Raw genomic sequence first — 140,917 nt, 5'->3', positions numbered from 1 at the left:
CATGGGAGAGACAGATGATATATAAATAAACAAGTGTATAATATAATTTCAGGTGATGCTAAGTGCTGAAACAAAATTAAAGCATGGAAAAAGGGTGGAGAATAATGGCAGAGATTCTGTTTTAGATAGAATGGTCAAGGAAGATTTTCCTGAGCAGGCGGCATATGAGCAGGCACCTAAATGAAGTGAAGGTATCAATCATGTGAAGATCTGGAGAAGAGTATTCCAGATGGAGGGAACAGTACAATGGGCCTGAGGCTGGAAGAGCTGGTAAATATGAGTAGCAATAGGACCAGTGTGAGTGGCCTGAAGGAGTAAAGGGGGCAGTGGTAGGAGAGAGGTCACGGAAGCAGCCAGGAGACAAATGCTCTAGGGCTTTATGGCCCGTGGTAAGAAGTTTGGAGTTTGTTCTGAGGGTGATGGGAAGTCGCTGGAGGGTTTTGAGCTGGAGAGTGTTGGAATGATTCACATTTAAAATCTCTCTAACTCTTGTATGGAAAAGAGGCGTGAATGGAAGCAAGGAGACCATTTAGATGGCCAGTGGTGATGGTGACTGGAACTTGGAAGAAAGAGGAAGAGAACTAGGGAGAAACATGATCAGATTTGGAATAAGAGGGTTTTTTTACATTTTTTATTGTGGTAAAATATGTGTAATTTTCCACTTTAAACCACTTTTAAATGTACAATTCAGTGGCATTAAATACATTCATGACATTGTGCAACCATCGCTACTATCTATTTTCCAGAATGTTTTCATCCCTCCAAAGAGAAACCCTGTACCCAGTCAGCAATAACTCCTCATTCCCATCTACCCCCAGCCCCTAGGAAACTTTATTCGACTTTCTTTCTCTATGAATTTGCTTGTTCTAGATACCTTATATAACTGGAACCATAGAATATTTGTCCTTTTGTGTCTGGCTTATTTCACTTAGCATATTTTTAAGGTTCATCCATGTTGTGGTATGTATCCGAACATTCCTTTTTATGGCTGGATAATATTTCATTGTATGCATATGCCACATTTTGTTTGTTCATTTATCTGCTGATGGAAATTTGGATTATTTCCACCTGTCTTAGTCCGTTTTGTGCTGCTATAACAAAATACCTGAGACTGGGTAATTTATAAAGAAAATTTTTAATTTATAAATTTTAAAAATTTATTAATTTATTCTCACAGTTCTGGAGGCTGAGAAGTCCAAGATGAAGACACCATCAGGTTCAGTTGTCTGATGAGGACTACTCTTTGCTTCCAAGATAGGGCCTGATTCTGCATTCTCCAGAAGGAGGAATACTGTATCCTCACGTGGCAGAGTCAGAAAGGCAAGAGAGAATGAATCCTCTTTTATAAGGGCCTTAATCCCATTCATGAGGGAAGAGTCCTCATGGCCAAATCACCTCTTAAAGGCCCCACCTCTTAATACTATCAAATTGGCCATTAAGTTTCAACACCTGAATTTCAGAGGGGTACACATTCAAACCATAACACCACTTTTTGGCTATTGTGAATAATGCTGATGGTATACAAGCATCTGTTTGAGTCCTTGCTTTCATTTCTTTAGGGTACATACCTAGGAATAGATTTGCTGGATCATGTGGTGATTCTCTGTTCAACTTTTTTGAGGAACCGCCAAACTGTTTCCCACAGTGGTTGTACCATTTTACATTCCCACCAGTGGTGTATGAAGGTTCCAATTTCTCCATATCCTCACCAATATTTAATTCCTGTTTTTGTTTTGTTTTATAAAAGCCATCATAGTGTGAAGTGATATCTTATTATGGTTTTGATTTGCATTTCCCTAATGGCTTATGATGGTCATCTTTTCATGTGCTTATTGGTCATTTGTATATCTTCTTTGGAGACATGTCTATTCAAGTCCCTTGCCCATTTTTGAATTAGATTGTTTGGTTTTTGTCGTTGAGTTGTAGGAGTTCTTTATATATTCTGGATATTAATCCCTTATCAGATATGTGATTTGCAAATATTATCTCGCATTCTGTGGGTTGTATTGTCATTCTCTTGATAGTGTCCTTTGATATACAAAAGTATTTAATTTTTTTTTTTTCTTGTCTTTTTATGTGACCAGCCGCACTTCGCTCAGCCAGTGAGTGCACCGGCCATCCCTATATAGGATCCAAACCCACGCGGGAGCGCAGCTGTGCTCCCAGCGCCGCACTCTCCTGAGTGCGCCACGGGGTCGGCCCAAAAAAGTATTTAATTTTAATGAAGTCCAGTTGGTTATCTATTTTTTTCTTTTGTTGTCTGGCTTTTAGTATTACACACTTAAGAAGCCATTGAAAAATCCAAGATCATGAAGATGGGATAAATTTTGAGACTAGAACTCACATGGCTGGCTGAGGGATTGGATTTGGAATGAGCAATAGAGAGGAATCAAGAATACATCCTAGGTTTTTAGCATAAGCAACTGGGTAAAAAGTGATGAAATTTATTGAGACGGGAAGAGTAGTGGAGGAGAAGATTTGGAAGGGAAAAGCAAAGCTTCTGTTTTGGCCATGATAATTTTGAGATGATTGTGAGATGAGTAGGCAGTTAGAGATACAAGCCTTGTGTGCAGAGTAAAGCCAGGCTAGTGGTATAATTTAAAAGACATGAACATGTAGATGAGTTTAACAGCCATGAGATCACTCACCTGGGGGTGAGTGAAAAAAGACAGACCTGGAGCTCCAAACATTAGGGAACCAAGGTTGAGATGGCAGAGGGAGGGGATGTTAACCAGCAAATGAGACTGAGAAGTCAGTGAGGTAGGAAGAAAACCAGGAGGGTTTTGAATTTCAGAAACCAAGTGAAGAAGGGGTTTCGAGAAAGAAATGATTGGCTGTGTTAACGGCTGCTTAGAGCTTTGCCAGGATAGATGTGTTTGGTGACCTTGACACAAGCGGTTTCACTGACTTGACAGGAGGAAAAGCCTGATTGGAAGAGCTTTTAATTCTGTTTTTAGACAGAATGGTGGTAGCGGGAAGGAAGACAGAGAGAATGGGACATGAGGAAGTGGAGCTGGTGAGCATAGGGAAGGATTTAGAGGAATTTTTCTACAGAAAACAGAAAAATGGGATAATAGTTGAAGGGAACTGTGAGGGTCAGGGGAAGGTCTGTCTTTTTTTTTTTTTTTTTTAATGGGAACTATTACAGTAAAGAGAAATTTATGGTGCAGGAAAAAGAGGAGAAATTTGCAGAAGCAAAGTCTTTGCGTAAGTGAGTGGGGATGGGATCCAGTGTACAAGTGGAAAGTTGGTCTTGAATAGGGGCTACAGGGATAATTTAGGGTGTCCCCCACACATTCCCCAGGGACTGTGTCTAACTTCTGGGAGGTTCTTGGACCACATACACGTGGAACAGAGCAGAGTAAGGAGTCTTTGCCATCTGTTCCTCCTGACAGCCTCCTTCCCATCTGGTGTCAAATCATCTGTCTGTGTGGCTTGCTGCTGTGTCCTCCTCATCTGGACCCCAAGGCCTCTTAAGTCTGCCAGCAATATTGCCACACCTGCTCTGCTCAAGGCCATTGGAGAAAACGTTTTGCTGCTCCCAGTGCCTCCTCCAAGCATGAAGAATCATACCCTTCAACCATTCCTTCTCCTCTTGTCTTGGACTATGTTAGATGCATTGACCTCCACGGGGTTTGCCACCTAGGGTAAGGCTAAGCTGCTGTAACCAAGAGAACACAAGAAACAAACAAAAACAACAAAAGAAAAACGGAAGAGAACGAACAACCATTCAGTGGCTTGAATAAGATAGAAGTTCATTTTTGGTTTATTTAATGGTCTGAGGGCTAATATTCCAGGTCAGCTGATGATGTTGTCATCCAGGCACCCAGGTTCCTTCCAGTGAGTTGTTCCACTGTCTGCGCAGTTAAGGCTAGTTTACGTGGGTCCAGCTGGAAGGAAAAGTAAAAAGTCTTTGGACCTCTTTTCCTTCTCTCTTCCTAGGTGGATCCCATCTAGTTCTTGGCTTTTCTACCACTGATGACTTTGAAATCTGTCTCTAGTCTGGCCTGTCCCCTGAACTTGACATGTCCACTCAGATGTCAATAGGCATCTCAAATTCGACATGCCCAAAAATGTCCAGCTCCTCCTGTAGTCCTCTCTCTTTCAGTTAATGACAGTTCCATTTTTCCAGTTGTTCAGGACAAAGAGCTTGGTGTCATCTTGACTCCTCTTTTTCTCTCATATCCCGCATCTGGTCTGTCAGTAAATGCTGTTGGCTCAATTACCAAAATACAAGGTATCCTTCACTAGTTGAACTCCTGTTATCCAAACTCAGAAAACAAAAAGATGCAGATAAAATTTTTTGAATATCCTACAGTATCTGAGCCCTTATTACCACTATCATCCTTAGACCAAGGCCCTGTATTTTAGAGGACTCTGCAGGTCACAAACACACATGAAATAAGGAACACATGAGTGCCTCTGTCGCTCAGGATCTGAAGCTCAGTGCAGTCATGACACAATCTGTAATCATAAACATCTGCTCTAGGACTAGCACCATTCAGGCCCCAGGGAATGCTTCTGAAATTCCTTGCCCTATGTCCTGGAAAAAAAATGGACTGTGTTGATGGCTGTAAAAGATTACAGGTTATCTCACTGCCAACATCAGAGACAGATGATGCTTTAGAGTCTGGGGAACGCTGAGAGGTGGAAGAGCCTAGGTAAGAGAAAAGACAAATTAATTGACTTGCCAAATTCTTTCTTTCTGATAGCATGAGTGCAATTAATTCTTGAATAACAAAGTATCATTTTCCAGTAGTGTCCAGTGTCCATTTTCTTGCTTCTCTTCCAGTTTCAATTACTGTTCCAAACTGGAGGTATTCATGGATTACCTTGGCATTCAAAGCAGTTGCACATGGCAGCTGAGGGATGTTTGGTAACTGAACAACTCTTATTACTCATCTGTGTATGTATAGGTCTAGAGGTAATATATACAAAGCATGGTACCAATTCTTTCTATTAGCATTTAGATACGTATCAAACACTAAAATGTCAGAAAGTTTTATTTTTAAAAATTAATAAGATAGGGCCGAGCCCGTGGCGCACTCGGGAGAGTGCGGCGCTGGGAGCACGGCGACGCTCCCGCCGCGGGTTCAGATCCTATATGGGAATGGCCAGTGCACTCACTGGCTGAGTGCCGGTCACGAAAAAGACAAAAAAAAAAAAAAAAAAATTAATAAGATAAGCAAATTTTCAAAAACAAAATGTCAGCTTTAAATAATTTTGATTTAAAATTTTATATTAATGTGTAAGTTTGCTTTTTTGTTTTAAACAAGTCATTTAAAATATTTGGAATATTTAAAAAATATATAATGTCTTAAGTTTTTATTTTTATGTTTATTTTTATTTAAATTTTTGATCAAAATATATTCAGATTTTGTGTAGTTTGAAAATAATTACATTTAATTTTAATCTTTTAGATCAAGGGTTGACACACTTTTCAGTAAAAGGCAAGATATTAAATATTTTAGACTTTGTGGGTCATTATGCTCTTATTTGCATCTACTCTGCCATTGCAGGACAAAGGCAGCTGTAGAAAATACATAAACAAATGAGTGTGGTTGTGTTCCAATAAACTTTATTTACAAAGACAGACAACAGGCCTGATTTGGCCCACAGGCTATAGTTTGTCAATGCCTGCTTTAAATTGTCACTGTCAAGAGAATACAAGTTATGTGAAAATTTTGGTTGTAATTACATATCAGTGATTTTGCCAAAACAATGTCAAGAAAAGTACATTCTAGGCGTCAATGCCCTACAGCCAAAGACCACCAGAAACATATTGTAGTTAAACAAGTTGGATTTATTATTCATTGCTTTGAGGAAAAATACACATCCTTGAGAATCACGGGATGTCTCAGAGGGTGTTAGAAAATACCTACTATAGGGTCTGGGCTATAGGGTCTGAGGTTGAGTGATTTGGGGAAAGGTCTTAGAAAGTGAGGGATTGCAGTGGATTGGATATCAGAAAGTAGAGACAATTCCATGACTGGGAATCTCAGTAAATCTTGTTTATAGGGAGGGGAGCCTAACACAGGGGTAAAGTGTAATTGGTAAGAAGTAGCAGTCATTTATTTTAGCTAAGGGGGAGAGTGATATTTTGTGGGTGACACAGTGAGTGACCTTGTTGTTGTCTGTGCTTAGACAAAATACAAAATGGCCTTGTTTTGTCTCATTTTATGGATGGTCTTAGAGTAATCTTTTCTGAGATCAGTATTCTGTGAGATCATTTATGTTCAATAACGTGGCCTAGCTGTGAGTGCCAGGCCAGCCTTCTAAAGTCAGGGCTGTTTTTTTTTTTTGGTGTTGTTGTTGTTGTTTTCTTTTTATAGGAAATAAATACGTAATGTTTTATTAATTATGTACATATTTTCTTTATTCCTCATCCATTGGCCCATCAACAGAACATTGAGATATGTACTATGATAATTAAATTCAGTCATTTTGGTAGACTTTCAGTTGTTATCTTGGTTCATTCAGGCTACTATAACAAAAATATCATAAACTGGGTAGCTTATAAACAACAGAAGTTTATCTCTCACCGTTATTGAGGCTGGGAAGTCCAAGGTCAAAGTGCAGGCAGATGTAGTGTCTGGTGTCTGATGAGGGCCCACTTTCTCATAGATGACACCTTCCAGCTGTGTTCTCTCATGGCAGAAGGGGAGAAGTATCTCTCTGGAATTCTTTAATAAGAACATTAATCCAATTCATGAGGGCTTCACCCTCACGATCTAATCACCTCCCAAAGGCCCCACTTCTTAATACTATCACACTGGGTATTAGATTTTGCCATAAATTTTAAAAAATATAGTTGCTCCCTTGGCATCCATTTTTAGGCTTGACATAAATTGTTTGAAACCCAGTCATACCCTATCACCTTTGGTCTAGTTAGAACTTCCCCACCCTGTGTGGTTGCCTGTGAGATAGCCCACTCTTCCTCATTTCACTCCTTTCTCCTTCTTCCTGTGAGCCCTGCAGGGCATGCTGCTCCCTTCTCTCTGGAATCTGTAAGTAGAAAAACTGCTTCTGTTATTTCATGTGCTTGGTTGTGCTGAGCTGCCTCCTGTGTGTCTCACCTGACTGACACACCTGAACCTAACACTTCCTGGTCAGGGCTCTTCTAGAGTAGCAGTCCTGGTAGGAATAAATAGGACACAGTTCAAACAAGAGCCAATCAGACATTTAGGCATTAGGCCATCCCCAAACAAATATCCCTTCTTTGCAGTGAAAGCACACTGTTAGCATCCATGACCACCTCCCCCAGAGACCCATAAGGGCAGGGCTAGAATTTATAGCTACTCTGAGACCTCAAGACCAAATCAGAGGAAAATTACAACAGTTTTCAACATATGAATTTGGGGGGGGGGAACACATGCATTCAGGCCATAGCAATCATAAAAACTCTAGATCTATGCATATTTTTTGTCATTATGAAGGTATATTTGTTAAAGCATGAAGGTAGAATATATTTTAGTCAATAGTTTGTTGTCTTGGTTTATGGTTTTTAATATTTAGACATGTAGCATGTGAGCCTCCATTTATACCTTCGTTCCAGGTCCTGCAGATGTGAGTGGTAGGCCAGGTTGCTTTTCCCTTATCAAACCCAAAGTGACATGTCTACCCTTGTCTCTGAACTCATCATCCAAACTCAGGAATCACATAGATTCAGATAGTGAGGGATATTCAATATACCTCCAGTATTCAGGCCCTTCTCACAGCCCTGTTGCTGATACTCTGGTCCAAACCATCTTAATTTCTCATCTGGTGTGATGTGCTTAGTATTGTGTCACCTTAGCTAACCTGGAACTGTGTTTCCCAGAATTCCCTTTCCTGTGTAGTTTTGGGTGAGAATTCGCCACGGAAGGAGATTTGGGTAGGATTTGTAAAGCAGAAGTGAGGCCGTAGCCATGGTTACACTTGGAAGGCCAGTATAGGGTCAGATGATGCTGCAGCTCATGTGTGTTTTCACTGATCTGCTGGTTGGTGTGAGGCAGCATCTGGGCTCACAGGCACTCCAGCTTTCCCTGGATCTCTGCCTTCAACTTTTCAAACTATTGTGCATGTTGACAAAGGTTATTAGCTTCTGCACGTCATTATCAAAACTGGAGGCTTGGAGGTGGGGAGAGACCAATGGGGGATGTAATTTGTTCTCATGGGTCCCAGATCATCTTCATGGGTTCCATTTTGACCTTTCCATTCCCTTCTGCATGTCCACTTTTCCTTTCCAGTTACCTGCCCTGCTGACTTTCAGTACAACACCAGATGCACGAGAAACAGCTGCACAGAAACCATTTAACCAGTACTCACAACTGCATTAAGTCAAATCCTGATAATAAATCCCTTCTTCTATATCACTCCTAATGGTTCTGCTCCTCTGATAGAACCCTGCCTGATACACCTGGGTTATTGCAATTGGCTCCTAACTGGTCCCCCTGCTTCTGTCCTTGCTCCCCTGGTACAATAGGCATGTCACTCCTCTGCTCAAATCCCTGCAATAGGCTTCTAAGTAAATGCCAAAGTCCTTACTCCGACTGTACCAGACTCAGTTTAGATGTCTCCCAGTGAAGGCCCCAGCAGCTAACATCATTGCCTCATCTCCAGACATTACTGGCTGCTTCAGTCTCATTGGAAGGCAAGTACTAGTCTTTGGCATGAACTCCATTAAGCCTGCTATAGTGGGGATCGTGGCAGCTTCAACACTCATGTCTCACCAGACTGGACCTAGGAAGGCTCTGGTTTCCCCAGCAACTGCCCAGTGAAATGAGTTTACATATTCCCAAAGTGCAGACTTTTGCTTCCTTAGGATTGCAACCCCCAAGGAAGCATTAGTGTACAACGTTTGATTCAAGCTCTGTTTTCTAGGAAACATAGGCTGACATTTAGTACCAAAAGAGATCATTAGGGTGAAGCTTTGGGATAGGATTTCTCACCTATGTGAAGGCAATAGGGACCTCGCTGCTGGTAGTAAGTGGAGTGATAACCCTGGCCTTCAGTTGGCATCACAATGATTAAATCTTTTACTTGTGAAGGGAAGACTGTGAAAATTCAGATCCAGGATAGGTTATAAGGGGAGGAGTTGCAAATGACTAAATGCACAGCTTCAGTAGGTCTCCTATGTCAAAGTCAAGGCCCTGATAGGGAAGGAGTAGGACCCTGAATCCTGGGATAGACACATTAGGGTGGATAAAGCTAAGAATCTTTATTTCACAGATTCTCCTGAGTTCTCCAAGATGGCAGAAGCAGCCCCTTCCCTCTTGCCAGGGAAGTAATTTCGTCTTTCTTGAGACTACACAATGTTTCATGTGAAGCAGGTGTCTCATAAGATGGCATTTGTTCTCCTTAAGACATGATCCCATCACACCCTCAAATAACTGGGGTCAGTTTCTAGCAAAGCCTGAGTGGGGAAATTTAAGTTCTGATCTGAGATAATTAAGCTACACATCAAAGGACTTGAAAGACCTGAGTAATATGTGTGGGAGTGATCCTGGAGGTTTCAGACATGGCGGTGAGGCTAGGGGACAGGTGGGGCAGAATATAAGACTGGCTAATGGGGAACTTATTGACAGGGACCACTCTTCAGTAACTCAGGCTTCAATATTCTTACAAGGATGCCTGGAGCTGTTCTCTGGTAGATAATTTCCAAAGATGATCACTATCAAGTCCTTCCCTGACTCTATGTGCATGCCACAACTCACATCAAGAGATGGGGTCTATTTCCCCTTCTCTTTGAATATGGATTGGCCTTGTGACTTGCCTTAACCCACAGAATGTGGTGGAAATGACACTGTTTCTTTTCCAGACCTTTAAGAAGACTGACAGCTTCCTTTTCCTCCCTCTTGCATGTTAGCCACCATGTAAGAAATCCAGTCATTGATCCCATTATACTGCGAGGAAGTGGCAGCTAGCCATGTGGAGACACCATGTTTAGGAAGAGAGATGCAGACCAGCCCCAGGTGTTCCATCCTCCCAGCTGAGGTGCCATTTATGAAAGTGAAAGAGACATCTTGTACATTTCAGTTCATGCCCTGCTGGCTTCCAGCCCAACACCTTACTTCAAACACCCATCTGAGCCTCGCCCAGATTGCAGAGTTGAGAGAAACAATAAATTGCAATTGTTTTAAGTCTTTAAGCTTGGGTGGTTTGTTATTCAGCAATAATTGAAATATGGTCTTAATGGTCTGCAGGGATGGTTTCTTCTACCCTAGGCCGGATGATGACCTACAATAAATGAGGTAAAGATACTAGAACTTCCATGGTAGAAGAGGTAAGAAAGTTCAGGGAGGTGGAAATGTAAGACCCGAGAACTCAGCACCCGGCTATGTTCTCTAAGAGGGCACAGAGGACATTTTTTTCACTAGGGCAATATGGAGTTCACTGACAAAGGGGACATGAGCATCTTTAAGTAGCTCAGTGATGTCTGTCTTCAGCAGGCAGGGATTGAGTAAGAGATGCTGCCATGGAACTGGGATCCCTAATATCAATCGTAATGTTGGGATTCCAGAATGGCAGAGGTGGCGTGCAAGACCAGGTTAATATAATTACCGTCATGGGCAGCAAGGCCAGAGTGGCAATGAGGGTGCTTTGGCCTGCAGGGATCTATGGCAAGTTGCTGGGTGATCCTCAATTTTTATATTTAAAAAAAATCAAGACCTGGTAAGCAGAAGACTGACATCAGCTGCCACAATGGACAATCGTGGTCCTTGATCTAGATGCTACATCTAAGTTCACAGAACCAGAAGCCCTTAACTACAAGGGAGACCACAGCCCCTTAAGGAATGACTCTGCAACGATACCATAATCATATATAGTAAATATTCCTCCAATTCTTCCCCAAAGGGATGATCTGCTGTGCTGCCATTTAGAAAAGAAGAATGTTTCGAATTTTCAAAAACTGTTAAAAATATGAAATCTGAGCTGACATGAAAGTGAGGAGACACAAAATACCATCCTAGCTCCCTGGTTAGAATAGGAGCTAAAGCAGGACAGGTGATAAAATGTAGCCTAAGTCCAATGGGTCTGATAGAAGCTGACAGAATCCTCTTACTGATTCCACGACCTGTGGAGTAAAGGCTATTATTATAGGAAGAGCCAAGTGGAAGCTCCTAAAACTCCCTGCATTATTCAGTGTTCTCCAAAGAAACAAAACCAATAGGATGTATATGGGTATATATGTGTGTGTGTGTGTGTGTGTGAGGGTACTTCAAAAAGTTTGTGGAAAATGGAAGTAAAATAACATGAATCTTTCCACAAACTTTCTGAAGATCCCTTGTGTATATGTATACATGTACACATATAGAGACTCATACATACACACACACACATTGACACAGACTACCTTTCAGTAACTCAGATTTGATATTCTTTTTTCTTTTCTTCTTTTTTTTGAGCCTTTGGTATTCTTGCAAGGATGCCTGGAGCTGGTGGTCTCTGGTAGATATTTCCAAGGATGATCACTATCAGATCCTTCCCTCCCTCTATGTACATGCCACTCCCATACATATATAAAGAGATATTTATTTTAAGAAATTGGCTTATGTGATTGTGGAGGCTGGCAAGTCCAAAATCTGCAGAATAGGTTGGCAGGCTGGAGACCCAGGGAAAAACTGATGTTGCAGCTTGAGTTTGAAGGCAGACTGCAAGCAAAATTCCCTCTTCCTTGGGGGAGTTAGTCTTTTTTGTCTTAAGGTCCTCAACTGATTGGATGAGACCTGCCCACATTATGGAGGGTGTATTAGTCCATTTTGTGTTGCTTGTAACAAACTACTTGCAACTGGGTGATTTATAAAGAAAATGACATTTATCGCTTACAGTTTCTGAGGCTGGGAAGTCCAAAGTCCATCTGGTGGTGGTGACAGTGACCCAGTGGTCTCACATTGCAAGATGGTGGAAGCAGAGAGAGCGAGAGAGGCAGACTCTCCTCTTCTTTTAAAGCCCTCAGAACCACACCCCTCACCACCATTTTTAATCCATTCACTACCACATGGTCCTACAATCCAATCACCTCTTCAAAGCTCCACCTTTCAATTACCATAACAGGATTTCCCACCCTCCTAGCAGTCACAGTGGGGACCAAGTTTCTAATACATAAAACATGGGGGATACAATTCAAACTTCAATGAATTTTAGGGGGACATAATTCAATCCACTACAGAGGGTAATCTGCTTTACTCAAGTCTACTGATTTATTTTTTACTTTTTTAAAAAGATGACTGGGGCTGGCCCCTGGCTCACTTGGTAGAGTGTGGTGCTGATAACACCGAGACCACGGGTTCGGATCCCTATATAGGGATGGTCGATTAGCTCACTTGGGAGAACGTGATGCTGATAACAGCAAGTCAAGGGTTAAGATCCCCTTACCGGTCATCTTTAGAAAAAAAAAAAAAAAAAGATGACTGGTAAGGGGATCTTAACCCTTGACTTGGTGTTGTCAGCACCATGCTCTACCAAGCGAGCCAGGGGCCAGCCTGAGTCTGATGATTTAAATGTTAATTTCATCTAAAAACTACCTTCCCAGCAACATCTAAACTAGTGTTTGATCAAATATTTGGGTACTGTGACCTAGCCAATTTAACACATAAAAGTAACCATCGGACTACCCTACAGTTACTTTCTGCAGTGTTATTTCTGATCTGTTTTGGCTGTGGTTGTGTTCCCTATATATGCCCACTCAATTCACTTGTCTGGCCTCTGGGAGAACAGATGGATCATGGTGGATGATGGATGGACTACTGTAAACTTAACCAGGTGACAGTCCCAATCAGAGCCGCTCTTCTGGATGTGGTATCTTTACTGGAACATATCAGCACAACCTCCAGCACTTCTGTGTGGTTATTGATTTGGTGAATGCTTTCTTTTCAATACCCATGAGAAGAGATGACCAAAGGCAGTTTGCTTTTATATCACAGTATTACGATGACAGAACCTTCACTCTCTCCCCTCAGCGCTTTAACTTTCTAGCTTTCTGTTATAAGAGAGGCTCACCTTGACATTCCACATAACATCATGCCAGTCCACTATACTGATGACATCATGCTAATCGGACATGAACAGGAAGAGGTAAGCACCATGTTTGCCAGAAAACGGAAGATAAATTACATGAAGATTCATGGTCCTACCACATTTGTATCGTTTTTAGGAGTTCAGCGGTTTGGGTCATGCCAATACAAGTTATCTCACCTCATATATCCCACACTTAGAAATCACCACAGCGTTTGGTGGGTCTCTTTAGATTTTTGAGGCAGGATATATACACGTAGAAATACATCTCCAGTCCTTTACTGGATGGCTTGGAAGGTTGCCATTTGTGAGTGGTGCCCAGAGCAAGAGAGGGCTGTACAGCAGGTTCAGGCCACAAAACAAGCTATGCTGCAATTTTGGATTAGATGATCCTGCAGATACAATGTTGCTGGAGATATCCATGGTGGATGAAGATTCTATAGGGAGTCTCTGAAAACCCAAATGGAAAAGTTGCAGTAAGGACTCCTAGGATTCTGGACTAAGGCCATGCTCACCATGGTTCCTTGGGGAAAAAAGGCCCTCATGTGTCACTGGGCCACAGTAGTGACTAAGCATCTGACCACTGGATGCCAGGTCACTGTATGTCTTAAGCTAGCTATTATTAGACAGGCATAACAGCAATCCAATATATGATGAATGTGGTACATTCAAGGCTGTGGTCATTCAAGGTCAAAGGGGTCCAAAAGGCATGAGTAAATTAAATGAACAGGGGGTTCAGACTCCCTTGGCACTGAACTCTGTTGATCTGACACTTCTCCTTTGACCCACACTATTGGCCTCATGGAGGGTTCGCCACAACCACTGATAAAGGAGGAAAGGAGAGGAACACAATTCACAGGTAAGTCAGTATGGTATTTTGGCACCCACTGGAAATGGACCACTCTATTACAGCCCCAGTCGGGAGTAGCCCTGAAGGACAGTGGTGAATCTTTCCAGGGGGGCAGAACTATGAGCAGTACAGTTTGAACACGAACATGGTCTTCACTGATCTTGCCATTTGCCCTTTGTGTATATAGAGAGATGGACTGAGGTACAGACATATACCAATTTCTAATAAGTAGCACACAGCTTGGCTAGTTGGTCAAGGGTATCAGAAGAGCCAGATTGGAAGATTGGGGGTAAGCAGGTCTGGGTAAGGGGCATATGGATGGACCTATAGAAGTGAGCACAAAAGCATGTGGATCTCTATGTCTAATATTAATGCTGCTACAGAGGAGGCTGTACAGCCAGTTGGTCAGGATGTCCCAACATATGGATTTCAGCCAGCCTCTAAACTTAGCCCTCCTATTACTTTTTGATAGACCTATAAAAGAGTGTCCATGGTGGCAAAGATGGGGACTATAAATAGGCCCAATAACTTGGGCTCCCTCTCACCAAGACTGATCTAGCAACTGCCAACAAGTAGTCACCCTGCCAGCAGCAGGCAACAAGATGGCAACATTGCCGAGAGAGAGCAGCCAGCCACCTGGCTGGTCAATTATATCAGACCCCTTCTACTTTGCAGAAGGCAATGATTCATCCGTTCTGGAACTGCTTTGTTCTACAAATATGGGTGCATTTCTAACCACAGTGCTTCTATAAGCATCACCATCCAAAGGCTTTAAAGAATGCTCAATCCATTACCTAGGGCCATGGGACCCATTTTAAGGCAAAGGTTGTATGACGATGGCACATGAACATGGGCTTCACTGATCTTACCATTTGCCCATCACCCAGAAGCAGCCAGCCTGAGAAAACAATTGAACAGACTGACTTCATTTCCAAAGCTTTATTCTCATCATCTGCAAAATGAGGGTTATAAACAGTATATGGTACCTCACAAGTCTACTGTGGGATTGGAAAGAGATCACGTAGAGAGCATTTTGCACAGGCCCTGGCATGGAGCAAATGCTCAATAAATGGTAGGTATTATCATTAATTGGATCAAATCGTGAAAGTCCTCTGTGTTCCAATGGGAGCTGGCAGTCAGCTTTGGTAAGCCCTTCTTAGGGTATGTCTCCCACTGTAGCAAAACATGCTTTTAATACTCTAAGCTGTTTGGAAAGTCGCCATCTTGAAAAACATTTTTCTGCCAGCAGACAGCACACAGATGCCGCCACTGAGCAGAGCTGGAAGAGAAGAGAAATGAAAACTCTGCAGAGTTGGGGAAAGGGAAACTCTGTAAGAGATTGGCTGCCTGGGGGAGTGGGGGTGGTGGCGGGAGGCGGGTTAGGGGAGGGATCCACAAGTCTGCATGTGATTATAAAAAGCCAGAGAGCTGCTTCATCATTCAGCAGGCTCCAAGCTGGAAGATCTCTTCTCTTCTCTTCCTCAAAGGTAAAGCCAGGAGCTATGAAGTGTGGGTGTCAGGCTGCCACTCTCTGCCATGCTCTCTACCTGAAAGCCTCATGCCCCAAGAGCCAGAATGCCCATTTCTGAAGAAGACTGCACCCCTGGGTCCCTTTTAGCACCTCGGTCTAGGACTAGTCTGGGAGGATAGGTTGAGGCTTTTAGGGAGATGGGACGCAGAACCCCAAGAGGCAGGAGACATAGCTCTCTGTGGCCTTAATCTTGTTACTTTGACTCTTGGGCCCTAGTTACTTCCTCTGTAAAATGGAGATTAAGCTACCTTACCTGCCCAAAGGACTGGATGATTTCTGAAGCCCTTTTATTGTAGGATCTGATGTGACAGTGAGTTCATCTTTGAGAACTGATGAAGCAATTTGGAGTGGTTGTTGAAAGTCTTGGGCATCAGTTAGTTGTGGGTTTAAATCCTGACTCTTGCCACTTCCTGGCTGGGCAGCCTTGGGAATATTACTTAACCTCTCTGAGCCTCAGTTTCTTTAGCTATAACATGTGGTTGACACTTACCTTATGGGTATAAGTGACTTTGTTCCATAAAATGCTGAGTAAGCGCTCACTACATAGGAAGGTTTTTGTTCGTTTATTTCTAATTCAAGGAAATAGCATTGAGCTGACAAAGATCAAATAAGAGGTGAGTTTGGGGCATATGTATTTTCCTATTTTGTGGTTTAATGGAAAGAGCATAGGTTTTACATTCTGACAGTCAGTCTTGAATGTGTATCTAGGCTGCACAATTTGCTGTGTGACCCTGGGCAAGCTCCTTTACCCCTCTGTGCTTTCTGAAAAGTGAAGTTGATGTGAGGCCAATGTTTGGTGCCTGTAGGTATTCAATGCATTATTTAAAAAAAAATATTTTTAATGCAAATTTTACATGCCAGGCACTATTCTAAAGGCTAGGAATGCAGTATTGAACAGTTTCTAAACTCAGAACCACCTATAAAATAGGCTCTATTACTACCCTAATTTTAGGGATAAGTAAACTGAGGCCCAGAGAAGCGAAGTACCATAGTATCCTGCCCAAAGTGTCTTAGCCAGTGATGACAAAGCTAAGAACGACAACCACGGTAATGATACCCACGACGTCTACTGAGCGCTCACCCTGTGCCAGACACTGTACCATTGAATTCTCACAACCACCGGCTGGGGCAGGAACATCGCGGCCACTGACGCCGAGAGGAAACGGAATTCCCGCAGATCCTGAGAGGAGACTGGACTCCGTCCACCACAACTTGCTGCTTTTGCTGACGCGTCCTCGAATGGGAAGGGGAAACGACTAAGCTGGCGAGACTCCGGAAAGGCTGAGGACTTCTCTTCCCTCTCTCCCATGTCCAGGTTCAGCGACAAAGCCTGAGCGTCGCGCCACCATGCGGCAGAAGATGGTATCGCTCTTCCTGTGCTACCTGCTGCTCTACACCTGCTGCGGGGTGGAGGCAGGTAAGGATCCTGGGGGATGGCGGGACTGTGGGGGAAAGAAGGGGACAGTTTCAGGATCCCTGGTTTAGAGACCCCCCTGCTTCTGAGCTAGAGGAGCTGTTATAATGGACGGCGCAGGGTTGCTGCAACCAGAGTCCCAGGTTTGAATCCCTGCTCTGTCAATTCCTCCATTCCAACGAAATGTACTCAGTGCCAGTTCTGCGCTTGGGGTAAAGTCTCTTTCCCTCTGTGAGGCTCTCCGAAATGGGAGGATGATCCCCTTCCCCCCAACTCTGCGAGTGGTCCTGGGCACCAGGCACAGAGTAGGGGACCCTTGCTCTCTGCCACACTCCACTTTGTCCCCCCCCCCCTTTTTAAAGATGACCGGTAAGGGGATCTTAACCCTTGACTTGGTGTTGTCAGCACCATGCTCACCCAGTGAGCTAACCGGCCATCCCTATATGGGATCCGAACCCGTGGCCTTGGTGTTATCAACACCGCACTCTCCCGAGTGAGCCACGGGCCGACCCCACTTTGTCCCCTTCTCCCGCAGGCAAAAGAAAGAAAGGAGAAAGTTCAGAGTCCGGCGGCTCGGGGTTCTGGAGCGCTCTGACCTACGCTGCGATCGGAGGAGGTGGGCCTGGAGGGCGGGAAGCTCGGGCAGGTGGGCGGGTCCCTGCCCTGGGCGCTCGCTCACCGCCTCCTCTTTCTCCCCAGGGCTCATGGTCGCCGGGCTGCCAGCGCTGGGCTTCACCGGCGCCGGCATAGCCGCCAAGTCGGTGGCCGCGTCGATGATGAGCTGTTCGGCGGTGCTGAATGGGGGCGGCGTGCCCGCTGGGGGGCTGGTGGCCACGCTGCAGAGCGTCGGTGAGTGCAGGGCCTGGCCCTTTCACAGGTTGAGTCAGCTCTGTGGGGCAGGTGTTCTTATTATTTCCATCATGCACATGGCACAGTTGAGGCACCGAGGAATTAAGTAATTTACTCAAGTTCTTCCAGCTAGTGTAGAACCAGAGCCAGGATTTGAAGCCAGTCGGTATGATGCCAGAAGCCTCGCTTTTAGCTTCTAAGGTCAGGTGCCTCGCCGATGCTGTGGCCGAGTCATAAGCCTAGTTCCCTAATTTTAAACTGAGATAATCATGCTCAGTTTAACATTTTTTGCATCTGCCCAATCTCAGAGAACCATAATGGCAAAGATATATGGTGGAAACAACCCAAAGCGATGTCACACCAATCCCGGTCTTCGCTTGCATGTATTGAACACCATAAAGGGGGTAGCTACAGAGCTCAGAGCGACTATTCTAACAATCGCCTTCACTTCTGCCTCCCCACTCCTTTTCTCTCTGTCCCCCTCTCTCTGAGGCCTCCCAATTCCTGGAGAAAACTCACCCCTGACAAACTCCCCCTCTGCCTTTCTGAACCCTCCTTCTGCTCTCAATTCTGGGTGGCAAAGCCCAAAGAACCAGCCCAAAAGAAGAGAGCCCTTTTCAGAGGGCCAGAGGGGAGGACACAGACCAGCTCCTGCCTCTGCAGTGGGAGGTGAAGGGTATGGGCAAGGCTAGGGCCACCCTAGAGCTCTAAGATGGCTGTCCTCTCACATGTCACAGCACTGTGACAAGGATGAAATGATACCTTGCTTGTGAGCTCCCAGCACCCACACAGTGAGGTCTAGCATTATTAATGGTGTTTTCATTGCAGACATGAAGCGAAGGGGCTGGTATTTTTGTCTTTTTCATCTCCGAAACGCATCTGATTTGGGATGGCAAGTCAGGGAGGAAATAGGATTCACTCTGCAAAAGTCTCATCCCCCCTCAAGGCCTCTGTTTCTTCATCTGGAAATGAAGGGGTTGGACTGGATCGACGGTTTCCAGACATTTGGATTCCCAAATCCAGTGCTTGTGACCCATCTGTGCTTGCTTTGCAGGAGCTGGTGGCAGCAGTACCCTCATGGGCAAGATTGGTGCCATTCTGGGCTACACCGTCCATAAGTACCTGGAAAACGATGACGAGGCAGATGAGTAGCCAGCAGCTCTCGGGAACCCCTTCCCTGCCCTCCCTCTTCCAGTAAGAGTCCAGAGCTCTCTCTGTCACTCTCCTCAATGTCCTAGATGAGAAAACTCAATAAACTTCTCTCCGAAAATGTTTTGTCTTTCTGTGAGTCATCCTTGCAATAAGAAGCCCAACAAGATCTGGTTCTGGCCTGCCTCGTCCACCTCCCACCCCCACTTTCCCCTGAAGTCAACCACAGCTCCCAGAACAAAACCAGTTGACTTTGTTTCTGGGCCTTAGCACATGCCGTTCTCGCTGACTGGAATGTGCTTCTGAAGCTCACCTGCCTGAAAAACTCCCTTCCATCCTTCCAAACCCAGCTCCGACCCCTCCGCTCCTCCACATGCCTTCTAGCAAGCAGGATGGTCAGGTTTCACTTCACAGGATGCTTGGAGAGGCAGAGCTCAGTTTTCTGTCACTGAGAGAAGCTCACGGCCACTTTTCTGATTAGGCAGAGATGGAGCAGCCAGGTGTCCATCCTCTGAAGTACAGAAAGCACTAGAATGACCTCCCTCTGATGAGGAATATAAGGCTAAAGCCTTGCTCTGGGGAAAGGGGGGTAACAGCAGCTTTTTGAGGGCTCAGCAGGGCCCCCCTCTCCTCAGAAGCCTCAGGGGATAAGGTGACGGTTTGCATAAGGAGCCCATAGGCTTCTGTATAGGAAGGGACAAGACAAGCTCTGTTGGGGAGATTTGAAGTTTGGGAGGCCTGTCCAGGGAACCAGCATGTCTGGACCAAGGCAGGAGTGGTCCCAGCACTCATGCAGAGAGAGCTGGGCTGTGGTCTGGTCCTTGAGTGGGCACACTCTGCTCAGTGCTAGCCCAGCCTCCTGGGGAGAGCTGCACCCTCAAGAAGTGGCAGTGCTGAGTCACAGAGGCCGGTCACAAAAGGGCTCTAACTTCAAGAGGCTTGGAGCCCCTCAGTGGAGAGAATCCCTGAGGAGGAACTCCAAGACAGTCACCCTCAGACTCCCCACCCAGTCCCTTATGATCCAGAAATTCTTCATCCCAGCTTGCTCGCTCCTGTCCCCAGTTCCAACGCCACCTCTGCAGATGGCAATTGATTGCGTCAGCTGGCTTGCCCCGGGCCCCCAGGGGAGCACTGTTCACAGCAGACGTGCACAGGTGGTAGAGGCACCACAAACATCATCTCTGAGGCTTGTGTCCAAGAGCTGAAGCTGGGCTGAGTCCCCTGACCTGACACCACACTGGCCTGAGCAGAGTGCTGCCTCGGCACAGGCCATCTGTGGAGGAGCAGAGAGAATGCACCTGTGCCCACGGACGGAAGTGGGGGCTCAAGCATTACACCCCACTGAGGCCTGTTAATTGCACCCCAGTTTGTCTGTAGGATTGACATCCCAGAGACATAAGTGTATGTCCCTCAGTCCCTTCAGAGAGGGCACCATGTCTAATTTATCTCTCTTCCCCAGTGCCCAGTACAGGCCTGGCACACAGTGGGTGCCTGGCACACAGTGGGTGCTCAATATACATGGGCAGCATTGAACCTCCTCCACTCCCATCTACCTGTCCCTTCACCCCACCCCACCCAATCCTCATGGGAAAGAGTGGCTGGACCTTTTGTCCTTTCCCCAGGAGACCCTTGATAATACCTGTGGTCACCACTGCACAGGACTGGAGGGAGAGAGGACTTCATCCCCTTTAACACTGTGGCACAGGGAAACATGGGCCCCTAACCCTCTACTTAAATATTCTGTAGCACAGAAGAGGCTCAAATAAGGCAGTGGAGCATAGCAGTTAGGAATGTTCCTCTGGAGTCCTACAGACCTGAGTTCAATTCCCACTCTGCTACCTTTGGTCTGTGTGCCCTAGTGCAAGTTCCTTCACCTCTCTGTGACTCAGTTTCCTTCTCTGTAAACTGAGAATGATAGTCACACCTACCTTGCGGGGTTTTTGTTATGAGAGTATGAATAAAGACGGATGCAAAGGGTTCAGCATGGTGCCTGGCACACAGTCAGCACTGAGTAAATGTCAGTTATTATTATGATGAAGGATTTGCATAAAACAAACAGACAAATGACAACCAGGAATTACATAATCTAACATTGGAGTCAGGGTTCGCTCTCGGGCTCACAGACCATGTTCTTTTTTTCTTCCAAAGGTGAGTGCCAATTTAGGGCCCCTCCCTCCAAGAGCAATCCCCTCCCCTGATTCTCCTGAACAGCATCAAAGCCAGAGAGAGGCAGACAGCTCTGCCCTAAGGATTTTAGATCTGAGGCCTCAGCAATCCTCAGGCTGAATGACACTGAACATGACCAGACGTTTAAGGGGAGACTCCTCCTCCCACAGGATCCCTCTGCGCCTGTGCAGTGTAACTCCTTGCCTTCGTTCCACAGGAATTTACTGGGCACTCAGTCTCTGCCAAGCACTGTGCCAGGTACTAAGGACACCGCAGTGGGAGAGACATAGTTCCTACCTCCTTGGAGCCCACAATGCACAAATGAGGAGCCCTCCAAAGCATCCACGCCCCCCTTCTCCCTCCCTGTCACCACCTCCTCACCCCCAACTCCTTTCACCCACCCTCCCCCTTGCCAGCCTTCATGCACCACGATCATCCCATCTGCAAAGCATGAGGCAGAATGGTGAACACACACCAGAATTTACTAACACAAGTCAAGAGATGCTCAAGGCACTGTTGGACTCCTCCCTGGCAATGGCCTTCAGAGAGACACATAGCTGAGTCCTGGCCCTGCTCCAGGACTGGGTTGCCTCAGTCCAGTCCCTTGCTGTCTCTGAGTTCCAGCTTCTTTGTTTGTAAAACCAGGGGGCTTTGATAGCATAGTCTCTGGGGCTTCCAGCTCTAAAACATCTGCTGAGCCTGAAGCAAGTGCTTCTGAATCCCCTCAGCCCTGTCAGATCCTGGCCCTCTTAGGGTAGATTTTATTTTTGGAAGCAGCCAACAGCCACCTTGTAGTGCCAACTTTGGTGACTAAAGTGGGTGGTAGTGTGGAGAGATGCCATGTTTGGTCACAAATGAGGGTGACTAGAAACCAGCAGGGCGGATTCTCACTCTAGGACCACACCTCAAGATGAGTCTAAAATAGATCCCATCTCTGACTGACTTGCTCTAGGACAATGTCGAAGTCCTCTGTCCTCATCATTTCTCTCTGGACCTCAGTTTCCTAGTCTGTAAAATGGGGGAGGGAAGGAGTTGGATTCTTGTCCAGAATGACTTTCTCGAGTGCTCAATTTAGGGTGTCTTGCTCTTTAATAAAATTCCTTTATCTAGGGATTTCCCCTATTCTTTGGGGGCCTGGAACGAGCACTCCTTCATCCAGCAGGGACTCCCACAATTTCATGTTGCTATGTGCGATGTGACCACCAGGTGGCAGTGCAGTCCCACTGTGGAATCTTCATCAGCCTCTTTTGGCCTTCAGCAGCTCCACAATGATCAACAGCCCTCCCTGGGGCGGGCCCTACTGTGGTCACTGCTGGAGACCAAAATGCACAGACCCTACCCCTGCTCTGCAGCAGGAGCTCCTGAAGCTCATGAAAGTGGTTCATCGGGAAGATCCCTACAGGGCCTGCCCCGTCCCCTTTCTTCCAGGCCTTCAGGCCAGCAATTTGAGGATCTCCAAATTCCTGAGCATGGCATTCAGGACCCTCTGCCATCAGGTCTCACCAACAGGCCCACAGCCTGTGCTCCCAGACCCGAGCCACAAGAATTTAAAGAAAATGGGAGGAGCATGCCACACACACTTCTTCTTGCCTGGGCAACAGAGGGTGATGCCAGGAATGGGGCATCTCTAGACCCAGCAGAGAGCTGGGGTCGGCAACAGCTGAAGGGTGCTGAGGCAGAAGAGGCCTGTGGCTTCCTGTGAAGAAATGAGGAACCACTTCCTTTAAGCAGATGGCTAGGGGGAGGGGTGGAAGATTAGGGAGCATGGGCTTCCTGGCTTAGGGGGAGATAAGAGGGGTCCTAGGAAGGTCTCATGAAAAGGCCCAGAGCATCCTTTTCTTTCCCTTCCCTCCAGGGTCTCCATGGAGCAGACAGCTGAGACAGGCAGGGTCACACATGTGAAGCCATGTGCTGTGCAGTCATTGAGAGGAAAGTCAGGTTAGGGGACAGGTTCATCTGTACAGGCCAATTAGAAAAAGGAGACTTGGTTACTTCAAACAGCAAGCCCAAGCACCAAGCCCCAAGTACCCAAGTCTGAGTACCCAGCCTCAGAACCCAGCCCTAGGAAGCCAGTCCCATGTACTTGACCTTAAATATTGAGCCCCCAGTTCCCAGCTCCAAGCCCAGCTCCCAGTGGAGTGGCCAGTGCCCAGCTGGAGGCCGGCAGGGGCCCAGTGGTTCTTTATCTGTATGATTGAATATAGAAGAGTTTGTCCCCAGTCATTTTTCCAGGATGCATTTTCTGGACTGACTCTTCCCCTGTAGCCAACACCAAGGGAAATGCCAGCCCTGCCATGACAAATAATCACAAAACCCAAATTGTTGCAATTTTGCTGCTTTTGTTCTAGTCACACACACGTGCTTGTCCAGGGTGCTGTCCAGCCTCCACCCACCCATACCTCCATCCAATGCAGAACCAGATCACCCCAAAAGGGCCGGAAGAAGGAGGCAGGGACAGGGAGGTCTCCTGAAACCATCCCTAGGCAGAGAAGCAGGGGCTTGGTTTGGGGCCTGCCACCCCTTAGCACTGTTGCATGACTTGGACCAGGTCTCTGTCCCTGTCTGGGCCACTACCTCACCACTGTCTGGGCGATGGACAGCCCTTGCCTGACTCTCCCAAGGGCCAGTGTGAGCACAGTTAAGCCTCAGTGGCGGGCAGAAATATCTGCCAGGCTGCTCAGTTACAGGGACACAGCAGGATGTGATACCACAGGCAGTGTTCTTGGTAGACATGAGGATGTAGTCACTGGTGCCCCACTGTGGTCACCAAGAATTCTTGATGAGCCAGTATAGCTTACCTCCTAGCACCCATAGCCACCAGGAACACATTGTGGTTCAGCTGCTCCAGGCGCTGATATGCAGAAGGGGCAGAGGGTTTTCACTCAGCCATGGTAAGTCACACATTCTCTTGGGACCCATCAACCCAAGCCTATTCCTTCCTTAATCTTCCCTCCTTTGGGCAAAGGCACTTCCAGGCATGCAGGTACCTAGGTCAGATATCTTCCCAAAGGCTTTTTACCTGACTCTCCAATGATGGCTCCTTCTTCACCCTATGTCACTTCCTCAGACAAGCCCTCCCTGATTATCTACTTTAAAGTAGCCTCTTTCGGGCTGGCCCGTGGCTCACTTGGGAGAGTGTGGTGCTGATAAAGTAGCCTCTTTGTTTCTACCACGGTGACTCCCAAACTTGTCTGCACCTTGGAATCACCTGGGAGCTTCAAATAATATTGATACCTGTGTATCACCCAAAGACAGTGTGATTTAATTGGTCCCAGGTGTAGCCTGGGTTTTGGAATTTTAAAAAAACCTCTGGGTGATTCTCCTGTGCACACAAGTGTAGGAACCCTTGCTCTAGTATATCACCCTATTTTAATTTTTTGTATAAGGCTAATAAATGGAGCCTTGATTACTCCAAGAAGCAGGCCTAAGCACCCAGCCCCAAGTATCCAAGTCTAATCCCCCAGCCTCAGAATCCAGCTTCAAACACCCAGATCCAAAGTTTTACATATATTAGGGCTGGCTCGTGGCTCACTTGGGAGAGCATGGTGTTGACAACACGAAGTCAAATGTTAACATCCCCTTACTGGTCATCTTTTTGAAAAAAAAAAAAAGTTTTACATATATTAACTCATTCAACCTTTACAGCAATCCTCTTGGGTATTCTTAGGGTGTTTGTATTACAGATGAAGAAATCAAGGCACAGAAAGGTTAAATAATTTCTGGGCTGGCCGGTTTGCTCAGTTGTTTAGAGTGTGGTGCTGATAACACCAAGATCCAGGGTTCGATCATCATACTCTCCAGCCACCAGAAAAAAGAAAGAAAGTTTAAATAACTTCCCTAAGGCAAACAGCTAGCAAGTGACAGGGCCAGGATTTGAACTCAGAGAGTATGCCTCTCTAGAACAGTGCCTGGCACCCAGAGGGGATTCTATAATAACTTTCCAATAAATGAATGACTTAATTTTAACCTCCTTCTGCCTCACCCACCCCTCACATTCAATCTATCAACCCGCCAGCCTGTAGATTACATCTTCTAGTTAGTTCTTGAGTCTGTTTAGGTCTCTCCACCCATTTCTTCCCCCTCTCATCTAGCTTGCTCTCCTCAGGCCTGGAGGGCACCTACCAGGTCCTCCTAATAGGTCTCCCTGAGTCCACTCTGGCCCCCGTGTCCACTCTTGTCTCCACACAGAGCTAGGAAGACCTTAGAACACAAAGTACCCAGAGGCTGCCCATCACATTTAGAATAAAATTCCACTTCCTTACTATGGCCTTCAAAGTCTTGAGTAATCTTTTCCCCTAAACGTCCAGAACCTTATCTCACCTTGTTTCCTTTCCCCTAACTCTTTCCAGCCGTACTGGCCCCTTTTTCCTTCCTCCACGTGCCTGTCAACTTTAGTACCTTCGCACAAGCTCTTCCCTCTGCTTGGGGCACTTGTTGCTACAGGATTTGGCTCAGTGTAACTTCTCCAGGGACCGAAGCTCCCATCTGAATTAGACACTGTTATTGCAGCAGCCTGTACCTTTTCTTCCTAGAATTGATCGTGATCGTAATAAAAGCATGACTGGCATAAGCATTTGTTACTGCCAGGCTTCCTCGCTGACTGTGAGCTCCCTGAGGACAAGCACAGCGTTCATCGTCATTTTATCGCCAGCACCCGGTACAGCGCCTGGCTCACAGAAAGTGCTCCGTGACTTTGGCTGAATGGATGGACAGATGGGCAGGTGGATGAATGGAAGAGGAGTGACTGAGTGAATAAATATATTTTTTAATGAGGAACCGATCTGCCTCGCCTGTTTTTCTCAGGCATGTGCGCGATTGACAAGGGAGTTATTTCCATTCCTCTTTATTCCCCTCCCGCCGGGCAAGGCCACTGGGCGGGGCTTCCGGGGCCGGCTGCGTGATGTCACAGAGGGAGGCGGGCCCGGAGGCAGCCTCTGCTTCCTGATTGGAGGGTGCGGGGCGGCGGCCGCCACCCTCGGCGCCGCTGCGGGTCGCAGTCGGTGCTGCGGAAGTAGCAGGCGAAGGACTTTGGACAGGCGTCCGCGTAGACGGCGCTGCCGGAGCAGAGCCAGCGTCAGCGCGCCGGGGTCGCCGGAGCCACGTCCACTTAGCGGGCAAGGCGGAGAGGGGACGCCGAGCGGTTCGCGAGGCTCACGGCCGTCCAGGAGGAAATAGGACAGCGGAGGGGACACGCGCTGCTGCTGGACGGCTCCCGGAGGCGGCGGGCGGGCGGGGCGGAGGGTGGGACCCAGCCTCCGGGAGCTCACCGGAGCGCAGCCTTTTCGGGGCTTCTGACCTCAACGAGGAAAGTCCCAGAAACAGCCCAACTCCCCCTCGCTCTGCATGACGTGCCCCGCCTCTTCCCCTCCCCTCCCCGCCCTAGACTCAGACTCGGGAGCTGCGGGACCAGGCGTCTGCAGGCTTGGTTTTGTTAACCCTAACTCTGTGTGACCCTGAACAAGCGTCAGGTGTTCTGGACCTCGGTCTGCTCGTTTGCAGGATGACGCGATACCTGCTTTAAATGATGTGATGTGTAAAAGTGCCCCGCGCTGGACTTACTCGTACTAGGTGCTCTGCAGATGCTAGTTTCTCTCTCCCTGCGCCTGCCTCTGATTTGCTGTGTGGCCTAGAGCAGTTTCACTTAACCTCTGGGGGCGTCGCTTCTCCTGTCTAGGATGAGAGAATTGCCTTTCCCGCCCCGAGGTCCGGGGAGCTAAGATTTCTTGAGTCATTGAGTCAGTGGTGAGCTGAGAGCAGGCCCCGCCTCTTGGTGTCTGGGCTACATGCCTTCTCACCCTCTTCTTTCTCCACCCAGTCCCCAAACCCCAGCTCTGGGCCTCTAGCCTTGTCACTTGACTTTTCTGAGGTTCCCCTGACAAACGAGTTTCCTCATCCTCCTTAAGATGGCTCTAATGAGATGTGCCTAAGAGAGCTGGGCTCCCCAGAGGTTCTTTGAGGTCTTAAGGGTCCGCAGCGAACTTAAAGGGCATCCCAGCGCATCCTTCCTACAAGTTCCTACCGAAATTGGGTCATTCCCTTGTGTAAAGAAAGCCCTTCCGTGGCTCCCTATGATCCTGGGGCCACTCAGCAAGACCCACAAGGCCACGATGCCTGGGTCTCTGTTATCAGCCAAGCCCCCTCCCCTCTCTCCATGCCAGGATGTTTCAACTGTCTTTCATCTCCTCCAGGTGTTTGTACATATGATTCCCTCTCTGGTATCACTCCTTCTCTGCCCCATCCCCTTACCTTGACCACCATGGGAGAGGGTGGATCCTGACACCTAAGTGGGTGCCCTATTTCGTTGAGGACTGGTGAGTGACTCCCGACCTCACCCAAGACAGCCACCCCCCTTCCTGCTTCCTTCCCTCTGGGCAGGCTGAACTTTCATCTCCTTGAAAATGCCTGGCTCTCTCTTGCCTCTGGACTTTTGCGCCTGCTGTTCTTTCAAACCTAAACGCTCTCCCTTTCCTACTTGTACTTGTCTTTCAAATTACAGTTTAGAAGTCACTTCCTTGGGGGTGGAAGGAAGAGATTCCATGACCAGCCCCTCCTATATCAAACACACATTTTCTTAGCACTATTTAATGTCTCTCTCGCCTATTAGAATGTAAGTTATGGGAGGATAAGGATACCTTGTTTGTCACTGTATCCCCCAATGACAATGACAGGCACTGGCCCAAGGTAGAGTCTCAATAGGAGTTTATTGAATGAATGAGAGAGTGAATTGCTACCCAGTGCTTTTCCAGTCTCTACTTACATAACTCCAGAGGCAGGAAGTTCACTGCTGTTGAAACAGCCTATTCCATTTGCTTGTAGAAGGTCTCCAATTTCTGCCCACCCCCAACCAGTGCCCAAGAGATTACCTGGAGCTGAGGCCCAGAGAGAGCAAGTAGCTTGTTTGAGGTACTTGGTGCAGAGCCAGGACCTGCTCATGTGTCCTAAGGGCACTTGCAGGCTCACCTGGCCCTGACAGGGCCGATAGGTGTCAGCACTGCCTAGATGCTCCACAGCCTGGATCCACTTGTAGGCCTGGGACTTAACATGCCATCACAGACCATTTCCCTTTTGCTCAGGAGCAGCTGATCAGCATCAACTAGGGACAGGGATACTAGGTACCCAGTCTGGGAGTGGGGAATCCAGGAAGGAAGCACTTTCAGGTAGCACTGGACTCCTGTTGCCTCATTCAACGCCCATGTCAGCCCTGTAAGGCAGGAGATACTGTTCCCATTTTACAGATGCACAAACTGAGGTTCCTGGATGGATGCTACTTACCTAAGGTCACACAGCAAGACAGTGGCAAAGCCAGGCCTAACTTCAAAGCCTGACCTTTTTCCTCTGCCCCTCCACTTGGTGTCTCTTGTCTATCTGCTCTCAGGCCCATTCTGCCCAAAGCATCATGAGGTCCCATGACTCCTGTTGCCCACAGCTGAGTCCCACCCTTAATGGGGACTCAACAGCTGTACCTCAACAGTGGCTAAGGGTTGGCTAAAAATGAGAAGTCATCCCTTTCATCTTGGTACTTGGTCATTCCCCAAAACTGCAGAAGGACCCAGAACAAATTAGGCAGTGGCCAAGGAGGTGTCTTGTAAAGACCCTGAAACTGGGCTGGGCTGCTTATTTGCTGTATGACCTTGAGTGGTTTCTTTTCCTTCTTGGTCCCTCAATTTACCATCTGTAAAGGGGACCAATTATCCTTTCACAGGGCCTCAGTGTGCCAGGATTCAGGAAGGCTGCTCTTCTCTCCCAGCCACCTCACCTTTGAATCCTAACCTTGAGGAACAGAGCCCCTTCTAGGGTCCCTGTCGTGGCAAAACTGCAGCATAAATTTGTTCTTGATGGAGCTCACAGATCCTAGGTTGGGTAGGCACTGGGTTGTGGGGCCCCATTCCCCCCAGCTTCAGCCTCTCTTGGCCTTTGTTCCTGCTGAGGAACAGGCTCTCTCATCATGTCTGCTCCCTCTATTTTGGTGGCCTTTGCAGAGCCATTCCCCAGGGGATTCTGCCTCTCCTGCCCCTTCCTGTCTCCTCTGTCCTCCCTCCCTTTCTCCATGCCTGCTCTGTGCCTGGCACTTGGCTTATCGAGCTAGATGAGCTCAGTGTCTGTCCTTGCAAAGCTCACAGTTGGGTGGGGGAAGATGCACAAGGAAACCAAGTTACAATTCATTCACCCATTCCAAATCCTATTTCCTTCCTCGCCACAACCCTCACCCCTACAGTCTGTGCTCCATGCAGCAGCCTGAGCGATCCTGTTAAAACGGAGGTCAGAACATGTCACTCTTCTGCTTAACTCCCTCTCATGGCTCCCAGTCTCAGAGGAAAAGCCAGTGTCCTTGCTCTGACCTACAAGGTCCTGCATGATCTACCTTATCGCCTCCCACTCTCCCCTCTGATCACTCCATTCCAGCTGCACTGGCCACCTGGCTGTTTTTCAACATGCCAAGCATGCTCCTGCCTGAGGCCTTTGCATTTGCCCTTGGTCCTGCTAGGAATGTCTTCCCCCAGGTATCCACGTGGCCCCCCTCCCTTCACTCAGGAGTCTCCCACACATCCAGGGCCTTCCCTGGCTGCCCATCTATATACTACTCCCTAGTTGCTTTCTGTCCTTTTACCCACTTTATCATACTTTTTCTTAGCACTGTTAAATGACATGTAATTATTTGTTTATTTCCTGTTCCCCTGCAGAAGTATAAGCCCCATGAGATCTTCTGCAGTTCCTCACCCTTCAGGAAAAGAAAAAGACAGACAGAAAGGAAAAAAAAAGAATACCAGGAAAATTCTGAAAAAAAGAAAAGGCGACACTAACATTACTACTACATGAAATATTTACAGCCCCAATAACTAAAACAACCAGTGTGGGTTCAGGAAGAGGCAGACCATTGGCCTAGAATAGAAAGTCCAGAAACAGACCCAATTGCACATGAGAATTTGGTATTTGCTAAAGGTAGCATCTCAAAGTGGAGAATGGACTCTTTAATAAATGGTGGCCAGCTGGGGGAAAAACTAGGTCTGTGCCTCACAATGAGTACCAGAATGAGCTCCAAAGGGATCAAAGATTTAAATATTAGAAAAATTAAAGTAAAACCACAAAAGCACTACAGGAAAACATGGGAGAATTTATACTCTCATAGTGGGAAAAGTTTTAACCATGACTTAAAAATCCAAAAGCCATAAAAAAGATTGATTAAGTGAACTATATAAAAATCAAAAACTTTCACATGGAAGTTTTACAAAGTTTTATAAATCAAGTCATAAGACACATGACAAATTGGGGAAAAATACTTGCAACTCAGATCGCAGACAAAGGATCATCTCTCTAACTTATGAAGAATTCTTGGAAACTGATTAAAAGGACCAATGACTGCCTGTTAGCTGAGTTGGTTAGAGGGCAGAGTTATAACACGAAGGCAAACGGTTCAGATCCCCATACTGGCAAAAACAAAACAAAAAATAAAAAACAAATAAAAAATAAAAGAACCAACAATCTAATAGAAACATAGGCACAAGATATGAACTGACAGTTCCCAGAAAAGTAACTACAAATTTTTTTTTTTTTTTTTTTTTTGCGGCTGTCTGGTATAGGGATCTGAACCTGTGACCCTGGTTTATAAAGCTAGGCTCTAACCAACTGAACTTACCAGCCAGACCACAAATGGCTATTAAACACATGAAAAGCTCAAACTCACTCAAAAGAAATGCAAATCAGGAAAACTACATTGGGATACTAGTACACTTTGAATGTAACCCTCCAAAAAGCATGTGTTGGAAAGTTAATCCCCAATGCGACAGTGTTGGGAGATGGGGTCTAATGAGAGGTGATTAGGTCATGAGGGCTCTGCCGTCATGAATGTGTTAATGTTGTTATCCCAGGAGTGGGTTCATTATAAACGGGTGAGTTTGTCCCCTTTTCACTCTCTCTTGCCCTCTCTTTGCCCTTCCACCATGGGATGATATAGCAAGAAGGCCCTCAATTGATGCTGGCCCCTCAATCTTGGACTTCCCAACCTCCAGAACCATGAGCCAATAAATTTCAGTTCATTATAAATTACCCAGTTTGTGGTATTTTTTTATAGCATTACAAAATGGACTAAGACAGATGCCATTGCTTATCAGTCTGGCAAAAAATCCAAAAGCTTAATAATATATTCTATGGGCATCTCTGTAAGGAAGTAGTACTCTCACACATGTGAATATAAATTGGTAAAGGTCCCCTAAAGGGCATTTTGGCAAAATCTATCAAAATTACAAATTCATCCAGATATCCTACTTCTGGGAATGTATGCTTCAGATATACTTGCACAAGTGAGAAGTGTTATGTATGAAGTTATTCTCTGTAACACTGTTTTCAACAGCAAAAAACTGGAAACAACCCAGTGTCCACTAGTAAGGGGTTAGGTTAGGTACAGCACCATACATCCGTAAAATGAACTACTATGCAGCTATGAAAAAAGAATGAGGGAGATCTGTGTGTCCTGATAGGGTAAGTTCTATAAGGGATATTAAGTTTAAAAAAGGTGCAGAGCAGCATATATGATATTCCACCTTTCGTAGTAAAAGGGGGGAAGTGTGTATGTGTATATGTATATATATATATAAAGAAATTAAATAAATATTGATATAGAGAGAGATTAAGAAATTAAATATATAGATAGATTAAGAGCACAGAAGCTAGACTGTGGAGTTCCAAATGCAAGTTCTGCTTCTGTACTGGGTTAAATAGTATCCCTCCAAAATTCATATCCATCTAGAACCTGTGAATGTGACCTCATTTGGAAATACTATAAGGTCTTTACAGAGATAATCAAGTTAAGATTAAGTCATACCTGATTAGAGTGGGCCCTAAATCCAATATGGCTTATAAAAGGAAGAAAATGTGGGCACAGAGACAGAGACTCAGTGGAGAATGCCATGTGAAGACAAGGCAGAGATTGGGGTGAAGTGTTTTCAAACAAAGAAACACCAAGGATTGCCAGCAACCACCTGAACCTAGGAGAGAAGCATGGAACAGATTCTCTCCAGAGCCTCTAGAAGGAATGAACCTTGCTAACAACTTGATTATACATTCTAGCCTCCAGACCTTGAGAGAATCAATTTCTGTTGTTTTTAAGCCACCCAGTTTGTTATGACAGCCCTAGGACACTAACACAGCTATTTAAAAGCTGTGCAATCTTGGGCAAGTTATTTAGTCTCTCTGTGCCCTAGTTTCCCCATCTGTAAAACAGGGATAATAGTACTTACCTCCATAGGGTTGATTTATAAGGATTAAATGAATTAATCTTTTAAAGAATTTAGAATAAGATCTGACACATAGTAAGTGCTATATAAATGTTAAATAAATATATGCTTGTATTAGCATAAAGAAATCTTGAAAGGACAATCAAGAAACTAATAAATGTGGTTGGTAGAAGGGAGGGAATAAAGAGATGGGAGCAAGAATTTGCAGAGCCTTTGCATTTTTCAGACTTTTTAAATATATTGTTGATTTTGAACCATATAAATGTATTATTTATCCAAAAATCAAAAATTATTTTAAAATATAAATCACATTACTCTCTTGCTCAGAAACCCTCTGGTGGTTTCCCATCACGTTTATAACAAAATCAAATATCCTTACTGTAGCTGACAAGGCCCACCAGGATGCAAACATCCCTCCCCGAACAGCTGTCAGTTCATTTCCCCCTTGCTCGCTGTTTTCCAGCTACACAGGCCTCCCGGGTGTGCTCCCACCTCAGGGCCTATGCACAGGCTGATCCTTCACTTCACTCAGGTCTCTTCTAAATGTCACCTCTGCAGAGAGGCCTTCTATTACCTAAAAAAAAAAATTTTTTTAAAACAGCCCTAGCCCCTGATTGCCAATACGTTCTAGCCCCTTTCCTGCTTTACTTTCTTCAAAGCATGTATCACTCCTGACATTACATATCTGTTCATTGTCTCCTCCCACTTCTAACTTCTAAGAGGGGAGGGACTGTGTCTGTTTTGTTCACAGCTGTGTCCTCAGTCCCTAGCACGGAGGAGCCTGGCACATTCAATAAATATTTGTTGAATAAATAAATGAAATGAAACACCATCTGTAAAGTGCTTAGCATGGTTACCTGGCCCACAGTAGAGGTTCCATAATTGTGACTTCCCTTCCCTTCCCTTACCTGGGAGACATTCACAACTCTTCTTGCCCCTGCTTCTCCAGGAATTCCTCCCACGTGACATATGGGCTTTTTCTCTAGGGCGCCCACTCTGTTTCTCCCAGCTCTACTCTCTTCTTTCCCAAGTGGCCTTTACATTTGGCTGTTGACCTGGGGGGGATGACCTGTCACCTCCATGAGACAATAGTTTCCCTGTGCAGGAGCTGTGGGAAGAGTGCTTCTGCCTCTCTCTGCCTCCCTCCTTTTCCAGAGCTCAGTTTGTGCAATTGCCACTGTGTCATTTCCTGACTCTGGTAAGGAATTTCCCCTCTGGCTTGTTCCTCTATGTCAGTAAGTCCCTTCTGCAGTCTAACCGAAATCGAAATCGATGTTGCTGCAATAAAGACTGAGTTTCCTCTTAGTTCCCCAGGGCCTCTGAGAAAGTAGCTGGGCCAATTTTTTTTCCCTGTTATCTTTTATTAGTTGCCAGGGGTTTTGGGGGTGAACACTCACCATGAAGTCTCCAGTCCAGGCTCTCAGGCAGAGCCACCACCCAGCTGCTTGGCAGAAAAGGCTTTCCTTTATTCGGCCTAGAGGATCTCAGCAGAGCCTGCAGGGCTGTTAGCTCCCCAGGACTGTGGTCCATCAGGTAGTTGGGAGCCAGTGGTAGGCATGGTTGTGGGAGTTAATGAACCTGGATGAGGGGAGAGGTTGACACCTATAACCTATACCTAACTCCTACCTCCCCTTCTTATTTTATCCATCCATTCAGTCAGTCAGTACAGAATAAAAAAGTCAGAAGCACCGACTAGGCACCAAGCTCTTAGCTTCTCTAAGTCTTGCTTTCCTTGTCTATAAAATGGGAATAATTGTACCCTACTTATACAGTGCTATGGATTGGATGTCCCCCCAAACTCACTGAGGATGGGTCCCCACTGTGACAGTGTTAAGAGGATGGGAAATCCTATTATGGTGATTGAAAAATGGGGCCTTGAAGAGGTGATTGGATTGTGAGGACCATGCCCTAGTAAAGGGATCAATAAGTTGATAGTTTAATGGTGGTCATGGGCATGGTTAAAAGGAGAGCACATGAGAAGCTCCTTCTCTCTCTTGCGCTACCATCCATCACGTGACACCCTGAGTCACTGAATAAAGTCATCAATAGGAACAAAGTCCTCACCAGATGTGTTCCCTAGACTTTGGATTTTCCTGCTTCTAAAACTGTAAGCAATAAATATTGTTTCTTTACAAATAACCCAGTTTCAGGTATATCTGTTACAAGCAACAGAAATGGACTGATACATATGGTCATTGTGAAGACTAAATGAGCTAATGTATATGAAGCCCTCAACATACACAGAACTTGGCTCATGGTAAATATTCAAGAAACATGTTGTTTTTCAATTCAATCAGCAAATACTGAGAGTTGCCATCTCTGGGCCAGGCCCTCAAGGGTCCCACGGGAAAGGCAGATATAGAGACAGATATTCATAAAACAAAGTTCAAACAACAGACTATTTGGGGAAAAGGAGGGGCTGGGAGCCTACTTGCCTGCTGCTCAGCTGGGTGACCTTAGGGACAGCATACATGATTTGGTCCTGCCAGGGAGAAGACAGGAGTTGGGATGGGGACTGATGCCTAAATATAAGACGGGATAAGCTAAAGACGTGGGGGTGAGCCAGCCAGCCCTGCTTTCCAATCACTTCTGCTGAGTTCTCCCAGGGTGACAATTGGCAAGCCCTCCCCCACTCTGAACCCCACTGTTCTCCTCTGAACAGTGGGGATCATCACATCAGGTGGCAAGGTGGTTGCAAGGATGCAGGAAGAGGACAGATGGCAAACCTGGAGGTGCAGTGCCCCTGTGCAGGAGCAGTGCCAGCCCGGCCCACCTGAGGTTGTGGAGGAAGTTCTTCCTGAGCAGTTCCAGGTCCCACTTGCTGCTGTAGCTCCTCCCATGCCAGTGGCTGCAGTGCTTCAAGAGGCTGAGGTCCAGGTCCTTGCGATGGCCCATGAAGTCTGCCATGGGGTTGACCAGAATGTGGTGCTGCACATCAGGCTGAGGACTTTTGTGCAGAGCACATTTTGGGGAGGGGGCACAAGAGCACCCCAGGATATCACATCTCCTCCCACCCTGAGCTGGGGAGACCGGATGGCTGGTGCAGGGCCTTAGGTTGCTCAGTCACTGAGTTACTGCATTCTTGAACAAATGACTCTAGCTCCCTGGACCTCAGTTTCCCCATCTGTAAAATAGGGACAATGAGATTGACCCTACAGGAGAGTCTTTCAAAATTAACATGTCCCATTCTCTAACTTGTGGTCCACTCCATAAAGTCCTCCCCTTTCTCTTGGCCCTGGTGAAGTTATGAATGGGATGATTTCTGCCACTTTGCATAATCTCCTATGGAATGGGGGATCCCAAATGCAGAGCTTTCTCTCTTTCCTCAAATCAGAGGCAGGGCTGTGTCTTTTCCCTGATAGTTACAAATGTTGGCATTACCCAGCAAACACTTCACATGCATCATCTCAATTCATCATATAACATAGGTTTTTATTAATATGCCCATTTCACAGATGGGAAGACTGGGGCTTAGAGAGTTTATGCAACTTATTCAAGGTCACCCAGACAGTAGATGGAGGAGTCAGGATTTGTCCACAAGCCCATTTCAGAGCCAGGGGGAAGTAGCAACGTTAGTCATTTCAAGTAGATCCTGGGCCACACCCAAGCTTTTTCACTCATTCACTAGCTGTGTAACCTTGGGCAAGTCTCTGGATTCTCTGGCCTCAGTTTCACTATCCATATAACAGGAAGACTGATTCTCATAGGGAGATGATGTGTGTATAATGTCTAGAACAGGGCCTGGTACACAATAGGTGCTCAATAAAGGGTGTCCCCTCCTCCCTTCCTTATTTTGCTCCTCTGGTGGGGACTCCAGGTCTGGGCACAAGCCAAGCCAAGGTGACCTAGCTGTCTCAGAGGGACAATATTTGTGTTCCCTCCTCCCACACTAACAAGGCCTAGGGGACTGCTGAGAGCCTCCACTCTCCACCCACACTCACAGGGTCTCTTGACACCCAGGGAGCCTCAATCTGCTGGGGGGTGAGGGTATAATCTCTAGTCTGATGGAGATACTACCCAAGAGAGGGGAGAGGCTGGCCTCACACTAACTGAGAAAACACAGCATCGTGCCACCTCATTGCACAGGGTGTGTGGCTGGGGTGTGTGGACACAGAAGTCACAGGGGCCTTCCAGGTGCTCAGGTAAGGAGGGTGTCTGTGACTCTGCCCTATGTTGCGTGAGCTGCTGGGGCCACTCACCCTGGAGAAGGTAGAATGTGTCATGGTGTGGTCAGCAGCTGGTGAAGTTGGCACAGTCTAGCCTACTACTTGTAAAAGTGAGAGCCCAGTAGGTAGCTAAAACCTGTGCACAGTGTAATGGACAGGAATTGTCCCCCAGGGGCCTGATGCCATCCAGGGCTGGCACACACCTCTGCTGCCTGCCACCCACTGACCCACCCTATCTAGCACTGAGCACTACTGGTCCCAAAGGGCCTCAGCTCTCACAGGCTATAGGAGGTACTAGGAACCACTGTTTTAGTCCATTGGTGTTGCTATAACAGAATTACCTGAGACTGGGTAATTTATAAAGAACAGAGGTTTATTTGGCTTATGATTCCGGGACAGCTGCATCTGGCATGGGCCTCAGGCTGCTTCTGCTCATGTCGGAAAGCGGCAGGTACAAGCAGATCACATGGCAAGAGGAAGCGGGGCGGGGGGAGGTGCCAGGGTCTATTAAGTAACCAGCTCTCATGGGAACTAATAGAGGAAAACTCACTCCTTAGTCCCCCCTCCCCCAGGGAGAGCATCAATCCATTAATGAGGGATCTGCCCCCATGACCCAAATTGCCACACTGGAGATCAGATTTCCATGAGTTCTGGGAGGACAATACATCCAAACTCCATCAGCCACTGAAGCAGAACAGGCTCCCCAACCCAACAGGGCTCCCATACTCAGGAAATAAGCAACCCCCCATCAAAGCAGGATGGACTGCAAGTAGACTGCCAACAGACTTCTGGAAGCAGAGGGAAGCCCAGGAATGCTCCCTTCTTCAACTGGGAGTCCCACTCTTGAGAGAGGGCTGCTGGAGAAGGGAAGAGAATCCTGCCCAAAGGCAGAGGGATGGCCAAGTTGAGCTGATCCTTACCTGGAAGTCCCAGAGCTCAGGCAGGATCTTCTGCACTAGGAATGGCTGCTCCATGATGCCAGTGACTTGGAGGCAACAGCAGACATTGGCCCCCAATGCATGGTCACTGGTGTCACTTGTAACCCATGCTGAAACTGCTATGGCTGAACTGGAGTGTTCAGCCCTGACCTGCCCTGGGAGTCAGGAGAAAGCACCAGACTGGACTTCCAGGGAGCCCCCAGAATCTTTGAATTGAAGGCTCAGGACTTAAAGGGGCTCCCCGGGCAGCCTCTAAGTCCATGTGCAGTGCCCACCACTATTCTCACTCACCTCTGAGATACTCCAGACCACCCTGTAAAACACTCCAGCCCCTCTGAAATACTCCTGTTCCCTTGAAATAATCCATCCTCCCTGGAAGACGCCAACCTTCTCTATCATACTCCAGCCTCCCTCGGAAATACTCTAGGTCCTCCCCCACTCCCCGTAATACTCTAGTGCCTTCTGAAATAACCCAGCCCTCAGTGAGTCTTTAGCCCCAGTTGTGTAATACTCCAATCATCTCTGAAGTACTCCAGCCGCTACTGTAACACTCCACTCCACTGTTAAACTCCAGCCTCAACTTTAAAATTTTTGCTCCAACTTTACTATTCCAGTCCCGCTCTGGCACTCCAGTCCACCTGTAATGTTCTATCCTGCCCTGAGGGTAAGATGGACACCAAGGCCTGTCCAGAGTGTTCTATGACAGTACTCAACCTGGCTCCTGCTAGTTCTCATGTCCTCCTAGGCCTGGCTCCTAGACTTCAGTGTAGGGGAATTAAACCTGGTAGAGGAGACTGTGAGATGACCCCACTGGCTTCCTCACTGTGCTCCCAGCCGAGCAAAGTCCACCCCCTCTAGAACCTTCCCCTCAACTGCAGGATAAGAGCCCCACTAACCAGAAATAGGGTAGTAGTTACCAAAGATAGAGATAGGGGGCACCTAGGTTGGAGGATGGCAAACTCCTGACCAGCCAGGTTAACTTGTCATAAGCCCCCTGGGTGAGGTCAGTCCCCCAGAGGTGGTCCCACAGGGTCAACCTCAGCCCAGCTGCCCCGTTGTGCTGTTGTGAGACACCTGTCCTGTGGCTCCTTGGATCTGCTGATAAAAGAGCAGCTAGGACAAGGCCATGCTGCCTCTGGCCAAGGAGCACAGTGACCCAGCAGGGGATCTGGGTCATCAGAGAGCAGAGCTGGGTCCCCAGGCCAGGCTGGGTATGCCAACCTGTCCTGCTTTGAGCTTGGCCAAGCTCCACCCCCAGGCCACTCTTTTATGTGAGTGAGTGTAGGCAGAGCCTAGCAAGTCCCTGTCTATAAGAGGCTGCATGGATAGGGGTCTTAATTATAGGGTCTACAACTGGAAGGAGTTGGGTTCCAAGCCCAGCTCTGCTGTGTTACCTTGGGCAAGTCACTTTCCCTCTCTGAGCTAAAACAGCTTCCCCTCTGAAACAGATAATAAGGCTTATCTTGCCCCTTACCAGTTTGCTTCAAGGCTCCAGTGAGATAGTGGTTATAGAAGGAATCTTTCATTCAACAAATATTTATTGAACACCTACAATAGGCTAGGACTGCTTTAGACATACACATAAGGTATTTATTATTTCTCCCTGCATTGATCGGCTCATGATGAAGGGACTAGAGATCAGGGTGGATGTGCGAGAGATTCCAAAACTCCTGATCAGACCTCCCTCCCTTGTTCTTGACAGCTTTTTGTATACCTGCTATGTACAAGGTCATTTCAAAACCGTCATTTCCTTTACTCCTCATCCTAAGAATCAGATATTACTTTTCTAGTTTTATTGATGTGGTAATTAAAGCCCAGAATTTTTAAGTCACTCACCTAAGACAACACCGTTAATAACTTGTGGGTCCTCAATCTGAACCACACTGCCTTTGGCAAGGAAGGAGGTGAGAGCACCGCCACAGCACTCCTGCAAGACTGTTGGGTGATGAGCTGGGTCTGTTCCTGGGGGTTTTGGCAGGGACCTCAGCCAGTACTATCCCCGTCCCCCAGGACTCAGTCCCCAGTGCTGTAGAGAACCAAGAACCAGATTGTCTAAGTGAGACATCTGGAGGTTGAAAGGGCATCACAGGACATCTTCTCCCACCCTGTCTTTGTACAGATCAGGAAACAGAGGCCCCAGGATAGGCAGATACTTATTCAAGGTCACACAGGCTGATAGAGGCCCTGTCTCTTACTCAGGTGAAAACTTGCCTGCCCATAAAAAGCACGTGGTGCCAAAGGACCCCTGGTGGTGCAGACAAGAAGCAATCAAGGTTTAGGGAAAGGAGAGAATACTGAGCCTGGGCAAAAAAAAGAGCACAGAGGGGCCAGCAGGTGGGGGGACCTCCGGGCAAAGGCTTGGTGGTGGGAATCACCATAGAAGCCCATCCCCGCCCATACATGAGGTCAGTCCATGTGGGTGCCCCCTGCTTGCTCACCCTAGCATCTCCCGGGACCAACCATTCTGTTGTTGAGGCGTTTTCATGATTGTAGTTCTTCCTGCTCCTGAGTTGAAATTCTGCCTGCCCGAACCTCCATCCTCTAGTCAGAGTTCTGCTGTCTGGAGCCTCCAAGATGACTGTTATCCCTGGCACTAGAGCCACCAAGTGGGGGCTCTCAGAGACTTCACCTGTGGGCAACCTCCTATTTGTCTTCAGAATCCACTCAGATACTCCCTCCTCTGGGACGTTATCTCTCTCCTCCCATGCAAAGCTTATTCCTTCCTTCATTCCTGTTTTCAATCAGCATGTATTAAGCACCTACTGGGTGCCAGACACTTGCTGGTTAGATTGTGGCAAGTTATAGTGACAAAACCCCTGTCCTAGTGGAGCTTAAAATCTAGGAGGGAAAGACAAAAACACATCAGCTTATATACACAATGATAGCTGGGTCTTTCTCCCAAAAGAAATCTAACCAAAGTTTACACATTGCATTTGGCAACATCTCTCTGAAGTCTCTTATAATGTAAAAGCCACCCCCCACCCCGCCTTTTTTCTTATGACAACAACTTTTTAAAGTGACCAGTTGTCTTATGGAATGTTCCACAGTGTAGATGGATCTAATGATTCCTTCAAAATGTCATTTACCTTATTCCCCTAAACCCAGTATCTCTCATAACTGGAAGTTAGGTCTAGAGAAGGGGTTGGCAAGCTTTTTCTGTAAAAGACCAGAAAGTAAATATTTTGGCTTTGCAGGCCATACGGTCTCAGATGCAACTACTTGGCTCTGTCATTGTGGCACATGATAGCATCCATACACAATATGTAAACGGAGTATGGATGTGTTCCAATACAATTTTATTTATGGGCATTGAAATTTGGATTTAACATAATTTTCATATGTCATGAAATATTATTCTTCCTTTGATTTTTTTGAACCACTTAAAAATGTAAAAACCATTCTTAGTTCATGGGCTATGTAAACATGGGTGGAGGGCTGTATTTGGCCCATAGTTTGCCTGACCCCTTGATTGGATTTAGGTTAAGCGTCTGCGACAACAAAGAATTCTTCGTAGTGATAGTATATACTTAACAGTCATGACATGAGGAGGCACATACAGCCAGCTAGCACCAGTTATGAGGTGTCCATCAGATCTCTCCATTGAAAGGAGAGATCCTCTTTGCAAATACCAAATCATCTGTGTGAACATGCTGTTCTTTAAAACCTTTCACCTATCCCCTTACTGGCCAGCCACCAAAAAAAATTAAATAAATGAAATAAAACCTTTTGCCTAGTGGTTTTAGCATCTGCTCTGGATTGAATTTTGTCCTCGCCTCCCCCTATCCCCACCCCCACCCCCAATTCTTATGTTGAAGCCCTAACCCCTATGAGACTGTATTTGGAGATAGGACCTTTCTGAAGTAATTAAGGTTAAATGAAGTCATAAGGGTAAGACCCTGATCTCATAGGATTAGTGTCCTTATAAAAAGAGACAACAGAGAGCTTTCTCTCTCTCAGTCATGTGAAGACGCAGTGAGAAGGTGGCCATTTGCAAGCCAGGAAGAGAGCCCTTACCAGAAACTGACCCTACTGGACCTTGATCTGGGACTTCAAGCCTCCAGAACTGTAAGAAAATAAATTTCTGTTGTTTAAGCCACCCAGTCTATGGTATTTTGTTATGGCAGCACAAGCTGAATAAGACAGCATCATTGATAATTTAATTGGGATTACAAAATGGAGTTTCTCTAGTTCTCACACTTCTTCTGTGGTTATTAGCCTTCTTTCTTTCTTTCTTTCTCTCTCTCTCTCTCTCTCTCTCTCTTAAACAACAAACAAAATTTGTTTCCTCACAGTTCTGGAGACCAGGAAGTCCAAGATCAAAATGCTGGCAATGTAGGTGCCAGTCTCAGGCCTCTTCTCTTGGCTTGTAGGCAGCCACTGTCTTGCTATATGCTCACATCTAGCTGGTATTTTTCTACAAAGAAGAGCTTTCTCTCATCAACTAGTAATAAACTACAATTCCTCCTAAAAAGGCAGGATACATGCTTAATTCTCTAACGGAGGGGTTTTTTTCTTCTTTTTAAATGCAAGTTTCTAGAATATGTTTATACTCTGAGAGAATAATTCTGTGGAGAGGGAGAGAAGGATGGTGCAGGAGAGGGGGTTACAGAAGGTGTGAAGTCGTCATAAGGTGACACAATTTAGAATCCAAATGGGGAAAGGGGAAAAAGGGTAGGAAAGTGGAGGACAGAAGAAAGGGTATGAACTGATCCTCTGGGCAGAGATATAGGGCCAGTTTACTGATAAATGCACTGGAGGATTGCTGGGCCTGGTTGGTGTCCTTTTGGGTCCAGGAGTTGTCACCCTGTTTGCATAGCAGGTGGTTTTTTGCCTTTAGAGTAATAAGGTAAATGACACTCAGAGAAGGTGGATGGTTGGATTCCTGCAGGTCTGGGCTTTCCAGGCAAGTGCGAGGGTATTTTTAAAAGTTCATGGAAAGATTCACATTATCTTTTAATTCTATTTTTCCATGCACTTTTTGAAGTACCCTCATACACTGAAGGGAGAGGGAGGTGGGGTAGTGCAGGGTTTTTGCAAAGAAGCACACTGTAAAGACTGACAACAGAATCGAAAGTGGCCGAAAGCAGAAGTAAGGACAGGAGGAGCATGGTAGCCAGATGGGAAATGGATGGGAGGTCTCAGTGGGCTTGCTGGGCTTTGATTTTTGGTTTTGTTATCAGTTTTCAGAATTGTTTTAAAGAAGCACATGAGTATGAGGGGTGTAAGGATAGGAGTCTGTGGTCAGACACTGGGAGGTTTCAAAAGGCCCCTCCTGTGACCTCTTTGCCCTGTGCTCACCAGTCTCTCATGCCATATAGGGAGCAAATGCCACATTGAAGGCAAAGGCACAATTCCTATTTGAGCTTCCAACATGCAGCCTGTCACAGAGTAGTGACACAAGCTTTGAGGCTTGATTGAATGAATAAATGAATGATAGCAAACACATGGCACTTACTATGTGCCAAGCATGAGTTTAACAGCTCATTGATTTCTCTCAAGACTCCTATGAGCTGGGGTCTATTATCCTCATTTTACAGATGAGGAGACTGAGGTACAGAAAGGTGAAATAACTTGTCCAAGGTCATGGAGCTAGGAAGAGGCAGAGTTAGTCCACAAACCAGGCAGTCTGGGCCCAGAGTCTGTGTTCCTAGCCACCAGGTTATTAAGAACGAATGAATGAGAGCATGAAACCCACTTGTTTCTGTCCTGAGTAGTGCCAGGTTTCTCCTGAGGTCAGAGCCCTGATCGGGTCAAGAAAGACCCAGAGACAATAAATAATGAACAGAGAAATATGCAATTCCAGATTGTAACAGCCGTAAAGGAGACAAACCAGGTGCTGAGACCAAGAATGAGGAGACATCCTCAGAGGGGGTGGTCAGGGAAGGCTTCTGGGAGGTGGCATTCTAAGTGAAGGATAGAAAAGTCATTGATTCTTGAATTTCTTCATTCGCTCTTACCTTCAATTATTTATTTTTTCATTGGGCTTTCCTTTGTTCACCTGTTAATTCCTTTGTTCCTTGGTTAATTCATGCATTCCTATGCCCAGAGATCCTGCTACTCCGTGCCAGGCCCTGCACGGGCAGTGGAGACATCTATGAGAACCAGATCCAATCCTTGCCCTTGAGGAAAACATATCCCACACACCCATCCCCCAGAAAGCAGTGGGACACCAGGGAGAAGATGCTGAGTGGCAATCAGGGAAGGCCTCCTGAGGAGATGCCTGAGAGCCAGAACTAGAAGGAAGGCAGAGCAAGCCTGACAGACTGGGAGATCCAGACAGGGGCAGGGACCAGTCTCTTTCATCATCCCTAAGGCTGACACCTGATAGGCAATGATAAAGATTCATTTGTTTGTTAATTGAACTTGTGGACCAGTGGCCAGTCAGGGAGTGCTTGATGATGGAGGTGATGCTGCCCAGCCTGGGTGAGGCCACCCTTCCAAGTTCATGCTCTCCACTGGCTCCCTGTGTCTTCCTCCATCTCTCCTCCCATTTTCCTAGAGAAAAGCGTTCTTATCTGCATCCCACCACTCTCCGTCACCCCACAGTCACACTGGCACACACCTGAGCATGCACAAGCGTTCACACGCATCCCCACACACCCCTACCCATACATAGAAACACACCTGTCTGCATAACGTGCCCTAGTTGTTAATTCCAAAACCAAAGTCATTTTGTCATTGCCTACAATCTCAATCTCTCTCTCTCTCTCTCTGTCACACACACACACACACACACACACACACACACACACACACACACACACACACACACACACACACACACTTTGGTGTTCACACACTCTCCCTGCTTCCCCACCACAACCCAACACACAAATACTTCACCATACAGCCCTCCCACACGCCTCTTCCTCCCAGACAGGAGGGATTTTCTTGGTCCGTGGTTTAAGGCTGAGGAACTAACAGTGGTGGGAGGGAGGACCCAATCCCAGGCTGCGGAGGGGTCTGGGATGCTTTCTAATCTGAAAGACTGGAACTGCCAGAGAGGATGATACTGTTTTCTAAAACTTGTGGGGCGGTCGGGGTCGGGGGCGGGGAGGCTGACATCCCCCCCTGCGGCCTGATTCCTTTGGAAAGGGTCTTCCACTGCCTCCCCCTACAGCCCTGGACCCCCAGTGCCCGGCCCCTGAGGAAGGCAAGGCATGGTGACAGGATCCAGGGTGGCTCTGGTGACAGACAGCAGCCTGAGGTCAACTGGTTGTGAGAATTTGGGTCGGGCCAGTTCTGATCTGGTCCTCAACTTCCCTAGCTGCAAACGGAGCGGGGTGTGGCGTGGAGTGGGGTTTTGCCTATAGACAAAAGCCCCTGTGAACCTCCGTCCAGTCCAATGATTCTAAAACAGCAGGGGCTTCTGGAGGTGAGGCACCTGCCCCTTTAGAGGGGACCTTTGGGAAGCCCGTGCTGGGGGTTCAGGACGAGGGGGAGGGGCTGGGGTGTAGGGAGAGGGCCGGGACAGCCGAGCCCCGGTCACCGGGGCGGGTGGGCCTGGGATGGGGGGGCCCTCCCTCCGCGCTGCGGGCAGCTGGCCGGGGGCTGGGGCGGGACTGCGAATTCTCCCCGCCGCCTCCGCAATAAGAGAAGTCCGAGGCGGCTTCCTCCTGCCTGCCCAGAGGGGGCGGCGGTCAGAGGCGGGCAGCACCCCAGTGTTCCCCCCACGTCGGCACTCGTGGCTCCGGGCGCCCGGCTGGCTCGGCCCGGGGTCGGTGGGAAGCGGGCTCCCCTGGAGCCAGGTAGGCGGCCGCGTCCGGGGGCGCAGGGCAGGGCAGGCGGCGCCCCGCCCCCGCGCGCGAGGCCGGGAGCGGGCTGCGGGCTGTGAGCTTGAACTTGGGAGGGGAGCCGACGGCCCGAGGGGCCTCACCCCGAAAAGGGCGTCAGGAGGAAACCCGAGGAGACCTGGAGAGTGGGGCTGACAGAATTTGGGGAAAGGGCTCAAGGAATACGGACGAGCAGACTAAAGGCACCCCCAAAACGGTCCGGTGGGGAAGACGGAGGGAGCCCGCAGAGACAGAGTGACAGAATCGGGGCGGGCGGCTGAGAGAAGGGAGAGGGACTAAGATCCTAAAGGGATCTTGAGAAGAAACGGAGGAGACCTTGAGAGTGAGAATTTGGGGGGACGCTGAGGGGTCTGCAGAGGGGAACTGGGTGGGGGACTGGGGGGATCCCGGTCAGGGAGTTCGTGGAACGGGGGTCAAGGAGAACGACTTCTGGAGGACGCGGAATGTGGGGCGCGATTCCGGGGGTCCGGGAAGTCCCGCCGTCCCGAACCGACCGAAGTCGGGGTGAAGCCTGTGGCCGGCGGGGGAGGGGAGGCGGCCGCGGCTGCAGCCCCCGCGCCGGGCGGCGGGCTCCGGACGGCCGGGGGACCCCTTCCAGGCGCTAGAGGCGTGGGTCCCCGCTTCCTGGGGAAGTCCCCGCCCTCCGCAGGGACGGGCCTCTCTGGGTGCCCCCTCCCCGCCCGCAGTGGCGGTCTCGCTTCGCGTCCCCCTCAGGATCCGGGAATTGCTGCCGCCCCGACGGAAATCCTGCCTTTGACCGCGAATGCCCGGAGGGGCTGTCTCCATGGCAACGAGAGGGCGGCGAGGCGAGCCCGGCGCTAGGACACTGCTGGGCTCATTGCTGGCGCAGCCCCCGTTTGGTCCCCTCCTTTGCCCACTTTGGGTCCTCGGTCGGGGCTGGGCTGACCGACAGAAGGGCGAGGGCTCCGTGCTCAGGGGTCCTGGGCTGGTGGATCTGCAGATTCAGAGACCTGGGTTCTCGGCAACACGGGGCCCGTCATTGCTGTGTGACTGTAGGCAAGTTATGAGGGACTTCTCTGGGTCTCATTTTCCTCATTTGAACGATGGAGAGAGATTATCTCTGCGCCCATCTCCCTCCCCCCAGCCCCACCCTAAGAGAATCAGGTGCAGAAAGCAGTTTTGCTGAGTGTCCTGAAGGGCGTTAAGGGTTGTCACTGACCCGCCAGCCTCTCCTTTATCTTCTCAAAAGCATGGAGGGGGACCAGAAAGCCTGTGTGTCACTCACAGGGCCTCCAGGAACCAGCACACAGTGGGCATCTAATAAATTCATAAATGCCTGTGGATCTGTTGAGAGCCCATACTGGGGAGGTCAGCCAGGTTGAAATCTGTCCCCCACCCTCCATGGTGCCACACTCAGCTGGCTGCCCCTTGGTGTTATAGTCTCTCAGGGATCCTGAAGCCCTTGGAAACCTTCCCCCTGTGGTGGAGAGCAGGGCTCTCTTCCCACTTCACCGACGGGAAGATGGAGGTTTGGGAGTCAGTGACTGGCAGGGCCAGCAGTAGCAGCGGGTCCAGGACATCTCATCTCTGATGTGGTGGAGGAAGTAGCCAGAGCTGAGTCCTGAGTCCCCGCCTCATCCCTATCAAATCTCACATAGCCCTCTGGAGAGGGGAGTGGGTGGAGGGTGTGGGGTGCTTGGGCCTCGTGGCTAGCTCTTGCTCCCCAGTGGGCGTGAAGCTGTGAGTGAGGGTGTGTTCGTGCTTATGGTCTGGGCTTCGAGTGAAGGAGCATGAGCGGGTAAGCACATGTGTGGGTGTTCCGGTGTTCTCTGCAGCCACCTGGGGCTGATGTGGCAAAGGAAGTGGCCAGGCCTCGGGAGGCTGGGTGGGGGACCCTAAAGCTGGGGAAGGAGGAGCCAGGGCCCTTCTTGCACAGAGCAAACTGAGTTGACCTGAGGCAGGAGAAGGCAGGATACTCCCCCCCACACACACCCAAGAACCCAGGAGGGACCTTCCTGTCTGGCCACGCTATGGAAACTAGACTCCTGTTCCCTCAGCTCCCCCTGGACCACCCATGGCTCCCATCTCCTGAAAATCCTGAGTCCCAGGCCAGGTCAGACCTAAAGACCCCTGTTTGAGAGGCTGGTGGATGGGTTTTCAACAGGTGGAAAAACACTTTTCCCCCGCAAGAAGTGGAGATAACTCAGCTGATACCCTCAGGACCATGTGGAGGCTAAAACTCATGTGGCACAGATAGGCCACCCCTTCCCCCCTCCCCCACCGCACATGCCTGTCCTCACCAGGTCGTAGAGTCAGACAGGGGCATGACTTCTTAGCCCTGGGTGTTCAGGGCTGGGAGTGGTTGTGAGGCCTCAGGAAAGGATGGCGAGAGATGGAAGGAGGTTAATGAGAAGTGGGGGCCTCTACGAGGGAGATGGGAGTTCAGTCAGGTCACCGGAGCTGGGTGGGGTGGAGGGGCTCAGTGAGAGGACTGAGAGGGAGGGAGGGAGGCTCGCAGTCAGGGGGTCAGATCTGGGTGACGGAGGGGATGCAGTGAGACTGGGGGTCACCTGCAGACCTTAGACTTGCTTCCTGTCCCTCCAGCCCTGGCTTACCCCTGGCCAACCCAAAGCCCTGAGGAGAAACCGGAACTCTTGCAGGATGGTGGTTTCCTGCTGCTGCCCAGAGTCCCAGTTCCCTTCTGGTGAAATCCCCCAGGCGGCTGGGCCAGCCCGGCCTTCTCACCTCAGCCTGGGAGCTTCTCTTTCTTCTCAGCCCTGCCCAGCTCACCCCACCCCCACCCCCACTGCCCTGCCTTAGAGGAGCCTTCCTCAAGGGAAAGGAGGGAAGTGAAAGTTCACTGAACACCTACTGTATGCCTGATGCTTTCAGAGGTTTGATTTCATTTGATGCTAAGAAGCAATCCCCGTGTAAGGATTTGTATTCTTATTTTATAGGCAAATAAACTGCAGCTCAGAGAGATGAACTGACTTGCCCAATGTCTCCAGCTAGTTGTCAGGCAGGGTAGAATTTAAGCCTAAATCTGTCTCCTGATCCCACAGATACTTGGCAGGGTTTAGTGGAGGCAAAGTGCTGATATGGTTTTGGGAAGTGTAGACCTTCAGAAATGTCCAGGAGTAGAGGTGGGTAGCAGGCAGGTTCCCTGCTGGGTGGCCAGGTCCCTGCTGGGTGGCCAGCTGCCACAGGACAGGGCTGATGTGTTCAGTTGGCCAGGGGCTGGGGAGGAAATATGACATTCACCAGTCAGGGGCAGCATAATCTCTTGCTTGGGCTTTCTAGAACACAGTGCTGGGAACAGAACTCTGGACCTGAATTAGTAGTCCTGGCTTTGAATCCCCTGTCTGGCTGTGTGACCTCAGGCAAGTCACTTCCCCACTATACAGAAGAGGGAGTGGACTGATAAATGGTCCCTAGGGGCTTTTCTAGCTTTGCCGCTTGTTGTTCTCAGCCTCACTTGGCCGCTGCACCCAGCGAGACCGTATCTCCTTAAGCCCTCACAACAACTCTGCAGAGAAGGCGCAAATGCAAAACCTGAGTCTCAGAAGGCTTATGTCATTCATCCAAGTTCACAGAGCTACTAACACTACGTTCAGGTTTGGACTTCTGCTTTGATACCCATTACCTGATTTTGACTCTGATGGGTCTCTGGGAGCTGCTCCTTGTCAAGTAGATGTTGAAGAGCCATGTTCATAAACAGACCCAAGTCCCTGCAGCGCCCAGAATGCTGTGGCCATTCTTTGAGCTGCTCCCTTTTTGGAGTTAGCAGGTAGTCAGGTTCAGCGCTGAGAAAAGAGAGACCTGACTTCAGATTCAGAGATTGCCTGAGAGAGTCTGGGAAGATGACTTTCTCCCTCTGGGCTGTAACAAGGGTTTAGAGTATGTGGCACTGGCTGGGCACACTGTCAGTGCTCATTAAGAGACACACATTATAGCTTCTCCTAGGACTGCAAAACAGAACAGTGCCTCCAGTGACCTTTGGAGCCAAATCGATTGGCGTTACATTTTTAGCTTCGCTTACTCCTGGGCAAGTTACTTAACATCTCCAGTCCTCAGTTTCCTCACATGTAAAATAGGGGTAATAACAAAACCCACCTCATAGGTAGGGTCAGTAAATGAGATTATACATGGGAATTGCTTGGCATGATGCCAGGCACTGTGTAATATTTAATAATTTAGCACATTTTTACTACTGTAATCGTTATTGCCACCCAGACTTCAAGGAAGTCAAGTTACTCTCCAAAGAACTGGTGGCATGTAGTTGGGATCAGACCAAGGGAAGGATAAAGGCACCTGGGGGCTATTTTTATGCAGATGCCAGAGCAGGGAGGACCAAACCTGCTCCCTCTCTTTCTTCTGTCTCTTTAATTATCTGTCTTTGACTTTCTCTTTATCCAACCTCCTTTCTCCATTTGTTTCTGTCTGTTGCTCCTTCTCTTTACCTCTCATTTCTATCTCTGTCTCTTTTTCTCTGTTTCTTTCTGGCGTGCTGTGCTGGAGCTAGCACTGGCTCAGGGCGCACCTCTTCCTGCCCCAGCATACAGGAAATCACTTTGAATCAGCCATGGTGGGAATATTTACACCATGGAAATCAGCAAATGCTACAAATCAGGCCTTTTTTTTTTTTTTTTTTCTATTTTCTTTTTGAGAGTCCATTTACCAGCACACCACACTATGTTTCTTTTTGTCTCTGTCTCTCCCTTCTGTCTCTGTCTTTGTGTCTCTCTGGCTCTCTTGGTCTCTTTCTTTTCATCTCTCTGTATCTCTCAATCTCCAGCTCTGTCTCTGCCTCTTCTCTTTCTGTCTCTCCCCATCTCTTTCTTTCCTCTGACAAAGCCACATGAGCATGGTCACATTCAGTGTGGTCTTCTCACGGCCTTGGGCCACGCAGATGCCATCCCAACCCTTTCAGTATAGTGGACACCAGACAGCCAGGCACAGCCAGGACTTTGGTCCCCATCAAGCCTAGAGTGATAAAGCCCTGAGAGCTGCCCACCTCTGCCTACTGACCATGCTGTCAGCTCTGCCAGGGCTCTTCCTCATCCCACACAGATTTTGGCCTCCTTGTCAGAGGCTAACGGTTCTGAACTCTCCCTCTGCCATACCAGGCATGCGGAATCAGGGGCTCCCCTTGGGCTGATAGAGATACATTGTGGCAATATGTCCTTGGGTGTTATTGGAAGTGGCAACATTGTATCTGTGTGTGGACCTGCAGGGTTGTATAAGTTTGTGTCCTCCTACAGAGGAGAGATCGGTGTGAGTCTGTGTCTCAGGGCAGGCTATGTAGGGGGAGGGCTATGTATATCCGTGTGTGTCCCCATGGGGGCTCTGCATTTGTGCATCTTGCAGGAATGGCTGCAGCTGTGTGTGTCTGTAACAGGCAAAGGAAGTGGTTGAGAGCTCAGATTCTGGAGCCAAATGCCAGGATATATCATGTGTATGACCTTGGGCAAGTGTCTAAACCTCTCTGTGCCTCAGTTACCTCATCAACAGCGATAATACTTAAGTCATAGGGTTGTTGTGAGGATAAAATGAGGTAATATAGGTAAAGTGGCATGCAGTGGCTGGCACACAGTAAGTGCTATCGATTCTGTGTTTGCTATTCTCGTGCAGGGGCTGTGTGTGCGTGTGCAGATGGTTGAGGGCTGGAGGTTTGTGCATATGGGGTGTGTGCACGCTTGAAGATGTATGTGTCTGGGAATCTGTACAGAGGAGCTCGGGCTCTCTGTAGGAGGTGCTGTGTGTAGCGGAGGTAACATGCATGTATGAGAACAGATCAGAAGAGTTTTGAGAATCTGGGTGTCAGCCTTGCATACTGTTTGAGGTGTGCGTGTGTGTCTTCCTGTGAGAAGACCTTCATTCTCACCCTGTAACCCTTGTATTAGCCTTATTTTTCCCCTCATCAGTCCCTGACACCCCTTCAGCTGGGCCCTGGCTGCTCTCTCCCCTCACCTCTATTCTCTCCCCTGGACCTAACCAGACCTGCAGTGTCCTGGGGCCTTTGGGACACAGTGGTTTCACCCCAGGGGAGGGGTTTGGGGTGAAGATCTCAGCCGTGGCCTGGAGAATGGGGGCTATTTTAGAGTAGGCCTCTCACCACAGCCCACTTCACAATTCACCACATGGGTGTTGTGCACACACACCCCTGCCCCCACCAACACACATATGGCAGAACAGTTAAAATGACGGGTGAGAGGGGCTGGTGGGAATAGCATGAAAGTCAGGGCACTGATGTGACAGAAACATTGGCCAGGCAACTGGACCTGGTGGATCCAGGAAGGCCTCCTAGAAGAGGTGAGTGGTGCTGGGTAGGAAGGGCAGGACCCAGAGAGAAGAGGAGGAGGATATCCATAAGAAGAATTGGACTGGGGGTCCAGAGAGGGAATTAGGGGTCCTGATCCCCAGGACCTCTGGGCCCCTCTGGGGGAAATTTGGGTTCACTAGCGAAATTTGGCTCCACCCTACAACTCTCAAGTCCTCTCAATCTTAGGAAATCTAGCCCTCTCCCCAGCCAGTTCCTCTCTGAGTGTTGCAATGGCAGAGTTTCTAGCAAGGGTGGGGAGCCCTTGCTCAATGACCTGCCTGCCCTGCTCTTTGGAGGATATAGCTGCCATGGTGTGCATCTGGGGGGCTCCCCAAGGCTCCCTGGGCCCTTCCCTGATGTGGGAATAGGAGTAGAGCTCTGGAGGTAGGTGTCCACTTTCACTCTGCCACCAGATGTGACTCTGAGGTGGCTGGGAGCTGAGACAGTGTCTGGGAGAAGGGCTTGTTTTTAGGAGACAGTGACTGGGGGCCTATGCGTGAGCCGAGCATGGCTTGCTAGAAATCCAGTTAGAGAGATGGGTCTAACATACAAAAACATGAGTGTCCAAGTGTGTGAGTATATGTACATGTACATGTATATGTGTACACATATGTGCATATGTATATGTGTGTGTGCTGCTGTGCATCAGAGCTCGGGCTCATGTGAGAGCCTGTGTTGGCGTGTAGTGGTGTTGGCAAGCATGCTCATGCAGGCATATGCTGTGAGTGTTGTGTTTGTGTGCTGGTGTGAGTGTGTGTTCATGTGCTGGTGTGTCAGGTGGGCATGAGTGTGAGAGAGTAGGTGTGGGTGGTGTGTCCTATGTGAAGGTGGATGTGTGAGTGTGCTGGGGTGGTGGGAAGGAAAATGAAGGCAGAAGTCATGCTGGGGCAGAGCTCAGGCCTGCTGGCTTCCAGAAGAGGGCAGGAGCTGGGCAGCCGGCTGGCAGGAACACTGACAGGGCCTTCATCTTCCGTGTCCTTCTGTCTCGACCTCAGGTCTCTGGCCCCTCCCAAGGACCATGCCGCAGTCTCACTGACCCCGGAGTAGGGGCCTGAGGGGTGAGTGCAGGTGGGAGGAAGACTGAGAGCTTTCAGGGTCAGGAAACGGGGGAGTGGGGTGGCCTTCCTGGGCCCCACAACTGCTCACAGCCCCCTCCTCCTACAAAGGCCCTGTTGCTAGGTAACGGATGGGGGAGCCAGAATGAGGCAGCTTGAGAGGCCTGAGGCTGGACCCACGACAGGAAATGGCCTTGATCCCCCTCTGCAGGGAATCTCCAGGTGCAAGCACACGGCCTTCACACACACACATACACACAGATATACACACGTACTCACACATATACACACACACACAGACAGGCATGTATGCTCCCACATAGAGCTATGGACACAGTCATAGACAGACACAGAGGCACCTACTCACACAGACCTGGGTGCACAGAGATACACACACACGCACACACAGGGGCACACACAGACCCATATACGTGCTCACACGGAAACGTGTACATACTCAACGCTCATACAGACATGCACACACACAGCCAAACACATGCTCAGAGACATTTACACACTTGTATACACACAAACCTGCACATCCAAACACACATTTACAAAGACTTGCACACACACGAGCAAACTCACACATACTTATAGACACACACAGAGACACGTGCACAAGCACACTGAATGAGTCACAGAAACACAGCATATCAAATCAATAGGAAGCAAAAATATATAAGTAAACTCAACAACATCCCGATGCAGAAAACAAGGAGGGAAGAGAAGCTCCAAGGATACTCACACTCTCTCCAAATACACTAGGGCAGCTGGGAGCAGACCCAACTGTGGCCCTGCCCTACCATTATCGCTCAATAGGGAGGACCCCTGATCCAGGCCCAAGAGGGGAAGCTGCATGCCTGTATGCGTGTGTGTATGTGTGTGTGAACACACGTGAATATGTGCACAGGGTGGTGCACCTGGCAGGGACCCCTGAATGAGGCATGTCCCTATTCTGTACCAGGGTACCTGGAATGGGCTGTGTGTTCTGCAAGAAGGTGGAGCCGGGGACCAAGGAGGATGCTGGCCTGGAAGGGGAGTTCAGGGGCTATGGGGCTGCAGACCGCTATGTCCCTGACCCTACTCAGGCCCGGCCTGCGCCCCCCTTTGCCCACATCCCCAACTACAACAACTTCTGCCCTCAACCTACCAGCCCCAACTTCCTCAGTGGTGGCACCAGAGGCATCTCAGGTGAGTCCAGTGGGCTGGAGGCAGGCACTGCCTGGATCCTGGGAGAAAGTGGGGAAAGGGGAGGTGTGGACTTGTCCCTAGGAGCCTCCAGTATGATGTGGAAGACACAGTCCTGCTTTCAAGATCACACAGTCTGGGGGAGTATGTACAGTCCTAGCCTCAGAAACCTCAGTCTGAGAGGGAGCTACAGCTCTGTTCTCAGTCTGAGGGGAGCCCTGGTGACAGATGCAAGTAGTACAGAGAACCCTCTTGCCCTCTTAGGTGCCACTTCCCAGGTGGGAAGTCTTCTTGATGAGGAAGAGGAGAGTGGGCAACATGGGGACTCCCCAGGGTGGGAGGGATGGGCTTGAAGGTGTGTGTCCTGAATCCATGGGGGGGTCAAAGTATGATGCCCAATCAGAAATCCATCGGACTGTTAAAGGCCTCTGGGAACCTGCAGCAGCAGGGAGGCACAGTGCCTGGCTGGGAAACAGAGATCTGGGGCCCCCTTGGGGCCCCTGTCCCGTGCCCTACTCTGCTGAGTAGCCCTGGCTCTGCAGGGACTGGGGTGACCCTGTTCATCGCACTGTATGACTATGAGGCCCGGACAGAGGACGACCTCACCTTCACCAAGGGCGAGAAGTTGCACATCCTGAACAACACGTAAGTAACCAGGCCATTTAGCTCAGGGAATAACCTGGGCTGGGAGCAGGACTCAGAGAGGAGTCTTACCTAGTCCCTGTCCTCAGAAGGCTCCAGCCTAGTTGGGGACACATATAGATGACAATGAAAACCCTGGGTGATTGCTACTATGTAGGGGGAGCATGAGGTACTATGGGCACAGAAAGAACATCAAACACGGTCCCCAGGTTAATGGTGATCAGGGCAGGCTTCCAGAAGGAGGTGATTTGTAAGCTGAGACTAGAAAAATAAACAGTGAAGGAAGAGCTGAGAAAAGAGGAAGAGAGAGTGAGAGAAAATGAGAATAAATGATGGCTTCTAGAAACAACCATGTGGTTCAGTCTAGGTGGATGATAAAGCATGAGATACACAACAGAGAGAACAGAGGCTGAAGAGGTGAGCAGAGACAGATTCTGCAAGGCTTTTTAAGCCCTGTTGAGGAGTCTGGATTTTATCATGAAGGAAATATGTAGCCATTGGGGGATTTTCAGTGGGGAAGTGACTTAGTCAGCTGACCACTGTATCCCCAAACCCCAGCCCAGTGAGGAGCAAGAGGAAGAAGCCAGGAGGCCCAGATGTCCCCAAACATTCCTTCTGCAGGGAGAGCCATCCTGGAGCAGCTGTAGTGGCTGGGGGCAGAGCAGACAAAAGCTCTTGGGGGAAGGGGGTGTGTATCCAAGGTCAGGGGTTGGTAGGGCCAGGCTACCTGATCCTCTGTGTGGCTCTGCTTGTCCCCAGGGTGTCCTAGGGACTGGGGTTGCCACTGACCACCCCCCCACCCCCCGTTCTGTGCCTGCAGTGAAGGTGACTGGTGGGAGGCTCGGTCCCTCAGCTCCGGACAATCTGGCTACATTCCCAGCAACTATGTGGCCCCTGTGGACTCCATCCAGGCTGAAGAGTGAGTGGGCATTGGGGTGAGGCCAGCCCTATGGATAGGACCCTGAAGTCCAGATTCCAAGGCCACCTCTTGGACAAATCATTGTTCCACTCTGAGTCTGTCTCCTTATCTTTAATTTTGTAAAGTCATTGTGAGAATAAAAGAAGATAACGATGATGATAATAAGTACTATATAGCATGTACTCTAGGCTGGGCACTATTCAAAGTGCTTCCTGTGCATTAATGGAGTTAGAAACTATCATTATCCTGTTTTACAAATGGAGAAGCTGAGGCTCCGAGACAGTAAATATCCCGCCCAAGTTCACATGGCTAGTAAGTGGTGGAGCTGGCATAATAAACCCGGATAGTCTGGCTGAGTTTGTGAGGCATTACACATATTGTCTCTCAGTGATAACAGCAGTGTACAGGCTTTTAAAAGTTGCACAGTGCTAAGCAAATGCAAGCGAGTATTACTTAGAATTAATTATTTTAAGGAGGCAGAGGATTACTATTCATAAAGTACCTTTCTTTATATATATGAGACACTACAACAGGTACTCCACTTACCTTGATTCTATTTTTTTTTTTTTTTTTGGTGGCTGGCCAGTAGGGTGATTCATTTAATTCTCACAATAACATTATTGATATCATTATTGCCCCCATTTTACAGATGAGGAAACTGAGGTTCATTAAAGCTTTTAAAAATCTATCCTCACCTATACCATACATATTTGAGAAAAGAAGAGATTGAAGAGACTTTGCAGAGTGGGAATCACTGGGACTTGGTGACTGATTTACTGTTGGGCTGTGGGGAGTGGGAGAATCAAGAGTGATTCAGAGTCTTCTTGAAGAACTGACTGGGGGATGGTACCATTTGCTAAGGTGGGAAACACAGGAGCAGGTACAGGTACATGGAGGGGACTTGTTGGATCGAGGTTTGTGGAGATGGACACCCAGGTGGAGGAGGTTACCAGCAATTAGATTTGGTTGTGCTTTGTATGAGAGGTGCCCAGCCCATGCCATGCCATGCCCTTGAAGTGGCCCAGAGGAAAGGGCACCTTTTCCTAACAGACACTAAGACTTCTTAGTTTGTTTGCTGTGGCACTTGGGCTGAGGTGGAAATTTGAGACTGTCAGAACAGAGATGATCATGGAAGCTGCATAGGAGGGTAAAAGAAGACAGGAGGATTGGCCCTAGGACTCAACAGTGGGGAAAGCAGCCCTTGAAGGAGAAGGAGCCATTGGAGAAGTGAGGAAAAGCAGGCCAGGCCAAGTCAGAACCGTCCAGAGGGCGGGGGTGACTTTGGTGAGACATCTCTCTTTGTGAAGTGGTGGCAGAGGCCACACAGCAGAGCCTAGGAGGGAGTGGGAGGTGAGGAAGTGGAGACCCAAGTGTGAAGCGCTTTTTCAAGTGCAGAGAAGGTGAGAAGATACAGCAGGATGTTGTTGGCAAGAAAGGATTTAGAATTGTTTCCTTTGGGGAAGGAAGACGTGGGCATGTTTAGCAGTTCATAGGATGGAGAAGCTGCAAGTGGGAGCTGCCCCATGGGGTGGGGAGTGGGGGGTCCCTGAGCAGAGAGGAGTGGGCAGGGTCCAGAGCTCAAGTGGGTTGAGGCCGTAGTCTGGGGAGGGTGGTAGGGGGCAGGAAGGGAAGGTGGGGTAAAGATGCCGAGGGCGGCAGCCTTGGGGAGGTTCGTGCTTGTGTCCACATCTTGGGGGCAGCGTCAAGAAGATCTGGAAGGTGCTCAGTGCAGTTTTGTGGTTAAGTGTAGAGTCATGGCTAAGAGCACAGGCCCTGGAGCAGACAGCTTGGGTTCCTATTCCGGCAACACAGTTTAAGAGCCTGTGGCCTCCGGCAAGTTGCTTAACCACTAGGTATTTCAATTTCTTCATCTGTCTAATGGAAGTTAATTCATAGTATCTACCTCACAACGTTATTAGGAGAATTAAGTGAATACATATGTATTAAAGCAGAGCCTACCACAAAATAAATGTTATTATTATATTGATTATTAAGGAAGTAGATAATGTTGTGAGTGTGAGTGGGGGCAGGACTTTGAAAAAATTTGGGAATACGTCCTATCTACACAGTCCTTCAGCAGTTCCTCCTTCCATCTCCTGCCTGCCCTCCTGGATACACCACTTGCCAATGCTGTTCCCTGTTCCCCCAAACTGTGCCTAATACCCAAGTGTGGACTGAGACTTCCACCTCCCTTCATTTGAAAACTACACTCCTTTTAATTCAGCCCGAGATGAGCACAGGCCAATTTAGTGGTCAAATGACATCTGAGTCTTCTACGGCACTTGTGGTCACTTCAACAGCCCCGTGTACTTGCACAGTTGTTTCTGGGCTGCAATTCAATCCCAGAAAGAATCCCCAAGAGAGAGCAGGAATGGTTGAGGCCTGAGGTGGAAGATGAAACTTAGGATAACTTCTAAATTTAAGAGAGTGGAGGAAAAGCAGCAATCAGAACTGGGCAGGAACAGTCAGAAAGAGGAGAGAGAAGCAGGAGAGGGTGGTGTTCTGGAGGCCAAAGGAGGAAAGGGTTCGGAGGTGGGATGGGTCCAGGGATCTCAGTGATTGCCTGGGTGGTGGGAAAAGAAGTAGGGTGAGCAGCCCAGGATTTTATGTAGAGCTCCTCTGCCAGCCCTGTGGGCAGGCCCCTTCCCTCTCTGAACCTCAAGTTCCTCATCTGTAAAATGAGTGTGTGAAGGGTCTCTAGTGAGATGGACTAAGGGACCCGTGACACCATGATGAGGTCACTGGTGACTGGGGTTCTAGCGATTTGAATTCAAGAGAAACCCAAAGAGTAGAACGGAGAAAACTAACCTCTATTGGGCACCTGTTGTGTGCCAGGCACTTTACAACTCCCTTCTGTGTGACCCTCAAGACCAGGGTGTGAACCAGGTGTGTGAGCCCCATTTTATATGTGAGGAAATTGAGTTTTGGCTTGTGTGGTGACTGCCCACCTCAAAAGGCTGAGTTGGGGTTTGAACGAAGTGTGCCTGACTCTCACCTGCCCTTCCCCACAGGTGGTACTTTGGAAAGATCGGGAGGAAGGATGCAGAGAGGCAGCTGCTCTCTCCAGGCAACCCCCAGGGGGCCTTTCTCATTCGGGAGAGTGAGACCACCAAAGGTGGGGGTGGCGCCATGCACCACAGTGACTGGGAGGCTGAGCCATTAGGGTGGGGCTAGGAGGGTAGGGTAGTGCTTGGGTCAGGGCTAAGACTGGAGCAAGCTTTGAGAGATAGACCTAAGACTGGGGCTGGGTTCTAGGGATGTAGCCATCCTACTGAGAGTCCCCAGTCTTTAGGGCCTCTTTTTGCTCCCAGACTGGGGGAGAGGAGGACAGCAGACCTAAAGTGACCCTTCCCCACAGGTGCCTACTCCCTGTCCATCCGTGATTGGGACCATACCAGAGGCGATCACGTGAAGCATTACAAGATCCGCAAACTGGACACGGGTGGCTACTACATCACCACGCGGGCCCAGTTTGACTCGGTGCAGGAGCTGGTGCAGCACTACATGGGTGAGGGTGGGAGCTTCAGATCCCTGAACAAACCCATCGATGCGTTGTCCGGAAGGGGAGACTGAGGCCTAGAGAACAGAAGGGTCTCCCAAAGTGGTTAGTGGCCAGTCCAGGACTAGAACTCAAGTATGGGGACTCCTGGTCCGGGATCTTGCTCTATGGGATTAGAGAGGAAACTGAGGCAAGTGGCCCTCCATGTCCAAGCAGCACCCCCTAATGCCCAAGCAGTGAATTGGCCGGTTTCTGCCTCAAGGCCTGAATCTGTGGAAACGTTATTCTTTGTGCTGTCTTGAAGGCACCACCAAGGCACCAGGACTGCCCTGTGGGCAGGCAGGGAGCCACCATCACAGGGTCCTGAGCAGGGGGTGACAGAGGCTGGTCTGCACTTTGGTGAGAAACTCTGGTTGCTGGGAGGAGCTTGGATGCTGGGGGGCAAGGAAGAATGAGGGGTCCATTAGGTGTCAGTGGCCATTGCCCAGGTGAGATGTGATGGTGGCCGGACTAAATCAGGGGCAGTGGAGTAAAGGACAAGCAGAGGATTCTGAAGCTGGGTAAGAGGCAGAATAGGCCTGACTTGATGAAGGGTTTGCCTTGGGGTTGAGGGGAAGGTGGGAGTCATTGCCCAGGTTTCTGCCTTGATTGGTTAGGCCAAGGATGAGGTCCATGTCCACCCCTTTGCCTGGAATCCCCAATCCCATTTCCACCTGTCAGAATCCTACCTTATCCTTCAAGGCCCAGCTGAAGGCTGCCTCCTATGGGAAGTCCCCCAGTCCTTACAGGGTTCATCTTTCCCTCTGGGTGACACTCCCCTTCCAGTGGGCCCGGTTGCCTTCCTTTCTGATCTGTGACCTCCCCTGGGGCCTAACACCTTATAACTGATCTTGGGGTCTGGTGCCGGGGCTCTGGTGGGATGAGGAGGGGGGGGCATCCTGGCCCACCTGTGACCTCCTGCCCCCACCCCCGTCCCCCAGAGGTGAATGACGGGCTGTGCCACCTGCTCACGGTGGCCTGCACCACCACCAAGCCGCAGACGCTGGGCCTGGCCAAGGACGCCTGGGAGATCAGCCGCAGCTCCATCGCGCTCGAGCGCCGGCTGGGCAGCGGCTGCTTCGGGGATGTGTGGCTAGGTGCGGAGGGGCAGGGGTCCGGGGCCAGAGTCCGGGGCGAGGGCCGGGGCTGGCGGGAAGTGGGTGCTAATGAGACGCGACCGCCGGGCAGGCACGTGGAACGCCAGCACTAAGGTGGCAGTGAAGACCTTGAAGCCGGGCACCATGTCCCCGAAGGCCTTCCTGGAGGAGGCGCAGATCATGAAGCTGCTGCGGCACGACAAGCTGGTGCAGCTGTACGCCGTGGTGTCCGAGGAGCCGATCTACATCGTGACCGAGTTCTTGTGCCACGGTGAGGGGCGGGGACAGGAGGCTGAGTCTGGGCGTGCAGGATTGAGGGCGAAGTTAAGGTGGGTGTCTCCGGAGGTGGGACCTGGGCCACGATCTGTGAGGGGACGAGGGACAACGGGTAGAGTCCTAGAATCCTAGTAACAGGTCGGAATGAATGAAAGACTGAGAGTGTCGGGAGGGGGGGCGGGGCCGAGTTAGAGGAGGCGGGGTCTGCTGGCGGGTGGGGCTGGGGTCAACGAAGGCAGGGTGTGTGATGAGGGGGGTTTGCGGCGGAGTCTGAGTGGGGCGTGTCCTGGGGACCGAGGAAGAGAAGCCCCGAGATGGGAGCAGAGTGGTGTCTGGGAGCAGGGTCTGGGAGAGATTCATTGATGGGTTGGGGCATGCGGTGGGATCCTAAGTGGGGTGCGAATCTAGGTGAGAAGGTAGAACCAGGGGGTGGGGTCAAGCTAAATTAGACGGTTCAAGATAGGGACTAAGGAGAGAGAAGCGGTCCTGGAGCTGGAGGTAAGGTCTTGCTGCTGATTTTCTGGCTTCTCTCCCCAGGGAGCTTGCTGGAGTTCCTCAAGGACCGGGAGGGCCAGGATTTGAGGCTGCCCCAGCTGGTGGACATGGCAGCCCAGGTAAACTGGGACAGCAGCCTTTATCTCCTAGACCTCCCTCCTATTAACGTTCCACAAATCTCTGTGCTTTTCAACACGTAGCCTACCCTGGAAGTGCGGCCCGCCCACTGTAGCAGCTGTGCTACCTGAGGCAGGGCACTGCTTCCCTCCGAGTCTCAGTCTCCCTACCTGGAAAGTGGGTTTTTCAAATGGTCCCTCGCCTCTCACCCAGGCCATGGTGCTGTGAGTCCCCATGAGCTCCCATGTCTCCACACCTTGACTCCCCAGGTAGCCGAGGGCATGGCCTACATGGAGCGTATGAACTACATCCACCGCGATCTGAGGGCAGCCAACATCTTGGTGGGGGAGCGGCTGGTGTGCAAGATCGCTGACTTCGGCCTGGCCCGCCTCATCGAGGATGACGAGTACAACCCCCGGCAAGGTGCCCTGCCTCACCCCACCTCCCAAGAGCTCCCCATATACTCAGGGGCTGCCATGGAGTCCCACCTACTCAGGAATCCTTCCCCAACCCAGATCATCCAGGACACCCGCAACCTGATTCTGGGTTCAAATCCCAGCTCAGCCATTTACCAGCCATGTGGCCTTGGGCAGGTCACCTAAGCTCTGTGACCTGCTTTTTCTTATTCGTAAAATGAAAGTATTCACACAACAATAAGTCAACGGATATTTACCAAATACCTACTATTTGCTGGGACTGCTATAATTCTTAAGTGAGAGACAATAGAGTGCAATAATATGAACTCTTTAGCTAGAATGTCTGGATGTGAATCCCAGCCACTTATTACCTGTGTGACCTGTGCAAGTTACTTAACTACTCGGTGCCTCTTTTCCTCATCTGTAAAATGAGGGTAATAATAGTATCTACCTCATGGGGTTTGTGTGAGGTGTAAATGAGTTAATGCAAGCGTGTCACTTAAAACAGTGCCTGCAACATAGTAAAGGCTATACATGTACTAGCTGTTATTATTATGAGAATTATTACTATGTTTGGAAAGTGCCCAGCACTATATTAGACACATAGTAGGTGCTGACTAGATACCAGGTCCTTTCTGCCAGAGGGCCTCTGTGTTCAGGGTCCCCAATCTAAAGTCCCCATTCTCCAGGCTGGCCAGTTATCTTAGCTGGTTGAGAGTGCAGTGTTGATAACACCAAGGTCAAGGTTTCGGATCCCCATACTGGCCAGCCGACCAAAAAAAAAGAAAGAAAGAAAAAGAAAAAAAGGTCCCATTCTCTTACTCCAGCTGTTCCCAAGGACCCCCTCATTAATTCTCCCTTCTCCCCCAACCTCTCCAGGGGCCAAGTTCCCCATCAAGTGGACAGCCCCAGAGGCTGCCCTCTTTGGCAGATTCACCATCAAGTCAGATGTGTGGTCCTTTGGGATCCTGCTCACTGAACTCATCAGCAAAGGCCGAGTCCCCTACCCAGGTTTGTGGGGGGCGGGGGTGGTCATGGGGAAGGGCTATCTCCTGGCTGCCCCTTTGGGAAGGGCTAGACCCCCTGACTGATGGAGCCCCACTTCTCAGGCATGAATAACCGGGAAGTGTTGGAACAGGTGGAGCATGGCTACCACATGCCATGCCCCCCAGGCTGCCCAGCGTCCCTATACGAGGCCATGGAACTGACCTGGCATCTGGATCCCGAGGAGAGGCCTACCTTCGAGTACCTGCAGTCCTTCTTGGAGGACTACTTCACCTCCACAGAACCACAGTACCAGCCTGGCGATCAGACATAGCCTGTTCAGGCATCAACCACCTCTCTGGGGGTGCCCATCAACTGTTTCCAATCCCCAGGGCTCTGGGCCCAAAGCCCCCGGGCTTGGCACCCTATAGAGTTCTAGCATGTCAGAGGAGGCAGGATGCTCTTACACCATCTATGGCAACCTGCTCATTTTACAGATAGGACAAATGGAGGCTTAGAGTTCATCCCTCACCCACTTTGGCCTCAAGCACTATTTCTCCCCTTCCCACTTAGGCCCCAACATGCCTACAGTCTCTCCCCTCCACTTCCAAAATGCTCAGACCTTGTCTAGTTATTTATAAAATTGTATATCTCTTCCTTCACTTATCTCCTATCCCTGCTTTCCTACCCTCCTGTCATTCCACTCTGGTCTTTGCCCCAAGAACTTACCTTCTACTCTCAATTCCCTTGTGCTTGTAAGTTACAAAGACAGGGAAAGTCCTTGCTAAACCCCTTTCCTGCTGGGTGGATGTTGTGTTCAGGACTGGGGTTCAGGCCCATGTTTGGGAAAGTTGCTGAGGGCTCACCAGCAACAGTCAACAGTGTGTGTGTGTTTACTGATTTTATAAATAAGGAAAATGACAATATAAATTCTTGAGCCATGAAAATCCCCTAAACCTTTCTTGGGGAGGGATGGTGGTCAGTGGGGGACGAATGGGACAGGTTTGGCTTTTGGGAGCAGGAGGGGAAGGTGAGAGAGTGCCTGATGACTACCAAACAAGGCACCGAGATGTAGAGTTTTAGGATACTCAAAAGTTCCACTGCTCATTCCCATGTGAGTTTAGGATGAGTTCAGAGAAGGATACAGAAGACAGGCAGCTGGAGATAGATCAAAATGTCCCCTCCATTACTGATGCTGCTTTTAATCTGTACACAACGCATTTGCTAATTCTTTACCTGGTTTCAGCAGATTTACCACTTCCTATAGGCACAATGGGACAACCTTAGGCCTCCCTCGACAAGGATAGGGGAGAAGAACGTAGTGGACCCTCTGTAGCTGTCAGACTCCCCAAAAGAAGACAGAAGGGAGGGAGGGAAGAACCCTGAGAGTTAGTCTAGCTCATCGGATCTGCCCCCAAGGGAGCTTTTGGAGAGGCTTGGAGGTAGTTTTTTTTTGTCACAGTGACCAGGGGCTCCTGCTGGCATTTAGTGGGCTGGGGTCAGGGATGCTAAACAACTTGCAATGCACCTGTGGGATGATGAATTGTCCCACCCTTTACTTCCCCCTTTGAGAAACTCTGAAAACTGATGTGTCTCCATGAGGAAACAAGAGGAGCAGGGAATAAGGATTCCCACCTCTCCCATTGGGAAATGGTTATTGACCCCTTGATTTACTAAGGGGATGGACAGGGAAGGAGTCTGGGAGCTGGCAAGTAATTACTCTTGCAATTGGCAAATAATTACTAAGCATTGTCTCTGTGAACAGCCCTTCACTAAGCAGGACCCTGGCAACACAAACACGAATAAGACCTGTCCCTGCCCGAGAGGAGTACACAGTCAGGCTGGGGGGAAATAATAGTAATAAGAGTAACTCATCTGCTGAATAGCAGATGTGTTCACATCCATCTTTTCATTTAATCCAGTCCTGAGCCTGGTTCTATGATTAGCTCCATTTGTTGATGAGAACACTGAGGCTCAGGGTTACATGATTTACTAAAGTCACGTGTGTGACAGAGATGGGATTTGAACCCAGGTCATACACCAAAGCCCATATTCTTTCCACTAGACCTCATTGCCTCTAGGCTTTGGGAAGAGAGCATATCTGTCCTCTCTGTGTGTGTGTGTGTGTGTGTGTGTGTGTGTGTGAGAGAGAGAGAGAGAGAGAGAAAGAGATCTTCCTCCCTCTAGTTATTGGTAGAAATATTACTGGAAATTTCCCCAAGTTGAGTGGCTGAAAGGAAAGGGGGACAAAGCAGTCAATGCAGATTGAGAGTACCCCATGCCCATGCCCAGCCCTGTGCTGGGAGTTGTTGAATGGTACAATAAGATGGAGAGAAGCCAAGTGGCTGATCAGAGAGGTTGTCATAGGGGTGGGAGCCTTAGCTCTGCAGACAAAGTCTCAGGGGCCAAGTCTTCCTTGGGCCACAGTCTCTGGCCAAAGAAACTCACAATAGCCTGATGTATAAGCAGAGGCCAGTGTTTCTACCTGCCATGGAGTAAGCAGATAAGAGCACAGCTCTGGAGCTGTAGTGCCTGGTGTGGACCCTGCCTCCACCACTCATAGGCTGCATGATTTTGTGCAACTTATTAATCTCTCCAAGCCTCAATTTCCTCATCTGTGGAATAGCAATAAAATGTTCAATACATGTTAGCTCTCTTTTGTTGCTCCATTTACAAATTGTTTACTCTGTGCCAGGTACCCTGCTAAATGCATGCTGCCGTTTAATCCTTGCAGAACCCTATGAAGAGAAGGCTCTTGGATCTTCATTTTGCTAATAACAAAAACAGAAGCACAGTGAAGTAAATCAGCTTTTCCAAGGTTTACAGGACATAAGTGGCAAAGCAGAGGTTTAAACCAAGTCTTCTGACTCCAAAATCAGTGCTCTTCGTTTCTATAGCCTTTACCTGAGACCAGGATATTCTAGGCTGCCCTGTGGGGCTCTGTCTGGTACCTGGCTGCCCATTTAATTTCAGGGAAGGCTCAGCAGGGCAGCGAACCATCTGGAGTTCACCAGGCCCCTCACTGCTCCTCAGCAGAGACCAGAGCCTCCTGGGCCTGGAATCCCTATGTGCCTACTTGTCTCTCCTTCTGGAGCAGCTGAATGAATTCTTCCTTGCACCTCCTTTTCTGTACAGCCTTCTGTTCCCTTCAGATAGAGCACAATGCAATTGATTAGGCTTCTGCTTTCTCAATTTCAATCACATCCTCGCCCTGCCTCCCTGAGATTACAGGCGGGTCACCTTGATTGCGGTTTGCACCGTTCAGAAAACTCTTCAGTCGTTTACAAAACCATCTCTCGCCTCATTCACTCTCCCACCTGGCTCTTCTCCGTGATGCGTGGATTTTACTGGCTTAAGACTCAGAGGGCAATTTTATTTCCAAGTTCATGGTGGAGGAGGAGGATGCCTAATTGACTAATGCTGGGTGTTTCACATGCATCGTCTAATTTGATCCTCACTAGAAGGCAGAGCAGAAATCTGATTATCTCCATTTTACAAGAGGAAACAAAGACTCTGAGCAGCTACAACACTTGCCCAAGGTCATACAGCAGGATGGTAGGGCCAGGATTTGAGCTCAAATCTCATGCATCCGCTGCATCACATTCCTTTATTTGAAGGCCCAGCCTGGGAAAGTATAATACTGACCCAGAGTCAGGTCCAGGAAGGCACGGTGCAGATAGGGTTCCGGGGTAGCCCCATACATGCTGAGGATTGTATTTGTAAAAGAACTAACTCATTTATTAATTTTGCAGACATTTACTGATGCCTCCTATATGCTAGTCCTGTCCAGAAAGCAGAACAGTAAACAATTACACTTAGGGGCAAGGTCAGTCTGAGAACCAAGGGAGATTTCTTGGAGTATGTGAAAGAAAAGTCTGCTTGATGAAGCAGCCAGAGGGTGAGGACATCTCTGGCTGAGGGAATAGTATGTGCAAAGGCCCAGAGGTATGGTAGAGGAAGGTCCATTCAGGCAAGTGCAAATAAATATGCATTTAATTATTTAAATTAAATCATTTAGACTTAAAATTAAAGGGTTGAGAGAGTTGAGTGTCAATAAGGCATGGAAGAAGGTTGGAAGGTCAGAGGCAAGAAGTAAGAGGAAGGGAAAAACCAAGGGTTAAGGCCCCATTTGTGAGGAAGAGCCAGAAAGAAAAAATGTGGGGGAGCTGGGACCCACTGGGGTAATCTATCCTGGATCCCACTGCTCCAGGACTGAGCTGGTTGGATCCTCTATCCACTCCAATAGTTATCTCCCAGATAGAGTATTTATTGAAGCCTCCTTTCCACACCCCCCAACCTATTTCACACACACAGACACACACACAGACACACACACAGACACACACACACACACACACACACACACACACACACACACAGAGACACACACACACACACACACACACACACACGCAGCCTGGATGGTCTTGCAGAAATGTCCATACTCCCTCTAGTGGTCACTCTGGATACTGCATCCAAAACTGCAGAAAACTTTCCCCTGGGATGGTCCCTTCAAAAACTTCCCATTGCAGGACGGGAGATACAGCACAGTTCTTGCTGTCAGTTTAACGGTAATGGGGGTTAGGGGGACAGACACAGGCAGAAAATGACAATACAGGGTGTGTGGAAGAACAGGTGGGATCCTAACTCAATTGGGTGCAGGAAGTCTAGAAGGCTTCTCAGAGGAGGTGTTGCTTCACCAGAGACAAAAAGAGTTTGCTTGGTAAAGAAGGGAAAGAGGGGCTGGCTCGTGGCTCACTTGGGAGAGTGCGGTGCTGATGGTACCAAGGCCACGGGTTCGGATCCCTATAAAGGGATGGCCGGTTAGCTCACTTGGGAGAGCGTGGTGCTGACAACACCAAGTCAAAGGTTAAGATCTCCTTACCGGTCATCTTAAAAAAAAAAAAAATGAATGAAGGGCATTCCAGACTGGACAGTGCATTCAGAGGCAGGAGATGGGACTGTGGAAGCAATTATAATTAGGTAGCTATGACTGGAGTGTAAAATTTGAGGGGGTTTAGCGACTAAAGATAAAGATGGCAAGGTAGCATGGGTCTTCTCTGCCATGCACTCGGGCTGGGATTCTAAGCCTTGGACAATGGGAAGCCACCAAAGTGTTTTGAGCAAGAGAAACAAGGTCAGATCCATTTTTCAGAAGGAGACCTCTGGTGACCAATGTGGAGGAAGGATAAGAGGGGAAGCAGGGAGTAGAGGGATACTCCTCTTGGACACAGAGAAACACACTAGGCCACTCATATAAGGACACATATCTCTGACCAAGCCTGTGAACCAGACATATCGATACAAGTGATGACACCTACAGACATGTCAGTGGGATCCCAGGCTGAGCACCCAGAGACAAACATGTAGTGATATACACTCAGACACATAGCTCAGGGCCACAAGCAGAAAGCTAATTGAGGACACACATTTACCCCCAGACCCAGACAGACAGCGAGAAGCACACACACCCTGATGGACGCAGGAATTCTCTCTCTCTCTCTCTCTCTTACACACACACACACACACACACACACACACACACACACACACACACACACACACACAGTGTGGCTGTCAAGTGCCCTACCGTGCCCCCCTCTGTCTTCCCCAGGTCCTTTACCACCTCCGGCAGGAACAAAGCTGACCTTTGCCCTCTGGCCTCTGGCCTCTCCTCCCACAACCCCTGCCCCAGAGGGAGGAGCTGTTTGAAGTCTGGGCTGCAGCTGGGGTTTCCTGTTGCCTGGAGGAATGTGGGAGGGCTTGCATGGGGGAGGGGAGAGGGGTTGGCCCAGGAGGAGGGCTAATAGAGCCTGGGGGTCTTAGTCCCCACTGTACCACAATGAGGGGGGCTTCCTGCTTCCATGATCTCTTAGGCCCCCGCTCTGAGCTGTTCCCATCCAGAGGAGGGGAAAACCAGGGCCATAATGGATCCAGTCCAATGTGCCTCTTGTTCCTGGATCTGCATCTCAGCTTAGGATAAGTCTGAAACCTCTCTAGGCCTCAGTCTCCCCTTCTTTGGCCTGAGCTGAACAACTCTGTAGCAATTTGCACCTCCCTTGAGGCAGCCCCAAGTGGAGCCAGTCCCAGAACTGCTGCTGTATTCAGGGAAGTCAGCACCGGTCCCTACCCAAGGCTCACTTCATTCTACCCTTTCCATGAGCCTCAGGGGCCTGGCTCTAGGCTGCTGTGACCTCTCTGTTACTGTCATTATTATCATTATGACTCAATAATCTCTCACCATGCCCTTGCCAGTTTTCAAAGTGCTCTCACATTCATGTGCTCAGTTATCTTCTCAACAGCTCTGCCTCTGTTTTACACATAGGGAAACTGAGACTCAGGTTAAGGACACACAACAGGATCAGGACCAGGTCTGTCTGGTTCCTATTTTCCACATGTCCTCCAAAACCTTAGGCCCCAAAACTTTATCTCTAGAATCTCACCTATATTTCCTAGTGTCTAGCTATATAACTTTCCACTTACACTGAAATAGAAGTGGTTAGAGGGACCTGAGCCCAGAAAGGGATGAGGCAGGATTCTAGAACCTGGGTCTCTTCCCTCAAGTTTCTGTTTTCCTAGAGTTTACAGCCACCCTGCTAGCCTACAGCTGCCGAAGCAGACATGGAGATTAGACACTAGGTGGCAGCAGCAGCCCATAGGAAGATTCAGCCCGAGTTTGGGGAGACCCCTACTCAACACAGTTTGGAGAGGCTCCGTGAGAAAGACCAGCCCCCAAATGACAGAGAGTCTTCACTGCTTGGTTTCCTGTGATGATCAATACCTTGGGGGCTAATAGCACCCACCTTGCAGTGGGGGGTCGGTGGGGGGGTCACGTGCAGCTGAAGCAGCCTGGGGTGTGGAGGGCATGCTTGGAACACCCTACCTCTATTCCCCTCTCACTCAGTACCATGGGCCCTACTAAACTTGCCCTCTGCACCTACCTCATCACTTAACCTCCCCCTCCCATGCTATTCCCAAACTCCCCTTCATCCCAGCCTATCTGGGGCTCCCTACCCCTCCCAAACCATCCTGTGTTACTATAGCCAACTCCCTCCCAAAACTTGATTCAGACTGAGTAGGGTCTTCATGACCTGGGGCAGAGCCTATTGGGTAAGGGTGTGGCTGAGATCAAAGAAAGGGGAACCTGGGCCTCTCCTACCCTCTGCAGTGCCAAAGTCTGTCCCATGGGGGGCCAGCTAGGGCAAGATGCCAAAGCCTCATGTATTCGTGGTAACTTCAGACTGCAAAGGGCCTCTAACGACTTTAACCACTGCTTTTATTAATATCTGAACTTAGAATATTTCCTATTCAATGAATACATCTTTGAACCCAAGGCCTATCTTGTCTGCAAGGAGAAGCTGCTCCCAGATAGGGGCCTTTTCAGCTGGCCATGCCAGCCCATGTTGCCAAATCAGTAGGTGTAACTGATTAGAACCCCAGACCTCTCCTATTACTGCTAACTCCCCCGCGAAGTGCCAATAGAGAGTGCCCCCCAGATCCCCTATTTTGTCCTCTGTGGGTTCTAGACTGTCCTAGAGGAGGAGATTGGGAGAAGTGGAGGTGTGGGGAAGATAGTGACAGGGAGCTGCAGTTGGCAAAACGTCACCACCTGCTTTTGTCACACGCTGGCTATCACCCTGTAGGGCCAAAGGAGGAGTCAGAAACAGGAGGGCCAAGGACAAAGGCACTGCCGGAGGAACTTCAGACTTGGGGCAAGATGGATAAAGCCAGCAGACATGGGAAAAGGAAATGTCAGACACACAGATGAGGTGGTGTACTGGCGCAGGACCAGTCAGGGCTGGTGTTGGTAGACACTGAGGACAGGACAGGGACCATACATTATTCATCTCATTGTCCCCTCCAAGCCCTGCATACCTTAGTTAACATTTGTCGAATTGAAGTGCCAAGGGAGGACACAGACAGGGAAAGAAGGTCGGTCACAGAGACAAGGGAGTCACAACTCTCTGCCATAGCCCAGGAATAAGCATGTGGGCTTTCGAGTTGGCCAGATCCTGGTTCAAATCCGGCTGGGTTCTGCCACTTCCTAACTGGGGGACTTAGTGACCCCATCTCTAAAATGGAAATGATAATAGCACATACAATTTTACCAGGTTTTAGCAGAACTCAAGGGCCTTGCGTGCCAGTAAATGGCAGCTGATGCAGTTCTCCTTCCCGAGCTGTCCAGCCACCTCCTGGTGGTAATGAGGCCCTTGGCAGAGCACATTCCCATCTGTGGGATAAGCCAGGCAGGGGGCCCAGAGCCAGGGGCTGCAGAACAGATGTGACCTGAAGAGGAGGTAGGTGAAAGTGCTGAGCCCAGCCCCGGCCGCAGCAGGAGCTCAGAACTGTTGAATCTGAATCCTGCTTCCTGACACAACGCAAATGCTCAGTCGATTCGGGAAAGAGGGGGTGGGGGACTATCTGTGGGTTATCCGAGACTTTTGCGCCTTCGCCGCCCTTGAACACCTAGAAAAACCAGTCGCTGGAGCTCGAAGTCTGAGAGGAGGGGTCACTGAGAGAAGAGGGGGCGCTAGCGAGGGCTTTTGAGGTTTCCCGGAGCAGCCCTCCTGCCACAAGCCGTTGCGCTCTACTCAGTAGGAAACCTTTGAGAGAGGAAGAACATCCCCAAACTGAGAAAGCCGGTCTTCTCCTCTCTCCTCTTCCCCTCCCCTTTCATTGCACGCCCCAGAAAGTCGCAGTCCCTTTGGCAATTCCACTTCCACTCCATTCTCAGACCCCGCCCCTTCGCTCCCACCCGCAACCTCCGCTCGAGGCAGAGCCCCTGCAGTGGACTGGGGGCGTGGGGATCATTCCTAAGCCTTGGGGAGGCTCGGCGCCCCTTGGGAAATGAGAAGGGCCCCCGCCAGGGGGACGCCGGGCAAGGGGTCCGCGCGAGATCCCGGCCGCGCCGTCGGAGCTGCCCGCGCGGCCCCGCCCGCCCCGCGCGCAGAGCGGCCGGGGCGGGGACTACAAGTCCCGGCGTGCCGCGCGCGCACTCCCCCCTGGGGTTCCGGATGGTGAGCGGCGAAGGTAAGGCGAGCTCGCAGAGGCAGCGGCGGCGGCGGCGGAGACGGAGAGAGGCAGGCAGGCAGGGCGAGGGCGAGAGACGGAGGGAGGGAGCGAGCGAGGCAGACCAGACAGACAGACAGGCGGGCGGGCGGGCAGAGCGAGCCACCCGCCAGGCTGCGCTCAGCCCCGCTCGCAGCGGAGAGAGCAGAAGGCAGGAGGAGGGAGGGGAGGAGGGGGAGGGAGGGAGAGAGGGAATCCAGCTACCACCACCCAAAGCCAGCGTCTGCTTTCTGTCCTCATTTCCTTTTCCCACCCAGCTTGGAGAGCAGAGAAAGGCAGAGAGAGCGAGAAATAGAGACAGTCAGACAGACAGACAGACAGCCGGAGAGAGCGGGGGGGAGGAGGGCGGAGGAGGAGGAGCAGGAGGACTACGCGGGGTGCGTTCCCTCCCAGGTTCGCGATTGGGGGTGGGGGCGGGGGTGTCCAGGGCTGTGAGAGTGTGTGCGCGGCTGGGGGGACGTGGGGGGCGCAGTGAGAGCGAAGGAGTGATCGAGGTGGGGGGCGCCGCGGGAGCGGGGGGCCGTGTCCAGCGGAGTTAGCGGCGGAGAATGTGAGCCCAGGCGCGAGCCATGCTGTCAGCGACGGCGGGCGGCTCAGGGCTCCTCCACGACTCCTCTCCCCAGCAGCCGGGCGCCCGCATCGCTGCCGCCGCCGGAAGACAGACGCCCCCCAAAGCCCCTCGCCTGGCTCGGACCCACGGAGCCGGCAGCCCAGCACTCCGGTAAGTGGCGCCTCCTGCCCAGCCCTAGACCCCCGCTGGGGACCGGCCGGCCGGGCTCTTTTGTGCAGCGCACCAGGGGGGGCCCCGAGCCCCCCGGTCCGGTCCGCCGGACCCCGTGGCTGCGGTGCCCGCGGTGCGATCGGTCTTTGTTTCCACCGGGGCCCGCGGCTCGGCTGGGCTCTGCTCGAAGCCTGGCAGGCAGCGCCGGGAAGGGGGAGGGGGAGGGGGACGGGGAGGGGTGGCAGGGAGGGGGGGTTCTCGGGTTTCCTGGCCGCCCCGCGGCTCCCCCGGCTCGGGGGCGAGGTGCGCGCCCAGCGCTGCCGCGCGCCCCCTCCTCCTTCCCCCTCCCTCCGCCTTTGGATTTAAAACTGCAATTTGCTCTCCGGCTTGCCGAGAATGGGGGTGGGGGGGGAATGAAGGGGGGACCGTGGGAGCGGAGAACAAGGTTGGATTTTAGGATCAGCGCTGGGAAAAGGGGAGACTGCGGAGGGAGGAGCCCCTCCCCTCTAACCCCCAAATCCCGAGGTTCCGCCGGCGCTCTGGGAGTTGAGGGGCGGAGACCTAATAACCCGGAGGGGGTGTGGGGCTGAGAAGGGATTTGGGGGCGGCCAGGGCCGGAGGGGTTGGGCCGCGTGCCCGGTTACCTGGCGAACAAAGTCGGCTCACTTTTGCATAAATAAATAAATAATCGCCTATCAATGCGTTTCCTCTGGGGCTCTGATTGAATCGGCCCCCTCTTCCCCAGGGGGTGGGGTGCTGAGTGACAGCTGTCAGCCCCCTAGGCCGGGAGCTCGGGGTGCACTGCTGAATCTCGTTGCTTTCTGGCTGAGGGCGCCTTCCCCTGCTAGGTCTGGGACCCCGGGCAGAGCCACAGGGGCAGGGGGCTGGCTCTGAGTCTAGGAAATAACCTTGTTTCCTGTTCTACAGGAAAAGGGACAGCAACCCAGAGTTTGGGGGCTGGGGATGAGGACTGATGGGACCTGGGGGGGTTCCCCAGCAGGCCGACCCCCCCCCCCAGCCTCCTGCCAGGCGAAGGGGCCAGCTGAGGGAGGAAGGATGTGGGCCTTGCTGGCCGGAGGCGGGAGCTGGGGCTGTCCCTGAGGCGGGCAGCGGGCACAGAGCAGGAGGAGGGAGAGAGAAGCGGGGGCGGGAATTCTCTACCGCAGACCCTGGGGGCCAGGGCCAGATGTGGAGAGGTGGGGAGTCTCCCCTCCCTCCCAGCTTGGGGGCCCTGAGGCTGGGCTGGGAGGGGCCCAGGCTGGTGCCCTCGGTTCTGCACCAGTGCCTGACTGGCAGGGCCAGCTGAATTTGGGCCCAGGCGTCACCCTGGGAGGCAGGGCTGGGCTGCACCAGCCTGGTCCCTGAGCACAAGGAGGGACCCTTGGGGGGCCTGTGCCTGTCTGGCTGGGCAGGCGTTTCCCGCCGGACCAGTTGGTGTCAGGCGGGACTTGGCCCCAGCTCCCTGGGCAGAGCTCAGGGTGTGAGGACAAGCTTTGCCTCCGGGTCAGGGTGGCCACATTTTGTCCGCTGCTGCTGTCGCTGCTGGCAGGGCGGGGGCATGTGCCCGGGCCTGGCCAGAGTCCTGCCAGGGGCATTTGGGGTGTTTCTATTGTTGGCTTGTTCCTGTTCCGTGTGGCTGTGTGAACTGGGGCTGTAAGTGAAAGATTACCAGTCTGTCCATCCTCCACCTCCCCTCCCCAGCTTGGGGAGGGGAGGCAGGCTGAGTTGTGGTAGTGAACTGTGGGGGGACCCCCCAGGTGGCATGTGCATGCTGTTTGCCATCTCCCTCCTTTGAACAGATGTATATTTATTTTTATAGTAATGGAAAATCAAACTGGATAGTAAGTTGAATTCATTTTTTTCTCCTGCTGTGTCAATAGTTGGAGTAACCCCCAGAGACTGGTGAACTTCTGGCCCCCGAGCTCCCACCCTTCAGAGGTTGAAAAAGACCATTGAGGGCATGAGCTTTGGGGGACCTGTGGGCACCAGTCCAAACCAGTAGTTTTTGTCTCTCTCTCTTCATCTGGCATCGGGATAGGTGTCCAGGTGGGCAGGCATTGCCCCCTCCCTGGGCATATACTCCCATACCCCAGGGCGTAGTCTAGCCTCTCTAGTCTGGTCAGTGCCTAAGTTGTGCCCAACCCCACAGGGACATTCCCTTGGTGGGCTCTCTCCCCCGCCTGGGCTCTCAGCCCACGTGCAGATATTTATTTTCTGTAGTAAAATCCATTTTTAATGCCGTTACTTTTGAAATAATATAGAGAGAAACAAATGTGATGTGTTTAAGTTGCCCTCTGTGAGTTTTTAATGTGATCTATGGCTGAGGTAGTGATGGAAGGAGCTGTTGGGCTTGGAGAAATTTGGTGTCATAAAGAAAAAGAGCTTGCTGTTTATTATGGTTGCTGGGCTGGGGGGTCTGGAACAGGGTCGTTGGGGCAGGGAGCCCCCAACACCCCCAGGTGCTGTGTACAGGCAGCTCAGCTTCTCAGTTTTCCTGCGTGAGGGTTCCAGGATTATTTTGCATTGCTCCCTGGCCCTTAATGGAGCCTTTGGTGAAGGGGCTTGGGAGCTGGGGGGCTTTGTTCCCCCCACTCCACGTGCTTAGATCTTGGCAGGGAGGCTTCTGGAATCCCCTGCTGAGTTAAGTGGAGGTGTACTGTGGGGAGGTTGGACTTGGATTCTAAAGGAGATTAAGGGATGGGGTCTCCACCTGATTGTTGTGACTGTGTTGGAGGCTTAAAGGGGCAGACTGTCCCTGACAGAAGACACTGGGGGGGGTGGGGGGGGACTGCTCTGGACTGGTGGAGCCCAGAGCCCCAAGGGACGTTGCTTATTCTTGAATCAGCCTGAAGCACTGACTTTGAACCACTCCCTCCTCTAAGCCTCTGTTCCTCATTGGACAGGGGCTTCCTTCAGGCAAACCTGATCTCCCTCATTTTCCCCTTCCTCCCTTGCCCACCCCAGGTCACCTTTTTTTTGTGGGGGGGGGGTTGTGGAATACAGAGCTTTATGTCTCATGCCAGCCACCCAAGACAAGGGGCTGCCACGCCTGCTTACCAGATGCCCAGGCCCTTCTGGTCTGGTTGGGTGAGGTCAAGCAGGCTCACTATTATGGGATGGAGCCCAGTTCTGTCTCTGGGTCCCCAGTTCTGTCTCTTGGGACAGAGTGGGGAGGGGGAAGCCAGAATGGGGTGGAACTGGAGACTGCAGGAGGGAGCAAGGGTAACAGTGTTGCTAGTGCCAGCAGATGGGCCCCCCCAGGGAGGGGGGGTGGGGAGGAGAGAGACCCAGACAGCCGCTTGCCTGGTGAAGAGAGGGAAGGATGGAGACTGAAGCCAGTGATGAGACAGTGAGAGGGAAAACAGGCAAGAATAGCCAGGATCACAGCCTCTGGTGGTGGGGTCCAGGGGACCAAGAAGGCCTAGGCATATACCATTCCCCACCCCGAAGCCAGAAATGAGGTGGCACTGAGGTCCTCTCGCCCAAGATCAAATGCAGTGGTTGTTTTTGGAGGACAGGTGGGGGGAGTGGGAGAGAGAAAGAATCCCACAGAACCAGGGAGAATGGGGGCACAGGGGGATCCCAGGGGTCTTGCTACTGCTTATGACCCCAGAGCATTTTCTCCCCTCTGCCTTCCCCAAATGTCTGGGACCAGTGCTGAGCTCTTCTTGGGACCTGCGGGTGGGGCCTGAGGCAGGTACAGCACCCCACAGGTTGTCAGGTGCTCTGTGCCAGGAAACATCCAGGTTATAAAAGGGCGGGACATTAGAGTCCCAGAGACACCAGGAGCATCATCCAGTTTGACGCCCTCCCCTCCTACTTTGACAGTAGGAAACCATGTCTAGAGTGGGAAGCCACTTGCCCAGGATCACAGATACTCTTGGCAGGGCCAGGCTGGGACCTAGGCTTTTTGCACCCCACCTCACCATAGTTAGAGAACTGGTACAGCTGTGGGGGGGGCCTCCTGGGTGCAGAGGGGGGCTGGATCCTGGAGAGAGGAGCAGGGAAGAGCACCCTTGTGGCCAGAGCCCACCCCAGGGGAGGGGGAGGCGCCGCTGCTGCCGGGAGAGAGAGGGAGGGAGGGGAGAGAGGAGGGGAAACAGTGAGTCAGGCTTCCAAGAGCCGAGGATGAGAGAGCCAGAGCTGGGAGGGAGAGGGCAGGGAGGGCTGCTCAGAAGTGGGGAGCGGGAGGGGGCCCAGCCAGGGGCAAGGGGAGCTCCAGAGGGAGGGAGCCAGCCCAGCCCTGGCCCAGCCTTTGGGAGGCAGAGGGTGCAGCCAATATGGACTTTGCCCGTGGTAGGTCAGGAAGGATCCAGATTCTGCCCCTGCAGCATCTCTTTCTTTCCTCATTCCTCATTTATGATTCCACCCCAGGGTCTCAGGAGGGACAACCATGTCTTCCTGTTCCTTTCTCTTGGGCCTCAGTTTCCCCATCCATTGTGGGATTTGGACTGTGAGCTATTGGAGAGGGAGTGAGAGGGAACAGAGCAGACTGGGATGATGTGGAGAGATGTGGTCTTTAGTTGCTGGCTTTATGCTGGGGGCACTGTTGGAACCTGCCCCCAGTGCAGGGTAGGGAGCAGGTGTCTGGGCGTAGGGCTCCCGGTTGAATCCTCTGAGTTCATGCAGCAGCAGTGAGTACTGGTATGGGGAGTGGGCAGTGAGCACTGGGATGCTGTGTGTGTGTGAGGTGCTGGTCTGGCCATGGTAGGTGAACTACCTGGGGCTTCTCAGGATGGGCAGTGCCTAGAAAGGGCCAGGGTCCCACATGTCCAGAACCAACCTCCACTGTTGGGGGTGAGATACTGGTGTCATCTGCCCCCCATGTCCCTATGGGAAGCTGGGAGGTGGGAGTGGCCTCGGTGGAGCTGGCAAGAACTCCCTGTACAGCCCCTCATGCCTGGAGCTGGGACCGGAGCAGAGCGGGAGGGATCCCCAGGGACTGCCTGGAAGGGAGGAGGGAAGGAGTCCTCCCTCCTGCCGTGCAGCTGACAGGAAGCCCTGGCTCCCAGCTCCTCCTTCCCCTAAGGTTTGGCCTCCCCACTACCCCTCTCCCCGTTCCCAGAGTCTCTTCCATTGGCTTAGGGATGGGGAAGGTGTGTGCTGAGGACCCCTCTTCTGCAGGGCCTGGCTTTGAGGGGAATGGTGAGGTGAGGGTATATGAGGCTTCTGCCTCCCTCCTCCACTTGCACAAACTCAGCTGCAGTGAGGCTCTGCTTTCTCTCCTCTTTCTGCTCTGGGGTCCTTGGCTTGGGAGCCCAGGGGAGGGGCCACTTCTGCAGCTGGCTGGCCCCGAACTCCCAGTTCAGCCCAGCTGCTACTGAAGCTTCCAGAAGCTGCAGCTCTGCACCCCCTCCCCACCCCCTGAGCCAGGAGAAGCCTTTGCTGACCTGGGAGATGGTGCCTTGGGGAGCGAGTGGGCACCCTTAAAAGGACTAACACAGACAGCCAGACAGATGGGTGGTGGAACAGATGGACAGGGACGCCCACGCACAGACAGACGGAGAGAGACAGACAGATGGACTGGGACAGGGAGAGACGGACAGACAGAGGTGCTGGCAGAGAGAGGAAGAGTCAGAAAAATGGAAGCGCTGGAGGGAGAGAAACAGACAAGAGACAGATGAGGAGAGAGATGAGGAGAGGCTGAGAGACAGCAAGAGATCAAGAAAGGGAAAAACGGGGTGGGGGGGAGACTGACGAGGCTGGAAACCACAAGCAGGGATCTGATGAGAATCTGGAAGGTGTTTTCTCCCTCTTCCCTCCCCAAACCCCCAGGCCAGCCAAGTCTCCATTCCTTCCACCCCCGGCTCAGTTTCCAGCTGCTAAAGAGGTCAGGGGGGGGAGAGAGAGAGAGAGAGAGAGAGAGAGAGAGAGAGAGAGAGAGAGAGAGAGAGAGAGAGAGCGCGAGAGAGCTCTCAGAGCCCCTTCTCTGCTCTTCTTTTTGTGGGGGAGGGAGATGCTGAGAGGACTCTCCTAGCCCTGACCCCTGCACGAAGTTGCACACATCTCTTGTCTGAGAAAAGATCCCCTCACACCCACCACTCACTGGGGGGTCTCCTTATATAAACAAGCCCCTCATACTCACACCTGTCTACACAGGCCCTGCCTCTCTCTGTCTCACACACACACACCACACACGTACATTTTGTGACACGTGTATCTCCATCCTCACACTCACTCTGCATCTCACAAACATAACTGGTGAACATGAACCTATGTTTCCTTACCCATGCAGGCGGTGACGCACAGGCCCTGTTGTAAAGTGGCAGTCACACCAGAGCAGAGAGAGGGCCCCACTACTGGGACCCCGTTGGCAGGGGGGGGAGGCAGGAGGCCCTCTCAGCCAGTGGGATCCCTTCTGGGGCGGTGCAGGGTCTGACCTGGACCCAGAGAAGTGGCCTGGTGAATTAGGTAGTGGAAAAGAGCTATCTTAAAGTTGGGGTATGTGTGTGTGTGTATACAAATGTGCACGCGTGTGCAGGAATAAGGGATGACGAATGTCTATCATGGTGTGAGAGAGAGACAGCATTCGTGAGATGGGGTATGGGTGTGACAGGGAACTCCTCTCCTAGGTGTGCGGGGTGTGTGGGGGTGTGTGTGATAGCTACTTGCCAGGTGTGTATGTGCAGATGCACATTTATGCAATAGGTGTGTGTAAGATGGATGCGTGTGAATGCACAGGGTTTTGCAGAGGGGTGTGTGTGTGACCGAGTATACAGATGGGAAGGTTGGGGGCACGGGGGTTATCTGCGTGTGTGCGGGTGCAGTGGTGTGCATGCATGTGCAAAGGTGTATGAGTGGAGGGAGTGTGTCTGTATGAGAGTGTAGCTGCAGGTGTGAAGCTGGGAGCTTGTTGCTTGAGTCAGAGGGGTGTTTTCCAAGGTGGGGTGCTACCCCAACAGGGACCATCCAGCACAAACACATGGGAAGGGGCTCCAGGGCTCACAGTTGGGCACTGACCCACACAGATGCACAAGGACAGACATACCCGCCCTTGTCCTCCCTCTTCTTCTCTCCTGGCGTCAGTGGTTTTCAAAGGAGCCTCCATGAGGACTGTGTGCTGTGCAGTTCTCCCCGCTCCCCAGCCTGTGCCTCTTCAAACACAGTGATGCCCTCCAGGCAGCTTTGTGGAGGCTCCTGCCTGGACCATCTGAAGGCAGATGGGTGGGCTGGGATCCGCTGCTGCCCCCCAGGGAGCGAGGAGGCGGCTCTGCTTCTTGGGCCTGGACACAGGCTGAGACAGATGGACTGCCTGTCTCGACACTCCCCCCGCCGTCCCCCATACAGGCACCCCACAGCAGAGGGGTTCTAGTGGCGGCAGCCCATAGTCGAGGCCCTGAGCAAAGGACAGGACTATGCCCTTCATCTCCCCAGAGAAGTACCCACTCTCATGCTGCAGCTCCATCACCTCTCTGGGCACAGGAACCTAACTACAGCCCTGAACACCTCCTAAACTACCCCACATACACACAGCTCCAACACCTCTAAGTACAACTGCTCCACCTACAAACACACAACCACTCTACATGCAAACACTTCCCCGACACCCAACTGCCTCACATGCACACACAGCCCCAACATCCCCCCAAACACACAACCACCACATGTCTACCCACATGGCTGCAACACTTCCCAAATATGAAGAACACAGTTACAGCCCTAATACCTTCTCACACTTGTACTTCATAGCCCTCAGTGTATCTCTGATATCAGGGACCCATTCTTACCTTCCCAAATATTGAGGTACTTAAGGCCTCTAGTACCCCCAAAATGCACAATCCCCCGACCCCAATACAGCAGCTCCTACTACACTCTCAAACCCTCAGCCCTGCTTTATCCCCAGCACCTCCCCAAACCTAAACAAGTATCCAGTTAAAGTTCCAATAACCTTTCCAGAGACACCTCCCCAACTCTCCCCACAAAATGCAGTACATCGCCCAACAACCACAAACCCTTTCCAAACACGTATTTACAGCCCTAGTAAGTACTTAACCAAAACCCAGGTTTTTATGACCCCCCCCAATACACCCCTAACCCCCCAACATACACACGCACACGGCTTCTACAGCATCCTCAAGCCTATCAACTCTCTCTTGAACCCAACACCTCGTCAGATACACCCAGGACCCAGCTACAGCCCTAAAACCTGCCCACATGCTCAGAATTTCAGAACCCCAACATCTCTCCCCTTCACATGCAAACTCTCCCAATGGCCCTAACCTTTACCCCAGCCATACCCTAACACCTCCCCAAACACTCCAATACAGCTGCCTACACCCTCCCAAACACACAACCTCCCCCCGCTGCAACACACATACATATACACACTCAAATAAGAACACCCCCTGTAGGCATAATGTTACCTCAGACACAAAGACATAGCTTCAGTTTTGGTATATCTAATAGATAACGTCCCCATAGGTTCCAGTACCTTCCCCAGCATGCACGTGCATGCACACACACTCCCACATAGATCCCAGCACCTCCTCAACAGGCAGTCCTCTATGTGTCCCAACAACTCCCGAAACATAGTCTCAGCTCCAGCACTTTCCTTAGACATCTGAAGGCCCAGGGACAGCCCCTTCACTCTCAATCACGGACTCCATGCTTCCAGACAAACACACAGCCCCAGCTAGTTACAACCCTGCACCCATTTGGCCCTTAGGGCTTATGGGCAGTTCTTCCCTGCCTCCCCTGCACCCCAGGACACCCTGTCACATACCCACCTCGCTTCTTCCGCAGCCCTCACCCCCACCATTCACACATTCCAGCACACCCTTCCCCCTCAGTCCCTCCAGACAGCCTCAGCTTGTCACACACGTTGTTCACTCTTGTGTGCTCTTTCTTTCTCAGCTGCCCAGGCCTCTCCCACTTCCGAGAGCCTCCTCTGCCTGGGGAGGCATGTCCACCCCCTCACTGCCCCAGGCTATTCGTTCCTGGATGGTGAGGCTGGACATCTGGTTCAAAGCTGCCCCACCCAAGACCCTGTGCTCTGGGCACCCTGGCCCGGGCTTGGGGGTTTGGGGCCCCTTTGGGGTGGGGCAGAGCCCCTTGGCACCTGGTCACCCTGTTCTCTCAGCCAAGAACTCTGAGTACCCAGCCCTGCCCTCTTTCTGGCGTGTCTGTGGGGGGCATGAGTTACCCCCAGCCTGTACTTTTTAAAATGCTTGCCAAATCACCCACCACCCTACCCCCGCCTGCCACTTGGCTCACCTGAGAGGGACATTGGGATTGGGGCTTCAGGGAAAGGGATGGGGAGGGTGCTGGGTTGACATGCCCCCCCATCCCCACCACCCCAGATCCAGGCTGCGGGCTTGGTCTCCCTGGGAGTCAGTTCCGACAGTGAAGGTTACTTTACTAGATGCATGATTTTAAACGGAATCTCCACCATCTGTTCCACCCCCTAATTACAGATGCACAGAATCCGCCTCAGAGGGCAGCATGAGGGGAGTGATTTAGAGGCTGAGCTGCTTCTGCCTGCATTAGGGCTGGGGAGATTTGGCGGGGGGACTCTGGGTATTGCTTACAGCCCCCCAACCCATCTCTTTCCTGGGGGTACCTTCTGCCTTTTCTCTTGCTGGGGGAAGGCTCATAGAAGTGGTCCCCAAGACCCCAGAGACGTGAAAGAGGAAGCAACTGCAGTGCTCTGGGAGGGGTCCCCAAGACATCACCTGTGTCCCAGTACAGCAAGTCCTGGGATGCAGGCTCCATTAGGACCTTAAAAATTCAGTGGATCGATCTCCTGCCTGTCTCTTGTGCTCTGGGGAGTCACAGGCACTGGCTTGGCCCAGCTGTCTGTCCACCCCAGGGGTAGCAGGCATTGATGAGACAGGGAGGGGGTTAGAGAAGAGGTGGGGCAGCCAGGTTCTGGCAGCAGGCAAGCCAAGACCCACCAGGTGTGTTTGTACATATGTGCCCACCCTTCTTGGCACAACTGACAAGCCTGACCCCAGCTGGAGCCATAGTCTGTGGGACTGGGTCAGCACCAAGGGCCAGAGGGGATGGGCCTCAGAGGATTCTGAGGGACATAGGGTTGCACCCCAAGGACGGGTCCAGTCCATCTTTGCCTATGGCACCAGGGACCTGGGCTCCAGCTTGCTTGGTGGTGGTGGTGGTAGTGGTGGCAGTGGCAGCAGCAGTGGTGGGCACACTGCGGTAGACTCTGGAGCAATTCACTGTGGGGAGAAAGGAAGAGAGGTTGGGCTGGAGGAATTTTAAAGATTGCTGCAGGCAGGAGGGTCTCCGGAACCCTGTGGAGCGGGCAGTCATGCAGAAGTAATCCTATCGCTGCCTGCCTGGAGGAGTGGAGAGCAGAGCGGGCGGGGAGGGGAAGGACGGAGCTGCTGCCCCTTTCCCACCTCAGCCCCTGCCCCAGCCAGGCCTGGAGGGAGCCAGGGACCCCAGGGGCCTTCCCTGAGGAGGCACCTTGTCTTCTCCATTGCACCGTGGCATGTGCCCCCTGGAGGGGCAGAGCGCAGCTGTTGCTCAGCTCCCCCCCTCGGTTTTATAAATAATGCAGCTCAGAGGTGGGGGCCAACTCAGCCCCCGGTCACCTTGGGTCACTCAATGTGGTGCCTCCAGCTGGCAGTCCTTTGGCTGAGCCCCTCTCCCTTCCAGCCTGCTCCTCCTCTTCTGCTGTGTGAGCTTGGGCCAGAGGCCCAGCCTCTCTGGGCTGGACCAGGGGCAGAGGAGTATGGAAGAACCCAGAAATCTGTCCTTTTGTCCCGCCCCCAGCCCTCACATGTTAACCGGCAGCAGGCTCAGCCAATCCAGGCTGGAGAGGGATGGCCTGTTCTACAGGGGCCTTACCTATTCCGGCCCCTCCATTTTGCAGATGGAGTAACCGAGTCCAGAGAGACGGAAGGATGGTCAAGGCCAGCCAGCTGATGAACCCCCTCCTTCCTGCCCCATTCTGCTGTCACTCAGGCTGTTCTCAGCCTCAGCTCAGCTAAGAGCAGGGCCTGGGGGGGGGGGCGGGGGATGTTTGGGAAAGTGGTTGCGGCTGAGAGGTTGCCATGGCGATGCTGCAGGATGCCGAGCCGAAGTGGGGGTCCCACAGGGTCTCTGGGGCCCCCAGCTCCACACCCCTGTGGTCTTCTCCTCCCCATCTCCTGTCCCCCACCCAGATGCCTGTCAGACGGCTCCGGCGACAGGCTGGGTGGGTGACAGGTGGTGCAGGTGATGGGCTGGGTGGGTGATGAGCTGGGTGGGTGACAGGTGGTGCGGGTGCGAGGCAGGCAGGTGACAAGCTGGGTGGTGACGGGCTCTGCATATGACAGGCAGGGGGTGTGGTTGGCGAGGATGCTGTCTCCTGGCTGGTGGCCTGTTGCAGCCCCCCTACCCTCGTGCGTGTTCATACACATAGGCTCTGGGCTCAGAGCTTGGGGCTACGATACTAATGAGGCTTATTACGCGTGGAGGGGCAGGTGCCTGGGCTCACTAATGAGAGGCCTTTAACGAATAGGGGAGACAGCTGGGGGGCTTCAAGGAATTTGGCTGGCCCTCCTGAGCTGAGGCCCTGGAGGTCCTGACCTGGCTCGAGGATGAGGCTGGTCTCATTCTCCAGCCAGGTCAGGACCCCCCACCCCACAAGCCACTGGATTTATGTTAATACCACAATCATGATAGCTACCATTGTTCAAGCACTTATTATGTGTCAGGCACTGTGCCAAGCTCTTTACATGCATTTTCTCAACTCAACAGTTCTAGGAGGGAGGCACTCTTACCCCATTTTGCAGATGAGGAATCTGAGGCCAAGAGAAGGCATGGGATTTCGCCTGAGGAATTACTGGTGCAACTAGGATTTTAATCCAGGTCTTTCTGTCCCCAGAGCTTGTGCTCTTATCCCACCAGTAAAACTCAGGTCTTGGTGCAGACCAGACCCTCTCAGGGCCTCAATGTCAGTTTTCTGGAAAATGGATGTATGGTGGAGGGGCAGTCACCATAGGCTCTTCAGCTTTGACTTGAGTGGCATCAGGAATTCCTTCAGGTAGCTTTACCCCATCTGGCCCAGATTCTGGGTAACATCCCTTCACGGGAGAGAGGGCAGGGCTTAGTGCTGAGTTGAAGGGGGGACACCTGGGATATCTGAGCTACTTCCTGCAGTGGGGAAGCTGAAGTCTGGAGAGGAGCAGTAACCGCCCAAGGTCACATACTCTGTGAGCTGTAGGGCCCCATGGGATCGCAGGGCTCCTGGCCTGTTGAAAGGCAGGGCTGGGTGTGGTGCCAGGGCTGGGAGGCCACCTCCTCTTGGGCCCCACCCACCAACCTAGTTTTTTCTCTGGAGGTTGTGAGTCCCCAGCTCCTGGGAAGGTACAGGGGTCTGCTGGCTGACTCTTTAGGGCCATGCCCCCTCCCCATCAATCTGGGCCCCTACTGTCAGTTGCACCCCTCCCTTTGGAACCCGCTGGGGTGGAAACTCCCTGGCAACAGCTGATGGATGGCTTAGGGCCTTGACATTGGCCTGGGGCCACATCATGGACCTGGAGGGATGAGGCTGGGGTTGGGGGGCTTGGAGGGGAATTTAAGGGAAAAGAGTTAGGCTCATAAATCTTGAAGTGTCTCGTTTCTCTCCTTGACCTTAATCTCTTACCAAACCTGCTCTCCAGCTGCTCATCCAAGGTGCTGAGGGTTGAGGGAGCCCACCTGCCCATTCCTGTCTCCTTCCAACTCAGCCCCTCCTGAAATTGCGCCCTCCCATGGGAAAGAAAGAGTTGTAACCACTGTTGGGCAGGGTTAAGACAGTGTTCAGACTACTGGATTTGGCCTCTGATTCACTGTGGTAGGTAGGGCAGAGGGCTTCACTGCCTCAGTTTTCCCACCTTTGGGTTTGAAATCCTCTCCTGGTGCTTCTCAGCTCAGTCAGGAAAGAGAGCTAAGACCAAGAGGGAGTTAGCAGATGCAGGACACATAGCCTTGTCCTTAGAACCCCCTAGTTGGAGAGAAGAGCAGCCCTCAGACCCAGAGGCAAAGCCTAGAACCCAGGCTGGGTGTGTGCTGAGGTTCAGCGGGGGTGGCGCAGGGTGGCTGGCCTGGGAAGGTTTTCTCAAGCAAAGGCTGAGGCTTGAGGGAGGCCAGAGGAAGGGTGGTGCTTTGCCTGGGGGGCTGGGGAACCATCTTTGGTTGAGAAGCGGGGGTCTGGGAGGATCTGGCTTTCCCACAGGCCCAGGCAACAGTAGGCTGGAGTTCTGGGGCCCTTCCAGCTCCCCAGGGAACGTTGCTGCCTGGCCCCAGGGACCCAGGCATCCTGGCGGGTGAGGGCGGGTCTCCAGCAGGCACCCTGCCAATCCCCCACAGCCTGCTCACCAGGAATCTTGTTGCTGAGAGATGGAAAATCCCGGCCAGCCAGCCGGGCCTGCAGCTCATCCCTCCCCTCTGGGAGGAGGAGGGGCCCAAAGATTCCTTCCTGCACCCCCCCTCCCATCTCGGGGCAGGGCTCTCCTCAGCAGTGGGTGGGGCTGGGGGGACCCAGGACAGGCCTCTAAGGCCTGGTCACATGTCCTGGAGCCCTGCCCAACCAGCAGTGGGCACCAGGGCACTCTGGAGGCAGAATGAGCCTGGTGCAGCAGAGGAGGGGTGGTGGGGGTAGAGTGCTGAGGTCAGAAGGGGGCCTGGGTGGGTGCTGGTGCCTGGCCCTGGCCCCACTGGCTCCCCCAGGGTGGAGGGTGAAAAGTTGGTTCTCTCCCTGGACAGGAAGACGAATGATCCCATTATGGGAGCGTGATTTTATTCCACGTGTCACAGAGTCTGAGATTAACTTGCTCACCAGTCTGTGACAGACCCCTCACACCCAACACTGGCACAGAGACACACACATATCCTTGGTCTCACAAACACACATCACACGGACACACATAAGCATTTCCATACTACAACACATGGCATAGTCTCACATACAGAGGCACAAGCACACACTCACCCTGAGATTCACTGAGATCTAAACCCACAGCCTCAGAAACACAACATACCCTCACTCACACTGAGGCCACCTAGACCCGCAGCTGCAAACAAGCAGTCCAGAGGGATGCTTGCACCCACTGCTTAGACGTGCACAGAGCCAAGGACACACAGTGCCCCACGGACACACTTAGACTCACACAGAACCAGACACAGTCATGCAGACAGGCATAGACCAACAGCCACACACACTGAGACAAAGGCCCAGATACATATAGAGACAAAGACAGGCACAGACACACAGCCAGTGGTGCTCACACAAGCACAGGCGTGCACACCCGAACACAGACAAAGACAAATAAATGCCCAGAGGTTTTGCTGTGGACAGATGTAGAGGAACAGATACATCTGGGCCTCCTCCTCAACCTCCCTGCCTGGGGACATGGTAATCTGGCGCCTGTGGCTCCAGGGAGGACTCTGAGGAATCTTCCGCTGTCAGAGCCCCCCACCCTGGGCCCAGGGCCAGCCCCCACCTCTGGCACTGGGCCTGTGGCCGAGGCCGTGGCAGCCACACCCTCAGCAGAGCCCTGATGCCTCTTACCTACGTCCCCATTGGTGACACAGGCTCACCATCCCCCCGTACATGCTCACAACAGCCCCCCTACATTCACAGTCTCTCCCTCACATACCCCTCCCTCGTCTGCCCCCTCTTGTCTTTCTCAGTCACTCCTCCCTGTCCCCCAGCAGACGTGTACAGCCTCCACCTTGTACTCACGGCATTCCGTGCACACTCACAGCCTTCCTCACTCACACACTTACACGTCCCGACAGCCTTTGTGGCATACACGCACAGAGCCACACACACATACATGCCCTCCCTCACGTGCGTCCTCACCCCTCTCTCCCACGCGTGCGCACACACTTTCAGAGCCTCTCTCACACCATCACTGTGCTTCCTCTGTCTCTCACGAGCACTCCCTCTGCCAAGAGTGTGGCTCTGCTGCAGATCAGCCCCGACAGTGTTTGTCATTGGTCTTTACCGCGTCCTTGGCCTTCCTGGCCTCAGTCTGTCCCCCTCAGCCTCTGGACCTGTATATTGTGGCCTTGTATTCTCTTGTCATTTCTGTTTAGTCAACAACTATATATGGAGCATTAGTTCATTCATTCAACAAATATTGATTGAGCATTGATTATGAGTTGGGCCCTGGGGAATACCGTAGCAACCAAGAGAGAGACATGGGCCCTTCCCTCACAGAGCTCTCAGTTTTGAGACCAGTCTGTTTGTTTGTTGCTTGTGTCTTCCAACTAGATTGTAAGGTAACCCTTGATCTGGGATGTCAAGAGATGTGTAGGGATTCATAAGAGGAAAAATATAGGAAGGTTGTTCCAGGCGGAAGGAACAGCATATGCAAAGCCTGGAAGTAAATCAAAGTATGGTATCCTGGGAAAATGGAGCATTGTTCACAGACCAGAGGGGACGCTGCAAAGAGGGCAGAAGCCAGGGCAGTCACAGAGTTTGGATGCCACGCTCAGGGATTTGAGTTGTGTCTAGTGGATCACAAGGAGTCACGGGAAGTCTTTAGTGTCAAGACCAGGCTAAGGAGAGACTGGAGACAAGGAGGCAAGGTGCGAGGCTTGAGTAGTGCAGGTGGGAGATGATGGTGGTCCAACCTAGAAGAAGCGATGAGATGGAGAGGAGATTCATTTAGGGCCAGGGATTAGTGGGGTTCCAGTTCCAGAGCTGTATGAGCTCAGGAAAGTCATGCAACGTCTACAAGCAAGGTCTGTCATGTGAGGATGGGACAGTGCAGGTCCTGGGCTTACAGCAGTTGCTCAATAAGTGATAGCCACGATTGTCAGTTATCAGTTGGATGTGGAGATTTACTGAGCACCTACTGAGTGCTGGGTACTGTGCCAGGTGTCGGGGCCCAGAGGCAGGTAGTCTGTGGTTTCAGAAAGCTCACCTGATAACCACGTCATGCAGACAGCAGAGAGGGCCTGGGTGGGGGTGGAGGTGAAGCACTCTGGGAGCTTAAAGGAGGATGAGGCAGCACCTGTCAGGGCTCCGGGTGGCTCATGAGGAGCTGGTCCTGAGCTGGCTGGTAGAATTTGAGAAGGCAGAGGTTGGGGAAGGAGCTTCAGGTAGAGCAAACTATGTGAACAACAGCCAGAGGGCAGGAACTCAGAGGCTGGTTGAGGAGTCTCATGCAGCTGTTGTGTGGGACATAAAAACGGAGAGCTGTGGGATAGGATTATGCAGGCGAAGCCTTGGTGCCCAAGCTGGTTGGGGGGAGGTCAGCATGGAGTTGAGCTGCACTCTAAAAATCTGATGTTTTGGTGGTGACATGGAATGAGCCCATTACAGATTCTGCTTCAGGCTCTGCCACTAAGTCATTGGGTGATTGCAAACAAATGCCTTGCCCTCCCTGGCCTCAGTTTCCCCATCTATGCAATGAGCTGATTGGTCTTGTGTAGGATGGAATTCTGGCATTATGTCCTAGGGGTTGGACTAGCCAATTTGGTTGGGCATCTTCTGGCTTGGGATTCTGTGCCTCAGCAGTGCTTTCTTCTTGAGCATTCTGAGCAGAAAAAGGAACATAGCGAGGGATCCCCAGAGATGGATTTGGGGGACCCCAAGTGAGGGGCCAGGAGCTCAGCACAAAGAGAGGATAGTTGATAGGATCTGACTCCAAGCCCCAGAGAGGACAAAGAAGAGAGGACCACAGTGCCTCTTCCTTCCTGCCTGACCTATGTGGTGGTAGATGTGGGCCAGGTGCCCAGGAGGGCACAGCACTCAATCCCTGGCCCAGAGGCTGTCAGGATCCTTCCTGCCCACTGACTGGGAGCAGGGCTTGGGTTCAGGAATGTGACCCAGGGCCTGGAGTCCCCTGGGGGTAAGGAGCCAGGAGGCCAATCGCCGGGACTGGCTGAGCCAGGCGAATGCCCATGGGTAGCTGGGTTCTCCCATTGATATTTGGGGTTGCTGGGACTTGTGGTGTAAAGCAGGTTCTGGTGACCCCAGCTGTCCTGGATCCTGGCTGCGAGGGGCCCCTTAAGCATCTCACCTGTGAGGTGGGGCTGGTAGAGAATTAATTTCCTGTGCTATTTTAATTTTGCTGTATTTAATTTGCTGTTTATTTTAATTAATTAACGGTGGGTAATCACCTATCATAACTTGCTGCTGCTGGCTCCTCTTCCTTTTCTGAGGGGTGGAAGGCCAGGCCAGGTGATTACTGGGTTAGCTGTGGGGGAGAGGGAGGGCCTTGGGGGCCTGTCACTCTCCCCTTCTGCCCCTTCCATCCCAGGGGTCTTCCCCACTATCCCGGGTTCTCCCCAAAAGGAGCCCTCTTCTCCCCCAGGTCTGGGCCTCAGATGTAGCTAATATGGTGATGAGAGGCCTGACACAAGGCTCCTGACTGTCCCCCAAAATGCAGTATTTTAATGTCATAGGGTGGTAGTTAAAAGGACAGGGAATCTGCCTTGGGTGGTACTTAGGGGTTGTTAGGGAAACTTTTGAAGTAGGGGGTCAGTTTTTAATGGCAGCCCCAGTGCCCAAACAGCAATGCCCATCCACGTGGTCAGGTCTGTGGGACACTAGCATGTCCAAGGGCATGGTTTCAGTTATTAGTTAATCCCTAGGACAGATCTCCTTGTAGAGATGAAGAAGCTGAGGATCAGAGAAGATAAGTGACTTGCCCAAGGTCACACAGCAACTAAGAGAAGCAGGTCCTGGATTCTGTCCTTAATCTCTCTGGCTGCATGGAAAGAGTTAACAGTTGGTTGGGAGGGAAGAGGAAGTAGTTTAGGGATTATGGTGCGGGGATTAGATCAAAAGACTGATGGGACCAGGAAATGGGGTCCTTTGGCTCTGGATGTGAGGGGAGGAGGAGTGGGTCCCTGCCTCAAGGGGCTTTCCAAAGGTGTGAGGTCTCTCCCACCCCTTTTCATTTCCCTGTGTGTCTCCAGTTGTCTGTTTGGAACTGGGGCTTGCTTTGTCACTTGCTCGGTACCCTACCACAGGGACCCTTCCATGGCTATGTGGAGCCCTACTTTTATTTATTTAACAAACATTTACAAAGCGTTTACTGTGTCCCAAACACTCTTCTAACTTTATGAATAGATATTCATTTAATCATTACAGCAGCCCTATTATTATTGTCCTTATTTTACATATCAGAAAACTGAGGATTAGAAAGTTTCAGTGACTTACCCAAGGTCACCAGCCAGTACTTGGTGGAGCCAGCCTTTGGCCCTGGGAGTTCGGGATCCAGAGTCCTTGTTCTGAACCTCCATGCTGTCCTGCCCCCTTGATGCCCTAAGTGGGAGATGGGAGCCCTGGATTCCAGGGAGATAAGGCATCTTTGGGGAGCCTCTGGTCTAGGATAAAGGGCAGAGCCAGCCCTGCCCTCACAAGCCTAAGTATGATAGGGCAGAGATAGTCCACACATCCAGACCTGCCATGGGAGAAAACAGGCGGAATGTCAGGGTGTGCCTGGCTAAGACGGTGCAGACCTGCAGTTAGGAAGCCTCTATGGAGCACGACCCATAACCCTACAGTGCAGGCCACTGGTAGGGGGGACGTGGAAGGGTTTGCCTCAGAGAGCTGCTGTCCAGCTAACTGGAAAAGCAAGGCAGATGAGTGTGTACAGTTCTCAGCAGTTGTATAAGACAGTGTGAGAAAAGTGTCACAAAAAACATAAAAGAGTTTGGGCTTTGAATCCTGTGTCATTAGTTACTTGACTCCTCTCTGAGCCTCAGTTTCCTCATCTGTAGAGGGGAAATAATAATGACACTGATACCATAGGGTTTTGTGAGGCTCAAATGAGACAAAATATGAAGGGTTTGAGGCCTGGAGCAGGGGCTTGGTGAGCATCCATCTAGATGCTGAGACCCAATACTGGGGACAGAAAGGGTCGGGAATAGTGAGGATGGGGGGCTGGGGGGAGAGGCAGTGAGAGGCCAGCTTTGGAGTCAAACTGCTTGGGCTTAAATCCCAACCACCGGGAGCCACTTCCCTCTCTGGGCCTTGATTTCCTTATCTGTAAAATGGGTATAATAGTAGTTCTCCCCCCCCACCCCCATAGCGTCTTGTGAGGATTAAGTTAGTTCATTAATTTATTCAACAGGTAATATTGAACAGTCATGTTTCTAGTCACTGCAGATAATAAGGGTCAATAAATGTTAACGATCTTATTATTATCATAACCTGGAAGGGGGGGCTGTTTGGGAAGGAGGAAGAGAGGAGGCAGAGGCTTTTAGAACAGAGATGAGCTACATGATAAAATGCTATAAAAATAATAATGGGCTGATATTTATTGAGCGCTTACTAAGTGCCAAGCACATTTGCCCATGAGGCTGGTTCCCATATTATCCCCATTTCGCAGATGGGAAACAGGTTCAGAGAGGTATAGCGAGTGACATTCCCAAAGAAACACAGCTAGTAGGGGGTGGAGCTGCAGTTTGAGAGACTCAAAAGCCATGTTCTTAATCACAAAGCTTTAAATCTGATTTAAACATTGATCCAGGGGCTGGCTGATTAGCTTAGCTGGTTAGAACATGGTGTTATAACACCAAGGACAAGGGTTCGGATCCCCATACTGGCCAGCCACCAAACAAACAAACAAAAAACAACATTGATCCAGCAGAGGAAGGAGGGGGGTCCTGGCCAGGAGAGGGACCGACGGGGTAGAAAGGAAGAGACAGAGGTGGGCAAGTCCTCCAAATTCAAGAGACAGAGAATAGACCTAGTCAGCATATGCTCCCCAAGTGGGTTTTCCCAGCAATAAACAGCAAGGTCTAAGCTCGGGGAAGGGAGTGTGAAGACTGGAGGGAAGGCTTTCCAGAAGAGGTGGGTCTTGAGAAATGGGGGAGTCGAAAGAGATGGGAGCCAGAGCAGACAGGGTAGGTGGCATCAGGAAAGCCCCCGAGGTGAGAATGAGCAGCACAACTGAAGGCTGAGAAGTGGGAGGAAAGGGCTGAGGTCAGAATGAGGGTTGGGAGGCCTGGTGGCCTCAGGGGCACAAGGAGGGTTACAACCTCAGGGAGATAGGGAGGGTGACAGATTCAAGAGGCTTAGCTAGTGTAGAAATAGAAATACAGCCCCTGCCCCCCACCCCCCCATCTGAACAAGAAAAAGAGCACAGTGGTGAAGAGGGCAGGCTGTGGAGTCAAATCCTAGCCGGGAAGCAGCCCACCCTGTGATCGGACCACTTAACGACTCATTTTCAAAACGAGGGGTCCTCAAAGTACCTGTCTCCTCAGATGAGATGATCTGTGAGAAGCACCTAGCACAGTGCCTGGCACGCAGTGAGCACTTGATTCATTCATTCATTCCTCAACTATCGAGTGCATACTTGGTGTCAGGCACTTTTCTAGGGCACACAGTAGTGAACAAAATAGATTTTAGAACATCCCTGCCCTTAAGGAGCTTACAGTTTAGAGGGTAAAACAGTCAGTTCACACAAAAACAAGTAAAATATGTGGTTTATTAGATGGTGATAAGTGCCAAGGAGGAAAATGAAACAGGGAAAGGGCATAGGGAGTGCCAGGGTTCCAGGGTTATTGCAATTTTAAATAAACTTACAAATGTAGGTTGTTGTATTTGTATAGCAGATTTTAGTAGAAAAAACACCTCCCAGTTTACAAGGCATGTATCCTTCATGAGAATCATGTGAGGTTTAGGTATTGCTGTCCCCATTTTATAGATGAGGACACCGAGGCTCTAAGAGGAGAATCTGACCCAGGAGTTATGACTTTGAGAACAGTGCTATACTGGCTGACTCCCTGCGATTCCCTGTGACAAGGGGAGTGCTGTTTCTGAAAGTCTAGAGGACAGAAGGAGAGGGATGTTAATTGGAGATGGTATAGGCAGTAGCTAAGGTGGGCCAGTGTCCAGGGATGGAGCTGAGCTTAGAGCAGGAGCAGAGGCCTCTTTCCTGGAGCCAGAGCTGTGGGCAGCAGACCCCAGCTGTCCTGATCAGGGTGAGTTTAGAGAGTGGCTGGAGCCAGGGGCAACCCCGAGGGCACAGTGGGGACAGAGACTAGGCCTGAGACACTGTGTGACTGAGCAAAAGGGCAGAATCTGTCCAGAACTGAGTGGGTGTGTGTGAGGGGGTGTGTTGAGACTAAGGGGAGGGAAAAGAGGACTGGAAAAAGTTGGCCCCACTGACCAGATGAGAGGGAACAGCGAGGAGGCTGGCAGGCCAGAGCTGGCGGTGAAGGCCCTTGAATGTCAGGCTATAAAGACCTCGGCCTTGATGTTGTCGTCAGCAGTAGGGAGCTATTAAAGGTTTGGGGGCAGAGACGCAGTGTCACGAGAAGGGGATTTGAGGAAGTATCTGGCACTAGGTGGAGGAGATTCAGTGGAGGCAACTGGATGTGGGGAGCCCACTGGGAGGCTGTCAGAGCTGAGCAGGTGAGAAATGATGAGGTCAGATCAGGAAGACGGCTTGGCTTGGACTGATGGAAAGAGTAGGGCCTGGGAGGCGATTCTCCTGGGTTCTTGCTGTGGGTCTGCCTGGATTTTCTGAGGGGTCTGGAGCTAGTCCCTTCCCCTCTGTGTGCCTCTGTTTTCCCATTTGGATTAAACGAAAGGCCCCCCCCCTCTTTTTTTTAATAACCATATGGGCTTAGGACTTACTTTGGGATGATGAGAGCTAGGGGCCTTCTTTCCAGACAAATACAAAAACAAGTTTGGTTAAAATTTTGTGAGGTTTACATACCTGCCTAAGTCCATCCATGGAATCCAGCGAGATGATCAATAGTAATAAAAATAGCAGCTAACATTAAATGCTTATTATGGGCCAGGTGCTAGGCAAAGTTATATACCTCATGATCTTGTTAAAGCCATACAACAACCCTATGAAGTAGGCACCATTATTATTATTCCATTTTACAGATGAGGAAATCGAGGAGGCCTAGAGAGGTGAAGTGACTTGCCCAGAGTCAGAACTGGAATTTAAGACTGCGTTTGTCAACTCCAGAGCCTGAAATCTTAACCACTAAGGTTAGGATAGGATTCTAGGATTGAGCAAGGAGAAATGGCAGGTAAGGGGGCAGAGATGGAAAGGTTTTCAAAGATAGCCATGGAGAAGGCAGAGCTAGAGTTAAGAGAAAGGAGGGGTGGGTGGGTAGTTGCCAGCTCAACGTTGAGGTGAGAAGCATCAGGTGGTTGGAGGTGAGGGGCTGGAGATGAAGATTTCATTTGGAGCCTTCTGGCCCAGCTTCCAGAGGACTTGGTATCTGCCCCACATGATCCCCAGCTAAGTGACCTCTGGAGACTGCTGGGAAGGGGTGGAATGTGGGGCTACTCTGTCTTCTTGGCCTGATTATGTTCTGCCGCCTTGGTGGGGAAGGGCTAACCCCTGACTCTTTGACTCAGCCTCCAGTGTTGTTTCTGGAATCTACCCTCCCTCTCCCATCCCAAGGCCATTGAGAAGGGCCAATGGGCCTTGATCCCTCTGGGGAGTTTGGAAGTAGAGACACCCTTTTAATCCCAGAGAGGAGTTCTGCAGCCTATCTGCTGAGATCAGCATAGAATCTGGATCCCAATCACCAGGGACCCATGTTAGGTTCTGTTTTAGATCCTGGTCAGCAGCACTGTCTAGAACCACAGCAGGAGGTGATTTAGATTATATTAAGCTATGGCCTTGGGCTGGAATCTGTATTTATGGTGGGTTGGATTTGTTGGTCATCTAGAACAGAATCTTTCAGTAAGGAGCCAGATAGTAAAAATTTTAGGCTTTGTAGGCCATTCAGTTTCTATCATGAGTACTCAACACTGCCATTGTATCTTGAAAGCAGTCATAGACAATGCATAAATGAATGAGCTGGGCTGTGTTCCAATCAAACTTGAATTATAAAAACAGATAATAGGCTGGATTTGGCCCATAAGCCATAGTTTGCCAACCCCTGATCTACAACCTTATTTCTCCTGCGGAGTGTGTAGATTTTAAACTTTATTAGACAGTGATCTAAGCAAACAAGTATGAAGTATCAGGCTGGAATCTAGATCCATAGCAGGTTAACATGGAAGATGATCTAGAGCCAAACTCTTGCTGGGATTTAGATATTGGAAATTGGTGGACAAGAAATGTACTGGAGAGTGGTGTAAAGCAGATTAAACCATAATCTCTGGATGAGCCTAGATTCACAGACAGTGGGGGTGGGGTGGTATGGGGTGATGAGGTTTAGACCCACACATGAGGCTGTGGTTTGGATATGGGGAAGTGGGTGAGCTAAAGCCACACAGATATGGATCTACAGCAGGCAACGACTTGGTCCTAAGCCAGAGAACCATATGATCTAGAACAGCAGTGTCCAATAGAAATGAAATGGAAGCCACATATGTAATTTAAAATTTTCTAGCATACACATTAAACAAAGTAGAAAGAAATAAGTGAAATTAATTTTAATAATGTATCTTATCTTCCCAATATATTCAAAATATTATCAACATATAATCTTTATAAAAATTATTAATGAGATATTTTACATTCTTTTTTTTACTATTAAGACTTCAGAATCCGGTGTATTTTTTACACTTAACAAAACATTTCAATTCAGACTAGCCACATTCCCTGTGCTGAATAGCCCCATGTGGCTAGCAGCTACCATATTGGACAGCACAGGTTTAGAAGCAGGTTTTTCTGGGACCGGCCTGTGGCTCACTCAGGACAGTGTGGTGCCGATAAAACCAAGGCCACGGGTTCAGGTCTCATATAGGGATGGCCGGTTAGTTCACTGGGTGAGTGTGGTGCTGACAACACCAAGTCAAGAGTTAAGATCCCCTTACTGGTCATCTTTAAAAAAAAAAAAAATAGAAGCAGGTTTTTCTTTGGGACCAGGGTCCAGAGGAGTCATGAGCCAGAATGATCTGGAATAAATAGGGTTGGATGTGCCAGAGGTTCCACCCTTAGCAGGCTTGAACTTAGCAGACTTGAACAGACTTAGACTGGCTCAGCCTGGGAGAGCATATGGGCTCTGAATTGGGGAGTGGGGGGTTCCCTCCCTTAGAGTCCTGACCAACTGGCCTCAGGTAGGGGTTCTGGGCCTCTCAGGGTGTTTGGCATCACCTCTGAGCACTAGACCCCAGCTCCTCCCTCCCTCATCACAGTGTCACCTCTGAATCTGGAGTCTGGTCTGCCCTGGCAGGTGGGGAGGGACAGGGTGGCAGCTGGACCCTTGAGGGAGCAGGAGCTCCACCCCTCAAAGCCAGCTGCTGCCAGCCTTCCTGGACTGACTCTGTGGAAACAGGGGGCCCAGAGACAGAAATAAACTGCCAGGTTTCCGGGGCGGAGTGGGGGGCCTGCCAGCCTTTGTGCTTCCTTGCTGAGGGCTGGGGGGAGCAGGAAGTGGTTCCAGGCCCTGTCCCAGGCTGTTCCCCCTGTATGGCATCTCCCCTCACCCCCAGATGTCCCCACCTCCATGGCTCTGCGGCTGGGCTGAGTCTAGAATTTGATGGATTAGTAAACTCTGGGGGCCCAGTAGTCTGGGACTGACACTTGGGAACAGGGTGTGGTCCCTGGGAACCTGGACATAGCTTGGTGTCCATTTCTTTTTTTTTTTTTTTGTCTTTTTGTGACCAGCCGCACCGCGCTCAGCCAGTGAGCGCACCGGCCATCCCTATATAGGATCCCTCCCGAGTGCGCCACGGGGTCGGCCCTTGTTGTCCATTTCTAAAACACTATCTGGGGGTCCCTCAAGGTGGTGCATGCAGGACCTGAACAGACTCAGAAGGCTGCAGTGGGGCATTAAGACTAGGAATTAGAAGATTTGTGTTGGATGCTCACCTCTGCCATGAACTGGCCAAAGGCAACTTTGGGCATATCACACTTTACGCTCAGTTTCTTCCTCTGTAGAAAGGGTGTAATACTTGTCCTGCACGTATCAGGACACTATAGTTCAGTGGTTAACTCAGACTTTAGAACCAGAGTTTATCTGACTCTGGGCTCTGCCATTGTGTGACCTTTGGCAGGTTACTCAACCTTCCTGAGCCTCAGTTTCCTCATCAGCAAAAAGGGGATAATATTACCTATTTTATGGGGACTTTATAAGCAAACGAGTTAATGCACGCTAAGAATGCAGGGTAAGTATTCAGTGTTGGCTATTACCATTGGGTAGTCATTAGGCTCAAATGGGTTGTAAGTTAAAATGCATTGTTCACATGTAAGGGACTCTTCCCCTGGAAAGGGCCTTCTTAGACCCTCTCACTTATAAATGGGAAAACTGAGGCCCCAGACGTGAAAGCGTTTTGCCTAAGGGGAGACACACAGCAAGCAAAACCCTTATGCAGCACCCACCATGTAAAACCAGGTAGCTCACCCCCAATTTACAGGTAAGGAAATCGAGGCCGGTGATTGGCCACTGGGGCACAGTGGCGCTATCCAGTGAGGCCTGAGTCCGCCACTGGGGAGGGAGTGCCCTGGCCGTCTGCGCTCTCCGGAGGAGGGGCGTGCAGGTAGCGGCGCCCTGGAGCCACCACCAGAGCCGGGCGCGCTATTAATAATCCCGGCCGCTCCGCCCGGCTGAGAGCTCAGGTCCAGACAGCGGACAGCGGCGGACAGCGGCGGGCCCAGCGCCTCCCGGGCCGGGGCCTGAGCCCGAGCCGGATCGCAGCGGCCCTCCCCTCCCCCCGCCACGTGACACCCCCCCTCACTCCGCGGGCAGCCGAGGGCCCGGGCTGGCGGGCCCGGGGCCAGGAAAAAGCCGAAAACACTGAGGCTGGGCCGCTCCCCTCCCGCTCAAAATAGCCCCCGGCCGGGGCTGCCACGCATTCCACCGGGCCCGGGGCGCGGGAAGGGGCGGCCGGCCCGGCCCCCGCCCGGCCCGACGTGGCTGCCGGGCCAGGTTGGACGGGGTGGGGGACGAGGGCGGGCCGCGCGGCCGGCCGGCATGTGGCTCTCCTTCGGGGAGCCTTGGCAGCCCGGGCTGCGCGCTGCGCCGGGATGATGGAGAGCTTCTGGAATTTCCTGCAGCTGGAGAGCGCGGCCGGCCGGGGGAGCGGGCGCTCAGCGCGCGGCTCGGGAAGGGGCGCCTCGCCACCCGACCCTAGGGGGCGCCTCCGCGGCGGGGGTAGGGGAGAGGTCTCCCCGCCCGGCCTGCCAAGAGGAGAGAGGCACCCTTCGCCTCCCGCCGCCGCTCTCTTCGGGTCTGGCGGGGGTCCAGTTTCGCCCCTCCCGGCCTGGGCGGCGGAGAGGGGCCAGGTGCAGGCAACGCCCCTCCCCCAGCCGCCTGGTTTCCCTCTCGGCCCGTCACCTCCGCCAGGAGTCAGAAGCTCCGCGGCCTCATCTGGGAGGGGGCGGGGGTGGCAGGGATCAGAGGGTAGCGCAGCCTGCCAGGTAGCCCGAGAGGCGGCGGCGGGAAAACTCGGAGACGGGCCGTCCGGGCCCGAGAACGGCTGGGCCTGCGGACCGGAGCCCGTTGCTCGAGCAAGAGGCGTCCGAGGGCTTCTAGGAGGGAGGCGAAGCAGACCTCCCCCCACACCCCCTGCCCACCTCCCAACTGTCGAGCCGGTGGGGAGCGGATGCGCTGAAAAATTCCTGGATAATTTTCTCAACGGCGGCCGCACCAGCTTTCTTTGGGGGCGGCTTTGCACCTTGCAGGTCCTGGAGTCCAGAAAGGGGTCCCCGGGAGGGAGGGGCTTCCTTTTACAGGAGCCCTGAGAACCAGGGCAGTAGGTAAATGACCTCTCAGGGCTCACACTTGGCACTGTGGGTTGGGGGGAGGGAAAGGGGTCTACCCTGCCCTTTGTGGGGGAGGGGAAGGGATGCTTTACCGTAACTGCTATCTTCCAGCACCGTTTGGTGCTCTGCAAACTGGTGAACCATTTGGCAACTCAGCAGGCATATCCCCTGCTTGGGATGGGCCCCCTCGCCCCCTGCCAATGGCCCCTGTTCAATTCCATTTCCTGCCCCTACCCAGCACGCCCTCACCATATTAAATAAAAGCAGTGGGGAATGCCTTCTCTGCCACTGACTGGCTGTGTGACCTTGAGCAAGTCCCTTCACTCCTGAGTTTCCCTTTCCTCGTATGAAAAACTAGATAATAGTAGGTTAGGCCATGGCCTTGTGGGGCTTAAAGTGGCACCGTATTTAAAGGAATTATCATAGTGTCTGCATGTATTAAGGGGAGGAAATAAAGGGTGCCTGTGTAACATCCAGCCCCATCCCGGGGAGTAGAGGCAGCACTCAAAGTACTTGAATCCCCTCTCTCCTCCAACAACCCTGTGAAATTTGGCTTCCCCAGATCTCTGTCCCACTAGTCTCTGCACAGTGCTCCTTCTGCTGTTCTGCTGGTGGTGGGGGTAGGAGACTGGCAGAGAGCTCTGGACTGGGGGAAGTTGGGGCAGCTCCTTGCTTGACTCCCCAGGGAATGGCCCAGGCAGGCTTTGAAGCTGGTGGAATTCTGCTCTTCTCTCCCTTCCATCTCCTTGCTGACCTTTCACTCCACCACTACCAGATACTCAGATTCAAATTCAGATGCTTCTAGGCTCTCCTTCAGCCCAGGAAGTCGGGCCTGGGCCTGTGTCAACTCCCTGCCTCCCCTGCCCCCAGTTCTCCCTGTTTCCTGTTTGATTGGCCTGCCTTGTCTGCTGGAAAAGACCCTGCTGAACTGGAAGGAGTTCAAGGCTCCATTTGTTGTCTGTGTGAACTTGAGCAAATTACCCCACCTCTGTGAGCCTCGATTTGCTTTTCTGCAAAATGGAGTTGAAAGAAAAACTGTCTAGCAGAAGACCTCTTCACTCATGCATCCCAGAGGCGTCCTGGCAGAGATCTATTTAAATAATAAAAGGTAGGGATGCCCTGGAACTTAGAGGGAACTTGCATTAAGGGCCAGGGTAACCTTCCCTTCTCTCTGGGTTGGGGAGGCAGCGCTCTGGGGCCCTGGGATAGGAAGTGGGGCAGGGATTAGTGTCCACCAGATCATTTTGGCAGAGTCTGGATTCAACCAAATTTATGTGGCCCAGATTCCAGGGCTGCCAGGTGCTTATGTTTCTGAATGCACTGCTGGACAGTTCTCACAAACTCCTCCCTTGGACTATAGACTACCCCTGCAATTAGTCCAGGCCCACCTCCTTCTGCCTCAGGGAAGCCTTCCTGGGTTGACTAACTCCCTCCCCCAGTTTCTTTCCAACTCACAGAGGGCTCCCAGAGAAGGGCTGTAAGAGAGAAAGGGGCTTTAACCAACAGTTAGGCTGTGTGAATTTGGGTAGGCTGCTTCCCCTCTCTGGGTCTCGGTTTCTTCCTGCATTAGCAGAGGAGGCTGGATTAGTGACTCCCTAAGGCACCTTCTAGCTCTGACAGGCTCCAAGCCTGTGTTGACTGATGTATCCTAGGAGATAGGAGCACACAGAGAACCAAGTCAGCTGGGAGATTCCTGTCAAGGTAGCTCCCCCCTCCAGAAGGCTGGAGTGCCTCCCTTCCCAGGACACACCCTTCAGGAATACTGGTGGAGATTGTGGTGGGTGGAGTGGGCCTAACACCCAAGTGAGTGGCAGTGCTGATTCCCAGGGTCTCTGCTATCTGTAGAGAGGCCTGTGCATAAGAACAAGAGCTTGTGTCAGGCGGGGCTGTGAGACTGTACATGCTTCTAGGGGAAGGGAATGTGTGTGTCAGTGACCAGTGAGCCTCTAGGGAATGGGGGTGCGGTGCACGAGGCAGCTAGCTTGTGGGATGAAGTGTCCAGAAGAGATCACAGAGGCAGTGAGTGCATTGGGGTGTGTGCAAGACTTGGAGGCTGGCAGTGGGAGGGAGGAAAAAACATGAACCCGAGAACCAGGCTCTGGGTCAGGGCAGGCTGCTGGGGAGGCTCCAGCCTTATGGGGAAGTGATAGAAGAGTCAGCACAGTCTGACACGGCACAGTTTCTTCTGTGCCTAGGTTTGTCCCCTTGTTTATGGGTGTTGAGCTGAATGGCACTGTTCTGAATTGTAGTTGTCTTGTTTTAATGTGGGGGTATCTGTGTAGGGGTGTTGTCAAGGTTTTCTGAACAGTGAGTATCTGGCTGTCTGGGGTGTCTGTGGCCATATAGGATGGTGCTATAAGGCAGTATGCAGCTCCTGGCCACTTGGGGTACTGTCAGATTGTACAGGGGCCAGCCTTGTTTTGGGTGCCTCTTCCTCCTTCATCCCTTATACAGAGGGGGCCCCAGGACACGGGGAGGGAGGTCTCCTGTCTTAATCGGTCCCTCCGCAGGTAGGCAGGCAGGCAGCCGCAAGCCCGCTCACTTGCAGTAATTTTACCACGGTGCCTAAGTCAGGAACAGGCGTGAATTGACCTTTTAACCCCTTCCCCACCACGGGATTAGACTCTGTTTCCTGTTCAATCTCCTCCAGAACCAGTTCCATTCCGCCTGCCGCCCTCTCCTACACTCAGTGGATAAGCAACCCCCCCATCTTTTTTCCCCTGACCCCTGTTGGGCCTGGGGGGGGCCTGAGGGCCAGGATAGTGCAGGGTCTGGCAGGAGCTGAGGGCCCAGACGGGAGTGATAAATATTGAAGAGGAGGGATTTCGGTGTGGGCTGGAGCAGCTGCAGTGGTTCGAGTGTCACACTATCTCTCCCCAGGTTTACTGACCCATTTCCATTCACGCGGCTGCCGGTTTCCTAGCAACGGCAACAGTCCCCCCAGAACAGGCGGAGTGTGTGTCTGCCATTAGCGACTGCCGCAACTGTGTCAAGGTTACCCCGCTCCCTGCAAACCCACCCCGGCGGGTTTGTTTTCTGCCAGCGCCTGGCACACACCGTGCCAGCCAGGGAGGGGGAGAGAAAGGGATTGGGGGCCAGCCCAGGGGCTTGGGTGGGTGTGGGGGGCCAAGGAGGAGCTGCAGTTCCTGGTCCAGTGGGAGCCAACTTGGACTGAGGCCGAAGCAGCCCCCCCCCTCCCTTGGTTGGTGGAATTCCTGAGCCTGAGGGGAGCAGGGGGTGGGGCTGTCCCTCAGCCCTGACCCCCGAGATTCCAGAGCCTAGGGGGAGGGGCGTGGGCTGAGGGGCCTCTGGGAAGCCTGCCCAGCCTGACCCCACCTGGCTTGTTCTGCTCCTGCACTGGTGTCCTCTCACTTCTGCTGCATGCTCTTCTCTGCTCTCAGCTCTTTGTCCCAGCCGCTGTGCCTGGTCTCCCCCATCAGACTCCCCAGGGCAGAGTTGTATTTCTCCCATCAGACTAGGGGCTCCTGAGGTTGGGGTTCATAATGCTTCTTTTCCTTCTCTGCCCTCAGCACTGGCTCATGACAGTTTTTCCAAATGTCATGGGAGATGAGATTAAACATTTAGGGTGGCAAAAAATTTTTCTTAATGGGGACTAGTGGGACAGATACCTCTCTTCCACTCCCCTCACTGAAGTGGATTCTGCCTGTACCCCCACCACCTGGCAGCCTTCACATGGGATTGGCCATAGGAAGTAGAGTACTTCTCTCCCCTTTTCTCCCTGAAAGCCAGGGTGCAAAGGGTTAAAGCAGCTCCCAACCCCCCCCCACCTCTGTATGTGAGCTCCCCCAGGCTGGGGAGGATGGACAGATGGGGGTCTGTCACCTTATAGCCACTCATGTGGTCAGCTCAGACCTGACCAGTCACATTCCTGCCCAGGAGGGCTGGTGCTTGAGGCAGAGGAGCAGGGGCAGGGGTGGAGGACCTGGAGGGGGCTGGGTTTGTAGAATGGAAGGGGGGGCAGCCACCAAGAAGCTGGGGTAAAGGGCTGCCAGGAACATGGAAATATTAAGCAATGTCAAGCCTGAATCCACCTCTCATTTCTCTAGGCCTCAGTCACCCACCCCATCTTTTCTCCCAGTTTGCACTCCCTAAGACCTTCCAGTGGTCTACATGTCTGTGACACAGGTACAGACCTGGTCCCAATTCTAAACAAAGAGAAGAGTGTTGCAGTCAGTTTCTGACATGCAGGGTGGCACAGGGACTTGTAGGTAGCCTCCAGTGTGACTTTCTGGTGCTTGGGAGAGGTTGGCTGGGTTTTTGGCTGGGTCAGAGGCTCTGAGATCTAGGGTACAGAGCAGGCTGTGCTCGACAGTAGAAAGAAACCTGGGCAAGGACCCAGGAAGCCTGGTTCTCTGCCCAACCCTGTCCCTGGCTCCTCATGGCCTCAGTCTCCACATCTGAGGGGCTTAGGCCAGTGGTCTCTAAAAGCCCTCCTGTCCTGTTAGTTAGTGATTCAGGTTGAGGGATGAGGGGTGGGGGGCAATGGTCTGGAGAGGTGTGGGAAGCTGCCAGCTCAAGGGGGAGTTTGCAACATGATCCCAGAGCGAAAATAGCCCAGGTCATTTTCAGCTGCTTGGGCGGAGGTATCTGATCCCGGCAGGGCAGCTTGGGCAGGGGGCAGGGAGGAGCATTCTGTAAAGCTCTGAGAAACCGAACCCTAGGATAGGAGGGTAGGGAAAGGTTGGCATGCCCGCCTGGGCTTCCTGAGACCTGCAGGGGGCCCAGGAATGGAAAGATGAGGAATGCAGAGGGTTAAAAGGAGGTGAGGGCTGGACTCTGGCCCCCTTTGGGTCCTGGCCTGGATGAGGTGAAAGGTCAGCCCCAAGGAGTCCAGGCACAGCTGGGGAAAGAGTAACCTGATCCTTCTCCCTAGCCAAGCTCAGGGGATCACAGTGCCGCCGCCCCCAGAAAAGGTGCTTTGACATCACCAGGAAGGAGTTTTGTTTCTACTTGTTCTCAGCAGGGGTTGGGAGCTAGGGGAGGGTCCAGGCCCATGGGGTCAGGGAGAGCTGCAGGCCAAGAACCCCAGCCATTATGGCAGTGCTTTGTCATCCCAGGATCAGGGGAGGTGGAGGTGAGCCTGCTGGAAAGTTTAGTGGTAGCCTGTTCTGGCCCTGCTCTCACTCTGTCCAATTTATAATGACTCTGACAGCCAGCATTGGGGATGGAGGATGCTTAGAGGTAGGAGACACTCCCCCTAACACATACACTGATTAGTGAGAAACTGCTTGGTACTAGACTGTGACATTGAGATGTTTTTGGGGTGGAGAATTACACCTCAACTCTGAGATGGCTTTGCTGCCTATGGTTGTATGTGGTGGGGTGCTAGGGTGTAAAATGGTGAGATGGAGATAGAGATGACGATACACGGAAAAACCCGGGTTCAAATCCTTGCCTCTGTCTTAAGCAAGCTATTTAACCTCAGTTTAGCCTCAGTTTCCCCATCTACAAAATGGAACTAATAGTGCTCACCACGAAGGGTAATTATGAAGATTGGCACAGAATATGTGCTCAGTAAAAAGTAACCTTAATGAGCCTTATTGGGGGCCGAGCCCGTGGCGCACTAGGGAGAGTGCTGCGCTGGGAGCGCGGCGACTCTTCCGCCGCGGGTTCGGATCCTATATAGGAATGGCCCGTGCACTCACTGGCTGAGTGCCGGTCACGAAAAAGACAAAAAAAAAAAAAAAAAAAAATGAGCCTTATTGGGTGCTAAGTTCACACAAAGTGTGGGGCCGGGATTGCAGCTGGCAGTCTGAGCAGGAGTTGTTAAGCTATAGGCCGGATTAGGGACAGGGTAGTTTTAAGAATGTGACTGTCTCAGTGTCCCTAGGGCTGTCCCTGAGGCTGTGGAGGTATCCAGGTGACATGGGGCGGGATGGGGTGAGGGGAATGGTGTTGGGTATGTGGCAAGGGGCGGCTCGGGGCAGGGTTCTTACCGCTGACCTCTGGGGCTGGCGACAGCCCCCACTCCCCACCCTGGCAGGCTTTGTGCGGTGTGTGGGTGTAGCTGTCCCCGGAGTGCGGCTGTAGGTATGTTTGAGAAGGCGCAGGCATCCCGAGAAAGAACAAGTCGCCTTTTGTACGCGGCCAGCCCCGGGCTGGGCTGGGCCCTCTCTGGGGGATCCCCTGTTTCCGCGCCCAGCTCCCCGCCCACGGACAGCGCCCCGGCCCAGCCCGCCACGGGCCCCCACCTGAGGGGCGCGGCGCAGCGGGCTGAGCGCCTCCTCCTGGGGATCCGCGCTGAGGGCTTGGGGAAGGGGGTCCGGGGCAGGGGGCGTGCCCGAAGCCCCGAGCCCTCCCCTCGCGACATCACTCCAGGTGCTACCAATCTGCCGGAACCCTGCCTGCGGGCGGCCCGCCCTCTCGCAGTCACCGCTCCCGGGTGCTCGGGACGCGCGGTGGGTGGAGTCGGCGGGAGGTGGAGGAGGAGGAGGCAGAGCTGGCTGTGGGGCGGGGAGACCGTTGAAGGCCTCGCCCTTCCTGCTGTGGGAGAGGCTGAGCGCGCGACCCTGAGACCATGCAGCCCGGCTCCCCTTGAAGGACCTCGCAGGCCCTCCTCTGCTGAGCTGCTCTACCTTCTGGCGCACCTGTCCAGGTCTTGCCAAGTACCACCTTCTGCAGGACGCCTTCTCAGAACCGACGCCTGGTGTGTGACTCAGAGTGGGGAGTTGCACAGAGAGTTGCTGTAGGAGGGCCGCCTAGGAGGGCCTCTACCCTACCAGCACACACCTTCCCCCCAATCAGAGGAGCCCTAGGTCTGGCTTCCTCTGCGGTCCACACAGCTTGTATCAGAACCCCTGACTTCTGGGAAGAGGAGGAGAGGTTGGGGAAGCTGGAAGGGCTTTTGCAGGCCAAAGGGGCAATTCTGGCTTACAAAGAGTATTGTGGGCCCAGTGACTGGGGGGCGGGAAGGGGGGCACTGGTTCTAGGGACCTAAGGATTTAGCTTGCAGGTGGGAGGTTCCAAGTTGGGCAAAGAGGAGTGTCGGTCGCCAAAGGGAGTTAGGGATTATGCCGGGCCAGCACTACCCCCACCAACAAGCTGGCCCAGTGGAATGCTGGGAGGCCCCAGGGATGGGGCCAGGCGGCCAAGGTGTCTCTGGTGGCACGGAAGCAGTTAAGAGCTGCCTCAGCCCGTTCCTTCAGACAATTAGTGACATCTCGCTTGACAACACCACACTGAGCCGATGCAGACCTCAGCCCCCCTCCCGACCCCCCCACGGCCGCTTCAGCTGTTTATTCTTGGGCTTTAACAATTGGGATTCTGACTTGGAGGAGCGGGCGCCCCGCGCTGCCCTCTGACCCACCGTCGCCTTGGCAACTGGAGCCCGGTAGGCCTGGGCTCTGCGTTAGGATTACAGATCCTGAATTCACAATCTTGCTGCTCCCCTGCAAGCAGCAGCAGCAGCAGCAGCAGCAGCAGCATGCGGGATCTGCAGCTAGACTGGAGGGGACAGAGAAGGAGGGTTCCCAGGGGCCAGTCTGAGGCACGGGTGGGAACCTGGGATGACCATAGGCAACCTGGAAAGTGGTGGCCCTCTGACAGCCATCAAGGGTGGAGCCCTGCTCCACTCCCAACATCTCCCATCCATTCTCTGGAAACTTTCTTCCTGGTAAAGCCCTGAGGGCAGGGGCGAAGCTTCTTCACTGCCCCCCTCTTTCCCCCTCAGTCAGCCCCCTACTATGCCCAGAACTCCAAGTGCCAGCAGACTGTGCCCCTGCCGTGCCCGCCTCCATAGCAACAGGCCCCCCTCCCTTGCCAGCTCTGCTCCTTCCTCCCCCCATCCTAGCAGCCAACTGCCCCAGCTGAAACCGGAGCTGATGCATCTGTGAGCCTCATGCCCAGACCCACATTCCATTTCTGTCCTCTGTCCCCCCCCAGTTCTGGCGACGACATCTCCCCTCCTCCTTCTCCTCCTCACGCCCCCTCCCTCCTCTCCTCTGCCTACTCCTGCTGTTCACCCCACACTCTATCACTTAGTGTCTCCCCCTTCTCGCCCCATTCTCTGAGTGTGTCTCACCCTCTCCGACTGTCTCTGTTGGTCTCTGGGTGTGTCGGTCCCTCTGTCTGTCTCCAGCTGCCTGGGTCTCTGTGCCTTGGCCTGTATGTGGCAGGCTCCTTCTCTTCGTGCGTGTGCGCGCGTGTGTGTGTGTGTGTGTGTGTGTGTCTCTGCACCATCCTGCCTGTCTCTCTTTGTCTTTTTCTTCCTCCTTCTCTGTCTCTCTCTTCCTGGGTCTCTTTCTTGCTGTTTTCCTTTCTCTAGCGTGCTCACCTTCTGCCTCTCTCCCATTCCACCTCTCATCCTCTCCCCCGGTCCCTCTTTCTCCTAAAGCCTCATTCTGCCCTATTTCTCTTGCCCCCATGTTCTTCCTCTTTCTCTCTCTTCCTGGATCTGACTCCTTGCCTTGATTTCTCCCTCTCCCTCTTTCTTTTCTTTTCTCCCTCTCCCTCTAAATACTTAGGTTTCTTTCTGGGTTGGGTCTTTCAGGTCTCCTTCCTCTATTTCCTACTTGGTCATTTCCTCATAGCTCCTGGTTGAGGAACTTAGGCAGGAGGGCCCTCCAGAATCACCCCAAAGAAGCCCCATTTCTAGTAAGCCCCAGATGTCCTGGAAGCCCATTGGGCCTGTGTAGTTGAACCTGAAATGAGGAGGGTCTAAGGTTAAAGAACTACAGAGTGGGGCACCAGGAAACAAGAGTGCTAGGCCTCCCTTTCCAGAATTCTGGAGGATGGGCTCCTTCCATCTAGTCTACCTTCCACCAGCCCAGGTAAGGGCAGAGGTTGTCCCAGGGGCTAGGTAGCCCAAGAAGCCCCTAGCTATAAGGACTCACAGAAGAGCATGTCTAGGCCTCACTTCCTGGGATTTGTCCCCTCCCCTGCCACAATGATGGCTGTCTCAAGCTATGCCTCACTTTCCCCTAGTGGCACAGGGGTACTACCCTTGCTCTATCTCTCACTTCCTTAAAATGCTTTGAGTTCCTGGAGCACAAAGTTATGAGGAACAAGGAAAGGCTACAGTGACTCCCCCTCCCACTCGCCCGCTCACCAACACCAGGGGGACTCCAACACAGAAGAATTTGTTTGTCTCAGGGCATAGTAGAAGCAGGGTCCTGTCTCCTTAAGTGTTGGGTGGAGGACAGTGCCCCGCCTCCCCTCAAGACTGGCAGCCCCTGCTGTCCGGCCCTCCCTCCCAGTCTGGGCAGTGGCTTCTAGCCTTCCTCCCAAGCCCCTCTTCAAGGAATGAGCTTGGAGTCATGGGCAGACAGGCCCTAGGGTGTGGGAGCCAGGCCTCCAGGGCCCAGACCTTGCCTCTGGGTGTGGTGAGGCCTGGTCAGCCAGACAGTTCTAGGACCCTAGGGTCTGGGCACTACTCACCAAGGGGCCAGGCGGGGGAGTAGGGCTGCCTGGGGGAGGCGGGTAGCACGCAAGGCATGCTGGGCCCCCTTGGCGGGTGGGTGGGGGGAACAAAGCTGGCATCGAGGCCTCAGCTAAAATTAGCCGCTTCCCTGCGCGGGAGCGAGCATGCCTGCCAGCCGCCCAGATCGCCGCTGCCTCGGCAGGCCATCTGTCGCCACGTTTTGCTCAGTCCCCCAGAGCCCCCCAGCTCCAGCCACCCCCAGGGGCTAGAGGGACCCAACTCTGAGGCTGTCCCTAATCAGGGCTCTGGGCTCTGCTGCCATCATGCTGTGTGACCTCCGGATAAGCCTGTCCCTCTCTGGGCTCCTGTATAACGAGGGGTCCCTAGACACTGACATCCCAGATCCCCTAGTCCTTCCAAGCAGCAGGTGCTGGTGCTGGTCATGGGGTCTGGTTGCCTCCTTCCCTTGGAGCTCCCTTTCTAGCCAAAGGTTTGAAGATGGGGCAAGCGGGATTTAAAGGTGGGGAGGAGTGTATGACAGACTGCTGTCAGATTCCCAGTCTTCACTGGGCAGTAGAGCAGCTCTGTATCCAACAACAAACCCCCCAACCTCCCCCCTCATCCATCTCCAAGCAGTCTTAAAGAAACAGCTCCAGGTGGGAAGCCAGGAGGTGGAGGCTGAGTTCAGCTGATACTAATTTGCTCTGTGGCTTCGGCAAGTCTCTTGCCCTCTCTTAGTCTATTTCTGCCTCTCTTCAATGAGATGCCGCACTGTCTCATGAGGCTGGCGTTATTGTCCTTACTTTACAGATGAGGAAACTGAGATGCAGAAAGATGAGGTTCCTTGTGAGGAGACAGCAGAGCCAGGGCTTAAAGCCACCGTGTCGCAGCCCAGCGTACTGCTTGCTGGTCTCCAGCTTCAGCTTCTTTCTGACCCAGCACTTACCTGGCTGATGCCCCTTCCCCACTCCCCAGAGCCAAAGCAGCTGAGTTGCTGCTCCAAGGTCACCCAGTTTGGCCTGGGAGGAGCTCAGACTTGAACCCGGGCCTCTTGGCTCTTGGCCTTCCTCACCACTCTGGCCAGCAGGCTGGGCCTGTTCCCTGGGTGAGTCATGCCCCTGGACTTTGGCTTCCTTGTCCCCCGCTCTGTGGCCTGAAGTTAGGAGAGGGGCCTTTGTAAGGAAGAGGGACTCCCCTGCCAGCAGGGGAGGGATCTCAAGCCATTATCCCACCCCCTTCTCGGTGAATGCATGGTGTCAGCAACCCCTAACCCCCTGCTCCCTACCAATCTCTAAACAGTTTTACAGAAACTCCTCCTCAGGCCTCAATGACAGTCCTCCCTAGATATACACCTGCATTACATTAGAAATGGTGTTGGGTGGGGGCTTGAGGAGGTGGCATTTCCAGGTTGTCTGTATGCCCAGGCAGCTTTCTCCCTGGCATTCTTTTCTCCCAGCATTGGGCCAGTGGGTTAGCCAGGCAGGAGGCCACAGCACCTCCCCTCCTGGTGTCCAGGGACCAAGGTCACACCCAGTGCCCTGTGTGCTTCCACCTTCTCCTGGGGCCAGTGGTGTTTGTCACTGGGGCAACGTGTGACTGTGCCTGGCTCTGGCAGTGCTGGGGTGACATTCATGCCCTGTGAGCTGTGACGCCTCTGCAGGCAGAGGACAGCACCACCCAGGCTGGTGACAGTGATGGGGAGGGGCGGGGGTGGGCTTTCACCTGTCTATAGCAGTCAGGGAGGTGACATGTTGTATACCCATCCCACAGTCTGGAGGGAGGATTCATGGGGAAAGGGTGAGGTTGTGTCCTTTCCTCATGCTGTGTGGTGGGTGGAGGGGTCTGCCTTCCTCACACCTGGAAGATAAGGCGTGTGTGTGTGTGTGTGTGTGTTTTGATAGGTTGTGTGTGACAGGTTCTCTTTGCATCCCACATCCTGTTAGTGGGGGTTGGAGTGCCTTGTGTGTTAGTTGTACTGTTGTGAGGGGTGATAACCTGTGTACCTGTCTCATACTGTTTGGGGGTGTCAGATGTGTCCATCTCATGCTTTGGGGGAAGCAACAGGTTATGTGCTTATCTCATCCTTTTAGAAGGGTTGTCACTGTCTCGTATGCCTGTCTCTCTGACTGTTGTATGTATGAGATGTCACCATGTGCCCATCTCATGCTGTTGTGGGGAGTGACATGTGTGATAATTTCATGCTGTTGGGAAGTTGTCAGTAACTTGGGAGCTCGTCTGTCACCCTAAAAAGACAACATGTTGCCCGGTGGTATGGGGCTGGCACTTGGCGGGGCCTTCCCCTCAGACCGCAGGGCCCTAAAGGGCTGGCCAGAGGAAGCGCTTGAGTCCCTGAGCATAGGGCAAGTGAGGGGAGGGCATCAGTCCTGCATGACCTACCTTCTGACCCAGGTGCCAACCCTGGGTACTGTTCCCCAGAAGGAAGGATCCAGTGTTTTTCACATGGTGTGGAAAGGGGCCTCTGGGGCTGGGGCAGGTATGTGGCTGGGAGGTGGGGCACCAGGCAGGGTTTGCCTGGGGAGCCTTGTCTCCAAAGGCCTAGGGGGCCCTATTCCCATCCTCTTCTGCCCCTGAAACTGTTAAACTAATTAAGGCTGTGGAGCGGCAGGATTAATCGGGGCAGCTCGGCGCGGGCCGGGAGCTCAGGTAGTCGATTAGTGCGCCACGGAGGATATTGGATTTCTGAACCGCAAGTCAGCACTATTCGGGCCTGTTATCTCTCCCAGGCTCGAGGGTCAGGAGGCGGGAGGCTCCCGGCCGGCCAGCTCAGGCACGTCCTCGCCCTGCCCACACGGCCCTCAGCTCAGCCCTTCTCCATTCTCCTTTCCCGGCTCCTGTGGGACTGTCTGGCCCTGCCTGTCCCTTTCCTCCATCGGGGGCTCTGTTCCTCTCAGACCTTCCTGGCCTCAGACTCACTGTGTGCCTGACCAACAGCCTCCCTCTCTCAGCCTCTGACTAGCTCTTGACCTCCCCTCCACCTTCCTCTCCATCTCCTGTCCCTGTCCCCAAGGTCTCTGCTAGCATCTCTCATCACCAGTCTCTGTCTCTGTTTTTGTGCTCCTGTATGCCTGTCTCTCACAGTTTCTGTGTGTCTCTGTCTCTCTGTCTCTGTCTCTCTCCCTCTGTGTGTCTGTCTCCCTGTGTATCATTCTCCCTCTGTCTTTTCCTCTCTCCCTCTGGCACGCTCTCTCTCTCTCTCTCTCTCTCTCTTGTGTGGTCTCGGCTGGTGTCTGCAACCAGAACAAATCTCCCCCAGCCAACACCCCCTGAACAAGGAGGCCAGAGCAGCTAATGGGAAACATGTGATTCTGCCTTGCGCCTGGAGCACCGTGAAGGGAGCCTGAGTCCCAGCCCAGACCCTGCTCCCCCTGACTTGCCGCATTCCCCCCACCACACTGTCCTCTGCCTCCCAGTGTCTCCCCCAGCCTGTGTGGGCACAGTTGCAAGTTCCCCAGTCATTAACATTTGGTGGGGGGCTGATGTTTATCACTTGGGGAGTATCAGGTTGTGGAGGGGCTGGGGGCAGCTTGGCTCCTTAGGTTCCCCCAGTCCCCAGGGCCAGGCAGACCCCCACCACAGCATATGTAGGAGAACAGGGCCAAGATGAGCTGAGCTGTGGGGGCCTGGATGGGGGGCAGCTAGTCCACCCCCACTGGAGGGCTCTGAGGCCACCCAGATTTCCATCTTTTCCACCCTCCTGGGCCTCTGGGGAGCTGCAGAGGTGGGGGCTCCCCGAGGGCTTGGGAGCTGCCGGGCTGCATTTCTGTGCCCACCCAACCACAGGGAAAGGGGGGACGGATCAGAGGAGGGAGGCTCTGGCAGGTTGGAATTCTCCTCTGCCTGTGGATAAATTGTCCCTAATCCAGGCTTGGGGAGTTGTCTGGCTCCTACAGAGAGAGAGAGAGAGAGAGAGAGTGTGCACAAGAGAGAGCGAGCAGGAGATAGGCAGGGAGGGAGGAGGAAAGCAGGCACATACAAACACAGTGACACAGACACACACACTGTCTCACAAAGGCTCTCTCACATACGTGCATGCACATATGCACTGACGAATTACACAAAGGTACCACACAAACACTTGGCACCATTTTGCTGACAGGCACACCATGGCACACAGACCTGCTCACACATGTTGACACTGACACACAGCTATACTGGCACAGACATACAGTGACATAGCACAAGGACCCACTGACATACCAGAGACACAGTGATAAGGTCATGCAAACCCATACTTACATGGACACACGTACAAGCACATACTGACCCATGGTGAAACAGACCCACGGGGACACCGTGACCAGTCACACCATCACACTGTGACCCTGAAAACCCAGAGAAAGGCAGAGGTAGGAAGGAGGCAACGCTGATCCACAGTGACATCAGTGCTTGCAGTCATCGGCCTCAAGATTGCAAACCTGCAGGGACAGCAGAGGATCAGCTGCACACCCCCAACCCCTGCCAAACACACATCCAAAGAGCTCTGAGACAGGCAGGAGCCAGTTTGGTTCCTGACACAGCGAGATGTGGAGAGCCAGGCAGAGTATGTGCACACACTGGCACACTCACACCTTGACCACAGCTGAGCACACCTTGTCACACACAGTCACACACACTTACACCTCTGTGTCCTCACAGGCATACAAACACAGGCTCAACTAGACACACACACACAAAGCTGAATAGAGTAGAATTGTGGATAGTGCACATACCCACACATATAACTGAAGATACCGAACCTAGGCACGCACCCAGCTCGCACACACACACACACACACACACACACACAAAGTGACTACGCCAACCACAACTGAGCAAACACATGATCTCACACATGTACACTTTTAAGCAAGCGTGAACCCACACAGACCTACAGAAATACACACAGGGGAGCACAGACAGGCTAAGTTGACCAGGAACCCATACACCCAATACAGGTGTATTTACCCAGACAGCTGAACATTCACAGACATGCATTTGTATAGGCAGAATTTCTATTACACACATACAAATTCCCAGGCAACCAGAACCTGTAAGCAGTCCATGAGGCCTGATTCCCCCACCCCCTCTGGGACTCTAATAGAGACCTCAGAGAGGCAGACAAATGGGCAGAGAAAAGGGAGGTGGTGAGCAGGACCATGGTTATTAAAACAAGAGACATAACCAGTTGCTGATGGAAATGGGTAAACTCCAGCTCCATTTCACCCTTGTGAAAATATGCATCCACATTCACTCTAAACAGCAACTCTCACACCTGCATTGTAAATAAGCTCTTAGCACTTAATAGCTTCCCCAGAATGCTCCTCCCCTTTCATAAGATCTTATTCTCCCCATTTTATCGATGAGAAAACTAAGAACCAGGGAGGTTAACTGACTTGCCCAAGGTTACACAGTTAGTGAGGGTTGAGCCAACAACTATCTGACTCCCAAAGGCCAGATTCCTTCCACCATCGTGTGTATGCATGCATGTACACACATATACCTAGATGTTCAAAGACTGCTTCACATAAAACCCGGGATTTCAAGAGACAGGCTCACAACTCCCTGATGGGATGAGGTTGGAGCTGGATTAGACTTCATGTAGGAGAGCCTGCTGGTTCAGTGTCCCTCTGCACCCTGCCCTCTGGCTGGCTCACCCTGCGTCTGTGCTTATGCCTGGGGTGCTGTGTTTGCTTCTACAGATGGGAGCTTGCCTGATTGCCTATCCATCCGCCTGGATACCAGAGCCCACCCAGCTGGGCATGTGCAAAGGGCCCCGAGTGCGGGGCAACGCTCAGGCCACCTTGGAGACCACCCTGGAGACGCTGGTGAGGACAGGCCTTTCCTGCTGAGCTGGGCCTGTCTGCACAGTCTGCTCAGGTAACAGTGCGGGGAAGCCAGGTCTGTACCTGGGCTACCCCAGGAAGTGGGGATCTTGCTTCCCAGTCCCAGCAGGGATCCCCTTCCAGCTTAGGCTGAAAAGAAGTAATTTACAGAATCAAAAGGTATTAACCTAGCTTACTCAAACTCTCCATTATCCAGAAAAGGGAGCTGAGGCTCATGGGTATATAGTGAGTTCCCTGGAGTACTGTCTCCTAGCCTAAGGACTCTTTCCTGTGCCTCGATGACCTGAGAGAACTGGAAGGAGAGGGTTTGTGACAGTGACCAGGACTCAGGGCAGAGGTGGAAACCAGAGTGCCTGATGTGTATAGCTGCTGACCCCCCCAGGACACCTCTCTACTGGACTCTGGAAGCAGAGAGCTGGGAGGACAAGGTGAGGTGCTGGAAGGGCCTGGGTAGTCCAGGTATGCTAGGGTTCTGGCATAGGACAAGGCAGGGGGCGGGAGCAGTGGCAGGACCCACCTCCTTCCTTCTGGCCCAGGTTAGCCCACCCAGGTTTGGGAGCCACAGAGGCCAGGTGGGGCTGCCCTGCCCTGCAGAGGCAACTCCCTGAACTGACACATGAAGCCTCGGGCTCCAGGAAGCTCCCTAGAGCCCAGCCTGCATGGGGACCCCACCCAGCTTCCAAAGGAGCATTCCTGGGGCCTGAGGTCTGGGGGTGGGGCCTCCTGGGATTGTAAGGGTGGGGAGGTATGGCTGTGGGAGGATGCAATGTTGTGTATACCCGACGGTAAATGTACAGGGCACTCTGGCTTGTGTGCAAGCAGGTGTGCATGTGTAGGGCTCTGTCCTTGGTGCACAAGGTGATATATACAAGAGTTATATAAGTGAACTAGGCTGGGGGAATGTTCAAAGGCTGTGTATGTGGTACATTGGAGTGGTGAGTGTGCAGGAGTCAGTGTGTATGTCGGGCAGGTATGGGAATATTGGGGTGTTGCATGTGCCACCCTGGATGGTGTATGTGAGCAGGGTGCTAGTGTACACTGGAGAGATGTGTGTAAACAAGATCTGAACACACTGGGGTTATGGTGTGTGTACACAGGGATCTGCATGTACAATGGCAAGTGTGTGTGGGGGTGATTTGTGCACATGGCTCCATTTGTGCTTTGGAGGTGGGCTGGGCAAGCCTTGAGCTGAGCTGGGCTCAGCAGTGCCCAGCCTTGTGGCCAAATCGCTGAAGTCACTTCCTTTCCAGCAGCAACTTTCCAGGAGGAGGAGTTCTTCAGACCTGGGCGGGGAGGGGGAGACGGAACAAGGAGCTCTCAGGGGAAGGAGGTGGGCGGGGGTGAGAGGCTGGGGGAGGGCCTGGTGGGGCTGGAGGAGGGGAGTCCTCTGGGAGACCGAAGGAAAGACAAGGACAGGAGTTTGGAAGGGCCAAGGGCAGGAGGGGATGGGGGTGGAGCAGGGCGGGAAGCACAGTCCCTGAGTGACCTCGGACAGAGGAAGGGAGGGCTACCAGCAGGGTGACCCTTGGGTCCAGCCAGAGCTGGCAGTGGCGTCCACACACCTGGCACCCAGGGCAGGGGGCTGGCAGGGGGCGGTTCTGGGGCAGACCTGCTTGCCAGGTGCCCTACTCTGAGCAGGAAAGGGGTGGGCGAGGGTTGCACAAAGGAGCTCTGTGTGGCGGGGGATGGGGTGGGGTGGGGAGTGCTGTGCTGTGGGGGGGCCCTGATGGCCCTGGGGGGCGGGGCAGGGCCAGCTCCCCTTGGGGGCATCAGTGGCTCCAAGGGGACACCTAGCGGCAAGGGAGGGTAGTGCATCTGGGTGGCTGAGGTGGAAGGTAGCGACTAAAAACTGGAAGGACAGATTACTAGTCAAAAATCAGAACTTATGGGACTAGGACAGTTGGAGGAGGCTTGCATGGAAGGGGGCTGAATCTCTGGACAGAAAAGCAGTTTGGCTTAGAGGAGCCCAACAAACCTCAGTTCAAACTCCATCTGAATTCAATGACATGGCTGTTTGTCTTCAAGGACATAACTTGACCTCTCTGTGCCTCTACTTAAATGCCAGATAAGTGGCGATGCCATTATTATTCTATCATTGTTATTTTTGTTATGATTTGGGGCTGGAGCCAGGTTGGAAGATCTTCAGGTACGCTTGGGTGGGGGTGGGGGGGCTGAAGGGAAGGAGGTTGGTGATGACTAGTTCCTGAGGGGGCAGATCCTGCGAGGTAAGACCCCAGGAGGGGAAAGGAGGTGATGAGGAAGGTCTCAGAGCAGCAGTAGTAGCCCCATTGATGCAATGTTTTCCATTCGAGGACATCCCTGGGCCTTCAAACCAGGCTGGGAGGGAAATGGTGGGGGTGTGGGGGGAGTGTGCAGGCTGGAGAGAGGGTCATGAGGCCGGAAGTGAGAGCTGGGGCTGGCGGCCTGTCTCCCCTGAGGAGGCTGTGGGTGGGGGAGGGGGAGGAGGGCTGGGGAAGGGGTGGGGTGGTCACAGCCACAGCGGGGGAGGGTGGGGCTGGGGACTCAAGGATGTGGGCTGGCGCTTCCCGGCACTGTGCACAGCAGGTTGGGGCCCCCCAGCCCCCTCCCAGCCTGCTGGTGTCCCCATGGGCAAGCTCAGACACACTGACCCAGAAGCTGACAAGCAGACAGAAGGACCCTTTCGACTTTGTTCGCAGACCAGGGCTAGGTGGTACCCTTGGGAGGGGGCCAAGAGAATGGCCACAGGGGTGTGGTGGGGAGGGGAGCCAGCTGCTTCCCTCAGATCCTGGAGGCTGCAAAAGAGAGCAGTGGACAGAGTCAGGAGGTCTGGCGGCAGGACGTGCTCAAAGGTCTTCACGGGTGGGTGGAACAGAAGCAACCACTGGAGAGGTTTTTCTCTTCTGCCAAGATCACACCCTCAGGCCCCAAGTGGGAGGTCTGCAGAGCGAGGAAGGCTTTTCAAACCCTACCCGCAGTAGGGGAGGGAGGGTGGCTTCTGGTAGGCATCTCAAAAAGGGCATCCGGAGCCAGGGTCAACCATACTGTTGGAAAGTGGACTTGGAGATTCCAGAGTCTGAGCCCCTTCCCTCCTTTGTGAGGGTGTTACCCACAATCCTCCCTGCAAGAGCAACAGTGCTCCAAGTTCTTGGAGCAGGGAGAGCCTGACCTGGGAGGGGCCAGGTCCACAGCCAGGCATGGAAGACAACAGAACCCTGACTGAGCTAGTAGGTGGGACAACAAGGAGCAGCTGAGGCCTGGGACCTATAGAGAGGGAAGGGACAGTGGACAGAGGAATATTCCACCTGGAGGAGCAACAAAAGGGCCCTTCCCATGCCATTTTGTGGCCTTGGGCAAAGTCTCTTTCCCTCTTCTGGTCTCAGTTTTCTCATCTATAAAATGGGAGGGTCACAAGATGGCACTAGAACAATGTACCCACTAGAGTGGCTGATTAAAAATTCAAATTCCCAGATATCCCTTCAAATATGTGAGTCAGACTCCCCTGGACTAGGGCCTGGGTATTTGGAATGTTACACAGCTCCCCCAGGCCCAGGGTTCGTAAGCCAATGGGTTAGATAATTTTAAGGTTCCTCCCAACCTTAAATTAGACCACAGCTCTAGAAGGCACATTTTCAGAAGTGGCTTGCAGGAGCTGAGACTGAAGGAGGCTTTGGACTTAGGGCAGAATTAGGAATCCTGCCACTTAGCTGCTATGTGACTTCAGGCAAGTTGCACAACTACTCTGAGCCTGTTTCCTCTGTAACATGGGGATAATAACCATGTCTCTCAGGTTGCTATGAGGACTCAGTGGGTCATATATGTGGAGGTGCTTTGTTGATTTCAAATTGTTGCAAGAGGATTATCCCTTTCCACACTCCCCTGTCCCTGATTAGCTTTACAATCTTCCTGTATAGTGACATCATAGGGCAATATGACAGCTGGTGAGAATCTGCATGTGTCTGTTGGGGGTGGGCCCTGGCGATTCAGCATTAGGTCAGGGCCAAACACTAGGCAGTGATCAAGGTTAGTCTTTAAGACCCTCATTGTGATTGGGGCCCATTCAGCTCCCCACTCCAAGATCCCAGATCCTGGGGATCAGCCACTGCCCTGTGTCCCCAGGGTCCCTTGGGAATCAGACAGGACTGGATCTAAATCCCAGCTCTGCCCTGACCAGTTCAAGGAGTCGGTTGGTAAATATTTATGTAGCATCCATAGCCCAGGCCCTGGGGTCAGGAGATACAGCAGTAAACAACACAGACACTATTCCTGCCCCTGAAGAGCTCAAACTCTCAGGGGAGACACACTAAACAGCCAGTCACACAAGTAATTGATTACAGTTACGATAAACACTATGAAGGTGAAATTGATAAGGCTCTGAGAGTACATAGCAAGGGCCAGACGGAGGCCAAAGGTAGGATGGACCATCAGACTCTTTGTGATGAAGGTAGAAGAGGGGTCAGAGAATGTCCCTTTCCACATTCTCTCTCCCTCCCAGAGTGTCTTTCTTGGGTCACACTTTTGGGTCTGGAGAAGAATAAGAAAGCCTCATGGGAAAAGTCAAGGTTGATTGCTCTGTGTGCCTCATTCATTCATTTGTTCATTCATTCACATATTTTTTGAAACACTCCTATGGGCCATGTGTTGTTCTGGGTGTTCGGAGCTACAGAGCAGTGAATGGGACAGATAACCTGGCCCTCATGGTGTTTACCACCTTCTTGTGAAAGATTGCTGTAAAAATGGGGAAGATAATCATATTGATTTCAGGCTTGCAGGGAGACTTGATGAAATAATCATATAAAGTACTTGGCCCAGTGTTTGGCAACAAAGTGTCCCAAAGTATGGGCTTTTATTGTGGACTGCCCGGTGTGATTGCTAAACCTCTGACCTTGGCCACTCTTCACTCTTTGCTGCTCTTATCCCACTAATAATTAAATCATTTATGATTATCTGATCAATGTCTATCTACCCAGTCCTTGTGCAAAGTAAGAGCTCCATAAATAATGAGTGTTTGAATGAATGATGTTACTTCATCTCTGAGCCTGCATTTCTTCATCTGCAAAATGGGGTTATTAATAGCCCCTACCTCACAGGACTGGTATGAAGAATTAAATGAATGGATACCTGGAGAGCTTCCAGCCCAGTGCCTGGCACGCAGTAGGTGCTCACTAAACCTGAGCTGCGATGGTCCTTTCCAGGCACTGTCCATACCCTGAAGCCTGGGCTCAGGCTGAAGTTGCTCCACAACACCCTCAGCTGACAGCCAGCGACTGGCAGAGCTCCCAGGCACGGGGGCCCTCCCTCTCCCAGGTCAGCTGGGTGGGTATGTGCACTGGAGGGAGCACTGAGGGAGCTGGGGTGGTCCCTGGAGGAGGCCGGGCCAGTGGGCAGGGGTTAAGCTGTGGCCATCAGACCATTTGGGGAATTCAGATCTCCTCTTGCCTGTCTTATTGCCCACAGAGATCTCCAGAGTGACAGCCCAGGCGGCAGAGCCGAGGGTGAGTGGCGGAGTTCTCCTGGAGCCTTGGGGGTGGGGGCAAGAAGGAGGGAGGCCATGCTCTTGATAGGACGTCCTGGCCCTCTCCCTAAGTTTGATCTGCTGATGGGATTCCCTCTCAAAGGCAGGGGTCCCATTCTCCCTGAGCCCATAGCCAGGGTCTAGGAGGGGGTGAGTTGCCGATAAGTGAAACTGGCCCCATACCTATGAGGGGTTCATTGTGCACATGGTGGTTTGGGAAAGGCTGGGGGTTAGCAAAGAGCTTGGGCTTAGGGAGGAGACTGGAGCTTGATAAGTGGGATGAGAACTTGGGAAGGGTACAGGGGCCATCGAGGATAAGGGAAGCTGATGCAGACTTGGGGGTTCAGTTAGGCACCTCTTGCTTGTCCTGCCCTGCAGGTCCTGGTCCCGGCTTCTCGTACCCTCATGTCAGCCCCGGCCCCGCCCGGCGGCCCGCGGAGGACAAGGTCAGGATGCGTGTGAAGCCCCAGGGCCTGGTGGTGACTTCCAGTGCCGTGTGCAGCTCTCCTGACTATCTCCGGGAGCCCAAGTACTACCCCGGTGGTCCCCCCACCCCCCGGCCCTTGCTTCCCACCCGGCCCCCTGCCAGCCCACCTGACAAGGCCTTCTCCACCCACACCTTCTCTGAGAACCCACGCCCACCCCCACGCCGAGACCCCAGCACCCGGCGCCCACCAGTCCTTGCCAAGGGGGACGACCCACTGCCCCCACGGGCAGCCCGTCCTGTCTCACAGGCCCGCTGCCCCACACCGGCCGGAGACGGCAGCAGCTCCCGACGCCGCTGGGACAACGGGCGGGTGAACCTGCGTCCAGTGGTGCAGCTGATTGACATCATGAAGGACCTGACACGGCTTTCCCAGGACCTGCAGCACAGTGGTGTGCACTTGGACTGTGGTGGGCTCCGGCTTAGCCGCCCACCTGCCCCACCACCTGGCGACCTACAATATAGCTTTTTTTCCTCACCTAGCCTGGCCAACAGCATCCGCAGCCCTGAGGAGCGGGCCACCCCCCATGCCAAGTCGGAGCGGCCCAGCCACCCCCTCTACGAGCCTGAGCCTGAGCCTAGGGACAGTCCCCAGCCTGGCCAAGGCCACAGTCCCGGAGCCACAGCTGCGGCCACTGGTCTGGCCCCAGAACCTGAGCCAGACGGCCCTGATTACTCAGAACTTGCTGACGCTGACATCCTTAGTGAGCTGGCCTCTCTTACTTGCCCTGAGGCCCAGCTGCTAGAGGCCCAGGCCCTTGAGCCACCGTCGCCTGAACCAGAGCCTCAGCTCCTGGACCCCCAGCCCCGCTTCCTGGACCCACAGGCACTAGAGCCACTCGGAGAGGCTTTGGAGCTGCCACCCCTGCAACCTCTTGCTGATCCCCTGGGGCTGCCAAGTCTGGCTCTACAGGCCCTGGATACCTTGCCTGACTCCCTGGAGTCACAGCTGCTTGACCCGCAGGCACTTGATCCCCTGCCCAAGTTGCTTGACGTCCCAGGTCGCCATCTGGAGCCTCAGCAGCCCCTAGGACATTGCCAATTGGCCGAGCCCTTGCACCTAGACTTGTGCTCACCTCACGGCCCCCCTGGGCCTGAGGGTCTCCCCAAGTACGCCCTGCGGCGCACTGATAGGCCAAAGATCCTGTGTCGCCGGCGGAAAGCCGGGCGGGGGCGCAAGGCAGACGCTGGACCTGAGGGCCGCCTGCTGCCCCTGCCTATGCCCACTGGGCTGGTGGCCGCCTTGGCCGAGCCCCCACCACCACCTCCACCACCTCCTGCCCTGCCAGGCCCAGGTCCAGTCCCTGAGCTCGAGCCGGAATCTTCCCCGGCTCCAGTAATTCCTACCCGTAGAGGCAAGTGCCGGGGCGTGAGGCGCATGGTGGTGAAGATGGCTAAGATCCCTGTATCGCTGGGGCGGCGGAACAAGACCACATACAAAGTGTCATCCTTGAGCAGCAGCCTGAGCGTGGAAGGCAAGGAGCTGGGCCTGCGTGTGTCGGCAGAGCCCACCCCACTGCTGAAGATGAAGAACAATGGGCGGAATGTGGTGGTGGTCTTCCCGCCCGGCGAGATGCCCATTATTCTCAAACGTAAGCGTGGCCGCCCTCCTAAGAACCTGCTGCTGGGTCCCGGCAAGCCCAAAGAGCCAGCAGTGGTGGCGGCCGAGGCGGCCACTGTGACAGCAGCCACCATGATCATGCCAGAGGTGAAGAAACGACGGCGGCGGAAGCAGAAGCTGGCATCCCCCCAGCCATCCTATGCAGCAGACGCCAATGACAGCAAGGCTGAATACTCAGACGTCCTTGCCAAGCTGGCCTTTCTGAACCGCCAGAGCCAGTGCGCTGGGCGGTGTTCGCCGCCCCGCTGCTGGACGCCCAGCGAGCCCGAGTCAGTGCACCAGGCCCCGGACACCCAGAGCATCTCCCACTTCCTGCACCGTGTGCAGGGCTTCCGGAGGCGTGGGGGCAAAGCAGGCGGTTTTGGTGGCCGGGGTGGGGGCCATGCAGCCAAAGCAGCCCGATGCTCCTTCAGCGACTTCTTTGAGGGCATTGGCAAGAAAAAGAAGGTTGTGGCAGTGGCAGCTGCTGGGGTTGGCGGCCCTGGCCTCACTGAGTTGGGGCACCCCCGCAAACGGGGCCGGGGGGAGGTGGACGCTGTGACTGGGAAGCCCAAGCGCAAGAGGCGGTCCCGGAAGAATGGGACTCTGTTCCCAGAGCAGGTGCCCAGTGGCCCAGGCTTTGGGGAGGTGGGTGCTGAGTGGGCCGGGGACAAGGGTGGTGGCTGGGCCCCTCACCATGGGCACCCAGGTGGGCAAACTGGCCGAAACTGTGGGTTCCAGGGGACTGAGGCCCGGGCCTTTGCCTCCACTGGGCTAGAGAGTGGAGCTTCAGGCCGTGGCAGCTACTATAGCACGGGCACACCCTCGAGCCAGACCGAGCTCAGCCAGGAGCGCCAAAACCTCTTCACCGGCTATTTTCGCTCGCTGCTCGATTCAGATGACTCCTCTGACCTCTTGGACTTTGCCCTTTCGGCCTCTCGCCCAGAGTCCCGGAAGGCATCGGGCACCTACGCAGGGCCTCCCACCAGTGCCCTGCCTGCCCAGAGGGGCCTGGCCACCTTCCCTAGCCGGGGAGCCAAGGCCAGCCCAGTGGCAGTGGGCAGCAGTGGGGCTGGGGCAGAACCCCCCTTCCAGCCTGTCCTGCCCACTCGCCAGACCTTCCCACCGGGAAGGGCAGCGAGCTATGGGATAACTCCAGCCACTTCAGACTGCCGGGCAGCTGAGACCTTCCCAAAGCTGGCTCCCCCGCTTTCAGCCATGGCCCGCTCACCTACCACCCACCCGCCCACCAATACCTATCCTCCCCAGTACGGTGGCTATGGGGCTGGACAAAGTGTATTTGCCCCAGCTAAGCCCTTCACTGGCCAGGACTGCGCTAACAGCAAGGACTGCAGCTTCGCCTATGGCAGTGGCAACAGCCTCCCTGCCTCGCCCAGCAGTGCCCACAGCGCCAGCTACGCCCCACCGCCTACTGGGGGGCCCTGCCTGCCACCAAGCAAGGCCTCCTTCTTCAACAGCTCTGAGGGAACCCCCTTCTCTGGTTCAGCCCCCACACCCCTGCGCTGTGACAGCCGGGCCAGCACCGTCTCACCTGGTGGCTACATGGTGCCCAAGGGCACTACAGCCTCTGCCACCTCTGCAGCCTCTGCCGCCTCCTCTTCCTCCTCCTCCTTCCAGCCCTCGCCCGAGAACTGTCGGCAGTTTGCGGGGGCTTCTCAGTGGCCTTTCCGGCAGGGTTATGGAGGCCTGGACTGGGCCTCAGAGGCCTTTAGTCAGCTCTACAATCCCAGTTTCGACTGCCATGTCAGCGAACCCAATGTAATCCTGGACATCTCCAACTACACGCCACAGAAGGTGAAGCAGCAGACGGCCGTGTCCGAGACCTTCTCCGAGTCGTCCTCCGACAGCACCCAGTTCAATCAGCCGGTTGGTGGTGGCAGTTTTCGGCGTGCCAACAGCGAGGCCTCGAGCAGCGAGGGCCAGTCGAGCCTGTCCAGCCTGGAGAAACTGATGATGGACTGGAACGAGGCATCATCCACCCCTGGCTACAACTGGAACCAGAGTGTCCTCTTCCAGAGCAGCTCCAAGCCGGGCCGTGGACGGCGGAAGAAGGTGGACCTGTTCGAGACCTCACATCTGGGCTTCCCGACATCTGCCTCGGCTGCTGCCTCAGGCTACCCATCCAAACGGAGCACTGGGCCCCGGCAGCCACGGGGTGGACGGGGGGGGGGGGCCTGCTCAGCCAAGAAGGAGAGGGGTGGTGCAGCAGCCAAAGCCAAGTTCATCCCCAAGCCACAGCCGGTCAACCCACTGTTCCAGGATAGCCCAGATCTTGGCCTGGACTACTATAGCGGGGACAGCAGCATGTCACCACTGCCCTCACAGTCGAGGGCCTTCAGTGTGGGAGAGCGAGACCCCTGTGATTTCATGGGACCCTACTCCATGAACCCATCCACGCCTTCTGATGGCACCTTTGGCCAAGGCTTCCACTGCGACTCGCCCAGCTTGGGTGCTCCTGAACTTGACAGCAAGCATTTCCCACCCCTGGCCCACCCACCCACGGTGTTTGATGCTGGCCTGCAGAAGGCATACTCACCCACCTGCTCGCCTACACTGGGCTTCAAGGAGGAACTGCGGCCACCACCCACAAAGCTGGCTGCCTGCGAGCCCCTCAAGCATGGGCTCCAGGGGGCCAGTCTGGGCCATGCAGCTGCAGCCCAGGCCCACCTGAGCTGCCGGGACCTGTCACTAGGCCAGCCCCACTACGACTCCCCCAGCTGCAAGGGCACAGCATATTGGTACCCACCGGGCTCAGCTGCCCGCAGCCCACCCTATGAAGGCAAGGTGGGTACAGGGCTGTTGGCTGACTTCCTGGGCAGGACGGAGGCTGCGTGCCTCAGTGCCCCACACCTGGCTAGCCCACCGGCCACTCCCAAGGCCGACAAGGAGCCATTGGAGATGGCCCGGCCTCCTGGCCCACCCCGTGGCCCTGCTGCAGCCGCTGCTGGCTACGGCTGCCCACTCCTTAGTGACTTAACCCTGTCCCCTGTGCCGAGGGACTCGCTGCTGCCCCTGCAGGACACTGCCTACAGGTATCCAGGCTTTATGCCACAGGTGCATCCTGGCCTGGGTGGGGGCCCTAAGAGCGGCTTCCTGGGGCCCATGGCGGAGCCTCACCCTGAGGACACATTCACCGTCACCTCCCTGTAGTGCCAACTGAAGTGCCGACTGGACTGCGAGGTTTTGTTCCTGGGTGAGTCTGGGTATGTGGGGGCAGTGGGCAGAGGACTTGGGGGTGGGGAGAGTGAGGACATTAGAGTTTGGGCAAGACGAAGAGGTATAAAGATGAGCAGGAGGCATATGCAGGATTTAAGGACAAGTTTGGGTACCTGACATTAGGGAGTAGGGATTCAGGATTAGATTTTGCCAACAGTCTTGGGAGGAGATGGGGTGCTGGGGTGGGGAACCTAGCAGGAGGCTTGGACATTCAGGGGGTCCTGTTAGTTGAAATGGCCAGCAGACCAGAGACTGGTAGGGCCACCTAGTTTGGTTCATTAAGCGTTTATTTCCCTCATTCATGCTGGGTCTTGGGCAGTGAGTAAGGAAATACTCACCACTTGGCCTCTTGCAAGGGAGGGCGTTTGCATCGCCCTTTGTGAGACAATGAAGGGAGAAGCAGGATGGACAGTCACCCACCCAGGGCCTATCCAGAGTGCCAGACCTGCTGGGCACCCGTTTCCCTAGGAGCTTCATTTATTCCAATACGTAGCGTGTCAAGAGCCACACAGAGTGTCGCCAGTATGTCTTGGTCACATGCTCTGCAAGGGCTTTACAGAATGGCCCAAAGTATCCTCCCGCCCCCCCCCCCCCCCCAGTGGTACCCTTAAAAGCTATTTTCAACATCTTTGGCCTGAGGTAGGCTCAGTGTGGTCAGAGGCATGTAGGGTAGGGATCCAGAAACGGAGAAGGGGCATTGGGATCCCACTGTCCCTGGGAACCTGCAGCCAGTGGATCCATCCTCAGGCAGGATGTTTTGACTCTAGAAAAGTCACTTTCCTGAAGCCAAATGCTTTTCCAAGAGTTCAGTTATATATTGTTACCTAACAATATTTAGATATTGTTTTTATCAGGCACTGTGACCTCATTAGTTGGAGCCAATTTTAGTAATCTCAAGATGTGGTGTTTTTAAAAAGGAAGATACGTGCCGGCCCATGGCTCACTTGGGAGAGTGTGGTGCTGATAACACCAAGGCCACGGGTTCGGATCCATATGTGGGGATGGCCGGTTAGCTCACATGGAGAGCGTGGTGCTGAGAACACCGAGTCAAGGGTTAAAATCCCCTTACCAGTCATCTTTTTTTTAAAAAAAAAAAAAAAAAAAAGGAAAAATAAAAGACAGAAAATACCCCCAAAATGGTAAAAAGAAATAGGGTTGAAGGAACCATTTCCTTGAAGAATAACCTGCTCCAGAAATACAGTCACAACTGGTCCCACTTTTGGACAACGGACTTGTCACAAAATTGGCCCAGATGTGGTAGTTGGCAATGGGGTGGGCTGAGGGCACGTCTGAGTCCCTCACCCTTCACATCTACTACCACTGAAGCTTACCGGGAGTTCCTCTTCCTGGAGAAGGAGTAGCAGGGATCCTGGAAAGCCCCATCCCTGCTCTGGGGAGGCCATTCAAGGCCAGAGTGGCACAGGGTCCTGAAGTCATCTCAGTGAAAATGCATTACCCCCTCTCTGCCATACCCCAGCTCCCCTGGTGCCTGAAAGTGACAAAGGGCAGCACATGGAGTTAGGAGGCCTGGGGGAGGATCGTTTCCTGATTGGCCACCAACTTGCTGCATGCCCTTGACCAACCTTTTGCCCCTCTCTGGGCCTCTGTTTCCCCATCTGTTCAAGAAAATTAATGTTGATAATCTTTTAGGCTCTTGCAACTCTGTATGGCATAGACAATGGACCAAACTTTTTTTTTTGGGGGCAGCATATTTTCCTTCCTAATGAAGCCAGGCCAAGATTAAAATGGCCTTCCATTCCCCATGCATCTTATTGCAAGCAGCAGAGCCGCAGCTCTGAAGCAAGCCAGGGAGAAGCTGCTTAGGGTTTAAAATGTCAAACTCTTGATCCTTCTCGCTGGAGGGGAGATGTCTCATGGATAATCCAGAAATGTGAAATAATCCAAAAACCATTCCTCCCAGGCTCTGGGTGGGAAAATGAAGGGGTGTGGGGCTGGGTGGTTGGGCAGGTCACAGCTCAGTGAAATACATAATGGAACCACCCAGTGAGGCCTGAATGGAGGAGGAACTGGGATGCCATCCAGCGCCACATTCTGGCCCCGCTCCCCACTCAGGCCTGGGAGTTAACAGCACTGTCCTCAAACTGATGCATTTGGTTATTCCAGAGACATCTGTCCAGCACCCACTATGTGCCAGACATTAGGAGCACTACAGTGAACATCACAAATGAGCTGCTTGTCCTTAGGGTGCTTCCAGGTTAGAGGGAAAGACAGTAAACAGAATGACACAAAGCATTTGATAAGCCATGGAAAGAGAAAAAAATCTAGAGCACCTAGAACAGGCTGACCAGACCTTGAAGCTGATGCTTCAAGGATGAGGGTCTCAACAGCTAAGACAGGGAGCAGGAAGAGCATTCTGGGCAGAGGGAGCAGCAATGTGTAAAGCCTTGAAGCAGGAAGGGGCTCAGCTTTGAGGAACTGATGTGAAGGCAGTTAAACTAAGTGAGGGGGCAAGGTGGGCTAGATCACGTGGGCATTGGAAGGAGTTTGAACTTTATTCCAAGACAAAGGGGAACCACTGAAGAGTTCTCAGCTGGAATGCCATGGGTCACAGTGGAGCAGAGCAAGTGTTGAAGTAGAGAGACTAGCTGCAGCAGTCCAGACAAGCAATGGTGGTGGCTTGGACCATGGTGGTGATAGGGCTGTCTCTCTTTTTTATCTAAGATTGTGCACAAGCTTCCTCATCAAAATCATTGTGCGAGTGAGGATGAGTTGGGGATATAGGGAAGGAGAATGGCAAGGAAGAAGAGTTAGTAGAGAGAGTTGCATTTTCAACAGAGGTCTTAAGCAGAGAGGACAGTGACACGCTCATTCACCAACAGGCAGTGAGCAGTTTTGACACCAGCCACTGGAGAAGCAATAATTCAGCTCAGGCACATACATTGAGCCCCTCTGTGCCTAGGCACTGGGGAGACAAAGCAGACGTGGCCCCTGTCCTCAAGCTCAGCATCCATTCCAGGAAACTAAAACAAGTACACAAAGAACCTGAAATCACTTGGCAGAAAGTGGCAGGTACCCAGAAGCAAAGAGAAACAAAGATTGTGCACCAGGCAGCTGAGTGTTATGGTCAGAAGTCACCCTCTGCCCCCTTGATGAGAAAAGGAGCACAACTTGTGCCAGGCCCTTTGTATAACGCTGCCTCACGGACCCTTCACAGCAGCCTGGGAGGTGTGCCCGTCCCCCCATCAGAGTTGAGGAGACAGCCATGAGCCAGGGGATCCATAGTTAGTATATGGTGGAGGCCGGATTGGAACCCAGTACTGCCCCTCCAGAGCCTGGATTCTCTGCTTCTTTCCATCCCACACCCCTACCTCCCCATCTGCAAAGTGATGGTTTGGATTGGACAGTCCTTACAACTCTTTCTGGGTGTGACATTTTAATGGGTTTTTTGGGTTCTGTGGAAGAAGCTGCATTTGAGCTCGACCTTGAAGAGTAGACAAGATTTGGAGACTGGGGGCAGGGCATTCCAGGCAGAGGGAACTGTGAGCAAAGGCAGGTCACATCTCAATGTGAATTAGAAGATGAGAGCTTGGAGAAGACAGAGTGGGGGATGTGGGACCGACTGGCCTGAGAGCTGTGGCTGATGGGACAGAGACGGGAATGGGTCAAGGGAGGGGGCCTTGGGCTCATGCAGACATCTTCTCCAGTCCCCTAGATGAGAAGCAGAGCCAGACAGACTGGCTCCACATTGGGCCCCTGTGGGCTGAAGATCAGTCCTGCCAGACCTTGTGGATGGGTGGGAGTGTAGGACGGGCCCTCCGAGGTGTTCAGGAATCTCGAGTCCCTCTCCCCTCCCTAATCTCTCTCAGGCCTGGACCTGAGGCCAAGAGAAATGTCACAGGTCCTCCAAGGTTACACCAGCTGGGGCCTGACCAGAGCAGGAAGCAGTTTCCAAGGCCACCATCCAGCCAGGGTCAGCAGGCAAGCCTAGGCCTGGGCCAGGCCCAAGCTGTTCTGGGCTTTGTCTCTTCGTGTCTTGAAACCTCGAGAGGTCACTTGATCTTGCCCCTGGCTCTGAGCAAAAGGCTTCATGTCAGGGCTCAGCCAGTCCTGCCCTGCCTCTTCTGGGCTCCAGCTCTTCTCCAGTCTCTGAGGCCATCCTCCCTGCGATCCTGTTGTCTCTCTTGCAGCCATGTTTAGGCCAGGCCTTCTTGTCTGTGCCTTCATTTCCTGGAAATACATCTCTCTGTGAACATGACCTCTGACACTCCTCCTCTCCCATCTCCCCACACATCCTGGAGCACGGGCCCCGAAACTGGAGAGTGGTAGCTAGGAGCCTACCTGTGGACCCAGGTGCACAGGCCTCTATGCACAACCCAATTCCATCCCTTACTAGCTAGATGACCTGGTGAGTCATGTCACCTGATGAGTCATGTCACCTCCCTGCATCTCTTGTGAGAATTGAGTGCACTTAGCCTGGTCCCTGGCATGCAGTAAGCACGAAATCAGTGGTTGGTGATGGGTGGATTAATACCTCCCACTGACTGCATTCTGGGGCTTTGACCCAGTCTACATGAGTCACACCCCTCCTACCCTTTCTTCGCGTCGTTCAGGACCCTCCTTCACCTGCTTCCCTGCATCCCTCGTAGGAAGGGTCTTGTATTCTAGTGTGGGTTTGGGGCCTTTGGAGAGAGGCTTTGAAATGCCACCTAGTGACTGAGCCAAGTCACTCCCAAGAACAAGGTAAGTCAGAGACCCCCACCCCCGGGGACCCAAAGGCTGACGGGCAAAAAGACCTGGACTCAAAAATGACCGGCTAGGAACCCTGTCCACACAGTTATCCTCACCAGTCCTTTCTCCCAGTGCAAATAATCTGAAAAATACTTCCTTGTGACTTTGTGGTATGTCATGATTTTTCCCCTGGCAGGTTTGCCATCTTTGTCAGCATAACCTTTGCTGCCATAGTACCCTGTGTTGTGCTTGAGGGCAGGAGGAAGTAGGTTAATTCTGTGTTCAACACACATGAACTAGCGACAGGCTCTGGGCCAGGCATTGCATCCAGTGAACAAGATGGGGGCTTGTAGCCTATAAACAGGGATTCATTAAAAACCTCCACATGGGGGCCGAGCCCGTGGCACACTCGGTAGCGTGCTGCGCTAGGAGCACGGCGACGCTCCCGCCGCGGGTTCGGATCCTATATAGGAATGACTGGTGCACTCACTGGCTGAGTGCCGGTCACGGGGGGAAAAAAAAAAAAAAAAAAAACCTCCACATGGGCATCACTTTCCTGGGGAGGGACTAGAACACTCCCATGAGAATTATCAGGGACCAACCAGCCTCTTGCACCATGTGAGCAGGGCAGGAAGTAATTTGAGACTTCAGTGGCTGTAGTCCTAGCTCACCTCCTGGATCTCTGTGCCATCCTTACCTGAGTCCACCAAAGTACTTGTTCTTCAGCATTTTTAGATGCGTGGTGTCTGGAGCTCCTGAAATATTTGTTGGATGAATTGATCAAAACACATCTGCTCTTGTGACTCTATTGCTTAACACCTTTTGATTATATCCTTCCCTCTTCAGCCTTTTTACCTGAAAAATAAAGGCGCAACTTCCTAGCATGGCATTCCAGGTATTCGATTTCAGCCCCAACCTCTCTCACACACACCCCCTCTTACCAGCCTGGAGAATGTGTCAACAGGAGGGGCTCTTTCCCAAGTGTGCCTTATGCTTTCGTTCCCTGGCCTGGGTTGCCCTTTCCTACTCACCATGGTCTCCCACCTGTCAGTTCCTATCTTTCACTCAGATATCACTTCCTCCAAGAAGGGCTGCAGGATCCTTCCCAGGTCCAATTAATCTCTAGCCCTTTATGCATCCATGACAGCCCTTCCTGGGAATGTCCTCTTCACCACGCCACCAACTCCTTTAGGCCATTTACTCATCACCGCGCACTGTCCCCTCCCCCACCCCAGTGTCTCATCAGTCCTGGGACATTTCAGATCCTTCTTCTTCTTCTTTTTTTTTTTTTTTTTTAACTTGAGTCAAAGAAAGCATGTAGAATAGGGAGAGTTGTAAGAGGAAAGTTTAAGCACTGGGGAATGGGTATGAGACAGTTTTACTCCCACTGTCATCAGGAATTTCTCCTAAAAAATGGGGCAGGGAAATGTATAAATAAACCAATTCGAACTCTCAGGGCTAACTGGACTTTTGGAGTTCTCCAGGTACAATTCCTCCCAGTTTACAGAGAGGGAAAGGGATTCGCCTGAAGACTCAGAGCCACCCAGTCATTGCAGCACAGAATGGTACAGCCAGGAAGGGCCCCTGGGGATTGCCCAGTCCCTCGGTTCTTGCTCTTCCCCAGCCTCCACTTGAGTTGCATGTCCAACACATCCCCATCAGTAACACCTGTCTACAGGTGACATCTCCAGCCGGGAGGGCAGAGAGTATGTGTGTGAGAGTGCATGTGATGGAGGGGATGGGTATAGCCTCCTCCCAGGACAGGTAAGGGATCAGACTCTGAAAGGTAGGACACATACAAGGTCACACAGGGTGGTGGGTGACCATGAACGTGAACTCCATCTAGTCCCATAGCAAGCACGTTAGGTTTCTGTGGGGGAGATACAGGAAAATCCCTAAGGAGGAAATGACTGTCAGAGCTAGAGTTTAAGGAACACCTCTGGTCAATCGTGGACACAGATTTTGAAAAACTTCTCTGGAGTTGGGGGTGAGCCACACAAACCCACACCTCACAGCCTCCCCTTCTCCAATCAGGAACTTCATCAGTGCTTTAGTGAACTCCAGGCCCACCCAACGTTGGTATTTCTGCCTATCAGGTGTGGTCTGAGTCCCCAGGAAGCAGTATCCTCCCCACATCTGGGTGATTCACAAGGTTGGTTGGCTGCCTGAAAATGTTGGAGGGGTGGATGAGCCTTTGGGCAGCTGTGGTTAGCCTCTGATGCCTTGTCTTTGGGGTACCATCTCAGTTCTTGAAGATCTCTCCCATCACCTGTTCCACCCATTTAAATAAAATTACAGAATAGAAACTGAACCCCAGAGAGGAAAGAGACTTGCTCTAGGTCACACAGCAAATGAATCTCTCAAATTCTCATGTACTCTCTTTGCCTTCCACTCTACTGCCTTGTTTGACAGAGACCCCCTTCCGGAGGGCAGAGACTAGAGAGTGGAGGTTAGACCTTATCTGGTGCCCTGGCAGTTAGTGGGTGTGAACACATATTTGCTGGTTGCGTGAGTGAATGCACAAATGTGTGCTTTTTGGCAGAGAGGAGCTCTCTGGACAACTTGATTTATATATGATCGTAGCACTTTGAATCTCTGCTCAGCTATCCCTCGATGCCACCGTTGCCAGCCCCACTGGCAGAGACCACTTAATGCCCTGGCACCCCAGATCATAAAACTGCTGTAGCATGAGGACTCAGCGAAATGTGGCTCTGCAATTGTTCATTATGGAGACACTAAAAGGTGAAATCTTATAAACGGTGGTTGGTGTCCTGGGAGCCAGGTGCATGCTGGTGTTGGGGGTACAGAGGTACCATACACAGGTGTCTGCCCTGGAGGAGCAGGGTAGGAAATGAGGAGTGCATCGGTAGCTATGGTAACAGGGTGGTCTAAGGAAGCATCTTGGAGGTGTGCCAGACCCAAGTTGGATCTTGACATGCTGACCAGACTTAGATCAGTCATCGCTGTGTCATTCAGTCAGCACACGTCCTTGACCCCAGCCTGTGCTGGGTAACTGTGCTCCGCAGTGAGTTGAAGAGCCACAGCCCCTCCTGCTGAGACTGGGTTGCCCTCTCTGTCCTTTCTGAGCCCCTCAGGACTTCCTTTAGCACAGCACCCATTCTCCCTGCATTGTGATCGCCTGGTTTGGGGTCTGCTTTGCTTCCCCCTCTGCTCTGTGAGCCTCTAAAGGACAGACCCTATCCCTCTTGTTCTCTGCTTTGTCCCCAGTGCCCAGCACCGGGCAGCCTGGCACTTTAGGGTTTAGTTCTGTTTTGTAGAGAGTTGAGCTTAGTGAGATCAGGGTTCTACACAACCCCAGCATTCTCCTTTCTCCTCTTCCTCAAGAACCCTTGAGCTTTGATTCTCTCCCCATCCCCCACACCCCACCGTCCCCTAGATTCTGCCAGAGTCTAGCTGGCCAAGTCCTGAAAGCTGGGGAGGGCGGTGGGAGGAGGAAGGTGAGCCACGATGGGCGGCTTAGCAGAGAGTGAGAAAGCCTCCTGCTGCCTGGCCCGCAGGCACCGCGGGAATGGTTCTGGCAGGAGCCGCCTGCTGGGCTGAGATCACCATGGAGACCTGGCTTGGAGAGGGTCACTGGCAGTGGCTAAGGGCTGGAGGGGGCAGAGGCGGCAGGGATTTGTGCAGAGGCTCCCAGCCTGCCCCAGCACCCTTGTGGGGAGCTGGGGAGGCTGGGGATCAGTCAGCTTGCCAAGTGGTTTGGAGCAGCCTGTCCTAAATCTCCCCCTCGTCACCCTAACACACTATACCTGCCACCCCAACAGAGGTTCTTTAGCTTGACAGCTGTTCTTCAACCGCAATAAAGCTGCCCTCTGGTAGATGCCCCCAGCCCTCAGCTGAACCTGTCTCCCACATGCAATAGTCCTGCCCCCTAATGGATACACCTCTTATCTCTGCAGCTGTTCCTGCTTGTCACCCTAACTAGAAAGCAGACATCCATCCCAACAGCACCCCCTGCCCCAAGAGCTGCTTTTCTACCTCTCACCCCAGTTGTAATACAGCTGTCAACCTAACAGCATACCACTTACCCCTACGGCTAATGTTCCATCCTCCCCTCAACTGCAGGAGACCTGACAGCTTAACAAAGATGCAGCCCCTCCCCTCCCACTCCTGCCTCTGCTTGCCACCTGGTCTATACACCAGGGTAGGGTGCTGCCCCTGCCTCTACAGGAGCCCACCTGGTTACCCTGGCCTTGGGGGAGTCCTGGCAAGTCTAGCCTCAGGACAAAAGTCGTCCCCAGGGCTGAATGCCCAGCAGACAGCAGCCGAGGCTGAGCAGAATTTAAATGTGGCCCAGTTGGAAAGGGAAGCCAAGAAAGTACAAGGGAGGAGGCTTTCTGTCGCCGCCTGGTTTGTGTGGGTGTGGGGGAGGATGGATGGGCTCCCCGAGGAGTCTTAGAAGGCGGTTTTTACACCCCAACCCCAGACCCTTAAATTCTGGTGAAAATGGTCACACACTGAGGGTGGGAAATGTGAATCGAAGGGCTCTGAGAGGAGGACAGAACTCCAAAAGGGTCAGGCTAATGGCTGGAGGTCTTGGGAATGACCAAGCCCAGCCCTGTCCTGGGCACCTTCTCATTCACCCAACAGAGCTATGAACGCAGTGGAGCTAGCCAAGCTGGGGGTCTGGAGAGGGAAGTCATGTGCTCAGGGTGCCGCAACACAATTGGGACTGTCTAGGGAAAGGAGAGGTGGTACTTCCTACCTCGAGTGTCTGGTGATTGTAGAGACTGGGAACTTGGGAGTTTCTGAGCTTCAGGAAGGCAGAGTTCAGTCAAACACAGATGGCATTGTGTTGGGCAATTTCTTTATTCTTTCATTCCAACAGACTTCCTCATCACCTCACCTCTCTCAGGAACAGAGTGGCATTGGTGGGGGCTGGGAAAAGGGTTGGATCTAGAAGAAATTAAAGCAGTGGTTCACACCTGTGCTGTGCTGAGGCCCTGTCTTCCCCATTATGTCATTCCTCAGAACAGTTTAGGTTGGAGGAATTACTGAACTTATTGTGACACGAGGAAACTGAGGTTTGGAGAGCCCAGCTGGCCCTAGGAAAATTATGAACCAGGCTTCATCTGCCTTCAACCACTGAGTCCTCCCAACAAACCTATGAGGTAGTTCTGTTATCCCCTTTCTACAGATGAGTAAACAGGCTCACAGAGGTTTAGCCCAAGGTCATAGAGCTATTAAATGGTGGTGCTGACCTTTGAACTCAGCTGTGTCTGAATCCAGAGCCCAAGCTCTTTACTAATCCCACTCCCTGGAACCCCAACTCCTCACCCAGTGCATTCTTCACCTCTTGGTATGGGGCTTGGACATGCCTATTTTACAGATGGGGAAACTGAGCTCAGAGAAGGCCAGAAGCAGTTTCATGGGAGCCGATTTGGAGTTCTCTAGGTGAAAACAATGTGGTTAGCTTCTCCCAGAACCCTGGTAGGAACTGGGTGGGGGTCCCTCTCTTAGCCTCCCTGATCTCAGAGCTCAGTGTCTATGCCTGCCGCTGACTTCTGCCTCCTCTCTTGTGTTTCTTTGCAGCTTTCAGAAAACCAATGCCAAGACCCCTCCCAGCGTCCACATCGTCCTCTGGCAGGAGCACCTGCCCCTCTGCCTCCCATCCTGCCCCACCTGCACCCCCTGCAGTCCCATCTCCCCCTACCACTCCCCTGCCCATCTCCTCCATGCAGAAGCCGAAGGTGAGCCCTTTCTGCACAAAACCAGCAATTGTAAATACTTTTTAAAAATGTACAAAACTTAAAAACAAAACACAGTTTTAGAAAAAGACAAAAAAAAAAAAGAGCGAGAGAGCGAGCGTGTGCAAGAGGTTGCGAGCAGGGGCCCGAGGTGTCCAGAGCCCCTGCAAGTATGCACTGAGAAATTTATCTACAGGTCGTTTGACAAAAATGAACAATATCCTATTTATTGTATATACTGTTTTATTATAAATCGTGGATTGTATATTGCATTCTGTAAACCTGCTGTGGTCCCGTGGTGTGCAAATTCGCATGGTGGGGGGGAGGGAGAAGAACCTCTTGCGGGAGCTTTTTTTTTTCTTTCTTATTTTTCACTCTTTTGGGTTTTCTCTTCTGTTGTTGTTGTTGTTTTCTGTTGGCAGGACACACCCAAAGATCCAAGTTTGTATTAAAAAGAAATGAAAAAAAAGCAAAAAAAAAAAAAAAAAAAAAACCCACCAACCTCGTGTCTTGTGAAAGGGGGTGAGTGAGGGTGGATGGAATGGAAGGGACACAGCTGGGTTTTGTCACCAGCCACTGTTTCCCCCAGAGGAGTTGAAATACCTACATGTGTTCCCTACCTCTGAGTTCTCCCTTTTGCCTGAGATATGAGTCACCTTCTGGGTCATTCTCCTGCCCCATTCCACCTCGGGCTCTGGGTCTCCCCTGACTCTGAGACTGCCTACTCTATCCCAAGTCCCAGGTCTCCCTATCTGTGGGACTTTTTTTTAGAATTCTTTTTTGGCAGCTGGGCAGTACAGGGATCAAATCCCAGACCTTAGTGTTATCAGCACCACACTCTAACCAACGAAGCTAACTGGCCAGCACCTCTGGGCCCTTTTTTAAATCCCCAAATCCTGGGCTTTCTCTCCCTGAGGAACCCCTATTATGGGCTAAGCTTTGGGTCTCCAGTGTCTGGAAACCATCATTCTGTCCCAGATCCTGGGTCTCTTCATTCATCCCATATCTCCCTGGCCTTGGGGCCCCACAGTTCTACCCTGGTTCAAGGACACCTATCTTTGCAACACTCATTCCGTCCTAAGTCCAGGAACCCTTGTGGGGACCCCCTTTCCCACAAGGACTGGAGTATCCCTGTTTGTGTGTCTCCCATTTGCCCCAGGTCCTGGGTGTTCTCTGCAGGGCCTTCATTTTACCCCAGCACACCCACACATGCTCATGCAGCACCCATGGCATGACCCAGCCAGTCACCCAAGTGTTTCTGTGCCTTCCCCTTTGTTTCCATTTTGAACTCCAGATGCTGGCTCTGTTTCCTCCCAGCTTTGGTAAACCATGAAAAAAGAAAACTCCTAATCTTGCGCCTATTTCTAGTGGGCCTAGAAGGGCCAAGCTGTTTCCCACTCCCTGACCTCAGGGAGCTGTTGGCTACCCTTACCCAAATAATGCCCACTTTGGCCTCCCTGGTCTTTAGGAGCGGTTTTTCCCATAGACCCATTTTATGCTAAAGCTCTAGTGAGTGTGACTTCTCCATGTCCCTCCTCAGTGAAGCTCAGGGAGACACCAAGGGGTGGCTCCACATGGCCTACCCTTCTTGACCCAACCAGTAAGGCCTAGGCCTTGGGTGAATCAGAAGAACCCTTGATCCAAGGCAGAAGTACCTCCCACCCCCTGCTTCTGGGCACCCCTGTCTGGAAGAAGAGGCAGGAGGACTCAGGTCACAGTCCCCTAAAACTGCAGCCTCTGTGCGAGATGCAAAGGCTGATCCACAGACCAAGCCCCCAAGCATCCCCCAGACTCAGAGATGAAGATGCTATCCTGCCCTTCCTGACTGCTGCAGCACCACACTCAAGCTGACAATCCAGTATGGAGCTGGAAATGGGGGCAGAAAACAGCAAGATGCCCTGAGAGTTGAGGGAGGGGTGAGCTTCCCAGAGGAGAAAGCTCTTAAAGAGCCAAGGCTAGGGTGCCAGGCAGAAAAATGAGGGAGTTCCCGGAGGAGGAAGGAGCATGTGCCAAGGCCCAGAGGTGTGAGAGCGGGTGGCAGGAGGTAGAAGCCACACATAGTTAGGTCTGTTTGGTGTAGACTGTGTGTTTAGGGAGGAGGGAAGGCTTTGGTAAGGTCACTCTGGGGCAGGGTGGAGGCTGGGGGTGGGAGGGGTGGCATCAGAGAAACCAGGGGGTGTGGCTGGGATAGGCCAACCCAAGAGAAGCCTGCAGGGAGGAAATGAGTGTTCAGCAGCTGCTGAGGAAGCAGAAGAGATGGGGAGGCTGTCCAGGTGGGGCGGGCTGGGCTGAGTTGGCATCTGGGGAATCAGGGTTCAGTAAGAGGGTGGGGCCTGGTAAGTCGGGCTGAGGGCTCAGAGAGGAGGCAGTGGGGGAATTATTCTCAGGAAGGGATTGGGGCTCAACATGAGATGGGTCTTGAGAGGGAGAGAAAGGGCAGCAAAGGGGTGGGGAGGTGAGACCCATGAAGGAAATGGGAGTTTAAGGAGGTGATTATAGCACAGTGAGGGGGGCTTATTAGCTTGAAGGAAGGATGGGGATTCACTGCAAAGAGAGGGGCACAGGATCGGAACCCAGAGGAGGATGGAAAGAAGACTTGGTGGGGAGACCAGGGGGATCCAGGAGAGGTGAAGGGAGAGGTCAGCGAGAAAATGGGAGCTCAGGGAGGGGAGTGGTCTCAGTCTAGGGTCTGCTGCTTAGGAAGGGGTGAGGAGGGCTAAGGTGTATTTTGGAACCAGGCTCAGGAGATCTGCCACCTTCGAGGGCCCAGCCTTTGAAATGGAAGTTTCTCTGTGCCCTTTGACCCTGGGACCACTGAGGAAAAGGCAGCAGAGACCTTGCCGCAGGGTGGGGGTCACCCTGATTTGATATGTTCTTTTTGGAGGTTAGGCCCCTACCACAGCCACAGAGCCGCACCTGATCCCAAAATGCATCAAGGCAACATGGCTCCTAGATATTTGGGTTTTGCCACCACTCATTAAGCAATTCCCTGAGGTATTTATTCTTATACAATCCTTGAGGTAGAGAAAGATATTCATTTCATTTACAGATGAGAAGACAGGTTCACAGATGTGGAGAAAGTGGCTTGTCCAAGATCACATGGGAAGTGTCAAAAGTAGGTTGGTCCAGAGTCTGACTCTGAGCACTTGCTTCTTCATAGTAATTTAAAGAAAGAAAATTCTGCTTATAAAATCCAAAAATCCATTCTATAACAATTTTAATGATAGGAATAATAGAAAAAATATATATAGCACTTACGAGTACTATATACCAGCTGTTCTAAACACGTTACATATATATTAACTCATTCGGTTTCCACAACAGTCCTATGAGGCTTCGTTGTTATTATCCCCATTTTACAGATGGGAAACTCAAGTGCAGAGAGGTCATTTACAAAGACCACCCAATGAATAAGTGGTGACACCATAGTCCAAGCCAAGGCATCTGGTGCAGGAGTCCGTGCTTCACTGTACTGTTAAAAGTTGTGAAACATATTTGCTTTATAAATGTTAGTATATTCCACATAAAAATTATCCCCTTCGAGGCCTCTCACTGCTCAGAAGAAATGGGCTTTGAGTAATCCTTTGTGTCTTCATCACCCTGGGAGAGGTGACAAAAGTGAAAACTGGCTCTACCCTCATCCCCAGTACTAACCCGAGTCAACATTTTCGAGTCCGTTCATCTAGATCAGTGATTCTGTACCCTCGCCAGAGAAAGGAATCACCTGGAATGCTTCAAAACGCTGATGCTCAAGTCCTACCCAAGAGATTCTGATTTTATTGGTCTGGGGTAGAGCCTGGACATCGGGATTTTTAAAAGCTCCTCAGGTGGTTCTAAAATGCATTGTAATCTAGCTATTGTGCTGAGTGTTTGCCCACAAGCAGCACCTGTGTGCACACACCTATATTCAGTGTGTTATCCTAATTGTGCATATGATCCATCTTGTATGTTCACTGTGGTATCCATTAGTGTTTTTCACTCTGAGTGGCTGTAAATTGAGTTCTCTGACTGCTGTGGAGACACTGTGTGAACACATTTATTCAACAAATATTTCTTAAGCACCTACAAATTTCCAGGCACTGTCCCAGGCACTTGAGGATGCAACAGTGAAAAAGATAGGCGCTGGCCCTGCCTTTGAATGTATAGTCTGATGGAATTGACAAATTTATCTTGCCCTGTGAGTGGCAGGGATTTGGAACCCCTCAAGGGCTGCTGAGGGGTGAATAGCTGACTGGTAGAGCTTAGGATGGTGAGAGATTCGCTGGTGTGGCTGTGTACATGCTGGATCTTCTGGCCCTGTGTGCAGATGGATTGACAGAGGGAGGCCCAGAGCATGTTGCTGGGTTTGAATGAGTGTGGCTGACTGTGTGGCATGTGTGTAAAGGTGTGCATGATCTGGGCCTGTGAAAAATGTGGAAAATAGAGTGTTGGGGGAGGGGGTTGTGATTGGGGAGGATTGTATGCAAGGTAGGCACCAGCCCAGAACGCCACACAGATGCAGCACATGTATGCATGCGCGCGCACACACGCACGCATGCATGCACACACACACAGAGCCAGCTGAGAGGAGGAGGCTGGGCTCCTGTCCCTGGGCCAGGAGAACTCTGCTTTGGGTATGTGGGAGAGGCACAGCTGGGGCTGGAAACTCTACAGTGGGAGGGAGGGAGAGAGAGGGAGGGAGGGAGGCTGGGGAGCCACATCCTTGATCTCTGTTCTGTTTCAGCAGTTCCGGACTTTGTGCTCTGGGTCTCTGTGTGACTCTGGGTCTCCCTCCCTCTCTGAAGTCCAGATCTTGGCATCTCTGTTTCTTTCTTCTGGGTCTTGGGCTTTGAGGCTGATCACATGACTCTGGTTCTCCACCTCTCCAGCCTACTTGGCTCTGTGTCCCCCTCCGTGTCTCTGTCTCCATGTCTGCCTCTGTCTCTGTGTCCTTCCCTGTCCTTGCCAGGTGGGGGGAGGGGGCCCAGTGCTCAGGGAGCAGGTGTCAGCTCACTCAGGCAGCAGGGAGTGAAGCCGAAGACGGCAAAGAGCCAGCAGCCCCTGGACACAGCCACACTCCAGGACAAATACTCAGGGCGCTCACAGGAACACACAATGATTGACATACGTGGAGAGATGGGTTCCTGAGGACATTCACAGGGACATAAACACAGGTACAAAATTTGACACAGCCATGCCCAGAAACATACAAGATGCCAGACACAGATCACATGAAGATATCGATGAATCCCACACACACACACCCCACAGACATAAGCTCAGATGCAAAGTCAAACACACAAATACATCCATGGAACCGAGTCCCAGACACACCCGGGGCATTCCTCCAGAGGAAAACCCAGAGCCATGGACACGCACACGAATGCAAACATACACACATCTTCAGGGACATTCAGTCACAGACACAAGGACGGCATACGCAATCACACACTGGAACACTGATACATAAAGGCACAGGTACTCAGTTACACCATGGCAATCGCACTCACACCACATACATTCAGGGAAAGTAGACAAATGAGCACAGACAGGCACATACCCTCAAGGACAATCAGACACAGACATAGAGTCACAACAGGCACAGTAAGGGACCCACTGAGGGACACACCCAGGTACAAGCAGAACATGCTCAGGTACACACCCCTCCCTCGGGGCTCACTCTGGAGCACCTGGGGACACGCCCATAGGTGGCGGATCAGGGAGGGGCGGCCCCAGCGCACCTGGCGCCCCAGGCTTGCCCCCAGGCGCCCCGCGGCCCGAGCGTGCGTGCGTGCCCGTGCGTGCGTGCCCGCCCGTGCGCGCCGCCACCTGTGGGAGGAGAGGTGCGCACTGCGCCCGGGGCTGCCCGGCTGGCGCGGCGCGGGGGGAGCGGTTGCCATGGCGCGCAGAGCGTGGTCGCATACTAATGGGACGGCCACGGGCGCTGCCCCCACAACTGGCCCCCTGTCGGCCGGTGTCCCTCCTCCCACTCCTCCCTCCAGCTCGGGCGAAGTCACTCTGGCCCGCGGCCTCGGCCCACGC

At 52.2% G+C, this 140,917-nt stretch overlaps 3 protein-coding genes across 8 annotated transcripts; all 3 read left to right on the top strand.

The window, feature by feature from the left end:
• The first annotated feature begins 15,259 nt into the window (after positions 1-15,259).
• IFI6 (interferon alpha inducible protein 6) lies at positions 15,260-18,910 on the top strand. The gene is made up of 5 exons (XM_063106664.1): positions 15,260-15,333; positions 16,693-16,794; positions 17,327-17,407; positions 17,491-17,640; positions 18,695-18,910. The coding sequence occupies exons 2-5, from the start codon at positions 16,725-16,727 to the stop codon at positions 18,790-18,792; spliced, it is 399 nt and encodes a 132-aa protein (XP_062962734.1). The 5' UTR covers positions 15,260-15,333; positions 16,693-16,724; the 3' UTR covers positions 18,793-18,910.
• A 26,018-nt stretch (positions 18,911-44,928) lies between these two features.
• Positions 44,929-63,034, top strand: FGR (FGR proto-oncogene, Src family tyrosine kinase). 2 transcript variants are annotated; one of them, XM_063104361.1, is made up of 13 exons: positions 44,929-45,038; positions 52,362-52,424; positions 53,389-53,615; positions 54,155-54,257; positions 55,075-55,173; positions 58,185-58,288; positions 58,532-58,681; positions 59,653-59,808; positions 59,900-60,079; positions 60,622-60,698; positions 60,966-61,119; positions 61,992-62,123; positions 62,222-63,034. In XM_063104361.1, the coding sequence occupies exons 3-13, from the start codon at positions 53,399-53,401 to the stop codon at positions 62,428-62,430; spliced, it is 1,581 nt and encodes a 526-aa protein (XP_062960431.1). In that variant the 5' UTR covers positions 44,929-45,038; positions 52,362-52,424; positions 53,389-53,398; the 3' UTR covers positions 62,431-63,034. The 2 variants fall into 2 exon arrangements, with proteins under 2 accessions (XP_062960431.1, XP_062960432.1); XM_063104362.1 differs by lacking the exon at positions 52,362-52,424.
• An 8,074-nt stretch (positions 63,035-71,108) lies between these two features.
• On the top strand, positions 71,109-135,332 carry AHDC1 (AT-hook DNA binding motif containing 1). 5 transcript variants are annotated; one of them, XM_063106236.1, is made up of 7 exons: positions 71,109-71,126; positions 71,789-71,886; positions 113,544-113,721; positions 118,862-118,973; positions 119,124-119,161; positions 119,560-124,479; positions 134,742-135,332. In XM_063106236.1, the coding sequence occupies exon 6, from the start codon at positions 119,634-119,636 to the stop codon at positions 124,434-124,436; it is 4,803 nt and encodes a 1,600-aa protein (XP_062962306.1). In that variant the 5' UTR covers positions 71,109-71,126; positions 71,789-71,886; positions 113,544-113,721; positions 118,862-118,973; positions 119,124-119,161; positions 119,560-119,633; the 3' UTR covers positions 124,437-124,479; positions 134,742-135,332. The 5 variants fall into 5 exon arrangements, with proteins under 5 accessions (XP_062962306.1, XP_062962305.1, XP_062962304.1 ...); XM_063106235.1 differs by lacking the exon at positions 71,109-71,126 and adding an exon at positions 71,362-71,558 and having other exon boundaries at positions 71,792-71,886; XM_063106234.1 differs by lacking the exon at positions 71,109-71,126 and adding an exon at positions 71,362-71,558.
• The last annotated feature ends 5,585 nt before the right edge of the window (positions 135,333-140,917 follow it).

This window comes from Cynocephalus volans, chromosome 8 (genome assembly GCF_027409185.1).
Source record: "Cynocephalus volans isolate mCynVol1 chromosome 8, mCynVol1.pri, whole genome shotgun sequence".
NCBI classification, from domain to species: domain Eukaryota; kingdom Metazoa; phylum Chordata; class Mammalia; order Dermoptera; family Cynocephalidae; genus Cynocephalus; species Cynocephalus volans.
Note: the sequence above shows the minus strand (reverse complement) of the source record. Positions and strands in the feature narration are given on the sequence as shown.

Bases quoted from the DNA above. Each gene is read 5' to 3' on its own strand.
- IFI6 (XM_063106664.1), top strand. From the start codon at position 16,725: ATGCGGCAGAAGATGGTATCGCTCTTCCTGTGCTACCTGCTGCTCTAC. The intron at 16,795-17,326 runs GTAAGGATCCTG...CTTCTCCCGCAG, and splicing joins CTGCTGCGGGGTGGAGGCAG to GCAAAAGAAAGAAAGGAGAA. The intron at 17,408-17,490 runs GTGGGCCTGGAG...CTTTCTCCCCAG, and splicing joins CTACGCTGCGATCGGAGGAG to GGCTCATGGTCGCCGGGCTG.
- FGR (XM_063104362.1), top strand. From the start codon at position 53,399: ATGGGCTGTGTGTTCTGCAAGAAGGTGGAGCCGGGGACCAAGGAGGAT. The intron at 54,258-55,074 runs GTAAGTAACCAG...CTGTGCCTGCAG, and splicing joins TTGCACATCCTGAACAACAC to TGAAGGTGACTGGTGGGAGG. The intron at 55,174-58,184 runs GTGAGTGGGCAT...CCTTCCCCACAG, and splicing joins GACTCCATCCAGGCTGAAGA to GTGGTACTTTGGAAAGATCG.
- AHDC1 (XM_063106236.1), top strand. From the start codon at position 119,634: ATGCGTGTGAAGCCCCAGGGCCTGGTGGTGACTTCCAGTGCCGTGTGC.